The sequence below is a fragment of the Haliotis rufescens genome, unplaced genomic scaffold (genome assembly GCF_023055435.1).
Source record: "Haliotis rufescens isolate VD_foot unplaced genomic scaffold, xgHalRufe1.0.p SCAF_7, whole genome shotgun sequence".
NCBI classification, from domain to species: Eukaryota; Metazoa; Mollusca; class Gastropoda; order Lepetellida; family Haliotidae; genus Haliotis; species Haliotis rufescens.
The window spans coordinates 53,343,864-53,486,363 of NW_025964361.1; the positions used below are offsets into that span (position 1 = coordinate 53,343,864).

The 142,500-nt window shown below is 39.8% G+C and overlaps 1 protein-coding gene across 1 annotated transcript; it reads left to right on the plus strand.

Moving 5' to 3' along the window:
• The first annotated feature begins 14,903 nt into the window (after positions 1-14,903).
• LOC124133680 (gamma-aminobutyric acid receptor subunit beta-like) lies at positions 14,904-90,860 on the plus strand. The gene is made up of 9 exons (XM_046498141.2): positions 14,904-15,295; positions 15,401-15,495; positions 40,196-40,263; positions 55,029-55,249; positions 56,680-56,762; positions 71,670-71,807; positions 79,329-79,481; positions 83,265-83,500; positions 88,764-90,860. Exons 1-9 carry the CDS (start codon positions 15,240-15,242, stop codon positions 89,139-89,141), a joined length of 1,428 nt encoding a protein of 475 aa, XP_046354097.1. The 5' UTR covers positions 14,904-15,239; the 3' UTR covers positions 89,142-90,860.
• The last annotated feature ends 51,640 nt before the right edge of the window (positions 90,861-142,500 follow it).

A 142,500-nucleotide genomic window follows, 5' to 3' on the forward strand; every position in this document is an offset into this window, starting at 1 on the left:
TTGGGTTTTTTTTCATGATAACGTGATATACAAAAAAACTGAAAACAATATATATATTCCAAAGCTGCATGAACTCAACCCATTCATTTATGACGAGCATTGGGGAAGTCTGGTTGTTCAAGCATTAGCTCATCACACAGAAGAATTGGTTTCGGTTTCAGTTTCCCCAGTGTTTAGAGGTCGGAACCCCTTCTTGGTGCCTCTTTCGTGATAAGCTAGAACACTGCTGAAAGTGACGTAAACCATCATCCGTTCAATCACCATCAAAATCGGTAATTGTATAGGATATCATTTTGGTCACTGATGCGTCACATTTGAAATTCCTCCATACATATATATTTGTCTACCCTAAAACCTATTGAAAGATTCACTAAGTTTTGCATGCTGTAACCTCGATCAAACAACTTTTGAGCAAGAGTCGTTGAAATCCTCAAAGAAAGAGCATGCTCGATTGTTTCGACTGTTTCAAACGTTTCGACTGTGTAGACAGGGGGAAGACTGCTGGAATATTGCTCGACATGAAGGAGAAAATTAATTATTGGAAACTTGAAGTCATTCCTCTTATCACACCGTGTTGTAAATATTTTTTTGTCACACTGAATGTTTATGCATAGATCTCAAATTTAGACGTTTTCGCCTGTTTCTATTATTTCTAGTTCACGTGGGTGAAGCAGTGGAAGGGTAAAGTCTATTTGACCATCATTGAACTATATCAGATTATCGATATACCTGAAACTTATATTAATATTTTTTGACCAAGTTCCCGTGTTTTGATTTTGCCAGTCTGAGCAGACATTCCGATTCATATGTATATATAAATAAATCAGTAACTCTGTAATGTCATATACTGAATTGAATAAAAAAAAATATTTTTAAATTATTTTTTTTTAAATCAGCAATGAGGGTAGGACACTATCGTGGATGTCTGCTTCTTACCTAGATGTCCTAAAGGATGAATTGCTTGATAGGCATCACTTAGAAGTTGACGGATGACAAAGTAGACACAATTTATGGATAACAACTTCTTTAATACTGTAAAGGCGACGTTTCGGAATAGATACTTATACCGTTGTCAAGTATAAGGATCTATACCGAAACGTCGCCTTTACAGAATTAAAGAAGTTGTTATCAATAAATGTGTCTGCTCTATCCAAAGGATGTTTCTTAAAGATGAATATTTCAATGGACATTGTGTCAGTCTAATTACATCCAACGCGTCCTATCATCTTATTTTTCAATTTCTAAAGGGGTTTATTTACAACAACACAATTACTTCTAAGAGATAAATCTGCGAACTATGTTACTTACCATGCATACATCATTTTTCAAATTATCCTGTCATTTTAATAAAAATATATGATATTTTCTGGAAACAAATACCTTCAACGCTGCATTATCAATAATAATGTCATTGTCAAGAAATGATGCATTGTAATTTTTCATTTGTACATCATCAATCAGCTGAATATAACGGTACTAGAAATGAAGTATCTAATATAGTGCGTATATATACACTGTCTGACATTGATATTGTGTTTCGGAGTTGTTAAAATGTCATACGCCGTTTTGCATTACAAATCTCATTAATAATATTAATACAAACCTATCTACGATGACACAAAAGAACAAACGAGAAGCAATTAGCTCAAGATATTGTTCGTTTGTTTGTTTGTTTAACGTCAGAATAATTAGTGTTACGGACGTCTTTTTTGAAGAATAGAGACCTGATACAAACGCATCGTCAGAACTCTGATCCGAGAACCTCTTTCAGCCAGCATCTGAAGTGTCCTTGCCTGTTATTAAAGTGTGTCATTGTAGATGTGGCATATGACAGTTGGAGAGGGAGAAAACACCTAAAATAGTTATTTTTATTCTATCTAGCCCATGAGCATATTTTAGGAACAATTAGGCTTATTACTTACCAAATTAAATCTTGTTACCGAAGAAATTATATTGCTTTGAGTGATGACTTTCGAATTGTAAATAATTGTCACTGGTAATTAGAAAGCATCGATCTGAAATTATGTGTATATAAATAGGAGAGCTTACGATATTACATTTTAAGTGCATTGACTCATAACCGTAAATGGAAGCAGGACACACTGCCAGTTTAAATCCCTTTCCTAAAAATAAATATTTCTTCAAAGCTACATTACATCATAAACAATATCATTGTCTTCGCTTTGTGACAGAAATGCTTGTTCATTATTGTGTTCATTTGTACGTCGCCCATCAGCTTAATATGAGGAAACTATAAATATAATCCAATATAGTGCGTACATACACACCTTATGACATTGATATTGGGTTTCGTATTTGCACAGCAAATCTCATTAATAATATTAATATACACGTATCTACGATGATACAAAAGAGAGGGGGCACGGGTGTCCCAGTCGTCTAAGGCGAAGCGATTCGCTGTGCAAAGTTGCGTCCCTTGGGTACGCCAGAAACCAATGATTGTGGGTTCGATTCCCGGTTCGCCCCGATTATGTTTCTAGGTTTGTCAGCACCATACCCGTGCTCGTGGGTTTCACCCAAGTGGTAAACGTCTGAGACCTGCATCATTTGGGGTTTTCCTCCCACATTAAGCTGACGCGCCGCGATATAACCGGATTACTGTTAAAAGCGGCGTTAAACTCACTCACTCACTACAAAAGAGAGGCAATTGGTTATATTGTTTGTTGGTATGCGCCACACGCAAAATTCCAGTTATATTACGGTTGTCTGTAATCTGGCTTGGGCAACTGGTGATTGATATTATGAACAACACCACAGGGATACGATTACACGCAATGTAGCAATGCAGTAGTCGGTGTGAAGGTGTATCCTGTTTATTATATTATTTAGCTACTTGTGGTTTCGATTCAGAATAGACACACGCCATCTTGTTCTTGTCGTAAGCGAGGACAAAATGTTGGTCGCAATGTGTGACTGGCGCATCGTGTTAATATAACCTCGATGTTGATCCTTTTTTCATCCTATCAACCAATAGTTTGTTTAGACTTTAACTAGTAATGCGGCATTATACAATATTTATTCATACACTCTATACTTGGAAGGAGTTGAATTATTAAGATGTTTGGATGTGTCCATGGACACTCCATTAAATTATCAGAGGATGCGCCGGTTAGGAGTGAAACACGCAGCAGTAATTATCCGAAACCTGATTACAGAATACACTGAAGAATATGTTTTACCCAGCAGAGTATGACTCAGGTGTCATTAATTAAACCTTTATGACGTTGTAGTGTCTCACACCTAATGGTTTGGAGACACGGACTGAGTGCGTTCGAATGTTTCCCTTCATCATGAAGTGTTAATGCAATGACAGTATGTGTAAACGGCCGAGCAAAGACAGTGTACAACCATTGCTTGATGGTGGCTAAAAATAAACAAAACAAGAAACGGTTATTCGATGGAGATGTATTTGATACGGGGATCATAGGCGTTTTACATCATATCAGTGAGTATCTCACAGCAGTTGACGTCCATATGACGTCTCAAGGAGCAGGAGAGTTACAATTGCACAGTATATACGAGTATACTTTCTTTTGCCCGGCACTTTAGCAACAGGTATACTTCTTAATATTAATGTGTTAAAGAATGTTGTTCACGCCACAACCATTAATTTCAACGAAAGCGTAATCTAACGCGTTGTCAGGATACACATATTCTGACCCATCCGATTGGCGTTTATGACAATCATGGGGTTATTCTTTGGCTTACGCGTGCCAAAAGCAAAATAATTTTTCACATTAACGTTTGTCGTGTATTATATTTCCTTTATTGATGCACATCTGATCCCACAACAAACATCCTAACCCAGCTAAACTGTCGACATATCATCAACCATAATTGTGAAAGATAGCTTGGCGCGTCGATTTGTTCCTTGAACCTGACACATGACGTTCTTTATCAACTTAAGTGTTAATTGTCTGACCGACATCTACCAAAGTACTGACTTACAAACGTACATTATTAATATTGGCATACCAACATATATTGTTCTACTGACCTACATAAACCACCGTATATCATACCATTCACTTACCAACGTTTATCATCCTATTCGCACACCAACGCGTATAGTATTGAACTATCAAAGAAATACTATTAACTTGCAATATTACAAACGTTTACGTATTGTCTCATCAACATATACTATACTATTGACTTATATATGGCTAATACATAGGGTAAGATATGTGCAGGACATTTTCAAAGTTGCCGCTTCAGTGTCACAAATTATGTCCGATGCATTTCCCAAGTTTGACTTGTACGGTACTTAGCGTGTGTTGTTATTTTCAGGGGAACATTTGACTTGTCTCTGCATGTGTTTGTGACTTGTCAACGGTGGGGCTGGATACGCTCACCTTTTCGCGAACACCTGGTATCATCACTATTCCATGGTGATTCATAAACACATGCCCATGATATAGTCGGAATCGCACAATCGACTCTGCTTTTAGCAGAGATTTCTTATGAATATGGAAAAGGGTTTTCATATTTTCATATACTTAAAGATTGACATGCAAACATATACCAGTGAGTGAGTGAGTGAGTTGGGGTTAACGCCGCTTTTAACAGTCGTCCGGTCATATCACGGCGTGTCAGGTTAATGGGGGAGGAAAGACCCAAGTGATGCAGGTCTCAGACGTTTACCACTTCGGTGAAACCCACGAGCACGGGTATGGTGCTGACAAACCTAAAAACATAATCGGGGCGAACCGGAATTCGAACCCACAATCATAGGTTACTGGCGTGCCCAAGGGGCGCAACTCTGCACAGCGAATTGCGGCGCCTTAGACGACTGGGCCACCCGTGCCCCAGCAAACATATACCATATTATTGACCTACATGTACATGTACCAACGTATACTAAACTATTGACTTGACAACATATATAGAAATTAATAGTCAACAGTGTTTTGGTATCGTAAATATCATACATTAGGAATAAAATGGTAATATGAAAGCCCGAAGCGAGCATTATATATATTATATTTCCTGATCTATAATCTTTACAATACGGAAACACACCAGGGTCACACGACAATGCGCTTTCCACATTCAAAGATATATCTGCTGAAAGCAGGAGTTTAAGATATATTTGCATTTGCTAAAGTAACTTTAGAAACCGCATATGATGCATTGATAGAGGTTTAGACTTCCCCATTTATGATATCATGCCCAATGATTTGGAGATCATGATAATAATTAAGAATTGCATATCGGGTTGGTTTATTGTCCCGATAACACCATCAAATATATGGTAGAACATAATATTGCTCTACTAACGTTATCCGCTTGAAGTATGATGTTAATGCTCCTGTTTCATTGTGCTGTTGATAGTTACTCTTAAATTATGTTGTTGATAGCTAATCTTATACATGTGCTGTGCTGTTGATTCTTCCTCCCATACCTTGCTGTTGATTCTTCCTCTTATCATCTAAAACTGGCTCCCACGGGGGATATCGCTTGGGTGAGAGTAAGCGATATCTACATAAAAGACACTCGGGTGAGATTCTCTATTCATATTATGCCAGTGATTGTTACTCTAAGACTATGTTGCTGATAGTTCCTCTGATGATAATCCTTTTTATACAATGTTGTTAATAGTTCCTCTTATGCTGTACTGTTGAAAGCTCCTTTTATGCAAACGGTATGATCTTGATAGTTCCTCTTAAACTATGTTGTTGACCCACGAATGTCCTGGATAGAAGTGGTCTTCGACAACCCATTCTTTTTGTGAGAAACAACCAACGGGATCTGGTGGTCAGACTCGCTGACTTTGGTGATACATGTTTGATGATGGTTGATGAATTGTGTGGATCGATGATCACGATGTAAATCACTGGACCGTCTGGTCCAGAACGCCGTCAGTTAGCTGGAATTTTGCCGAGTACGGCGTTGAACGACTAACAAACAAAAAAATGTGCTTTTGATTGTCCCTATTGTACTATGCTGTTGTTGTTCTCTTACACAAATAGTATGTTGTTCACAGCTCCTCTTATGCAACCTATGCATTTTGCAAGAGGCGACTATCGAGCTTGGGTGGTCAGGCTCGCTCAGGATGTCAATCACTGGATTTTATGGTCAAAATCACCGTCATATATCTGGAATGTTTGTGAAACAACAAACAAACAAAAAACTATGCTGTTTATTGTTCCTCCCACAATGATGTTGATAGCTCCTCTTATACAATGCTGTTGATAACTCCTCTTATAATATGCTATTGATAGCTCCTCTTATACAATGCTGTTGATAGCTCCTCTTATACAATGATGTTTGATAACTCCTCTTATAATATGCTATTGATAGCTCCACTTATACAATGCTGTTGATAGCTCCTCTTATACAATGATGTTTGATAACTCCTCTTATAATATGCCGTTGATATCTTCTCTCATACAATGCCGTTGATAGTTCCTCTTATACAATGATGCTGATAGCTCCTCTTATAATATGCTGTTGATAGCTCCTCTTATGATATGTTTTTGATAGCTCCTCTTATACAGTGCTTTTAATAGCTCCTCTTATAATATGACGTTGATAGCTCCTCTTATACAATGATGTTTGATAACTCCTCTTATACAGTGCTGTTGATAGCTCCTCTTATACAATGCTGTTGATAGCTCCTCTTATACAATGATGTTTGATAACTCCTCTTATAATATGCTGTTGATAGCTCCTCTTATAATATGCCGTTGATAGCTTCTCTTATAATATGCCGTTGATAGCTCCTCTTATACAATGCTGCTGATAGCTCCTCTTATAATATGCTGTTGATAGCTCCTCTTATAATATGCTGTTGATAGCCCCTCTTATACAATGATGTTTGATAGCTCCTCTGATAATATGCTGTTGATAGCTCCTCTTATAATATGCTGTTGATAGCTCCTCTTTCACCATGATGTTTGATAACTCCTCTTATACAATGCTGTTGATAGCTCCTCTTATAATATGCTGTTGATAGCTCCTCTTATAATATGCTGTTGATAGCCCCTCTTATACAATGATGTTTGATAGCTCCTCTGATAATATGCTGTTGATAGCTCCTCTTATAATATGCCGTTGATAGCTCCTCTTATAATATGCCGTTGATAACTCCTCTTATAATATGCCGTTGATATCTCCTCTCATACAATGCTGTTGATAGCTCCTCTTATAATATGCTGTTAATAGCTCCTCTTATAATATGCCGTTGATATCTCCTCTCATACAATGCCGTTGATAGTTCCTCTTATACAATGATGCTGACAGCTCCTCTTATAATATGCTGTTGATAGCTTCTCTTATAATATGCCGTTGATAGCTCCTCTTATAATATGCTGTTGATAGCTCCTCTTATAATATGCCGTTGATATCTCCTCTCATACAATGCCGTTGATAGTTCCTCTTATACAATGATGCTGACAGCTCCTCTTATAATATGCTGTTGAAAGCTCCTCTTATAATATGCCGTTGATATCTCCTCTCATACAATGCCGTTGATAGTTCCTCTTATACAATGATGCTGATAGCTCCTCTTATAATATGCTGTTGATAGCTCCTCTTATGATATGCTGTTGATAGCTCCTCTTATAATATTATGTTGATAGCTCCTCATATAATATGCTGATGATATTTCACCTTATACAATGCCGTTGATAGTTCCTCTTATACAATGCCGTTGATAGTTCCTCTTATACAATGATGCTGATAGCTCCTCATATAATATGCTGATGATATTTCACCTTATACAATGCCGTTGATAGTTCCTCTTATACAATGCCGTTGATAGTTCCTCTTATACAATGATGCTGATAGCTCCTCATATAATATGCTGATGATAGTTCATCTTATACAACGCTGTTAATATCTCCTATGTTTGTTGTTATGTATCTCATATTCTTTGATTCTGTGGATAGTTCATCTAATATAAGGCTGTTGATAGCTCCTCTTTTACTATGCTGTTCACAGTTTCCGTTATACTGTGTTCTGGTTATTGTTTATCTCTTAATATGCTGTTGATAGCTCCTCTTATACAGTGTTTATTGTTGTTCGTCTTAATATACTTTCCGGATGATTTGTCTTCTATATAGACTAATAGTATATCTAGTGTTTGGTGTCACACTTGCAATATGCTTGTGATAGGTCGTCTTAAGTGCCGACTTTTACGGTAATGTTAAGTGCCCCGGACGTGATATGTTGCTATGCTGTTGGGTATTTATACATGTACAGACTATGTTTACTTACCACCATGTTCTATTGGCTTGGAATTCAGCACAGATCATGCTGTTTACAAAATGTTTGTTCTTTGTTTGTCTAACGCCGCACTCACCAATATTCCAACTACACGACGACGGTCTGTAAATAGTCTGGGCCAGACATTCCAGTGACTAAACATCATCATCTACGCAGTTGGAATACGATGACATGCAGTCAGCGAGCCTGACCACCCGATCCCGTTAGCCTCTTACGACAAGCATGGGTTGCTGAAGATCAATGAATTCTAAACCGGATCTCTTCACGGGAGCTTACCAAAGAAGTCATCCAACGCACACCTATTTGAATTTCAAACAACGATTTCCAGCAGTCAGTAGATTGTTTTATAGCATGTTTTTAATAGTGATCGCATTGATCTGTCAGACCTAATGTACACATTGCACTCTCATTATTTCTTTTTTCTGCGTTTCCGTGACCTTGGTTTTATATCGTTATTAACTTCGGTCCTTTTTAAATCAGAAATAAAACTGTCGAGCTGACTTTTACAGTTACGTTATCATTTTCGCTTGGATTCACTGATTAGGTTCTCTGGGGCCAATGTTCGTCATCAGCCACATCAAAAACGTCTCAGCTCTGAGGCATTCCTTGCAATTAAGCATTTTATAGAAGGGCAATGCTTGGCAAACAGAGCGCCAGTGTAAAGGGCGCTTAGTGTATGATTGATATCTATTGTCTGGACGTGGCTGTAGACACATGTGTAGCATATTCATATATCCCGAACAGTCACCATCGCCAGTGCTTAGTCGAATAGTAACTATCTAATTTGGTAAAAGATTCATACGAAATGATTTTATCAATTGTCTTGATATACTACTACGCGAGTCATGCGTATCTGTACAGTTGTAATCATCCATATATATTTATATTAATATTATATACATGTATATATATATATATATAGAGAGAGAGAGAGAGAGAGAGAGAGAGGGGAGGGTTGTAGAAGTATGAGTGAGTGAGTGTGGTTTTATGCCGCTTTCAGCGATTGTCTAGTAATATCACGGAAAGGGACACTAGAGTGAGTTGGATGTAACGCCGCTTTTAACATTATTCCAGTTATATCACGGCGTTACAGCTTAATGTAGGAGGAAAGCCCCAAATGATGCAGGTCTCAGACGTTTACCACTTCGGTGAAACCCGAGAGCACGGGTATGGTGCTGACACACCTAAAAATATAATCGGGGCGAACTGGGATTCGAACCCACAATCATAGGTTTCTGGCGTGCCCAAGGGACGCAACTCTGCACAGAGAATCGCTTCGCCTTAGACAACTGGGCCCCCCGAGCCCCCCAGGGACACTAGAAATGGGAATTAATCCTTTGTCAATAGGATGGTATACGTTAGAAGGTCAATAGTATGAAATACGTTGGTAAGTCAGAAATATAGTGTACATCGGAAGGTCAATAGACGCATGTGGATAAATTGTGTGAAAAACGTTAGAATTCATTCGTAATGTATACGATGGTAAGTTAATAGGTCAGTAGTAAGAGTGAGTGAGTGAGTTTGGTTTTACGCCGCTTTTAGCAATATTCCAGCAATATCACGGCGGGGGACACCAGAAATGGGCTTCACACATTGAACCCATGTCGGGATTCGAACCCGGGTCTTCGGGGTGACGAGCGAACGCTTTAACCACTAGGCTACCCGACCGCCCCTGGTAGTAAGAACAATAGTATGGTATACGATAGTAGGTCAATAGTATAGTATACGATGGTAGGTCAATAGTATAGTATACGATGGTAGGTCAATAGTATACTATACGTTGGTAGGTTAATAGTATAGTATACGTTGCCCATGTCACAACGTGATCTCCTTCACAACAGGCCAGGGGCCCACTTCTGCGCACAACACAACGCGCTCTCATCTTCGTAAGACACCATGTGCCATGGTCCATTATTGAAAACATACCTCCTATTCATATTACAATTGCGTATTTTTTAAATAAAGCGACATAAACCCTTTTCATTATCATCAGAAATCTCAGCTAAAAGTCAAATGTTCACACGTGAATATATACATGTATGGTACAAGTCAAAATAGGGAATTGCATCGGACATCTTTTTAGTAACCAATACCTCAAATTTGGAAATGCCCCATACATGTCTACCACATATAAGTGCTTTTCAAAGCTTTACCGAGGCCTTCAATGCCGTAACCCTAATCAAGCAACGTACATCTACCATAAAACACTGATATAGCATTCAGTATATAATTGATCATAACATTAATTTGAAATTGCGGTTACTTTCCTCCCCTCTTTTTTTGGATATATATTTAAGTATGAAGAGCCTTCTGTATCTAAGCATTTTGATGAGCATTTTGTTTCTAATATTCATAAGAGTTTGCTAAATTAGCCAACATAAGAGCTGAATTTAAAAGGAACTATTAATAATACTAATCACAATAATGTTTAATGCGATTGTGAATGTTTCTCTTAATAGCTTTAGGACCCAATCTCTTACATTTCATATTCAACAATACATTATGAATAATAAGTGTTAAATAAAAATTGTTATCATTTAAATACAGCGATGAGTTCATGAGGTGTTCCTGAGATAAAGGATTTGGATTTTTCTTCAACTCATAAATGTTGAAATTACTTCCTGTTAAAAGGAATGAATGAAATAAAAATATTATTTATTGAGAGAAGTTATTTTAAATGTCAATGAATTCAGTCGTAAAATTAGCATCAGCGGATTTAGGGATTTGCCTTAAATCAGTGAGGTGTGTGTTGGTTTAATTTTCTTTGGCAATTAGATATATAATGCCATGTTGCTTTCATGAGTCCAGTCAAGAACAACGCCACCCACACTATACAACTTTTGAACTTTTTATGAAGAGCAAAACATAAAGTGCCAACTCCTCAAAATTCCGTGAGATATTTTTGTGTATCAGGTCTGTGGTTTTTTTCACTCTAATGAATGCAAATGTTAGAATAATTTACATGTCTGACGTCACGGTTGCAACATTAAAAAAACTATGACGTCAAAGTGTTAACATGATGTTTCATAAACACGTGCAACTGATTTAAGGTAAACCTTAGACTGTTACAGTGTAATTTCATTGTTCATAGTAGAATGGAGGAATTTCCTGAATATGAAACGAGCTTGTCAATATGATGCGCGATGCCATCCCATATTTTCATGGATCGGGTGGTCAGGCCCACTGACGTAGTGAAAAAATTACTTCGTGTGGAGTGTTATCCGCGCAGCGTGAATCACTGTTCAAAATATTAATTGCTTGATATTGTCTGGTCCAGACTCAATTGTTTAAAGACCACCAACATGGGGCAAGGAAATTGCTGAGTGCGGCTTTCCTCAACAAACAAAACAATCAAAACTTGAATGTTTTTGCGTTTTGCGAACACCTGGTGTCATCACTGATTTGACAGTGATTCATTCATATTTTGTAACCAAATGGAATTTTTTTTCGGCTGATAATCGAGATATATTATTCTCTGGCGTGGCCGTTTTGAAATATACAGACACACTTACTTCACTTTCAATGCGTTGACTGTGCAGGTACATTGAAAGCAATCACATACAATTACGTTTGTTTTCGGCCGCTTTTGTACATAACATTATATTGTATAACGAACAATAAAGTTACAACATTATGCTTTCAACCAATGGAATTATTATCAAGATAATAATGTTCACATATGCGTGGAGGCATAAAATAAGCTCAAACCAATGAAACGGATAGGTCGTAACAATATTTTGTAAATTAATTTTTTTTGATGAGTGAGTGAGTATGGTTTTACGCCGCTTTTAGCAATATTCCAGCAATATCACGGCAGGGGACACCAGAAATGGGCTTCACACATTGTACCCATGTCGGGAATCGAACCCGGGTCTTCAGCGTGACGAGCGAACGCTTACCACTAGGCTACCCGACAGCCCTTTCTTGGATGAAAGGTATTCCAAGTTGAACAGCTACATGAACATAAAGACTACATATTCTTTTTTACTGATAAAGTGTCATAAAATGGCGTGACCCAGAATGAAAACAGCAGAACAGGATCGCCACACCCAGGTGCATTCAGCTCGAAACAGGATACTTACTTCAACGTTCACGGCAACATAAACTTCTGGTTCAGGCCCCATATCTGCGCAGACTGGCCGTAACGGTTTACGAGCTGCTGGAATCCGAGCAAGAAGGCTCTACGAACGGGCGTTGTCGTTATTCCACCGCAACGTAATAGACTTCAGCGACATCATCGTTGGCGAAGCTTTTGGTTCAGTGAAGAATTCCGATTTCCTTCTTCAAGAAGAGTTTGGCGGATCCGTGTGTATCGGCAATGGAATGAGCGTCGGAAGTGTCACGATTCTCGGAGCCCTCTCTTGTTTCCTAACCCAGGCAATGTGTACGTGTACGAGATCTTACGTGCTCACGTTGTCCCGACTCTCCCAGCACCAGAGAGAAATCTTGTCCCCACACAGCACTAATCTGTGCTGATCTTCTGAGAGCTCAGAACATAAACGTACTTCTAGGTCACCGGACTGTGCACAATTGAGCATCTGTGTGATGAGCGGCGCAGACGTTTACGTCAAGGTCAACCAGAGTCACAGAATCTGCAGCAATTACGCCAAGCTCGTCAGGACAGATAGTCAGCCATTCCATAAGGTGTCAGCCGCAGGCTTCTTTTGTCCATAGGCAGGTGTCGTGCAGACACCCAGGTCAATAATTGATACACACAGTACTACACGCAGTACTACTCACAGTACTGGGCTTTGCGCCCGCCCTGCTTCAGACGTAACCAACACATGCAAAGTCTTCACCATTAACGTTTAATGAACTATACTCTTCCAAGCACACATATTCCAAAAGTTGCCTCTAATCCTAGTAAAAGTCACCGAATTTATCTCTTAAGCGTTTACGTTTGAGGTAAGTATTTGATAGATTGAAACGCATATGTCTAGGCATCGTTTGGCATGTATTAGATAATATTTACGCCAGATAGTTTAATTTACATTATGGTGAAGTGATCAGGAGGCATATGATTAATTTCATTTTACATAGACCATGTGTAAAATGTATCATATTTACATGAGACGATTCGCGGTACCTCAACCATTGGACCACTTGCCCCAGATTTCACATGAATACCTTGCTTTGTTTTATCGTTTCATTACCCAGAGATAAACCTTTGTGACGTTAGAAATAACAAAGCGGGCGAGGATTAAGGATTATCGGGTTGGTTGACTTTTCAGAACAAACGACGTATAATGTGGTTACAAGCATTTGGGTAAATACAAATTAGAGAATAAAAAATAGACGAAATAGGCACGTATAACAATCCATAACAAATTGTATCACAGTTTGAACACATTTTGAGTACAGTCGTCACCGTTCATGACAACGTAAGCAGGGGAGAAGACAGCATCTGCATAATAGAAGACATCCATGTCAGCAGTCTGCACTCTGTGTTTAAGTAGATTAAGGCTTCTGTTAATGTCTGTTTATTTATTTCCTTTGGGGCATTTTTTGAACTCACATCACATACCTGCAGTTGAATTCATTTAAACTCACTTGAGCTTAAACTCAAATAATGTAATCTCTATTTGAATCATTTCTTTTGGAATACAGTTGCGATCTTCAACTATGCCAGTGTTTTAATCCCTTATAACAACATCGCATCGCATGCAGGCAACATCAAAGCAATTTTCACTTTGATCACAGAGGTCGATTACCCGGTAAGACACCGTCTGATCGTATCAGATGTTATTTTATGTCTACCCAAAATTCAAAAATACGTTCTGTTCAAATTGCTCTGTGCTATATACATTATTTAAATTTGACAAAGAAAGATTACATTCAGGAAAAGTAAGGAAGTCATTTATCTGATATATTCTTCGTTAATAAACAGCAAACTGTTATTTATATTTTTTATTTAAATGGTTGTAATTCCGGGATAATACGTTTTGTTAAACAAACAGTATCTGTCGAGAACATATAAAACGTCAAGTTTTGATTTCCAATCATACAGATAGACGGGAACACTGAATCTCCTTCAAATGATAGACACATTACCAGGCAGTTATAATATTATGACATCTCCCTTTCAAGTTAATAATAGTCAGTGAAATAAGTCTGGGTATCACTTTAAGACTAGACTTGCATAAATGTTAATATTGTTAACTGCCGGTACCGTCACCTGCATATATGAACCGAACAAAGACAACGAAAGTCTTCATGCACGGTGCTATATGCCTACATACATACACAGGCTATCACTTATACAGTTTTACTGAACTACAATGTCAAATGCCATCACAATGTGACAGTTGTAAGGTTCTAAAGGTATATTTTGTAGGTGAAAGATTAGATCATTTCAAGTCACATGTTGTAACAAATATAAGCAAACAAAACAGTATCAAAATAATGTTTGTTTTCACGAATACGCATCTTCCTCAAAGTACCATAGACGTTGCATTGCTAGGCCTCATCCTAATCCCGAAGAGAAGGCAATGGCTAACGACAAAGTGACTATGGCTGTGTACAATTGTGTGCATATTTCGCGCATTACTCTGTTCCTCGCAGCATCAGCCGCAATCAGCTGGCCTTCACCAGCAGCGGTTGAGCTTGGTAGGGACGGAGGACTATAAAAGCTTGGAACTGGTCTCCATCCAGATTAATTTTTCGAGCTCATTACAGAGGGAGCAAATTCTGAGGGATGCCCTTGGTTAAACATGGACTCGCCTCCAACCTAGAACGGTAGAAACGTCTATTACAGAATGGCCCGGCGGTCGATGGGTTTACTTGGCCCACAGTATTGATCTCGCCCAACACTTGTTCAGAATCAATCTCGAATTCCACTGGTATATCCGCCACCTAGCGGCAGCAAGATGAACTACTGGAGAGACGCGGAGCATGCGCGCTTGGGGACACAGTTTTCTCGCAACGTGTGATCTATTTATTTCAAACACATGTTGTAGTGAAATGATAATTGCTCGTACCTCTGCCAAACAATGGCCTTTCTGACGGATTTTTGGGCGATATTTTTCATCGCCTTTCACATTTCTGGGTAAGTACAGCTGATATGTCCCCTCTCATTCATGTAAGGCTCAGTGTTTATGTGTGGCAATACCACAAGGTTTTCGTTGTGATTGCTGTGTATTCTTTATTTCAGAGCGTCCAAAACGGGGGAACGGTTCCAAAATGTCACGGATACAATCAAGGGGCTCCTAGAAGGTTATGACGTTCGTCTTCGACCAAGTTTCGGAGGTAAGGTTTTCCCTTCTCTCTCATTTCCTATATTCTAACCATACTAGCTGTATTTCGGCAGCATCGATCGCTAGAGAGACGGTATTAGGCTCACGGACATTTGATAGCGGCAACCTGTCACTACACTGTTGCGTCTGTACGATTGATAAGTCAGAACATGCAATATTGACACTTGTGTCACAACCAGCCTCCTGACAAATCATCTTGTACACAATATCAGCACAGTCAAGCTTCTGTGAACACCGTTCATTTGTATGTATGTTTACCTTAAGCTAAACGACTGTTACTAACTGTTCTGCATACATTGGTATGTCCTATGTACATATGATTCAATATGTCAATATTCTGTAACAGTTTGTTTCCTGACTATAGAAATCATCAATCATCAAGTGTAAATATTTAATATATATGTTCAGTCAGTCAGTTTTGAGGCATACAGAGAGCCGATTAAAAAAAATTCTGATACTAAATCAAATAATTAAGTTCCATGATACAACCATGACAGTGAAAACACATTGTCATGTTCCTGAAAGAATATTTAGAATGATTATTGCTATATATGAACCTTTAGTGTTTATTATTTTCTCCCAAATCACCTGGTTTCATTTATAACGGATAGGAGATAAGGCATGCACGATGTGCATGTGTCGACATTAGTAAATACAAAGTTATCTTTGTAATAATTGACAATAATAATTGTCATTTACCACAGCATGGGAAAACAGGAACGTGCATTTCTAAAACATTGATTAAAGATACCAGATCTGTCCCAGATTACTGTCAAGACAGTGTCAGTATCGAATCAGTGAAATAACATAACATTGTGTTACGTTATCCACGTCTCCTTCATTTAAAATGAGTTCCGCAAGCCGACGACTAAGTGTTCCTTAGTGTAAGTTACATTGGAGAATCATTAGCATTACAAAAAGACATTATCAGACCATGGAGACAAGGCATTGAATGGTATCTCCATATATGCCTCTCATTGCTACGCCATAAAATATGACTTTCAAAAATATTCAAATAAACAAATATTTTCTTTTAAATTTCTCAAATGGGTTGAGGTAGCTCGTTCATTTGCATTCGTAATGGGGTTTGGCTCTGTAGCTAATCTATTCACACGCGACGCTGAAATCAAGAGGAATCCACGTTTATTCAATTACAAGGCTATGCTGTTTGAAGCTGTGTGGTATGTCTTGATGGATGGGTATTTGATGCACGTTGATTACCGCTCATTTGAGCAATGTGTTTATACACACTCACAAATAGAGAACTATTCTATAAAGTGACTGCACTAACAAACGGAAACATAGGCAAGAAATTCTAGTACCGCATCATGTTTCTCAACAGTATTGAACAACGCCATCCGTTTCGCAATAACATCTCATTAGCTATTTTTCTGAAGACTTTTTCTGCTTAAGAAACGTACCAATTCTAAACGAAGATCGTTTCAATCTTGTTTAACTATTTGGATTGACGACGTGGCAATGTGTTTAAATAAATATGCATAAAAGTTCTTCCGTTTTCACGGATATCAAAATTATTTTCAAAATGCACCTTTACAAAAAAAATGGATATAGAAAAAGAAGATAAAGAAATATATCTGAATTCATTTAAGTGGAGATCTGAAAATAGTTTGGCGTAAATAAAGTAATATAACATTTCAATCCTTTTCATATTTTATCTTTTATGGCAACTTATTGGATCTATATTTCTCCACTCAGAATGCCATGCTATTGCTTTCTCCGTCACGCTATTATGATTAGCATATCGTGTCATCTGCGTGACTACCATTCGATTTCCAGCATGTAACCTGACATTAATGTTGCCATCCAGTTCTGCAATGCAGTTAGTCTTCAATAAATCCTATGAGAATGACATCGTCTGACTAGCTCAGCTAGTCTCAGTCAGTAAAGACCGATACCTCAAAAGACCCTGTCAACTCCGTCTATCGACATGACTGATCATTCTCCTGAGCTTCTAATACAAGTAACACCAATTGCTCTGAGCTCATCAAAGATCTTTCTCAGTCGCCGACAACTATCTGTGAAATTGACAACTCCGTGTATTGCCCAATTTCAGGAGTAGCATCAGGAATACCTGATATTTACATCATTTCAAATGATTGGCATTATTTATATTGCTTCATATTCTTTCGTTGATAAATCAAAGATGCTGGATGTCACGATGCCCTGTATCAAACGAACATGGTACCGCAGTTAATTGATATGTTGAGTGCATGATAAAGTAGAACTGAGGATGTATATTGACTCGGAGTAAGACTCTGATAAAGTATTGAACAACTTCAGCTGGAAATCAGTAGAGCCACCATGTTGCATGATGGTCTTCTGAGATTTGATCAATAATGTTGAGATACAAGTGCAATCGTATGTACCATGTACATGCCTACATTTAAAGACACAACGCAAATGAGTGAATCAAGTCTAAAGTTTGTAAGATCTGCAAGTATGCAGTTTTAAGAAAGAAAACAGACAACCAGATGAACACACGGTGCCATTTAGAAAGTGGTGAGATGTAACAAATGTTCTATTTGGGGAACACTTTCTTAGTATAGTACAGATTCTCGTACAACCAGATGTTGTATGTCATTCTGATACTAACCATCGATGAGGGCCACATTTTCAACAAACATGAAAACGTCAAAGACCTGTTAGGGGTCATACTTCAAATGGTTTGTCTGCTTTTACTGAATTGGTGCGGAATGTTTATAAAAACCTAAAAACCTAAAAATAAACTTGAAAATTTAGATGACGCCAGGTCTTTGAGAAAGTAGCTGTGACATGAGAAATAAGACAAACATTGATATAATGTACCGAGTGAGAGAGTGTACATTCAGAAACAACTTTCTTTCACTGAAGTGTTGTAATTATTATAAAACACGTCTACCAGTACCTCACTAAATTCATCATCATCATCACCATCATCATCATCATCATGCATGTGCATATTCACAAATCATTTCCATCACAGTATCAAACTCTATTTCTTGATAACTTCATTTAATCACCTGTGCTCAAACATAAGCACTTCAAATATTTACATAAAAGTTTCCCCGCTATGTATTCCATGACACAAGAGACATATCAGAGCGAAATATATTTCTAACAAAGTAACAAACGTGTGCGAGGTTTTCCTGGCCCAACACTGAAATCAAATTGGTTTCTATTTTTGCTTCCACGGCCCTATACTACAATGTGAATTCCCTGCAAATTATATTATTGATTTTTACAACAGCGAAAATTTCATTAGAACATCGGAGAAATTAGAAACTGGTATTTTTTTCACACTTCTCTGTATTTAAGGAGGAAGTGGTCTCTGCTCTTGACCTTTCGCACCAAAGACGGGGATATCGCCTCAGTGTGACGCATAAACCATTAATTCGTGATTTACTGCTTCGCTACATGACAGCATGGCTTACAGCAAACAGTTTATCTGTTGATAGCAAGACATGTTTTTAAGAGACGTTACCAGACACGTTTTCTGTTGGTTGTGTTACCAAGTAGTAGGATTCAATACGAAATATGTTCCTTAAACAATGGCATTCAGGATACACGCCGTCGAATCATGGGACAGGGTGACTCGCAGTCTGCCATGGCCTGACACTGCCCTGTTAATAAATAAGCTTGTGTCGTGTGCCTTTATGTTTCATGAATTCCCTTCTGAAACCATAGGATATACATTCTCCTCCCACTGACAAGGATAATATCCGACAAGGACATGCATGTGTTTCTTTTTGACAATGACATGGTCGACCAGAATACACATTTCCTGCATACTGATGTGAACAGGATTGAAAAGATCACACATTTCCTTCATACTGACTTTGATGTGGTTGTGAAACAACACACATTTCCAGCATTTTGACGTGGATAGGGTTGACAAGAACACACATTTCCTGAATACTGACGTAGACAGGATAGACAAGAACACACATTTGCTGAATACTGGCTTGGATGTGGTTGACAAGAACACACATTTCTTGAATACTGACATGGACATGGTTTACAAGTACACACAATTCCTGCATTTTGATGTGGACAGGGTTGACAGGAACACACATTTCCTGAATACTGACGTGGACAGGGTTGACAAGAACACACAATTCCTTCATACTGACGTGGATAGAATTGACAAGAACACTCATTTCCTAAATACTGACGTGGATGTGGTTCACAGGAACACATATTTCCTTCATACTGACGTGGACAGGGTTGACAAGAACACACAATTCCTGCATTTTGACGTGGACAGGGTTGACAAGAACACACATTTCCTGAATACTGACTTGGATAGGGTTGACAAGAACACAAAGTTCCTAAATACTGACATAGACAGGGTTGACAGGAACACACATTTCCTTCATACTGACGTGGACAGGGTTCACAGGAACACACATTTCCTTCATACTGACGTGGACAGGGTTGACAAGACCACAAATTTCCTGAATGTTGACATGGGCAGGGTTGACAAGAACACACAATTCCTTCATACTGACGTGGACAGAATTGACAAGAACACTCATTTCCTAAATACTGACGTGGATGTGGTTCACAGGAACACATATTTCCTTCATACTGACGTGGACAGGGTTGACAAGAACACACAATTCCTGCATTTTGACGTGGACAGGGTTGACAAGAACACACATTTCCTGAATACTGACTTGGATAGGGTTGACAAGAACACAAAGTTCCTAAATACTGACATAGACAGGGTTGACAGGAACACACATTTCCTTCATACTGACGTGGACAGGGTTGACAGGAACACACATTTCCTTCATTCCTTCATACTGACTTGGATGTGGTTGACAAGAACACTCATTTCATGAATACTGACTTGGATAGGGTTGACAAGAACACAAAGTTCCTAAATACTGACATAGACAGGGTTGACAGGAACACACATTTCCTTCATACTGACGTTGACAGGGTTCACAGGAACACACATTTCCTTCATACTGACATAGACAGGGTTGACAGGAACACACATTTCCTTCATACTGACGTTGACAGGGTTCACAGGAACACACATTTCCTTCATACTGACGTGGACAGGGTTGACAGGGACACACATTTCCTTCATTCCTTCATACTGACTTGGATGTGGTTGACAAGATCACACATTTCATGAATACTGACCTGAATGTGGTTGACAAGAACACACATTTCATGAATACTGACGTAGACAGGATAGACAAGAACACACATTTGCTGAATACTGACTTGAATGTGGTTGACAAGAACACACATTTCATGAATACTGACATGGACATGGTTTTCAAGAACATCCATTTCCTTCCCACATGCAAGAACAGGACCCATAAGGACACTTCCTTCCTTCATATTACCCGGACATAACTTCATATCACGATTAGGTCCCACAAGGATACACATCTCTTTTCATTGACAAGGATATGAAAGCAATAAACACATTTACTACTTGATGACAAGGACACACATTCTCTTCCCACTGACAAGAATATGATTTTATCAAGATAAACTTTCCCTTCTCACGGACATTGACAAGATCCTATCGGGATTCATTTGAACAAAGCAAACAACAATCAAACTCCAGTACTTCAACACAGACTTAAGATAATCGTAGTGCAAGTGGGCCCTGATACACATTCCCCTTCCCACCAACAAGGGTAATATCTTACTAGGATACACATTCCCCTTCCAACCAACAAGGATAAGATCTTACTAGGATACACATTCCCCTTCCAACCAACAAGGATAAGATCTTACTAGGATACACATTCCCCTTCAAACCAACAAGGATAAGATCTTACTAGGATACATATTCCCCGTCCAACCAACAAGGATAAGATCTTACTAGGATACACATTCCCCTTCCAACCAACAAGGATAATATCTAACTAGCATACACATTCCTCTTCCAACCAACAAGGATAACATCTAACTAGGATACACATTCCCCTTCCAACCAACAAGGATAAGATCGTACTAGGATACACATTCCCCTTCCAACCAAGAAGGATAATATCTAACTAGGATACACATTCCCCTTCCAACCAACAAGGATAATATCTAACTAGGATACACATTCCTCTTCCAACCAACAAGGATAACATCTAACTAGGATACACATTCCCCTTCCAACCAACAAGGATAAGATCGTACTAGGATACACATTCCCCTTCCAACCAAGAAGGATAATATCTTACTAGGATAAACATTCCCCTTCCAACCAACAAGGATAATACCTTTCTAGGATAAAAATTCCCCTTCCAACCAACAAGGATAATACCTTTCTAGGATACACATTCCCCTTCCAACCAACAAGGGTAATATCTAACTAGGATACACATTGCCCTTCCAACCAACAAGGATAATACCTTTCTAGGATACACATTGCCCTTCCAACCAACAAGGGTTATATCTTACTAGAATACACATTCCCCTTCCAACCAACAAGGATAATACCTTTCTAGGATACACATTGCCCTTCCAACCAACAAGGATAATACCTTTCTAGGATACACATTCCCCTTCCAACCAACAAGGATAATACCTTTCTAGGATACACATTCCCCTTCCAACCAACAAGGATAATATCTTTCTAGGATAAAAAATCCCCTTCCAACCAACAAGGATGAGATCTAACCAGGATAAACACCACATTCCCAGCGACAAGGATAATAGCCTTGAAGAATGCACATACACGAGTGAGTCTTCTTCGTCCATTAATAAGGGGCGGTGGGGTAGCCTAGTGTTTAAAGCATTCGCTCGTCACGCCAAAGACCCGGGTTCCATTCCCCACATGGGTACAATGTGTGAAGCCTATATCTGGTGTTCCCCGCCGTGATATTACGGGAATATTGCTAAAAGCGGCGTAAAACTTCAATCACTCTACCATTAAAAATGGAAGCAAGAATTGGCATTCAATTAATTCAAGATTTGTTTGGTTAGATATATATTCTAGATAATATGATTGTTTCGCTGAACCAGTCCAGTATGCTGAATGGCAAAGAATAATATAACCCTGGTGGTGTCTAATTATGTCTGTCAACAACAACACTCAACTTAGCGTATGACCATAATTCCAATCTATATGTGTAATGGTGGAATTAATTCAAATTTCCCACAAACATATTTTCTAGAGCGTGCAAATTCATACAGGGAGGGAACAAGGGTTAAATCAAAAGCATGTTCCATCAGCTGTCACCAGGTTCCGTTATGGAATATAACGGCGCCATTTACTCTGATGTTCGTGCTGATAGTTTGGAATGGATAAACGTAAACGGTAATGAAAAACACGATATGTGAAACACGACACCGTCCACGAGTGCAAGTCAATATTAGACACAGCAACGTGGCGATTTTACTGTTATCACACTCTATATTGATGACAATGTTGTAGCCTGTCGAGGTGTTTTGTATTTCTATTGGCAAGATCATCCAGTACAACAGTCCTCAGAGTGAGTCTGGTTTAACGCCGATTTACACAGTATTTCAGCTGTTATACACCGCATCAGCCTCATGTGGGAGGAAAGTGATGCAAGACGTTTACCACTTCAGTGAAACCCACAAGCACGGATGTGATGCTGACAACCTAGATACATAATCAGGGCGAATGTGGGATTCGAATATTTTTAGAACGACGCATTGCAGCATATAAAATGAATAGGTAACTCGAATATATCAATTATTAAACTTAGCTTCATGAAAATATTGCATTGCATATTAATCAGTACAAATACGTTATATGCTTCAATATCAGTGGTTGTTGTAAATGAATTTCGAGAACAATGCAATCAGTATATAATATCAAAGATCGCATTAAATTACAAACATTATTGCATTGGGGATAATCATATTTTCATTTCACAAGAGAGTGAGTGTGTTGGGTGTAACACCGCTTTCTCTCACTAGGGAAGGAACATGCCGAAATATGTGTATGGTCAAAGCGATCATCACATAGGGGCAAACCGAATACTTTGTACTCCAAGAAATGAAGAACTCTCACACGTCCGAGGCCACGTCCGAGGCCACGTCCTTCAAACATCGCTCTGCCTTCACTGTACTGTGGTGAATGTAGAACAATGTTTACTATACCTAAATGGGTTAATAGGCGTCAGCGACCAGCATCCTACAAAGAGCCTTACAATAAACAGAAGCTTTACCTCTGGATTAGAATGCCAGTGCTATGTTTACAGAACGCAGGCAAGTTATTGTAGGATTCATAATTACTTCTCTACAGTACATCCATGTCCATCTATCATTTTTCCAATGTTTCCAAAGGATACGGACGGACCCACATTTGTATTGATTATGGACTATTTTTTTAGGGGAGCACTCACATGTGAAAACATTATCAAATGAAAAAGTGAATTTTCTCATTTACTTTGCCTATGGAGAAAATCACATATATTCTGATTTCCTCACGGAATCAGGAAGTGGTCTAATGCCATACCCTCTGAATCTTATGAAGGATGACGCTTAAAATATACGTAACCCTAATTCAAATATATCAAATGGCCCATAAGAAGATTGAGCCATCCTGGAATTTGCCAGATAGGCATCGTAAAAATGAATCATTAATCTTTGGGGGAATATGCTTATAAACCTTTTGGAGGCATTTTATATTCTTTGAGACGACTTAATCCAGTATATGAGTCAGGGAAAATAGCCCTGCCATCGCTTCATGTGGCACACATATCACTGGAAAAGTATCTTAATACTCAAAAGACGAGCTCCCTTTTATTTGCTGCCAAAAATACTCTATATGAGGATCACACCATCAATTCATGTCTACTGAAGTGACAATGACGGGCTTCAAACTATAATTTTCACAAATATCGTGTCCGGTTGACCACTCTTTTCATGGTAGCCATGATGATTCTCGTAGCGGTCATTTACAATGAACAGCAATCAATCACTGTCGAACTCCTCGAAGATATAATGTGCAATGGACAGATGAAAGACTATGATTCATATTCCGTATTACCATTGAGATCCCTCAGAAACAAGATATGGAGAAATCACATCCGTGCCAATGATCAAGTATATATCATATTCCAGGCGTCGAAACTTGCAATAGCTGTATCGAGGCCGTGTTTTATAGGCTTGTGCAGGCGATGATACATACGTTTAATACATTTAGTAAAGTCTAGACCTATGTATATGTACCACAGCCTTCAGATATCATATTTTATTGTGTGAAGTATTCTAACCTTTTAACAAATGTTTCGATTTCTTCTCTTCTTTGAAAAGGCTTTGTCTTATTTTATTCTCTGAAAGGAAAGTATTTCAGATACTCAACTAAACTGCCAAACCAAGTATGAATCTATGTTTGATGGTGGCTAAAAATGAAACAAACAAGAAATGGTTACTCGATGGTGATGTATTTGATACGGGTATCAACTGTAAAAGACCCTAAGTTTGCAGTGTTTCGTGGACTGTTATCAGCCGAGTAACCTTTGTAATGTTTGGGTCAAATCCGATTTTTAAGTCTGTACTTTGTTTTTCCCGGCAGTAAATTAAAGGTGAAAGACTTGCTCATATCTGAGTCCAATAGAAAGGAAGACGCCAAATCGTCAAAGAACCACGCATTCGAATTGCCAGTATCAACCGCCGTAGACTCATAATGGAATCGACGTTAACAACCCTATATTCACAACTGTGGGTTAAGGTTTACAGTTGGCGTGAAGAAAACCTCTATGGCCGTCGACGTCCAGGAATGTTATTTGAGGATGATACATTTGCGAAGTGTGGCAAGTCTTTAGGTTGAATTGGCAATTATATCCCTGTTACTTTGGTTAAATGTGAATAGCACGCAGATATCCCCCCAGACAGTACTCTTGATCTCTATCGCTTAGACAGAACAAAATCGATGGTTAGGGGTATTCATATTCGTGTATCTGTCACATAAGAATGAGCTGAGCTTCACAAAATGAATGGGATAAATCGAAAAGACTTACAGTCATGAATGATTGTGAATAAAAGGCCAAAGTCTTCAATCACTCTTAGTCAGGCTAGATGTTTCATACTAACTGGTCATTTCAAAGCCTTTCCATATCTTTTTGTCTCATAAAAATTGTTTGTGGTATCATTTTTCACATTTTGTAAATTGATTGATTTAATACTCTGTTAATAAGGATATGATTACAAATAAGAAAACTATTTCTTGCTTTAATGAAGTTATACGGTTCCAGATAAGTCGAAGATGCTCTAAAATATGTCACTTGATCTCTTATTCTAATATATAGTCGCGGGCAAAGGTTGGAAAATGTTATTTGACCAAAACATTAGAAACGTTTCAAAACGTTACAAGACCGACAGCAGTCGACGAAGCCTGCTTACTTGAGGTCGAAAACACAACTATGATACCAAGTACAATTCTATCAAGTACACACCATCGAATAACCATTTCTTGTGTGTTTCAGTTTTAATCACAATCAAACATGGGTGTATACTTTCTTTTGCCCGACAGTTTACTTGTATCAGTTCTTACAGACCCCTTATTACCCCGGTACCACCACAGTGCATCCATGGCATGCATGTTACATGTCGGTATAACCTCGCCAGGCGGAACGGCATGCAATAGACCTCCGCAAGGAGGCCTTCTGACACAGCCGTTTTTTGCTATTAATTTGTCCACGGTCTCGGGGCACAGTACTTGGCTCATCATCTGTCTACTGTATCAAGTATTAATATGTAATTAATCCAATACAGTGATTGGAAAAAGGCAATGCCGTGATGATATGTCCCCATGTGGCAATATTTGGATTATGCAGTAGTTGTAGTTTGCGAATATCACATACTTATTTGTTCGTATTATCACGCAACACTATTTCAGTTGCATAAAACAAGGTCACAATTTTTTTATATAGAACATGACGAGACGGTCTAATGTTTTTTCATAGTGTGGCGGTTTCTCATGGTCGACATTTCTGTTCATTTGCAGCTCCGTAAGAAAGAAAGAAATTAATTAAATCAGCTTTTATCGAACAGATTCAACTTTGAAGAAGTCGGTTTTTGCTTTACTGTCGTTATTTTGGAAGACGGTGCAGTGGTACAGACATAATTTGTTTGCCTGTGAGTGTCTGGCACTGAAGGTCATGGGCTCAGGGCTCACCGCTAGCGTATTATACAAGACCCACAAGCGAGAACTACCATGAGATGGGTTGCAGCAATAGATGCCTGGAGCGAGATGGTAGCTGGAATTGTTGATCCCAGGGGGTTGCAGCTTGATCAAGCCCGAACATTGATTCGCTGACCACTTCGAGATTTCATACTGCACCCGCTTTGTGAATAACGGTCCCGTAAAGGCGGCAGTACATCACATTAACGTTAGGACAACTTAATTGTTAAGTATACTTCAAATAAGAAAACAACTTGTTGAAATGCATGCCTACATGGTTTGGGAATTACAAACCAGCTAGAACATTAATTAACATGCAAGTCATCATAGTCAATGCCAGCATCAGCAAAAGTATGGCAGCGTTTGTTTGTTGTCTAACACCACACGCAGCAGTATTCCAGCTATAAGGCACTTATACAGCAGTGACCCATGGTTGGTAATATGACTATATGGTCTAAAATGACATGAGACACCTACGTAGGTAATAATAATAACACTACTGTAGGCCTCTGTCATCAGACTGAAGTATATATTGTTATTTTAAGACGATAACAATATTACTAATACTAAATGCAGTATGGACATGGATAGAACTCTGACTTAGAAATATATGCTGCAGACACACTGTACCGAGGCCCTATAATCTGTCATTGGGCAAAATGTTTGCGTGCCAATGACGTTATGGACAGATAGCGCTTTAATTATTAACTACATCTTGTCTGCTACTCCACCTAATGATGCTATGGTCTGTTTCTGATTTTTAGAGTCATTTTTCTTTGACGGAATATGATACTCTCAGAGAAATACAGAGTACATATCCACAGTCAAAATAATTAGCACTTTTACATGGAGTATTACAATCTGAAAGTAATCGTGAATTGTCGTGAGATACTGGTATGTGTCGTAAACACACTTCAAATGTCATACAACATGTAGTTTCACATCCGCGGTAGTGCTCGTCGTTGAAGTTAATCAGCTGTTTTACACATTGCAATGGGATTGTTCGCTGTATATCTCAGTAAAGCTTTCAAAACGCTTTTTGGTATACATGTGGAGGACATTTCTAAATTTAACGCATCAGTGACAAACATGTCCGATGAAACTTCCTATTTTGACTTGTCATGCGTTCCCGTGCTGTTTCAGGTAAACGATTGACTTGCCTTTACATGTGTTTGTGACTAGTGTCACCGGTGGGACAGGATTCGCTCACCTTTTCGAGGCCACCTGGTATCATGACTAATTGATAGTGATTCATAAGCAATTGCTCATGATATAGTCGGAATCATACAATCGACTGTTGGCAGAAATTTCTTATGATTATGGAATGGATTTGACGCTTTAATTTACACATCCCACTGACACAACAAGAGGCATACAGATATCACAGTCTTTGTTCAGTAGAACGTTATAAGATGGTACTTTTTGTTACCCTGTCTAGCGCTCGGCATTAAGGGTCTTAAAACAAGAATTGGTCGGCTCGGAGTCAGTATTCTGTGTCTGAGTGGGGTATTCATGTTAAACTGCGGCATGGTACCTCAGTGGGCTAGCACTTTTAATCGGCATCAGTCCGGACTAGTACAAGTAGCCACACACACACACACACACACACACACACACACACACCACACACAAAACACACACAAAACACACAAACACACACACACAGACATACACACACGCACGCTATATAAGTGCAATAATCTTGGACGCGACGATAAACCCCATTTCACCTCACCTCAACCTATTCAGTAGAAATAAACATCGTCCTACGTCACAGCTGGAGTCTATTATACATTCTGCATGTACAGAAACAGGAAGCCTTACCATCAACAGCTCAGACGGATATATCTACCTCCGTCATACGTTCGGTTCAGCATTCAATGTCATTCCCAAATGCAAATCTACATTCTATTTCTGGCAGCAAGCTATTACACAGTGAGCCTGCATCTTCAAACCTTGTAAAAAGCACCGACTTAATCTATCCCTCTTGGACGCTTGGCTCCGACCGAGACGACCTCATCACTTTCACCCAAAGGTAAACGTAACGCTGAAAGGTTACCTTATACTTGCGACACAATTCATATTTGCCTTCCGTATCTGAGAGGTTTCATACAACGAGTGCGAATACATGCACATATGATGGTTATGTCCGAATGGGCGAGCCATTAGTGTACATCTGAAGTGGTTCTGAATGAAGGACACAATTAAGGAACTGATGTTAGTTTACCGTTGTGTCGACTAAGTGTGTGAGTGAGGTTTTACAGCGCTTTTAGCAATATTCCAACAATACCACGGTAGGGGGAGGGGGTGGGATAATTGGCACCCATATTGGGTTTTCGGTGTGACAGGCGAACCAACTAGGATCCACCAGCGCCACCCCTTATTAAACGCGATCAGGGGAGGTCGGGTAGGCTAGTGGTTAAAGCGTTCGCTCGTCACGCCGAAGACCCGGGTTTGAATCCCGACCTGGGTACAATGTGTGAAGCCAATTTCTGGTGTCCCCCGCCGTGATATTGCTGGCATATTGCTAAATGTGGAGTAAAACCATACTCACTCACTCTTATTAACTCACACTTAAGCGCGATCCACTGGGTGTAACCACAGATAACCTCATAATGATCTAAGGATTTGCCAGCATGTACCTCTGCGAGTAACCAATGTCTACTGCCTGTTAGGCCTATCTGTACAGAAACATGGCAGCCGAGTCAGAACTGTTGGAGCTATATGACAGGAAACCCAACATATATTGTTAAAGGGTTGTAATTCACGGTGTGTCAGTATAGATGGAGGAAATTCTAACGTGCACTTGGTTGAAACCAAAGATTACAGTAAAAAGGAAATCAGCGTATCCTGGCACGAATAAGGGCATCAACTCCGCAAAGTGGCTTCTGGAGCTTTGGACTTCGGGTGTCATTTCTCTTTTCCTTTTAAAACCTCATCCCGATGAGAATAATGGTTCTCAATGACAGACTATTCCACATAACGTTAATCTGATAACCGTAACAATTGATGGGATTAGTTAATTTAGGTTCCACTGTATTTCAAGGAAACTAGTACTCTGAAACCAAAGTCGTTTAGATGGCGATGGCATACTGCGAATAAGACACACGTCTGTAGACAACCTATGGAACTTCTTCCATTAGTAATTGGTCATCTGCTACAGGGGCCATTAAGGATGATAAGGACAAGAAATGGTTACAGCACCTCGCCGTCAAATAGCCGTAATGTAAATTCTCCCATTCAGCCTCACACGCAATGTGGCACGTTAATGCAACTGATAACCATATTCAGATAGATAACATTACCTCTACTCATACTTACTTGCCGTTATAATTGTGATACTGAGTGTGATCAGTGATATAACAACGTATTGATAACACAAGTGGGTGTCTCCAAATGTACAAGAAGTTGACAAACTTAAATGAAACGTATATCTTATTAATATTCTGTAGTTAAAGTTCAGATCAGTTATATGCACCTGGGTGCCGTTGCACAAAACAAGCTTAGCGCTAGGAATGTCATAAGTCTATGTTAAGGTATGGGAGTTATGATCACCTTAGTGTTATGTTCGTTATATACAACGGCACCCTGGAATAAACGTTAGGAATAACTCTTATTTGTCGTATATTCCTATGTGTCTTTGGGAAAGAAAACTAAAATCATATTCCCGACATTTTCATAAATGTCTAACATACCACTCACACCCGATGACACGTTGGCATATGGACATCGGGAACACAATGTTGTTCCATATGGTGGCAAGGGCTGGCTGTATCCTATGATACGAAGAAGTAGAGGAAGCATTTGAAAGTTAAGTCAAATAACTCTTGTCATTGAATAGTTACAAAACACGTTATCACAAAATTAAGGCTTCCAAATTTCAATAGGTGTATGTCACTTTGTAAACCAAAGCAAATATGTTTCGTGAGAAAAAAATACAGAATGCAATTCTTTAAATGTTATTTCACACAGATATATATAGTTAGGGTGCTTGATTATTTTCCAGCTGTATATGCAACTTATTTGCATGTGTCAGCTGGCACGTGTTAGTCATTTGTACTCGTCAAGGACATAAAACATCTGTTGAAAATTGCCATTATTAACTGATATTGGTGGGCGTTAAAAACGAGCACACGCCCTCCTCTTCTCTGAATAGTGTTGCATTTCCGTGTGAATACCGATACAGATGGTGCTTGATCTTCAAATATGATATTCATTCCATCGCTGAATAGATATACCCATTGATCCTGCTAAACGCGGTCATTACAAGTCCGACATACAAAGGGCATCACTTTGTCACTGAAGCTCCCAAATCCAATGTCATTAAGAATTAGTTTGGGTCATGGCTACAATACTAGTGTAAGTGTGAGAGGTCCAATTCTGCTGGTGGCAACAGTGAGCGGTTTAAATTACACACCCTCTAACTTGAAAGGATGATTACAGCTTCGGACCACTGTGGCCAAACAATCAATGCAAGATCCTAATCTGTTACCCGTACCAGTGACTATGTGAAAACGGTCCCATTCGCACGATGTCACTATTGGTCTGACAACAATTGATTCTGTACCAAGGTCTTGGTACACACTGGTATAACGTGTGCTTGAGCCAAGGACTCTGCAAGGGTCTTATTTCACATGTGGATGTTGTATTCGTGATTTGTTCTTTGGGGCCATGAACTTGCATGAACCTGGTATTGATGGCGCATTCATCAACCTTGACACATGTCTCGGTACATTTAACGGTTGCGCTTGATCAATATATCCTTTGTATCTTCATATAACACACATGTACGTTATAATATCGACATTATGTGGTTTATCTCAGCATATTCCAATTACAAGGAATATTATACAGAGTTGCATTGTACGTCGAGTTTTCCCCGATTGCTGTTTGTGGCACTGTTTTCTATGTTGCAACACGATGATTTACAAATGAATAGACTTCCCGAGCGGTATTGACATATGTAAATAGTATTTGAAGTGACTGACACTTTTCACCAACTACGGGGACACTTGAGAAGAGGCTTCGCTAATTCAATCTGAACAATTTGGTTACTAAGGACCACCACTGTCCTTTACAGAGACTCCATGTTAAGTGTCCTAACGTGCCAAGAATGCCTATTTTATTGTCAACAAAGGGCACATTCTGACCACTTTTGGTTTTGAGTTCTCCTATCTTGTTCGGCTTTCCAAATAAATCAAAATGTGTTCAACGATTGGGGTTAATAACTGCAGAGAATATCTTAAGCATTAAGTAGGTGAGTGATTATTGCTGAACGCCGCATCACCAATCTTGCAGCTATTTCTTATATGTCCTGATTTCTTAAAGAGATTTCGTAGGATGAAAATGGTTCGTAACCACGTCTTCTTGGTGTTTTTCAATCTAGATATACTTTGCGAAAATTAGCTAGGATAAAATTAAAACATGTTTCAGTAAGATATTTAATGTATGATTTAAATACAGTTTTACCCTTTGATCATATCAGTTTAAGCACTGTCTCCATATTAAATGCCCTAAATTAACAGCCTTGTTGTTGTTCTTAACTGATGAGCCCACTCACTCCTGGTTACTCAGTCTTAATGAAGGGCTTATCCCTTGATGGCTACTCAAAGGCACCTAAAGGGTCAGGAAGATATAGTGCTCCCAAGAACAGACAACGGGAACCAAGCTCTGATTCCTAGACCATCCCTGACTCATTTGTTATCCTGAATCTCGTTAAAGAATATATTCTCATCTTTCAGAAAGCATAGTGTCTTCACACTTGGGATCGGAAAAGCTCCTATTAAGTCATCTAGATCAGAAATGGCAGTACTTGGTAGGGTAGGCATTGATCTAGGGCGGTTCGGTTGTTTACTTCCATAATTACATTGTATAAACGAATCAGACAGCTGTCTGCCTGTTGTAGCAGACATCGGCTAGAGAATTCCTCTTCTGTCAAATCGAGTACAGGCGACTTCTCACTTGAATCACATCTACTAATCACTACATAATTGCACCTTGTTGATATGACATCATCAAATGGTGGTACAAATAGGGCACTTTTTACAACAGCTTTGAAGAAAGAGAAGAAAGCTTGTGCGTGATTTTTATATTTCTCAAGGGTATCTTAGAGTAGTACGTGAATCTGTGAACAAATTGTGTCATGTTATTCAAAGGCGCAGTGATGTTTATACTGAATAGGATTAATGAACAACGACAAGTACCAAGAGTGATCGCGCCTCATCTATCAGAGATACGTCCCTCTGTTAACTCTTTTATATACCAGTTTCCTTTCTGTAACTTGCTGTCTTTCTCTCCATCTGACTTGGTTTTTTTCTGCTTGAGATCATAAAGACATGTTTTGTTTGTTTAATTCTTAAACACATTTTTAATTAAACGTTCCTTAAGGAGATGATTACCCTTTTATATTGTTTCAGAAGTGGTGAATACTGGTAACTATATATTAACATCGTTTTAGTTTCAACAAAATCATTAAATACGTTATCGTGTCAATGATTCTGTGGGGCGGTCGGGTAGCCTAGTGGTTAAATATTTATTGCTAAAAGCGGCGTTAAACCATACTCACTCACTCACTCACTGAATATTCTGGTCCATCACTTGATTGTCTGGTTTGTTTACAGGCCACCGTGGCATGGCAGGAGTATTGCTGTGCGGCGTCAGGATACAAACACTTATCACATTATCATCGCCGGATTAACATATCTGACAGTGCAATACAGACCTACTGCCTTCCTTTAACAAACACTCACGTTTTATGAACACTGCATGAATGCCGGGTGTTACTGTTTGGGCAGGACATGTTTACACATTTAATCGAACACCTGGTGTCATCACTCATTTTCAGAGAGCCATTCACATTGTAACCGCTATTTATGGGCCTTTTAGGCCCATTGGAATCGGATAATCGAGACTGGTTATTCTCTGGCGTTGACGTTTGATATTTACATGTATGTCACACATACATTTTCACATATGTTTATGTAAGAATATTTGTCGTGATAAGACTATCATTTATTTGTTTTTTAAACAGGAATACGTTTTACAATATTACGTGAGGTAGTTAGGTCGCTGGTTTCAGCCTTCGCTCGGCCTACAGTAGTCCTGGACCCAATCTCCTTCCATAGAAACATTGGACTGGTTACTATAATGACGGAAAGTTCAGTTGCTTCACCTTGGATTAATACTTATATTCATCAGCTGACAGCAGAACCATCGTATCCAATCGTTAATGTTCACAAGGGAAACACGTTCTGGAACAGCAGCAAGCTCACGTAAGATACAATTTGGATTACGGGTTAGATTCGAGACAGAAACCATTTCAATATCACGAGAAATAATTTTTATTGCTCATGATTATTTTTTCATTAAAATAAATGTTTTATCTCGAAGCTGGAAATGTGACTCTTTATTCACGTCGGATTCTGATAGTCTGAAGCAAAATGTAAATGAATCATACATATTCATTTATCTAGAAATGTCAGCTCCCTCACGATCAGGGTATATTGCTTCAAAGTTGTAATTTTATTATAAGTAAAAAAAATATCTTTCATTTCGTAAGTATACTTCGTGCCTTGACAATACCTCTGAAAGCCGGTTCGATAAATTGGTGCACACCATGATGAGGAGAAGGTATTCAAACCAGAATAGACTTAATAAAAGTCCAATAAGGGGATTGTGTCCCTGGCTTTCCCACCTGGGTAGAATCACTCCATTTTCATTTTGCACATAGCTGTTCAACCAGCAGCCTCACTGAAGATGGATGCCCTTCCAAGGTGAAATAATAGTGTATCTCGTACCTCCCTTTATGTGCCAGCGCTGAAAACACAAGGCCTTTCAACGCAGGCGTTTTCACTAAAAACACTATAAAGTCTTTTTATGGAACCCCATTTTCAAGCAATCACGGCAAAAGGACACTTTTAAGAGATATGTTGTGATTGAAAACAGAAGCAATAGGCTCGCATTAGTGCATCCAAATCCTCATGCCAGTAAAATGCAATGCCCTGGTTTCCAAGACCTGCTTGGCAACATTATCTACTGCCGGGAAGGCGCCTCTGTATTGATCCTGTGAGGGTGATATTTTAAATTACAAGGCAAACAAACCCTGCTAAATTAACGATACAATGTAAGGGTTTCAAGCTCATTCAGCTCCTAAACTTCCCCATCACTGAAAGGAAGTTGCGGCCAAGACAAATAAAAGTCAATGTCGTCATAGTAATGGGAAGGTTTTGTTCCCATTTTACAATTGACCGTTTCAATGAACCTTTCCCACCCCGATGTTAATGACAGACAAGCAAAGAGGCTCTTTATTTGATTAAATGTCTGAACTAGCTGCCATCGATGATGATGTAAATACACGTCAGTGGAGACTTGGAAAAGTAAACATATATATACAACCAGGAGCTTGCTTTTAACTTTAGTGGATATGATCATCTTCTTGAAAATTGACTTTTTTCTCAAGGGAAAGTGGAAACACAAACTGCAGTCACGTGTAGAATTAAAACAAGACGTGATATGGACCCACATGATTATATATATACGGCATACCCAGACAAATATGCAGTTTAAAGTGATATATGTGTGTACTATGTATGCAATAATATCACACGCCAACCTGCTTCATAGCTTGTGTATATCAGAAAATAACAGACACGAATGCAGTTTCTGTAATACAAAGCCTCTCTCCGTATCAATATCAAAGGAATACTATAGATTTATTGTGGTAATAAAACCCTACCATATTAATATCTTGCAATAAACAACCGCATGAATACTAGTTTTCATTGTCGTTTTTATGGAATGACCATAGCTTTGTGTGTAAATACACACCTGTGAGCAATATACAAGGTTAATCGCACTGTAAGTCTTTTCCTTACGTTTTCATGTCACTATCTTGAATTGAAGTACAACTAGAAGATAGAGCTCCACGAGAGCTCACTGTTTGATCACGTAATGTAATAATATCCCGATATACTGTTCATCATATATTTTTTTGAGCGATGTGGTCGTCACGTGCGTATTTTTCTTGTTTTTGACTGTTACTTAAGTAAGAAAGAGAATGCGTCACTCATTAATTCTTTCACTCACTCACTCACTCACTCACTCACTCACTCACGCACGCACGCACATACTCACTCACTCACCCGGTGACGTCACGTGCTAAATATCACAAACGAGCTTAGTGGAGACGACTTTATACATCTTTCACTAACTTTCCTTGGAAACATTTTTAGACAATACATTGTACTCTGGACGTATAGCCATAGTGTAAGATTGTTATCAGGGTTTGTAAATAATCGTGAATGGCATTGTGATTGCGAGAAGATATATTTCATCGTATACAGGATCATCCCAAGTTGTCATAAAAACATGTACGTGTCCTGCTTGCATAATGATAATAAAAGCGACAAAACCCATTCCATGACAATAAGAAATCTCTGCTAACAGAGACCATTGTACGATTCCGACTATATGATGAGTATGGGTTTATGAATCACTACCAAAGGGTGATGATACTAGGCGTTAGCAAAACGGTGACCGTATCCTCCTCCACCAGTGACACCCGTCACAAACACATGCAAAAGCAAATCAATTATTCACCTGAAAGGGGAACATTTGTCCAAAACTCATTTTTGAAGCTTCCTTGCGGCCTTTAATGTTCTGACCATGGTCAAACATTTTGACACTCTTTGAAATGTTCGAAGAAAGAGCATGCTTGATTGTACGTCAAGATTTTTGACACCAAAGGCTGGTGCTTCTGGAATATTGCTCGACATAAAGGGAACACTATTGGGAAGTTGAAGTCATCCCCCTTGTCATACAGTCATGTGGATAGTTGTTGGGGTTTTTAAGTGATCACAGCACGGCCACTCTTATACCTCTTGTGATCTAACATAGACGTATAGTAGATTTCCTTGTGCTAGTGGACCCTCCCTATGGTACAAGATAACGTTGTGGCTCCGATGCCAATGTCACATGCTGACTTATCTACAAAAGACTAATATATATTTCTCAGGCGCCAATCATCAACTGACAAAAAATCGGAATATGTTATTAAATAAATACATTGTCAGATGTCAGCAGTTTTTCAACCCCAAATAAATATGAAATAGCGCATCCGTCGCTAATGATCAGCTTCAAAAGATGCGTGTCTTGCAGAAACAAATTGACAGAAAGAAACCAATCTCGTTAACTCCCCTCAGTCTCCCACCCCCATCCATCCCTAAATACCATTACGAGAATAAGACACTCGGTCTCTAGGATGTAGACACCAAAATGTTAAGAGTTCAGAAGTAAAATCCATTCGACACCTACATCTGCAGCACAGTCGTGAACCTACGTTATGTGAGCGGAGTTAGTCGTCGGTCTGGCACGGTTCTGTCCCCAAGAGAACACGTTGACAGAGACCTGGACTAAAACGGTTGTCTATCATATTGCAAGAAACAGATTCATTTACCTTCAAATGTCTCGCTGTCACATCCGTCTCAAATTGAATGTAAATATACGTATATGTCTAGACGACATTTCAATGATGTCTCTACAGTAGTACCATAGCTTCTGCCACGAATTAAATGAAACCAACGTTAATCCTTTCTAAGAGGTTGGCACTATCAGGAACTGCCCGTTGGCATCGACTGACTAAAGGCTTAGGGGTTATATAGCAAATGTTCCAAGATCCAGACGCAGAAACTATGGGCTTTCTCATAGAATTCGCCCGCCGCTATGAAACTCTCATTAGGTAGAATTCTTTAAGGTAGAATATGGTGTTCGGTTATGTCGAGGACATGGATATTTTCAAGACACTTCCGTTGGCATACGAATACTGGCTATCGTTAGCGCTTATATTCTAGATGTAGAATTTAATAGACGCGCCGGTGGAAAAGGTTACACTAAGAATTAAAATGTGAGGAAACAGTCCTGTACTTGTACTGATGGCCGATCTGTCGCCATAGTTCGAATTGATCATCGAATGGCGTGTTTTGAACATTTTCTTAATGTTTTAGGTCGTTGGACGACAACACAGTTTCCTTGTCGCTGCCATCTAAGCTTGACTGGCTCGACTCGGGAACTGAATTTTACAACACCTCTGATTTGGAATTTGAATGAATAATATGCTCCGAGTGCAAAAAATGTCGATTTAGATTTGTGTTAACCATCGATTACCTCTTTGATTCCTATAACAATATAAGCGATTTATATTCATTTCATAAACGATTTGATTATTTCATAAGAGAACAGAACGCTTTCTTCATGTTTTGTATCTTTTTTAACGTCAGACAATTAATGTTTAAGCAAACGCCATTATGGATTCGTGTACAAATGATTAGAAAGGGATAAAAAAGACATCACGCCACTGTAGAAGAACCCATTCCATGGAAACTCGGTGACATCATTATAATTCTACAATAATACAAGGAATTTTTTAATTGTCGTTTTTCTTTTTCTTTTTCTTTTTCTCATGGATGCATACCAGTGATACGATTACGAATATTTCTTCGGCGCTGACTTTGATATTGATATTTTAAACAGTATAATGTAAATAAACATTACTGTAGTCATCAATAAACATCTCCTCTGTCTTTCTTTCTTACTAAAAAAATATTTCCTTTACAAATTGCTAAGCAAAATTAAATTGTCATTCAGAGTCTAAATTTGATAAATCTCTATTTCATATACCATATATCTTTTTTCAATAGGTTCTGGTTTAATGTTGATTGGAATACTATCGATTCTCACACAGGGATATTACACACTCGCTGACATTTCATCATTTAGCTTCTATAGAACCGTCGTTTTACGTGTTCCAAAACCAGAAATGTCTTCGAGGGTCTTCGAGAACTGAAGAACCTAAGTGCTGTTCAGAAACTTGAATATCTTCAGAAACCCACAAACATTTTCATTACATTTCCTGAATATGAATGTGCTTAACTATGGTTTGAAAGAACATGTATACGACTTGATGTCTGCTGATGCATTAAAGTCAATCGAAGTTGGTTCGTAACACTGGTTGTGTTCTTTTGATACATGAACAACCTGCTTACAATGCAAAAGTGTATATTGAATATATATATATATACATGGGTTCTTCTAATCATGTACGGGTGGCCCATATACTAAGTAGCCGCAGTCCGCTGTGCAGAGTTGAGTTACGTTCCTTGGGCACGCCAGAAACCTATGATTGTGGGTTCGAATCCCGGTTCGCTATGGTTATGTTTCTAGGTTTGTCAGCACCATATCCGTGCTCGTGGTAAACGTCTGAGACCTGCATCACTTCGGACTTTCCTCCAAAATTAAGCTAGCACGCCCTGATGTAACTGGACTACTGTTAAAAGCGATGTTAAACCCAACTCACTCACACACTGCAACCATTTAATGGCACTGCTATTGGCGACCCTGCAGTCTGCATGCATTCTGTGAAATTGTCATCCACGTTATTATAGGGAAGTTATCGCACCATTTGAAAGAAAAAACGCCAAGTTCGTAGATGTATGACCAGTATGAAAGAGGATCCCAAAACAGATGCAAGAGACTCTCAAAATATGCACCAGCATAACAAGCAAAACAATGGACTAGTTTTATACCTACTACTTCATACAATATGATGATTAATAGTAACATCTGTCATTTATCTTGGTAACTGGTAGATACATCTCATGATCAAATTAGTTTTCGATGTCTATACACATATGTATATGTTTGAAAACGGCTGTATGACAAGGTATGGTGATGCACGAAAACGTATGGCAATGTGCAGCAATGGTTGTCAGTTATGTGTGGCAAGGAATACTGATGTATGCCAATGTATAATGCTAAAAGCGGCGTAAAACCATACTCACTCAGTTTACTTCACTTGATAAAACCTCATGTGGAGACTTTCTAAGATCTTAAAGAATATGACATTATGGGAAGATAGAAAGATTTGTTATGAAAAACATACAAAGTTATGACAGATCTGTGACCGGACGCTGGAGCAAAAGTGTATAAAAAAGGATTTTCTGAATCTTATGTCATTGTATTTCCAAGGTTTCCTTGATAATATGAGCATGTGCGGTGTGCATATCCTTAATGTTGCCTTTCAATTATAGAGTATGTGTCAGTGGCATTTCTGAACTGTTCTTTTGGAACTACTCTCTGTCGCCCCTAGGTTTTATATGTCACGTCCATATTGCATTACTTGTTTATGTGTGACAGACATACCAATATGAACACATTGCCGTTTAGGGACCGACCATATGATATTATGAAGGGCCTAGGATTTTGTATTGAGACTAGATATTTTTTCACCTACAGCTACAAAACCAGGTATTTTGTAATGTAAAACTATGAGCCTTCAATATATTTTTTAAACAAGAATGTAATTATTTTAGCTATCAATCTTTTTTCAATTGTCTGAAGTATACATTTTTTAAGCAAAAAATGGGACAGTTTATTTTTTCGATAAAATACCAGCCGCCTCATCCCCACATACACCCAACACACCGATATCAAATGGTCGGTTCCTTACAAATAAACGATAACTCCTGAGTATTTGCATAAATATGCTTAATGTTTCTATTTCTTTATTTTCTTTCAGAATCACCTCTCATCATAGGAATAGCAGTAATAATAGCCAGTTTTGACAGTATTTCAGAAGTCAACATGGTAAGTCCACATTTTGTGTATTCATTTATTTCAAAGTCTAATGCAACAAAATAATGTATATGAATATTTAGCCCAGATAGCCCCTGCATTAAAAGTGCCATACACTTGTGCGGGTGTCTCAGGAGAATGTTATACGTTCAGCGCATTATCTCATAACAGCTACATTTCAATTACTTATCAGTGTATACGTATAGGGGTCGGGTGTTAAGATTCCCTGAGACGCGTCAATCCGTTGCCTCATTTCAACCTTACCAAAGGGCAGATATATTTCCAAGTCCACAAAAGCAAACTCCATTACGTGAAAATAGTATTGATCTCCTCACAGAATCGTAACGTAAAATAACGTTTACAGCACATCTTGAGCCCCAATAACTTCATTATGCCCGCCGACAACGTCGTATAAACGTTGCTAACTAGGTATAAACGTTGCTGCCAGTTTTCACCGATCGTCTCCAACATAGCTGGTAGCTGTGAGGGAGCGGTGTCTGGTGGAGTTATCAATCAACACTAGTTCACTGCTCTATATTGATCAATGGCCAAACTGATGCATTCTTGTCTCCAGTCGGACATCAAGAATTCCAAATTGCCAAGAACATTTTTAATTGCCCGTTGGCCATTTTCTGGACATGGGTCAATATATTGGCCCAAGGCTAAAGAACTACAGTGACCAGTGGCTATTGCCGAACATTTCTTTCTTCCGTTTTTGGATTAGCCCAGAGGCATGGTGACCATAGATGCGTAGCATAGGTGGATGTTTGTAGGTTAATGAAGATGTACCACTGATTGTAGAGAACGTGCTATGAATATCGACTTCATATATGACATTTTACACAGTCAGTTTTATCAGAATAACACGAGGTTTCACCACCGCCATGGGCTTAATACCCGAAGTCTATGCCCAGAGTACAACCTACAACTAATGATCAGCCAGAAATAAACTCCAAATGGACACTTGCGGATGAAATCCAACGCTTAATCATCATGCTGGTTGATCTGTTGTCATCAGGTCTACAATTTCGTAAGATTAGCATCGTAAGAAGATAAGTTTAAAGAAAATCCCACTTCACGTAATCAATCATTCTAGACTTAACGCTACCGGTGTAAATTACAGTTGAACCCGCCCACATCTTCAGACAGGTAATCGCCTAATACACTACATACACATTCGAATAACGACAAACGAAAGCATATAACAACGTAGGTAAACACAAGGGAAAAGCATACATATTGACTTGGTATCATCCCACGACTACTTTTTTACTAACAGTTAATACATATGTTTATGTCAATGCTCTGGTCCTGTCACTATACCGGAACCCAGACAGAGACCTATCAACAAAATTGCGTTATCGACCTTCCTCGTTTTGTGGCCCGTCGAGCACGTCTCAAGACCCACAACTTAACCTTTGTCGCGTGATGGTGTTTTCCACAGCTAACAGCATGTTGGCGACCAATATCGGACCTGCCACGACCCCAAAAAATCTTTTTGGGATCAATGTTCTTCAGCGCTTCTAGCCTTCCTTGGATCCAACGTATATCTGTGGAATCAGACAGTTTATGCTCACTGGGTGTCCCTTCGGACGCCGTTTGACGTTATTCCTCCATACAACTCAGTTGTAATTCATGTTGAAACTGTGCCCAGCAAAGGTTGAAGACGTCGATTAGATTTGAAGAACACATGTAGAATTGTTCTGTTCTTACTTATCCCGTTTCTGTGTATACATGTAAAATTTAATAAACATATTTACATTTCTGCTGACAGCTATCTCTCTTGAGACGTTATTGTAGAGTGTATTGGCGACTGTGTGTTACGAGAGTGCTGTGATTTGGTTTTGCCGCGTCGACTGGTAGCTTCCAGTAATGATTACACATTGGGAGTATTCATCATCTTACTGGCATAAACTCGGAAGATTTCTGGCTCGAAGAAGGAATTAGGATACGAACAGATGATGGTGCATGAGACACAATTTGGGTAATTACTTCAACCCGTAACATCTTAGTACAGTAAATTTCGAAATAATGATGACGGTTATGGCCTAAAGGCACTTTGTGTCTGAATGTAATTCTTCTTCTTTGAAAGCGCCTTTGCAATGCCATCTGCGATGTAGTGGATGTACCTAGTGGCTGTATATAGGGATACAAGGCTACACATTCTACAAAATCTTTTAAGCCAAGTAGTGACCAAGTCAATATTGGTCTTCGTTGCAATCAGCAATATTACGGCATCCCTATTTGTGTCGTTTCTTACCTTAAGCTGGAGGTACTAAGGACCAATTCTGTTTCTATTATCAACAGAGTTCGGCCAAATGAGGTTTTACCAACCCTCCAGTCCTATTACGGCACCACGAATTGGCTTTACATAAGTGACTTACCAATTTGGGAATCAAAACCAGGGCTTCAGCTTGACGAGTCACCACATTAGCTAATTGGCTACTGCGTCGCCTCAATTCATACACGATCATGTACAATGTGATTATGCATTATTGTCTCAAGACAAATTCGTTTATTCCCAAACTTTTCGAAATATCTTTGCATACAGACTGATTTGGCATTTAAAGGGCTTTACTTTTTGCTCAAAATGTGATCATAAATTTAATAACAAAGCGAATACGTTATCTTATGAATAATTCAATTATATGTTCAGTCATAGTATTTACATTATAAAATGAGATTACACAAACTTTTAAATCTGCTTTACATCACCGAAACACGTTGGTAATATCAATTCTCAGTTGACTTTGGTGATTTCAAAACTACATCCGGCTTTGAACAAAACCCCAGTAACCCATGCTGGAGATCGGATACGAAGGTCAAACTCGGGGACTTATTTGATTGAATGTTATCGCGCACTGTCGCCCTGGGTCGATGCTCATAATACTGATCACTGGATTGTTTGGTCATACGTCTGGCTATTATTTATGGGCCGCCGTCTTGTAACTTAAACATATCTGTGTGCAGCGTTTGACAAACAATTACTCCGTCAATAACTCAAGTGACAAAACAAAACAGTACGTCACATGCGGTAGTTGCTATTCAAATGATAGAAAACCTATAATACCTACTGCTGAGCGGAGCTGCTATTTTGCTATTTTGCTATTACTTGTCCTATCTCAGGTTGAGAAAAGATGGCTTGGCGTATTTCGCGACTGTAATTTCAATTATTCCAGACATTTTTAAACCAAAAGGAAAAGTCTGGCATTAGTTGCATACAGTGAAACCCCGTATATCCGGAAACCTCATCTTTTGGCCGAGTACTGTGGGGACTTCAGCTTTAAATTAAAGGGACTACACTTTATACCAATGATTCTATGTATCTGCCGACAGCATACAATGTTGATTAACAGTATACAAAAAAACTCGTGTATTTCCTACGTTCTACTATTCCTGCAAGGGTAGTCAGAATCATCATAGGTTTTGTAGACAATGTTAGTTCAGGCACTCATTACTGCAAGGGTAGTCACTGAATGTTAGCTTAGGCACTCATTACTGCAAGGGTAGCCACTGAATGTTAGTTCAGGCACTCATTACTGCAAGGGTAGCCACTGAATGAGAGTTCAACCACTCATTACTGTAAGGGTAGCTTCTGAATGTTAGTTCAGGCACTTATTACTGCAAGGGTAGCCACTGAATGTTAGTTCAACCACTCATTACTGCAGGGATAGCCACTGAATGTTAGTTCAACCACACATTACTGCAGGGGTAGCCACTGAATGTTAGTTCAACCAGTCATTACTGCAGGGGTAGCCACTGAATGTTAGTTCAACCACTCATTACTGTAAGGGTAGCCACTGAATGTTAGTTCAGGCACTCATTACTGCAAGGTTAGCCATTGAATGTTAGCTCAGGCACTCATTACTGTAAGGGTAGCCACTGAATGTTAGTTCAGGCACTCATTACTGTAAGGGTAGCATCTGAATGTTAGTTGAGGCACTCATTACTGTAAGGGTAGCCACTGAATGTTAGTTCAACCACTCATTACTGCAGGGGTAGCCACTGAATGTTAGTTCAACCACTCATTACTGCAGGGGTAGCCACTGAATGTTAGTTCAACCACTCATTACTGCAGGGGTAGCCACTGAATGTTAGTTCAACCACTCATTACTGTAAGGGTAGCCACTGAATGTTAGTTCAGGCACTCATTGCTGCAAGGTTAGCCATTGAATGTTAGCTCAGGCACTCATTACTGCAAGGGTAGCCACTGAATGTTAGTTCAACCACTCATTACTGCAGGGGTAGCCACTGAATGTTAGTTCAACCACTCATTACTGTAAGGGTAGCCACTGAATGAGAGTTCAACCACTCATTACTGTAAGGGTAGCCACTGAATGAGAGTTCAACCACTCATTACTGTAAGGGTAGCCACTGAGTGTTAGTTCAGGTACTCATAACTGCAAGGGTAGCCACTGAATGTTAGTTCAGGCACTCATTACCGCAAGGGTAGTCACTATCATCATGAGTTGTGTAGACAATGTTTCTTTAATCACTCATAACTACAAGGGTAGCCACTATCATCATGAACTGAGGAGACACTGTTAGTTCAGCCACACATTACCGCAAGGGTTGCCACTACCATCATGAGATGTGGAGACACTGTTAGTTCAGCCACACATTACCGCAAGGGTAGCCACTATCATCATGAGATGTGGAGACACTGTTAGTTCAACCACTCATTACTGCCAGGGTTGCCACTATCATCATGAGTTGTGTAGACACTGTTAGTTCAGCCACACATTACCGCAAGGGTAGCCACTATCCTCATGAACTGATGAGACACTGTTAGTTCAGCCACACATTACCGCCAGGGTTGCCACTATCATCATGAGTTGTGTAGATACTGTTTGTTCAACCACTCATTATTGCAAGGGTTGCCACTATCATCATGAGTTGTGTAGACAATGTTTGTTCAGCCACCCATTGACAGGATAACATAATAGTTCCTCACGATAAGGTTGCCATTGTTCAAAGAACTGTGGTTTGTTTTTGAAGTATCTGGTGATAATGATTTATTTCAACATCTCGTGGAGCGAGATAAATCGAAAGTGATGTGTATCACAGCTCTCGGTAAAACCATTGAAAGGTCAACATTGATAAACCTCCCTCACACTACAGGGATTTGCAAACAGTGGAGATCTAATGTTCTCATAACCATGCCACGATACAGAATTAATGTCTGTGCAGCCATCTCATATCCGCTGAGATTTCAGAGCAAAATAGGCCCACAGTACCCTATTCTGGATGCAAGAGACGTCGGAATTTGCGTGGTTACAATGCGCGACCTGGTTGATTGTGTCATCATGACCCGACTGAGTGGGTCGTTTGCAAATTCTATTGTGCACAGGACTGTATGCTCCAGACTGTATTATGTACAAGATTTTATTATATGGCAGTAATACCTGCAACATAAGACAACATCTCCTCTCTCACTTACTCTCACCATCTTTCATCAATCCATTCTTAGCTTCACTCTCTCACTCAGAAAGAATACAATACAGTTCTTGCATCTAAAGACAAATATTCCTTTTTAAGCCTCATCTGATGTAAAATAAATATGGCTGTTTGGATAACAACATGATCATTTCGTTCAGATTACATGATTCGTAACCATTGGTTCAAGGGTTTTTATGTTTGTAAAATGTCTCTATCCTACAATGTTTGCCCAATTTATCTCCTCTATGCAGGCGCATGTTTAATGCATGTTCGCCTGATTCTTGTTCGCTATTCTAGCTGTCAGTGATGTGTTCTCACGGTGACTGATGTGGGCGTATCAAGCATGCATCGTTGATGAAGGCAAAGACTAGGCCACTGACCTTACGTGTAATGCGGAGGTGCCATGACCTCATCCCACAGCATTTACATCCACGTTCTGCAGCCAGAATCACGTGTTTGTTCAGCTAATAGTAGCAATTACCTAACAATAGTCTTTGAATTTGATCCCAAATGGTAGAAAAATATCAACTTTTAGAACATTCTAATTACTATTCCTTTCTTCCTATCAAATTGGCTACAGGTTTGGCAGCTCTACTGATTTGGTACAAACTGTTGGAGACCTTAAGTACTCAGTGGGCATATGAACACAGGATCAACATTTTCCGCACACATGCAAAGGTTCGTGTCGGGTGAGAAGTAGGTCTTGAGAGACTGTCACCGAGCCCCTCACATCCCATGAAGGGCAATGGCCGTAGATGGGAGAAGTCCCTATTTGATTTCGTTAATTCAAGCCCGGTCTGTAGAGCTGAATCTAATATCAGATATCGCCCAGGACAATTTACAGAATAGGGCAAGACAATTATATTTGTGCAGTAGTGTTGTAATGCACCAGTCGCTTCCCGTCTAGACTTTTGGGTATTATTGAGAGAAAACATGGCACGCATGAGAGTATCCCAATGAAGATGGCGTTGCATATCTAGTGTTGTCTTGTTAGGTCTTTCCGGAAGTCGACCGAAAACTGGCGTCGGTTGTCATGACAGTGGGTGCTTATTTTACACCCATTGGCTAGGGTTCCGATGTGAATATCAGTTTCTGGATGGGTGAGACAAGGATCTGTACCATGTGCACAAATCTGACTTAATCTGATTTAGTTATTATTGGCGAATATCAGTTGACTGATATCCTGATGATTACTTGGACAAAGACATACTATATCTTCCTCATTATCTCCAACCGGTGAACACACACAGTAAAAATACCGTTGCGAGGTTACCTTAATACTAAAACTGACGTATGCTGCTAATAATGGGTTGAACGAGTCTGTGCGTGTTTGCTTGTTTTTATTCTTTTATAACGCAATCATGTGTCTCTATCGGTATGTGTGGCATATATGATCTTCGTTATTATTTAATATGGAACAGGTTGTAAAGTGGTTTAGGAGTTGATTCCTCACACCGATGAACTTCCCCTAAAGGATGCCAGCTAAGAAGCTTCATCAACATTTTATTGCTCTAGAACGTCGGGACCGCGTCCATGGTCTAATGCTAGAGCGTCCGCCCGGTTTTCGATCCCCGGCCGCCTTCTGCCAAAAGACGTTAAAAGATGGTACTTGTTGTTATCCTGCCTGGCGCTCGGCATTACGGGGTTAAAACAAGGATTGTTCGGACTAGAACAAGCACACACACACACAATCACACAAATACACATGTGCGTGCACGTTGCTATATAAGTGCAATAATCGTTGACGCGACGTTAAACCCTCACCTCACCTCTCATACATCGGCATAATCACGTACTCACTTAGCATTAATATATATATATATATATATATATATATATATATATATATATATATATATAGATAGATAGATAGATAGATAGATAGATAGATAGATAAACAGGTTTATACCTAGGTTTATATGTCAGCATTTACAAACATGCACCTACATAAATAATACAAAAGAATATCAGACTTGATTGTGAAATAATTTTCCAACCAGGGTTATTTGTCAATGATGATTCGTAACGAACGATGACAAGGTGATAGAGACGTCAGTCAACTTAACCGGAAGCTTCAGACAATAAAGACATTATAATAGTTCTATTCACAGCAAGCAATCAATACCTTATCAAACATAATCCATTCCACGTGTTCCAGGGTTACGTATAGACCACATTCATCACAAGGATAAGTACAAATTACCGCGGATGAGCACTTTTATCCTGAAAATCACGATGACCCAGAGACTTGTGGAGTATCAACCATCCGTGTCTCGCATAGCCGCCTCGAGGGACGAAAGGAATCTGATTGATCCATATATATGTTCTAAGGAAGGGCTGCCTGGAGCTACTAATTATCCCATCCCGTCGGTGGACTACCGAATCGATGGACCCTTGACCACTGGTCAGTGTTCATTTACAAGATATCGAAGACAATCTCGGAGTTAGGATCAGGAGATTTTCTCAAATTATTTTGTTCATCTCTCTGAGACGATGTAACCTTATGTAGTAAATGCGGATACACTTGCTCCCTAACGCGGTATCGTGAAGGCGAAAATAGTTGCTTAAGCTCCCACAACGGTCATAAATCTCGTCTCCCTTGTTGACAAAAAGAGTTCATTTAGACGTTAGCACATTCCAGTGTTATTGGTAGACCACTAAATCAGGCAACGAGTGTTTAATCTGATAGGTTTGATGGCAAACCAATCTCGCATTCTTGGGACTCGCATATTCTCAGAAGTGTCTGGAAATTGATTCAAATTGACATGGCAAATTTAAACATGTATGGAATGTAAACTGCTTGTGAAAATGATTTGAGGTTTCTAAATATTCTTATAGTTTGTTAAAAGATGCATTCGATTATGAGAATATACTTTTTGTTGGTAGCAGTTTGAGAACAAGCTTTATTGGAAATGCCCAGAAAACGGATGTCAGGGGCATTTAACCATTCGTCCAAACATAGTCGTTACCGCGTCCACACAAGTGCCGTCCTCAGCTCTATACAACTTTATTACAGTTATCAACCTCAGGCATATAACGCCCAGACACATATATCATATTTATTAATAGTTCACCATCAATCTTGGATAAAAAAATAATAATGCACTGCGGTATACGTACGTTTATCGTTGGCGTCGTACTGTTAGCTGTTGCAATCAATTTGGCTCAAGCGGACCATTTTCAAATCAGTCATTGAGTGTAGTTTTAATCCGCTTTTAGCAATGTTCCAGCCATAACGCGGTGAGTCACCACGAATGTACTTTACACATTATGTCTTTTGTGGGGAATGGAACCTTGTTTTCGGTGTGACGAGCTAAAGCTATTACCACTGCTCTACCCCATCACCACACCTTAGAATAACAGGTGAGGTGAAGTGAAATGGGGTTTAACGTCAGGTCGTAGGTATTGCAGTTATATAGCGATATTCGTGCACGTGTGTATTTGTGACTGCTTGTATTAGTCCGGACTATTTTTATAGTTCTAGCTCACTGAGATACCATGTCGCAATTTAACATGAATACCCCACTCGGATCCAGTGTACTGACTCCGGTCCGACCAATCCTTGGTTTAGCCCCTTAATGCCGAGCGCCAGACAGGGTAACGACAATACCCATCTCTCAACGTCTTTTAGTATGACGCGGCCGGGGATCGAACTCCGGACCTTGCGCTCTCCGGGCAGACGCTCTACCACTATACCACGGAAGCGGACTTTAGAATAAAAAATACTATTGATGAACTTAAAGGTATGAACGCGCATGATACGATGTTGTGTAATTGACTGGGTTATGATGTTAGATGTTTTCCAACAAAGAAACGAGATCGGGGGAGGGGGAGGGTGGTATTAGGGGGAATGCGTGAAAAACATCCTCCGGTTTCACTCCACAAAATCGTTTAAGCGCTGCAAAACTTTCTGCAAGGATATCACAGCACACCTACCATCACAGCTCTACCTCCTCGAAATATGAAACGGTCGGCCCGTATATTTTATTGTTTGTATGTTGTTTAACGCCGCACTCAGCAATATTCCAGCTACATAACGGTGTTCTGTAAATAATCTAGTCTGGACCAGACAATCAAATGTTTGATATCATGAGCATCGATCCACGCAATTGGGATACGATTACATGCATAAACCACGTCAGCGAGCCTGACCACCCCATCCCGGCCCGTAAGTGGTAGATTTGATCGATGTAAGGTGTAAATATGATCATTGCCAACTGTAATATGACTGACATCCCGTATCCCTTTGTCTCTCTTTTCTTCTATACGCCAAGGAAATTAAATGTTTACCATTTAAAATATTGTTTGTTATCATTTCTGGAAAAGTGCCTGCCCATGTTAACAACATGACACGTCTCCGAGGGAACCTCGCTTGTGAATGATTGACGCCGTGATGGTCATAAACAGCTGACAAGATACGTTTTTTTATAATTATGTATGATGTCTTTTCACGTATCTAATTGCAGAAATAAAAAAATTAATTAGTAGCGCTTAAAACTTTTATATACGGCACTGGTGAATCTAATAGTAAGGAACGATAGATGTGGAAAAACCTTGGAAGGTAACATCGTTGTTTTTTACGGAGTATGAGACATGGATAAATGCCCTCTTCCATCATCGGGGTCCCAGGTCGATGTCAGGACCACGTAATCTATTCCCAGAACCCGAAAAAGCACGTCTCTCAAAGATTTGATTCCGACGATGCATCAACGGGAATCCATATAGATATAAAAATTCAAATGAGAATGTAGCCAGCTGCACCATCTGAAGGCTGGGATATAAAGAAATCCATCTATTTCCTGTTTCAAAGAAACAGAACTCCCTGATCTTGAACACCGCGGTTCAAGTTGTTTCCATAAGAACGCCGTGCCCTTCGAGAGGTCTGTCAGAAAACTTTACCCCAGGAAAACCTCAAAACTTGGGGAAATGAGTGATAGGCAATGTTGGTGACTTACCATACCTTGTCGTGGATGTTCCAGCTCGGGATAATGTGATCAACCCGCTTCATCGAAGAGATGATGAATATTCTACAAGAGTCAAATCTATTAGTCACAATTGAGGCCATGGCTCGGAGAAGAGCCGCATTTGCATCCGTGTTTAAATTTCATTTGGCAGAGTGGATGGGGACCTTGTAAGGGGCATGTAGCGGTGCCAATGATGAAAATAATGTCAACTAGCTGTCTCTGAAATGTTGTTAGGTAGATGTAGCATCTGGAATGGTTTGGGGTCTTCTTAAACAAAATGTTTCTGGTAAAGAGGCAGAGCTTTGCGACAAAGTTCCTGTAGCAATTTAAACGTCAAGGTTTGCACTCGGGCCTCAGTGAGTGAGTGAGTTGGGTTTAACGCCGCTTTTAACAGTATTCCAGTTATATCATGGCGTGTCAGCTTAATGTGGTAGTAAAGCCCGAAGTGATACAGGCCTCAGACGTTTACCACTTCGGTGAAACCCACGAGCACGGGTATGGTGCTGACAAAACCTAGAAACATAATCGGGGCGAACCGGGATTCGAACCCACAATCATAGGTTTCTGGCGTGCCCAAGGGACCCAACCTTAGACGACTTGCAGGCCTCAGTAAAGCTTTCAAAAGGTTTTATGTTGGCCATGTGGGTGGCATTTCCAAAATTTGACGCATCAGTGACAAAAAATGATGTTCCCGTGTGAACAGTTGACTTGTCTTGCATGTGTTTGTGACAGGCGCCATCGGAAGGACAGGATACGCTTACCTTTTATCGCGTACACCCAGTATCACCACCATTTGATAGTGATTCATTAACACATGCTTACGATACAATCGGAATTTTAATGGACTCCGTTTCAGCAGAGATTTCTTATGAATACGGAAAGGTTTTGTCGCTTTATTATTATTCTACACGCTTAAAACCACTTTGGATGATCCATGTCGCGTCTGTCTTTGATATTGTCGCATTTCAATACTTAAGGGAGATTTTCATAGCCGTTAAAGCCAATAAGATCTTGAACATTTTCTTCTGTGGTAGTTCATGTTTCCTTTGGATGTTGAAATCAAATTATTTGGATGTCAGTAATGCGCGTCACATCACATCAGTATTTAAGCGTATAATACTTCTCATGGGGTTTAATAGCCATCGTCGAGGAGAAATCGGAAAAAAATCTGAGCCTCAATTATGATTCATTGTTTAAACTGAAGGACTACCGTATTTTAGGAAATTGACAATACTACGACAGCTATGGATAACCTTTCTTTTATCTTGCATCAAATCAAGTGCGATTTCTGGCAGCATCTATTTACCGTCTACAATCTGCATAAGTTCGTAACTTGACATTCATCAAAGGAACTATCATGCCATACCTTGACAACCCAATTTCACGTTTCCATAATCCATGGTCAAAAAGAAACTATTCGATGATGGATTCTGCTTTTGATGGGTTCCTTGGTGCAACCAACCGAAGACAAGTCATATGTTGAATTGAGAAACAAGCACCCAGGTCAGTAACTGTCCTGACCCAGAAAATCTGGAACCTCTATTCTGGTGGTGACTTTGCCCCATCCAACCCCCTGACTGTTCAATAAAACAATATCGATGTGAAAGATGGCTTCGCTAATCATTTTCGATGTTATCAACACCCTTCCACGTTCGGGAAATCCCACATTTGAATGTCCAATTGCTTAAAGTATCAGTTGAGGATAACGGAATGGAATATTCTGTATTGATCATAATGGCCGCGTGGTATGTGATGAATGCTTCTTGAAGGATGTTATCTCACGATAAACAGTTATAATCGAACAGTGCAGTGAAGACATTGTTGACAGCTCTGTCTTGGTTGCTTGATAGAAATACCAGCACCTTTAACATCGCATTTAAAGAACAAAGAAATTGAAATCTACAAGTCAACAATATAATCTTTATTTACACTATACTCTTCAAAGTAAGTAGGGGATACCCGCACCTAACTGGATTTCCAAACTTGAAAGAGATATTAGTTTCTCATAGTAGTTGTATGATAATAATGAACGAATTCGGAACACATTTCAACCGGTCGTGAAGATGTTATGACCGCCAACAATACTGTAGGACGATTGGGTAAGTTTGGTTATTTCAAAGTTGACGTTTTTGGATCAGTAGTGCGTAATACAAAACTTCCTTAACACGACGAGGCATACTGCTGATGAGTCTCCCAATGGCGATTTTAGGGAGTCTGTCCCACTCCTCTTGCAACGCGTGGCCAAGTTCAGCCAACGTGGTCGGCGGCCTACGACGTTGACGCACGCGTCTCCCTATCAGTTCCCAGACGCGTTCTTTAAGGGAAAGGCCTGGGCTCATTGTGGCCATGGTACTCCTGGTGTGCTGGATGAGTTTAGCCTTGACGATTCGTACACGGAAAGACATAACGTCGACCAACACGCCTTGCAAAGAGTGTCAGTATGTTGTCGCGAGAGTACTGACCAGTCCTTGCACAGTATTGAGTGGGGTTCGCTCAGAGATAGTGATGGCACCCGCCAATATAACCAATCCACCGCCGAATCTGTCATGAGCTCTCGGGTAGACATTTGCTTGACGTTCACGTCGCCAGACAGGACCGCGTCCATTAACGAAGTGTACTATGAATCAGGACTAATCTGAAAACATGACACATTGTCTGAACCGTAACTGGGATTATATGGCAAAAGAAAAATGTCCCAGAACATTGTTGAAAGAATAATTGTACTTCAAACTGTTGGAAAAAAATGAAAACTGTCCGTCTCAAAAACTGCAAGGTTTCAAGGTGTTTTTCTTGAAAGATGTTCCGGCTTATTTAATTAAAACACTATCTGGTTTTGCAGCTGTGGGTAAAAACATCTCAAGACAAAAATCCACACGTAAGGAAACAATCAAAGCTCAGACGTGTTGATCATTGCTAATACTGTAAACACCATACCCAGTGTAGTCCAGATAGGTCACATATATACTAGCCATGGAGGCGAAAGTCAGTTCACAGAAGACATCAGTTGTTAATACCGAAAAAGACCATATGTTATGGAGCAGATAGGTCACGTATATCTACCCATGAAGGCAATAGTCAGTGCCCTGAAGACGTCAACTGCTAATATGTGAAGACCTTCCAGACAGATCAACGTTCACGTCCATGTAAGCGGTTCATTCGAACGTTGGCTATGTGACATTAGGATTCCTATAAATATAAATAAAATCCAGAAAAATAATTTAGTATGGTGCTTGTATATTTAAAGATTTAGATAAGCTCGTACATGACTTTCATATATGAATACATAATGCCTTTAAGATCGCTGACTCAGTGTGCTGGCGATTACGTGTCTCACTCGGAAAGTGTTGGTTCGAATCTGCCATGGGACTCAACCCCCAAAAGTACCAGAATTTGTACTTAACTAAGGAAGAGTAATCTCAAATAGAACACTTGTTACCTTCACATGGGAGTGAGAAGCCACTATATTAGTATGTTAACCGTGATGTTGGAAGGATATTCACATAGTGTGATATTATCGGGATACACAAAGTGAAAGTGGTCGTTTTTCCTTGACACACATTTATGCTTTCAATGATGGTATTGTAGCAGAGTATGTCAGCACCAGCCGCAATGAAGACAGAGAACCCAGCATACTTCATTGCCTGATGCATGCAGTGATGTCTGCATACTCATTCAGCGACTTGAAATTACGTTCAAATCCATGCCTATGCTGTTGTTAGTGAGAATATGGCTCAGTTTGGATTGGTTGATCAAAGTTCCGCATGACTTGGTTTCTGCTAAACCAGTACTCAAAACATATTTATTGAATATTTGGTCTAAACTAATTACTTTGATAAATTGGTCGCTATATTGCTAAGATATTGCCGTTGCTACGTTAAATATTAACTCACTTACTGATAAATAGGCCAAACAAAGTATAATAGTTAATGAAGCTATACCAAGGATATTTAGGACAATAATACTATTTACATATACATTTAATTACTAATACAATCGACCGCCTCCGTAGTCTTGTGGAAGAGCGTCTGCCCAGAGAGCGGTGGTTCGATCCCCAGCCGCGTCATACCAAAAGACGTTAAAAGATAGTACTTGTTGTGACCCTGTCTCGTGCTTGGCATTAAGGGGATAAAACAAGGACTGGTCGGCTCGGTGTCAGTATACTGTGTCTGAGTGAGGTAGCACTATAAATCGGCATCAGTCCGGACTAGTACAAGCAGCCACACACGTGCATGCACGTCGCTATATAAGTGCAATAATCGTTAAACCCCATTTCACCTCACCTCACTAATACAATCTGATTAATCTGTTGCCATGACTGTCAATTCTTTTCAATTATTGCATGTTGAATCATATCCTCTTTTGATCTGTTGACAGGATTACACCATTACCATGTACTTAAACCAATACTGGCGTGATGACCGTCTCCAGTTCTCGGGCGGCAACGAGAGTATGACGCTCACGGGAGAATTTGCCGAGAGGATATGGGTACCTGACACGTTTCTGGCCAATGACAAAAACTCATATCTTCATGATGTCACAGAAAAAAATAAAATGATTCGTCTCTATGCCAACGGATCAATCGTTTATGGAATGAGGTGAGTTTTTGAGCAAACTCTGAAATGCATTCCAGCCTACATTCAATAATTAAAGCTCCATCGTCAAAATTGCATTCCCCGAAACGAATGAATTTGAATGTCGTAGCATTATCAATTTTCTAAATCTAAAGGAATGCAATCCAAGACATCAGTTGTGTCTTATCAAGCACGTTGGAAAATCGCAAATGAAATGCTCTAAAATGGAATTCTTTGTATTAACCGTTTTCTTATTCAAGGTGTGTATCAGTTAATGATTTATCCAATTCTGTAAATACGTTCAGAACGGCTTACCTTAAACACTGTATCTGCATTTTAAAGATTATTACACTTATCATCAACCGCGTACAATTCTCCAATTGTCGTTAAGATCTATCTCCTAAAGACTAATGTTTCAAGGTTTACCAAAGTATCGCAGAGAGGTCACGAGGAACTATCTCTAACGATGATTCCTTCCGTTTACAGGAGTTGTCAATGTAATCAATATGAAACCTCTTTTCTAACACGAAAAGCTACGATTGCTTTATTCAGTCTCAAATGTTTTCTTTGATGTTAAATCACGTTTAAGTGGATGCTTGAAAAATGCATTGATTTCTCGCTAAAGATCCTGAAAGTTTGCAAAGTCCCCAACTCAATCCGTTTGAATCAAGAGGCCACTGCTTGTTTGAGGTCACTAAAGACATTTGCAAAGGAAACCATATTTCTGTTGGTTTATGTGACCTTGTAAGATCTTACAGACGTCCTTAGTATGGTATAATAGCTGATATTTAGCATTTACATTTGCTTTATTCATAACGTGCATCACAATGGCATGACAGAGCTGAAGAAATATCATTTAAAGTTGACATATGTTTAGAGAAGTGAAATATCATTTGCCTTATACTTATGCAAAGCAGACCATGTCACATGAAAGGGCACCTAGTGCAAACTCTTATCGGTGTGACAGAGCAGACATGTCACATGAAAGGTCACCTAGTGACAGCTCATATAGATGTGCCAGAGCCGACGGTGCTACATGAATGGTCAGCGGAGTACAGCTCATATCGATGAGACAACAGTTCTGTCCATATTCTAACTGGAACATTTCTGATGCGGCGTAAAATGATATTCGTTCATTCTAACACATGTGTAAAATGGAGGTTTTAAATTGAATTTTCAGATGAACAAATTAACGCTTTTTCAATCAAATTTGACAACATAGCTTTACAAATTGATATTTTGTTTAGGAAATGTATAATCTAACCATTCTTTTTTTTAGGAATTCATTCAGAGTAACACAGCAAACTCTGATTAAACACTCAATATCTGTTAGCAATTGAGTTGTCTTTTCTCAGCGGAGACTTTTTTCTGTTCTATTTCGAAAACCAATTCCAAGCTTGTTTCGTGAATTGCAGGATGCCGTGGTTGATTCTTGTATCTTTAATTGTTTCCAGGTTCACGACAACCCTGGCATGTATGATGGATTTACATAATTATCCCCTCGACCAGCAAAAGTGTTCAGTTGAGATTGAAAGTTGTAAGTACAACCATACTGACAGTTGAAATAGATTCGATTTAATCAAGACTCTTGCTTCTCAACCATGAGGCTGGAAACAGAAAAATATTCATTGCGACATGCCTCACCTACACTAGTACGTGTTGGGAGAAACCTAACGTTCAAGAAAACATTTTTTCGTGTTATTTTCATAGAACTCTACATTTTCTTTGATCTTCTCGTCCTGTTTTTGTACGTCTGGGGTGCGCTTCCTACAACGGCTACTTTGAAACAGAATATGTTTTTAGCAGTAAACACATTTCCTTGCTCAGTGTGTTATATCTTCATGCCGAGTATTTTTCTCTGTTTTGATTACCTCCCAAAGGCACAAATGCCATCGGGATATTGAATCTTTGTGGCACGTTCGTGGATATATATGTTAATATATATTGGGATGTTAGTACGACCAATGTTTCTACAGAAATAGGTGTCCATACTATAATTGGGTATACATGAGTATACCCAATTATATCCAATTTTTCATTTCATGTCATTTGTTTATAGTTATCTTATTTCAATACATGAATATATTTTTAAACAAGGACTATTCTTTTTTTCTAAAAATAAGCTAAATGTTGACAATGAACTTAACGTGTTGTACAAACAAGTTAAATATATACTTTGAGACTTTCGAGAGTAAACATGTGAATACTGGGAAACTCACAATCTCGAGATATCGGTCTACATTTTAACCCCGACGGAATCCTTATCGTTACAATGTTTCAATATTGTAGTAGTAGTCTGCGGGATTTCGACTTAAAGAGTGTCACTGATTTGTCTTCTTGATATTGACAAGCATGTTGACAAGTAGGTCCACAACAGAATGAACTATTTTAGTTTAACCATGCTCAGGTGTTTTTCTTCACCAAGAGAATCTCATTATTGAAAACATTCAGACATGCCAAGAAAGTTATTATGTGGAATGGGTATGCGAAACCTAATGTCAAAACAAACATTATGCGCTGATGTAGCTGATGAAAATACCAAAATACATTCTTTCCTTGAAATACTGCTAATTGCAAAGTGATTTGTTACTGCAATGTATTCTCTTTCTTTTCCAATATTTGCTAAGTATGATTCCCCACATTGTGCACAATATAATGAAACATGAAAAATTGTATGTCAGTTTAGAAAAAAAATATCATTATATAACCTTTTCTTCATTTTTTGTTCAATGAGAACATACGATTAATGCTAAAAACATCGTTTTAAAAACGTTGGATTAACAACATTTGAGTTGATGGTTCGTTTTTTAAAGTCAATATTTACGACAATGGTTTCTTATACAACGGGCCGTCTTGTCATGACGTAAAAACACATAAACTGCAATGTTATTAAGCATGTCAGTGACAGGGCAATTTCTGGAATGTCATCTCCCAAATAGATAGCACCATGTGAATGACGTGTAGTGATTGGCTTGCCGTACGATGTCTGTTTCAACTCGATTGATCAGCAAGATTAGATGTACAATAAAAAGCCAGATCATTATCCCAGCCATCCCCACAACGGTAGCACCCTCTTTACAATCAGCCCATAAACCCTCTGAAAGAACATATGCAATATTTGCTGTAAAGCGCTAAAACATGCATGCACTATGTGGAGATCATGTTTAAGTGTTCCTGCCGTAATGGAAAGGGTCATTGTGAGACATCTCGCTCACATACCAAATGTTTCATAGTATTCCAGCTGTGCCTAAAAAACAGGACGTCCCCGGAATACTTGGTCCATGATATGTGTATTTAGTTAAAAGGTTCTAAGACCAGCTCAAAACAGACAGAGGACATTATGTGGTTCTTCTGCTGTTCATTATATAATGAGTGTTTTAGTCTCATACTTACAAATAAGTTAGTGAGTGAGTGAGTTAAATTTTAAGTCACATCGGCAATATTTCAGCCATATCGTGCTTACAAATAAGTAATAAAAAGGTCAAATAAAAAGATATATGAATTCAGAAAATACATAACAAAACATTTTTCGATACATCCTGGATGGTTCGACATGTGATAGTCATGGCAAGCAAGCAATTCGTCTTATCTGTACATCGGCTTCCTCGACTTCTTGTTATTTGGGGTCGGATATGAAGTCACCTTAACCCTCTGAGGCATATATGTACTTATTCGGGTTATTGTATCAAAGTCCACAGTAAACACAGACAATCGAAACCATGTGATCCCTGTTCCATTCCGTTACTGGATAAGATTCACACACCTATTTCTGGACAACCACCTGAATATTACAAGCACCAAGACTGATCACGTTACACAACTATCTCATATATCGAGAGCATGTGCTTTGTGTGATATCAATGTATCTACATGCAATAAAAGACCACGAGATGTTTAGTGACTGTTGTCGACGTGCTTGTAGGACGATATCTTAGAAAAATCTGCCTCAATGACATCATTTTCAAATTTGAAATTGCAAACGCAAGTCCTTCATCAAAAACATCTAATAATAACCGCAACCACTTCCATCAAATCCACTAAAGTAGATCCAGCAAATATGTAATTGAAATTCTTTTTGCAAAATGCAACCCACAAGGGTATATTACTTGTACAGTTAACAATTCAAACAGTCTTTACGAAAGTAGTCTTGCATGGCGTCTTTTTGATTGAAATTCTACAGCATCAGAAATGAAATGTATACATATAATTCTATAAATCAAATTTATGTGCCCTCTAGATAAGTAATTGCTAGAGTCATTCACTATGGTTCACATTTGTAAGAGACAGATTCGATTTTAAACCCTTTCCGAAAGTGGTTTCGCTTGAGCATTGATTTTCCTTTCCCGGGGACGTGTCTCACAGTATAGATTTCCTTTTCCAAAAATGATATTAACATCAAAATTACACACACTCTACTGTGCATCGATAAATCAAACAGCAGAAATGTCATATCAGACCGACATAAAATCACATCTTCCTCAAAAAATCATTTTAATTGCGTTCGATCGCATGTATTGACATCCAGGAGTTAGGCCAATTAGGAGGCATATCGCACAGATCTCAAATCATGCATTGGCTTTTTTCAAAGTGTAGTTTTGTTGCTATGGTTAAATATGTATAGGCATTTTCAATGATAAGATGGATTGATTTTTTGTACCTCGAATCGGTCTCGATATAAATCTGTTGCTAAACATAGAATGCTGAAAATTTTACCACTGCGCGAAAATGTGTGTTTCCATTATATTCATCGTATTCTCAAGAGCAGTTTGTTTTGAAACCATGTAGCTCCTGGTTAATATGACATATCTTTTGATATTACCCGCTGTTTAAATATTAATGTAAAGTCGAGAAATAGATGACATGTTTGCTTCCTGACCATCAATTTTTAAGATCTTAATACGTCTGGCGTCGCTGATAGGATATTTTCCCATTCGTGTTACATTTTGATACATCGGTGTCATAGATATGTTTATATACGCATGATGTTTTACAGCTTCGTGTTGATTTAATCACACAACTGTCTTTAGACGGCGACATACTATGAAACGATTACAAAGCTTCGATCTTGTTTCGTTGGATGGACACAAATCTATGTTCTGAATGATCAATATGAACAAGTTTTCCATGACCTGATATTATATTTTTTCAAACACATTTTTCCCAAGCTGTGTGACATCCGATAAGAGAACAAAGATAGCATGTTCAATAACATAAACTTTTATTTTGCCATTCACCGTAGATCAGAATTCACCTCCAAGCATCAAATTGAATAAACTTTTTTTGTTATGAGTGCAAGGCGTTAGAGGTATCGTTTTACAGTAAATTGTGGTATTAAAAAATGTCCCTATTGATCAACTGCTGCGGAAACCTAACCTCATATGGTTGATTTTTTGCCAACCAATACTTGGATTTGATAACAAATACTCAACGTCTTCAACAAAACATTCAATGATAGGCAGTTTTATTGATTCCGTCTCATCGATTTTGTTGAAGTTCACACGATAAGCAGCGACGTTTTATTTACTTGGTAACGTTTTTGTCATCTCAGTCGTCAAGGATTTCAGTAAAAGCTATCAATAACTTTGAAAGTGTTCGGTTTTGCTCTTGAAACACTGAGAATGGGAGGTGCGTGTAATAAATGGATATGTCTGACCAAGATCCATCCAGGGTAGAGTGGTAGACGCAAAGAAAAACACGTAGTTTTATAACGAGCAAATCCTTGGAACTTTGAAAGTTATTTGAACAATCTACAGTGTTTGACAAAGATACAAATATTTATTTTAAATCTACGTTGCGTTTTTCCTTCGCTTTTGAAAACACTGAGGAAGTGATTGATTTCTGGATTTCTCCAGGCATGGTGATTCATCGATTGAAAAAACAAAATCGTAAAAACGTTGCGGAAGGTTTCGTAGACAAAACTGTTCACGTTGAGTCTAAGTGGCAAATATACTCGCCAGCAGCATTCAGCGTCTGGAGCAGTATTGCAACGCTTTTTCATAAGTCATTCATGTATATCCAGTCTACCATACGGATCTGATGAAATGTTTCAAATGATCGAAGAGACGAGGAAACTGTCATGATGGTGTTGAAACTATAAGCAATTTGATTAGCCGTGATGCCAAAATGAATACATTCAATCCATAGATATGCGACACAATGGCTCCCTCCTTCGACCCACGATGCCATTGTAAACAAATGAGAGCGTCTGATAAACCTTTTACCAGTCATTTTGAAGTCTCATCAATAATCGTACGGTGACTACCTTTACAGCCAGATTATTAGCTTGATATCACATCAGTCATTTCTAACATAGATAAAAAGGATTCTTTTAACGACAGTAAACAAAATATCACTCTCAGTTTTGTTAACCGTCTACTAACTGTTATGTAGCTCAGTCAAGGTATAAACATATTTTCATTTTGTCATGTTGCTGTAATACGTTCCAAACTGATGGTAATTATATTCTCCAAGACTTCTTGTTAACATGATTTGGATTTGTCATCCTGGTAACATGATTCGCATTACTCAAGTTGTCACCGTGTTCAAGGTTGGAAAAGTTGTTTACATGTCAAGATATTGGTCAGGTTTATATATTTAGGATTAGTCAAGTTGTTCACATATTCCAGATTGATTATGGTATTCCATATTGATTCACATGTTCAATATTGGTCATTTTGTTAACATGAACGGATTAGTAAAGTTGTTAACATGTTCAATATGTCATGGTTGTTCACATGTTCAATACGTCAGGGCTGTTCACATGTTCAATACTGGTCATTTTGTTAACATGAACGGATTAATGAAGTTGTTAACATGTTCAATACGTCATGGTTGTTCACATGTTCAATATGTCATGGTTGTTCACATGTTCAATACGTCAGGGTTGTTCACATGTTCAATACGTCAGGGCTGTTCACATGTTCAATACGTCAGGGCTGTTCACATGTTCAATACTGGTCATTTTGTTAACATGAACGGATTAATGAAGTTGTTAACATGTTCAAGACGTCAGGGTTGTTAACATGTTCAATACTGGTCATTTTGTTAACATGAACGGATTAATGAAGTTGTTAACATATTCAAGACGTCAGGGTTGTTAACATGTTCAATACTGGTCATTTTGTTAACATGAACGGATTAGTGATGTTGTTAACATGTTCAATACGTCAGGGTTGTTCACATGTTCAATACTGGTCATTTTGTTAACATGAACGGATTAGTGATGTTGTTAACATGTTCAATACGTCATGGTTGTTCACATGTTCAATACGTCAGGGCTGTTCACATGTTCAATACATCAGGGTTGTTTACATGTTCAATACTGGTCATTTTGTTAACATGAACGGATTAATGAAGTTGTTAACATGTTCAAGACGTCAGGGCTGTTCACATGTTCAGTACTGGTCATTTTGTTAACATGAACGGATTAGTGATGTTGTTAACATGTTCAAGGTGGTCATTTTGTTGACATGAATGCATATATTTAGTTAGTAGCATGTTCAAGACGGGTCAGAGTTGTTAACATGTTCAAGACTGATCATTTTGTCAACATGAACCAGATGACACACTTGAACATGTTTTGGATTAGTTGAATTGTTAACTAGTTAAATAAATAATTAATTGTTTAGAAATTAGATCAGCTGATCTAAGAATTTAACAACTGATTTCCATGAATCCCAAAGAACACGTTGTACTAACAACACATCCATTGGACGTTTGATATGTTTATATTGTCTGTTGATTTAAGATATACGACCCAGAACTGCAACATCAAGACTCCAAAAAGGCATGAGCATGGCTGAAACGATATCAGCGGGTTCTAAAATTGATGATTTTCTTTTCTTGTGATGTAATTGGATCCTCCATCTCTACTGTGACGTTAAGATGGATTTATATTGAATACTGGACAAAAGGGATAGATTTTGATATCGTTATGAAATAATTGAAACAAAGAATAGTTATATCATTTCAACACATATTAACACTATGCGCTTATAGGGGAAAACGTGCCTAAAAGCTTCATTGAAATTATCTGATCAATCAAGATCTCATATATATATACTATCTGTTTTGGGGCTTTTTCGTTTTTCAAGAGATTAGGTCGGTTTTTGCCAAAGTTTTCTTATAATTCTGGCGACTTGCAGATCGCCCTTTCGTGCGTGTGACTAATTTGAGAGAAAGATATAGAAACGTTCCACGTCAGATGTAATCAATAGCATTCAACATCCTATTTGCTGGCTCTTCTGTATTACTTGTCCATTCCCTATCTAACGATGTCAGACGAATGTTGATTTCAAAACACCTTAATTCATTGCTACAAACGAAATACGTTTGTCGTTCGTGGTTTGATTACGATCTCCGGATTGACTGCATTTCTGTGTTTGATGGCTTTCACTGTAACGGATCACAAATTAGAGTTCTGTGGGGATCGCGACATATCTTTTAGTTAGCATCTTCAAAAGACCCCCATGTTTACACTTCAAACCGGCAGTTTTCTAAGCCGCATTTTTCTTACAACCGTTTTTGAAGTGAAGAATTACCCTACAGCTGGTGCTGGAGCAAGGACGGTAACCTTTCTGAAATACTTTGAACATCTGTAATCGCTTTGTTCTTACCAATCGTGAAAGAATTATCCGAGAATGAGATCTTCATTGATGTGCACTATTTGCAAGCGTTTCTTTCAACAAGTATAAATTTTAAATATGAAGTTATAATGAACACTAAAAAACAACTTAGGGAAGAACTATGCAAATACTTCCCTATCTTGTGCCTGTTACCCTATTTTGCCCTGTGTTGGGTCTGTTATTCACGCACTTCCCCGTCATGGCTCCCTTATCTCGATACTTCCCTGTCTTGGGTCTGTTAGTCACGTACTTCACTGTCATAGTTCCCTTATCTCCATACTTCCCTGTCTTGGGTCTGTTAGTCACGTACTTCACTGAGCGTCAGGGTTCGGCTATCTCGGTAGTTGCCTGTCTTGGCTCCCTAATCTTGATACTTCCCTGTCATCGTTCCCTTATCTCGGCACTTCCCTGTCTTGGTTCCCTTATCTCGGCACATCCCTGTCTTGGTTCCCTTATCTCGGCACGTCCCTGTCATCGTTCCCTTATCTCGGCACTTCCGTGTCATGGTTCCCTTATCTCAGCACGTCCCTGTCATCGTTCCCTTATCTCGGCACTTCCGTGTCATGGTTCCCTTATCTCAGCACGTCCCTGTCATCGTTCCCTTATCTCGGCACTTCCGTGTCATGGTTCCCTTATCTCGGCACGTCCCTGTCATCGTTCCCTTATCTCGGCACTTCCCTGTCTTGGTTCCCTTATCTCGGCACGTCCCTGTCTTGGTTCCCTTATATCGGCACTTCCCTGTCATGGTTCCCTTATCTCGATACTTCCCTGTCTTGGCTCCCTTATCTCAGCACTTCCCTGTCATCGTTCCCTTATCTCGGTTCTTTTCTGTCATGGTTCCCTTATCTCAGCACTTCTCTGCCATTTCTTATCTCGGCACGTCCCTGTCTTGGTTCCCTTATATCGGCACTTCCCTGTCATCGTTCCCTTATCTCGGCACTTCCCTGTCATCTTTCCCTTATCTCAGCACGTCCCTGTCTTGGTTCCCTTATATCGGCACTTCCCTGTCATCGTTCCCTTATCTCGGCACTTCCCTGTCATCTTTCCCTTATCTCGGCACGTCCCTGTCTTGGTTCCCTTATATCGGCACTTCCCTGTCATCGTTCCCTTATATCGGCACTTCCCTGTCTTGGTTCCCTTATCTCGGCACATCCCTGTCATGGTTCCCTTATCTCGGCACATCCCTGTCATCTTTCCCTTTTCTCGGCACGTCCCTGTCTTGGTTCCCTTATCTCGGCACTTCCCTGTCATCGTTCCCTTATCTCGGCACTTCCCTGTCATCGTTCCCTTATCTCGGCACTTCCCTGTCATCTTTCCCTTATCTCGGCACGTCCCTGTCTTGGTTCCCTTATATCGGCACTTCCCTGTCATCGTTCCCTTATATCGGCACTTCCCTGTCTTGGTTCCCTTATCTCGGTACTTTTCTGTCATCGTTCCCTTATCTCGGCACGTCCCTGTCATCTTTCCCTTATCTCGGCACTTCCCTGTCTTGGTTCCCTTATCTCGGCACGTCCCTGTCATCGTTCCCTAATCTCGGCACTTCCCTGTCATCTTTCCCTTATCTCGGCACTTCCCTGTCTTGGTTCCCTTATCTCGGCACGTCCCTGTCATCGTTCCCTTTTCTCGGCACGTCCCTGTCTTGGTTCCCTTATCTCGGCACGTCCCTGTCATGGTTCCCTTATCTCGGCACGTCCCTGTCTTGGTTCCCTTATCTCGGCACGTCCCTGTCATCGTTCCCTTTTCTCGGCACTTCCCTGTCATTGTTCCCTTATCTCGGCACTTCCCTGTCTTGGTTTCTTCATCTCGGCACTTCCCTCTCTTGGTTCCCTTATCTCGGCACTTCCCTGTCTTCGTTCCCTTATACCGGCACTTCCCTGTCATGGTTCCCTTATCTCGGCACATCCCTGTCATCTTTCCCTTATCTCGGCACATCCCTGTCTTGGTTCCCTTATCTCGGCACATCCCTGTCATGGTTCCCTTATCTCGGCACATCCCTGTCATCTTTCCCTTTTCTCGGCACGTCCCTGTCTTGGTTCCCTTATCTCGGCACTTCCCTGTCATCGTTCCCTTATCTCGGCACTTCCCTGTCATCGTTCCCTTATCTCGGCACTTCCCTGTCTTGGTTCCCTTATCTCGGCACATCCCTGTCATCTTTCCCTTATCTCGGCACATCCCTGTCTTGGTTCCCTTATCTCGGCACTTCCCTGTCTTGGTTCCCTTATCTCGGCACTTCCCTGTCATCTTTCCCTTATCTCGGCACATCCCTGTCTTGGTTCCCTTATCTCGGCACTTCCCTCTCTTGGTTCCCTTATCTCGGCACTTCCCTGTCTTCGTTCCCTTATACCGGCACTTCCCTGTCATGGTTCCCTTATCTCGGCACATCCCTGTCATCTTTCCCTTATCTCGGCACATCCCTGTCTTGGTTCCCTTATCTCGGCACATCCCTGTCATGGTTCCCTTATCTCGGCACATCCCTGTCATCTTTCCCTTATCTCGGCACATCCCTGTCTTGGTTCCCTTATCTCGGCACTTCCCTGTCTTGGTTCCCTTATCTCGGCACTTCCCTGTCATCGTTCCCTTATCTCGATACTTCCCTGTCTTGGTTCCCTTATATCGGCACTTCCCTGTCATCGTTCCCTTATCTCGGCACGTCCCTGTCTTGGTTCCCTTATATCGGCACTTCCCTGTCATGGTTCCCTGATCTCGGCACTTCCCTGTCATCGTTCCCTAATCTCGATACTTCCCTGTCTTGGTTCCCTAATCTCGGCACATCCCTGTCATGGTTCCCTTATCTCGGCACTTCCCTGTCTTGGTTCCCTTATCTCGATACTTCCCTGTCTTGGTTCCCTAATCTCGGCACATCCCTGCCTTGTTTTCCTTATCTCGGCACGTCCCTGTCTTGGTTCCCTTTTCTCGGCACGTCCCTGTCTTGGCTCCCTTATCTCGGCACGTCCCTGTCTTGGTTCCCTTATCTCGGTACTTCCATGTCTTGGTTCCCTAATCTCGGCACATCCCTGTCATCGTTCCCTTTTCTCGGCACGTCCCTGTCTTGGTTCCCTTTTCTCGGCACGTCCCTGTCTGGGCTCCCTTATCTCGGCACTTCCCTGTCTTAATTCCCTTATCTCGGCAATTCCCTGTCTTGGCTCCCTTATCTCGGCACGTCCCTGTCTTGGCTCCCTTACCTCGGCACTTCCCTGTCATGGTTCCTTTACCTCGGAACTTCCCGGCCTGTCTTGGCTCCCTTATCTCGGCACGTCGCTGTCTTGGTTCTCTTATCTCGGCACTTCCTTGTCTTGGTTCCCTTATCTCGGTACTTCCCTGTCTTGAGTCTGTTTCCGCACTTCTCCGTCTTGAATCCGGTTTCCCTGTACCTTACTGTCTGGAGTTTGATATCCGTGTTCAAGCGGGGCCTTGTTCGCGGTTCGATCATGTTAACTATTTCATGTCTTCACAGTAAATGCGAAACAAAGGATAAACTGAGCTAGATTAATGCCCGAATTAAAGGCAGCTGGCTTTAAGCGCACCAGCAGTAATACATAAATGATCTGTAAGTCTGTTGTCTGTAAATAATCGCGTCTGTGTCAGACAATCCAGTCATTGACATCATAAGCATCGATCCACGCAATTGGGACACGTTGCCATGCATCAACCAATTCGGCGAGCCTGACCACCCGATCCCGTTAGTCGCCTCTTACGACAAGCATAGTCGCCTTCTACGGCAAACGGGTTGCTGAAGACCTATTCTACCCCGGATCTTCACGGGTCGGGTAGCCTTGTGGTTAAAGCGTTCGCTCGTCACACCAATAGAACGGTTCACATGGGCACAATTGTTAAACCCATTTCTGGTATCCTCGGCTCAAATGATATCGCTGGATTATTGCTAAGCGGCGTAAAACAATATTCACTCACTCAGTAGTCTGTTTCGTATCTCAGCCCTATTCAAACTTAGCAGTAATCGTAACCGCCCCGTGGCTATTTTAAGTCTTCTGTTACGTAAACATTAGGGCAGTAGAGACCGACCCTGCTCCAGCATTCCCACCTGTGAGCAAAAAACGATGACATATCCAACGCCACCTTCGCGCACCAACACACGAAGACTAAACTCCGTTGATATTAACTTAATTGATATGTCAACCATGTATGAATTAAAAGAAAAAATGCAATAATCCCGAATTTAATCAAATCTTAAGCAACCGTTCATCCGCACCAACTTTTAAAGAATCTAGTATTTTTTGTTTATTTTCAATTTCATTCTTGTGATCAATATCTCCAACGTACGTGGAAGCCATGTCTAAGTGACTCCACTGGTGAAGGATGTAACTAGGTGCAAGTCAAATCAGAAAAGACGAAACAGGTCGGAATATATACAAAAGTTTCAAAGAAATAATTCTAGTTTTGTATCTCCAAATACCTATAGCCAACGGTAACTATGTCAGGGAAGGATTAAATCGTTAAATGCCATGTGAACTTAAAACGGGTTCTTTTCTCGAAATCTCAATCCCATGAGGATTTCAGGCCAAAGTCTTTTAGTGCCCCGTTTGTCTCGAAATATTCGTCTGAATTGTGCATTAGTGTCCCGCCAGAATGAATCGTTGTCCATGTTGTCAACAACGTGATTGCTTGATCCAAAGTCGATTATTAAAGTCGGCAGTTATTAAGCAGTCATAGTTCTGACTACGTAAAATATCCTATCAAAAATACCCCAAATACCCATAATGACACACTTGCTGCATAAGTGGGTCATCTTAACATGGCCAAGTGGTTTGTCGGGCCTTAAGCTGAGTGAGTCGGTACCTAGGGAATTGGTAAATATCTCTGACCGTACCCTGAAGGAATGGGTCTACATTCAGACTATATTCACTGCTTTGTCTGACCTGACCCTGACGGAATGGGTCGACATTCAGACTATATTCACTGCTTTGTCTGACCGTACCCTGACGGAATGGGTCGACATTCAGACTATATTCACTGCTTTGTCTGACCTGACCCTGACGGAATGGGTCGACATTCAGACTATATTCACTGCTTTGTCTGACCTCACCCTGACGGAATGGGTCGACATTCAGACTTTATTCACTGCTTTGTCTGACCTCACCTTAACGGAATGGGTCGACATTCAGACTATATTCAATGCTTTGTCTGACCGTACCCTGACAGAATGGGTCGACATTCAGACTATATTCACTGCTTTGTCTGACCTTACCCTGACGGAATGGGTCGACATTCAGACTTTATTCACTGCTTTGTCTGACCTCACCTTAACGGAATGGGTCGACATTCAGACTATATTCACTGCTTTGTCTGACCGTACCCTGACAGAATGGGTCGACATTCAGACTATATTTACTGCTTTGTCTGACCTTACCCTGACGGAATGGGTCGACATTCAGACTATATTTACTGCTTTGTCTGACCTTACCCTGACGGAATGGGTCGACATTCAGACTATATTTACTGCTTTGTCTGACCGTACCCTGACTGAATGGGTCAACACCAAAACTATATTCACTGGTTTGTCTGACCTCACCCTAATGGAATGGGTCGACACCAAGACTATATTCACTGCTTTGTGTGCTCTTACCCTGATGAAGTGGGTCATTACTCAAACTTTTTCTCTGGTTTGTCTGACCCAGTGATGATGACATTCTCTTGCAGACTGTCGTGATATTGATGAAAAATCACTGTCTGGGCATAAAGTGCACTTTCCCTCACTCAACCCTAAGTGACCATGTTGATCGTGGTCAGACTACAGTAATCCTAGGGAAATCCTTGGAGAAGAATGATAGCACTGTCGGGCATAATGAGTAGATACGACCTAACTGGTGCATATTGAGCGCTGGGTTGTGTTGTGTGCTTTGGTCTTTGGGGCGATGTTGATACTGTCAGCATCCAGTGACGTTTTTTCTTTACATGCAACCTTTATTTTATTTCCATTGCTTTGTACAGCCTCCCATTCATTGGATTTGTATTTACGTTGAGCAGAATACATTATTATATTGTTCAGAGTAATAAATATTGGCCGAATAAGTGCATTTTCAACACACTGATTAATGCCCAGCCATTGGAATATAATAATCTATGCTTGAATTGTTTTAGAAATAGTTTTGAAGCACCATTTCAAGAACTATATTGTTATATTTTCTGGTTAATCACAGTTATTTTCTGCCCCAAGGCTCCCTACAGCACACATCAAACTCTAAAGGGGCATTCAAACTCATCTTTGTCACTCAATGCGCAGACAGAAAATCATAGAAACCTTCTCTGAAGAATCTTCACCCTTTGAAATTATTCTCATAGTGCTTTAACATTCATGTCTCGCTCGTTATTTTGTCCAAAAATACATGTTGTCAGGTAAATTCCATCATTTATATTTTGCAGTCCTTTTATTGGGTTTCAATGGAAATATTGTGTTAAAATAAAGTATGAGCAGAAACAGCATGACTCTCAACGAGTATGTGTCTTCATATTTACCTCACCACAATAAAAGTTATGATCAAAATCAAAATCCTTATCACAATAATACGGTTATTTCCACAGCGCAAAGTTCCACATCACTGTGGGGCATGCTCAGTCCACAGCACAGCGCTAGCGTGTATTAATATATGCATACATACATCAGAGAGTGGATAGTAAGATAATAAAAATATACACACAGAGAAGACATAAAGAGAGATGAAAATAAACAGGGCTTGTGTGGATTAATTTGGATAGGGTAATACGATCTGTGCTGTGATTGTTGGCCGCTGTAACCACACATTTCACAAAAGCCCGAGGACAACTGATTGTATTCCTATCTGATTCAGACGGTAAAAAAATGTTTACTAGTGTTGACTCTTTTGTGACCTTTGCAACTCATGACAATACCTGTACAGAACATGTCCACCCGTGAACACCTGTGCCACCTTGAAAACTTTAGCAGTAAGGTTTCCACTATTTAATGTTTCTCGAATGCTGGGATACTTGTTTAAGACAGGAATTTTGTTATGGTTACTCCTTAAAAATCCGCTATATTTTCCTTTGAAATAAGGTGCCAAACATGGTTCTGTTTAAAAAAACACAGTTTGTTGAGAACATGTGCAGCATGTTAAGTGAACAATTAATTTTGAGTGTACAACCTGATGAAAAAAGGCTTTTGCACTTTGCACTAGTGAGTGAGTAAGTTGAGTTTAACGCCGCTTTAAACAGTATTCCAGAGGAAAGCCAAAAGGGATGAAGATCTCAGACGTTTATCACTTCGGTGAAACCCACGAGCACGGGTATGGTGCTGACAAACCTAGAAACCAAATTGGGGCGAATCGGGATTCGAACCCACAATCATAGGTTTCTGGCGTGCCCAAGGGACGCACCTCTGCACAGCGAATCGCGGCGCCTTAGACGACTGGGACACCCGTGCCCCCTGCACTTTGAACTAAGTTTGGAGTGCACGTTCTCGAATTTGTCGTTTCCATTTAAACTACTGGGCAAAAGAAAGGACTCACTTAAAAAATTGAATTTAACCAAAATATTACTAACGTTACGAGACTGAAAATAGTCACCTAAACAATGGAAACTTACGGTCCAAAACATAACTATGATACCCGTATCAAATACATCACCGTCGAATAACCATTCTCGTTTGTTTCATTTTTAGTCACCATCAAACATGGGTGCATACTTTAGTTGGACATTTTGTTGATAATTATGTGAATACATCTAAACCGTTTACGCTTTTCATGCCAGGAACGATTGCATTTTTGTGTCAGTCATATGCCTTTTATCAATCGTTATGCCAGATATGCCAATCTTTGAAAATCGTTTGACGTTTTATTTCCTGCTTACAGACGGCTATGCAGAGGCTGATGTAGATCTCAGATGGCTGAACGAGAGGGATGCTGTCTCAGGTGTTGATAACGTTGATCTTCCTCAGTTCTCCATCGTGGATTATTCCACAGTGGTGTGGGTCGAGAGACTGCTGACTGGTAAGTGTTCCCATCACAGGAAATATTGATAGAGTTGTCACAAGTCTTTATCCGTAATCAGTCCACATTAGGACAGACGTTTACATTGCTGGAACATTGTCACGGGGCTTTAGCACTGATCCGTCCACAATTAGATAGACAGAGAACCTGATGGTTCAGACTTTACATGGACAAGGAGTACCAAGATGCAAATTTGGATTACTAGGAATAAGCCGTGCTTGGTAAGTGTGAGGTATTTGTAGTGCTGTGGAAATGTCACTGCAAACACTCCGTATGTAAATAACGGTGTAATCTGATGAGTTGAAGTTGCCCAGCCTTCGTGAACAAATGCAGAGCATTGACGTTTCTGTCCAGTTCCTATTTATATGTAATAGTGATCTGAGTTGGTATGTGACATTTTGCATGGGGTATCATGAGAAAAATAATGCATTTCATATTTTTAATTTGCTAGAGACAATACCCTGGCTGTTTCTCTTCATGAGTTGAAATATGCATTTGAATGAGTTGAATCAGAATTTGGGGGAACATCATTCTATATTCCGCGCGTCGTGGCTTCTGTTGTTTTGTATGGTCTCACCAAGCAATTCTTTAAAATAATGCAAATGTCTCCACTGCAACAATCTGGAAGTGTGTTTTGACTCGGTGCTAAAGCTGAATGAGTGGATTAAGAAACATTATGTTTTGTTGTCTGATGTGTAACGCCGCACTAAGCAATAGTCCTGTATATGGCGGCGGCCTGTAAATAATCGAGTCTGGTCCAGACAATCCAGTGAACATGAACATCATGAATATCGATCTACCCTATTGGGATACGATGACATGCATGACGGGTACACTCGGAATGTGATGAGAAACATTTATCCCATGTAGAAGGAAATGTTTTCCAAGTAAGATACAACTTTTGATCAACATTCTTAACTCAGTTAGCGTCCGCCCGGAGAGCGGAAGGTCCAGGGTTCGATCCCCGGCCGCGTCATACCAAAAGACGTTAAAAGATGGTACTTATGTTCCCCTGTCTGGCAGACGGCATTAAGGGGCTAAAACAAGGACTGGTCGGCTCGGAGTCAGTATACTGTGTCTGAGTGGGGTATTCATGTTAAATTGCGGCATGGTATCTATGTGAGCTAGCACTATAAATCGACATCAGTCCGGATAAGTACAAGCAGCCACACACACACACACACTCACACACACACACACACACACACACACACACACACACACACACACACACACTCGTGTGTGCAATAATCGTGGACGCGACGTTAAACCCAATTTCACCTCAACTTAACCCAGTTAATCCGTAACTCCTTTTAAGAAGAGGCTGACATTTCTGAGCAGGACATGCCCGACCTGATGGTGTCATCAATGTTTTGCGTTTTACGCCCAATGGAATCTGTTTCGATGGATAATTGGGGCTGCTGTTTGAGATTTTGAAATTTAAATATTAAGATGTATTATTTTCCTTTTACAGCTGGTCCATAAGTTTAAATACGCGAGGGAAACTTGTGTTCTTGTTGTCACTATCATTTACCATTCGAAACACATAGGTCATGTTAAACAAGGACCACAAGCAAGATGTTCTGGAATTGTATGCAACAATTGCATGCAACAATTAATGGTAAAAGGATATATCACAAAGAATGTGCGTATTATCTAGTTGAATATTTCAAGGGATAATATATAATGCATACCCATATACGTGTTCACATGTGTTAAACTCATGACTGAGAGGTCTTTGCTGATTTGAAGCTGAAGGGTAGCCTTGTGGTTAAAGCACTTGCTCATCACGTCGATGACCGGGTTTGCTTCGCTGAATCCAATTCTTGATATCTCCCGCGTAATATACTTTAATAATTGAACATAAGGCGATTTAATGATAATGTGAATGACATTATCATCGCGGGATTTAAAAAGCTGACAGTGCAATATAGACCCATCAAACAAACACTTACTTTTCACGTGAGTGGTGGGGTGCTACCGGTAGAGCAGGCCATGTTTACGCTTTTCGCAAACACCGGGTGTCATCACTGATTTCAGTGATCAGTTCATATCTGTTTCATTGACTATTTTGCCTTTTATACCCAATGAATCTGTTTCGGCCGAAACTCTAGACTGGTACTTCTCTGGTGTTGACGTTTTATATTCACATGATGGTTTATACACAGATTCATAAGATTTTCGACCGCCTCCATGGTCTAGTGGTAGAGCGTCCGCCCGGATAGCGGAAGGTCCGGGGTTCGATCCCCAGCCGTGTCCTACCAAAAGACATTAAAGATGTTTCTTGTTGTTACCCTTTCTGGCGCTCATTAAAGGGATAAAACAAGGACTGGTCAACACAGTCAGTATACTGTGTCTGAGTAGGGTATTCATGTTAAATTGCGGCATGGTATCACATTGAGCTAGCACTATAAATCGGCATTATTCCGGACTAGTTTACGCAGCCACACACACATGCATGCACGTCGCTATATGAGTGCAATAATCTTGGACGCGACGTTAAACCCAATTTCACCTCACCTCACCATAAGATTTTCAGTTGATGATGTCAATGATATAATGGTATCCATGAGGTGACTGACCAGAGCTGCGTTATGTGTTTTGATAGTTATAGAAATACAAACGACGACTATCAACAGATACTGTCACTTTTATGTGTACATAGTGTCAAGATTCTTGTTTTGAAACTGTTTTTACGAAGTGCTTTAATACAGACAAAAGTACGAGAAATTCTTAACTTTCCGAATGTAGTTACTGATTTTGGTTGGTTGGTTTGTTGTTTAACGCCACACTCAGCAATATTCCAGCTATATGACGGGGGTTTGTAAGTAATCGAATCTGGACCAGACAATCCAGTGATTAATATCATGAGCATCGATCCACGCAATTGGGATCGATGACATGCATCAACCAAATCAGAGAGCCTGACCACCCGATCCCGTTAGTCGCTTCTTACGACAAGCACAGTCGCCTTTTACGGCAAGCATTGGTTGCGGATAACCTATTCTATCCGGGTCTTCATAATGACTGATGTAATAAGTACCAACAGGCAGTGTAGCAACAGGAAGGGTTAATATGTTATAGCTTTGTTATCCCACTTCTTTACATTTTTCGCCCTAGACATATGCCATTAATTCTAGGTAGCTAGAAGAGAAGAGTGTCAATGCATTTTTTGAATAAATGTTCTTTTGCATTCAGGACATCATTCGCTACCTATCTAGATTTCTGGACTTGGAGAAAGAGCGAGTAAACGTTTAGACCCCTTTTAGCAATATTAAAGCCATATTGCTTCACACATTGCATCTTCGTGGAGACTCGAACCCGGGTTTTCGGCGTGAGGAGAAAAATGCTTCAACTACAAAGCTATCCCGACGCGAACGCCTCTTTATGTTGTGATGTTTCGTGGCAGTTTCAATCTGACTGAAGGGATGCTGGTGGTATTGGCGATTCTTAGGCGATTTGGAACTTTTCCTCTTTTAAACGGATTTTAAGAGAGGACTATAATTTCAGACGATGCGGCGAGGAAAACGTGTTCAGTGTTCCTTAAAAACAGCCATTGCCAAATCGATCTCCCGTAAGATTTCCAGAAAGATGTGTCCTTGATTACAATAAATCTCACAATTTTGAGAAGAACGTGGGTTGAAATCAAAACAGTTTTCCATTTTGGAACATACTTGCAGGGAACAGAGTCGGTCAATACTATTTAAAGGAGCTCGGCCCGCAAGCTTCTTCTAACTCAGGTGCCCTCTGCCGCGCGAGAACAACGAAAATGCAATTAGGGCCAATGGCTGTTCTTCTTGGGGAGACGCTGTCATCATTCGATATTCTCTCCACTGAGTATGATGCGGGGCTTTGTTACGAGGATTCTAGGAAATATTGACATTCGCAAACAATTCTTTAAGCAGGTCACCTTTTTACCCCCGTACTTCCTCCACTAATGTTGATCTTTTCAATTGCTATCCCCTTAGTTTTCCGAGAGACTAATTTCACATTTGGTTGTTTTATATTGATTATCGATTCCAGAAAAATCTTGTTACAGTTTTAGAGACCGCATTTACACATCTCGTGGATGAGGTATACAATGTGTGTCCTCCTCTGAAGATTCCTGTTCTTGAAAGCATTCATCAACAATGGCGACAACACTGCTTTGGCCTCTGTGATACTTTTATGGAGGTTTCAGCACAACGTTGCTTTTGATTGGATACAATGTTGTAATGATAGGTCGGCATCTCTAAACGTTGAGCTCCTCCTATCTCAACAGCCTGAAAACCCATTTCACAAAGCTTCAGGCAGGTTTCTGTTAAAGGGGGAATCGATTCTGGCTCTAACCTAGGGTCGGTGTTGTTCCGTTTACGCAACTATTTTGGTTACAGCGAGTCCCAAACGAATGTTTGATCTATTCTATAGCAATATTGATAAATTTCCTTAGCCTAAATTAACCCCTACGGCGGGCCCTCAGAAGGGGATGCAATTTGATTGAGCATCAGTTGTAAGCATAGACATTATGTCATAAGTGGACAAGAAGTTAACAATTTCTAAACTTGCCATGTAAAGTGCCAACGTGCTCATACGGAAATATTACCGCATAAATCCTTTTATATCTCAGAACAGCTTTCTCTTATTCATGATCTTGTCATGATAAGATACAGATTAAATAGTGTCATTAGCATTTTGAGAGCTTCCTGTTTTCCATGCTGTGGAAACAACTAAGAGGCAGCAACTCGTTGCGCAGGATTGCGTCCCTTTACTGTGTGAGTATCTGCAGATCGTTGGTTCGAATCCCAGAAGTGCCCAGAATGACGTTTGTATGTCCACACCTCATACCAATGCGCATACGTTTCATTTTTATAACGTCTACGACCTTGATAACGTTAGGATTTTCTCCCGCATTAAGCTTGGACGTCGTGAAAAACTGACGTGTCGTTAAAGACTTCCATTCATCATCGACTGGTGATAACTGCACTGGTTTTTTGGCTTTTTCTCTAAGTACACGTTTGTATATAAGTCTATAACGATGGCTACTTACATGTAGGCGAGTGCTGAAATGCTTACCCGTACATTTCTTTACATGTTGAGTGTTATTCTGGCATTCCGTTTTTATTAAATTGGCAAAGTTAAGAAACTTTTGAGATTCTGTGTACATGGCACTGATAACATTATTCGCTTTTTACACCATTTTACTCAAACAGATGAGACAAGGTTTTTCATAATTCTTTCTCAAACGAGTTTTTCTAATGATAAAGTGCGTACGTAAATGTTATTCATGACTAAGAATGTGGATATTAGGCAGAGTGTCTGTGGTTGTCCATCACGTAATGTAAAGCAGAAATATTCTATAATATAGTAGGATGTTTATTAACCACCAAACCAGAAATATGATATACTACTCAAAAGAAGTTAAGGACCACCCGATTCTTCATATTACTGTGGTTAATCTGTCATAGCATGATAAACCATAGTAATATGAACGAATATGGTTCTTAACTCTTTTGAATAGTATAAACATTATAATTATTTGAATAAACTCTTTATAGTCAAATAAATGATTGAATGATGATAAAACTAAGGGTTGAAAACAGAAGCATGAAGCCTTCATCAATACTCAAGCCATATCACGGTGGGGGATTTCAAGAGTGGGCTTCACCCATTGTACCAATGTATGGAATTTAATCCGGGTCTCCGGCGTGACAATTTACCACTAGGCGACCCCAAGTTTACCCTTTACGTGAACACATTGTGGCATCACCGATTTGCAGTGATCATTCCTATACGTTTCCTTGCTACTTTACCTTTCACGCCCAATGGCGTCTGTTTTGGAGACCGTTTTTCTCTGGCTTGACGTTTTATATATATGAAGCATTATTGATTAGTCAAGGACAGATGGGGAGTGATATATTCCAATCGCGACAGGAGTGACAAGCGTAAGAAATGGTTGATAGCTAATTTCAAACTGTGGGGAGCGATTAGTTTTAAATTTGTTTTTATCATGTAAGATTTTATAGCTTTTCTTAAGTGATAAGTTTTGTATGTATGTTTTTATCCTTTTGGCACTTTGATAGCTTATTTCAACTGCTGTAAAGCAATGTGATGCTTTTTTCCTTTGGGCACAATAATAGTTATCACATGAAGTTGAGTACTACGATGCGTTTTGTGTTCATTTATTTATATTATCCTTTGTTCATTGGTATCGTCTATTTCGAATCTATCCTCATGTATACTACTCAAACGTAGTTAAGCACACGGGATTGTTTCATATCACTACAGTTAATCTGTGGTAGGGGCGGTCGGGTAGCCTGGTGGTTAAAGCGTTCACTCGTCACGCCGAAGAGCCGGGTTCGATTCCCGACATGGGTACAATGTGTGAAGCCCATTTCTGGTGTTACCCGCCATGATATGGCTGGAATATTGCTAAAAGCGGCGAAAAGCCATACTCACTCACTCATTTATCTGTGGTGGCGTGTTTTTTTACTTCGTTGAGTAGTATATATATATATCAGGAAATAATTTTAATAGTTTTAGTCGAGATTGCTTAATCTGTTTTGGTTTTGTTGTTTTTTGCATTCTGATAGCATATATCAAGTTCAGGGATATTATATGTGTATATCATATCAATGTATTTGCCTTTGAGTGTCGATACCATCATTTGGAAACACAATATCCCCTGAAGATCTGGGTTAGAATTGGTCTTCAGCAGACCTTGCTTGTCGCAAGAGGATCGGGTGGTCAGGCTCGCCGACTTGGTTGATGTATGTCAACCTATAGCGTAGATCGATCGATGTTCATGATGTCAATCACTTGATTGTCCAGAAGCGACATACGAGGATCGCTGTCACATAGATGGAATATTGATTTGTGCGGCGTTGACAAATAAACAAGTACACACACCACATTGTAGTACACTGCTTGGGATGCTTGGGATAGGATATTGTATTGACCAAAGCATAATAAAACACCAGTTTACTCCACAATCCAACATTTTATCCTTCGACTTGAGATTTACCATAACTATACACAATGGAAATACGAGAACATTTCTATACTTAACGTCATAGCACGCTTTTCAAGATTACTTTATTACTATCGGATTCTGGAGTAAATTGTTTTTTTATTATCCCTAGGGTGTAGTTATGTCGTATCGCAATCGGTGTGCTGTTCTTTTGCATTTTTTTCATCCATTGGAATTGTCATTATCTCTTGTAAATTGATGCGTTGTATTGTATATCAAAATTAATGTTTTTGTCTTTTTTAACATTGTCATGATCTTTTGTGATATGACACGCCATATATTACAAAGGGTATTGTTTAACTCTATATGAAGGCGGTCTATACATAATCGTGTCTTAATCAGACAATCCAGTGATTGACACCATGAGCATCGATCTACTTATTTGAGATACGATGACATGCATCAAACCATGTCAGCGGGCCTGACAACGCGATCCCGTCAGTCTACTTTCAACTTCTGAATACCTTAAGTCGTGTGATAGGTGATGTTGTATAACAAGGTCTTTATCATTGCAGGTAACTACACTCGACTTTCCTTGCACTTCAATCTCCAGCGAAACATCGGATACTTCATCTTCCAGACATATCTTCCATCCATCCTGATCGTCATGTTGTCCTGGGTGTCCTTCTGGATAAACCACGAGGCGACATCGGCCAGAGTAGCCTTAGGTAAAACCCTACTGTCCAAATACCCGACAAACCATGTCCATATACGTAGTATGATTCCGACTATATCATAAGCATGTGTTTATGAATCACTTTCAATTAGTGATGGTACCAGATGTTCGCGAAACAGGTAAAAAATACACCCAGGATAAAAGCCCAGGAACTTATTGTAAAATTTGACAGTGCATTAGACACTTGTTTGGTCAAATTTGGAAATGATATCCACATACCCACCATTAAACGTTTTGAAAGCCTTCATAAGCCCTTGAATGTCGTAAAGTTGATGGAACAAGTTTAGAGCAGGACGACCATACACATGTCGACTGCATGAATAAGTAAGTTCTCCATTGTGCAACCGATGGAAATATGACATTACATATCCAGACTTTTAGTATTTTGTATTTCAGTTAGGAAAAGATTAAACAGCTGTAAAATGGTAATATGTTGAACGGGGTTTCGTTACCGTTGCCCCTTCAAGCAAAAATATCAAGCCATCAGTTTCAGGCAACCATTATGAGTATATATTACAAATTACAAATAACTTTTAATCGACATTTCTATAACATTACTTTGGCCGGACCAGTCATCAGAAAAATGCCCCTGGCGTATTACTGTTTGTCTGCCAAATTGTTTGCACTAAGATCTCCTAACTTAAACACATGAACGATGTACGGCTATTGGAAGACTTGGAATTGCTCAGGAATTTATACAGCATCGATCTGATTGTATTAACATTTTGTTCTATCATATTTATACCGGGGCCTCTATTTTTGGACTTAATCAATGTCACAGTTATCAGGAAACTTTTGTTGGTGCGTGAGTGTGTGGTTTTATGCCGGAATAGTAACCAATTTGTGATAACTGGCGAACCCTAAACTATCAAAGAAACATTGACTGAAGTTATTATTCTCTTTGTAAGTAGTTAACGTTTTGACCAGCTGCTGGAATTGTAACCGATTTGTGAAAACTGGCGAACCATATACTATTAAAGTAACATTATTTGAAGTATTTATCTTCTGTCAGTAGTTTGCGCCAATCGTGCCAGATTCAGCCAGATAACACAAGGCCCCATAGAGAACGTCTTGTAAAAGAGTTCGGGTATGCCACTAACGTGAACGATTTGTCTTGGTCAGTACTAGATTTATCACATATAGAACAAGTTATGGGATCGCCTTGACCGTCAAATTTAAGCACAACTCGCCCCTTCTTGCAAGTGCATCAGTGCGCACGGGCCCTCTGAGACGAATGGCGTCAAATCCCTTTTCTTATACTGGATTTCCTCATTGATAACATCTACGTAAAATTTGGGGTAAGACATTTTGGCAAGAAGCAGGCATCCCCATGGGCACCAATTGTCCCCCCTTCTTGCTGATCTGTTTCATTTTGCACATGAGTAGGAATTTTGAATGGGTTGACAAAAAGTCAAACCAAGGTAATTTGGCCAAGAAGTGTAACCGAAGCTTCAGGTATATGGATGATCTTATTTCGTTCAATAACCATCAAAATTCACTTCCACTGAATACCTGAACTAGAAATATAGGAGACCAGTGAGACCGCCTCATCTGGTTCATATATATACACAAAGATTCAGAGTGACAAAACACTCTCCACAAGACTGACAAGAGGGATGACTTCCTTTTATGTCGAGCAATAACCCTGCAGCTCCTGTATTTTGTGTTAACATTTGACAATTTCACAATCGAGCATGCTCTTTCTACAAAGATTTCAAAGCTCGTCGTAAGACTCTATTTCAGCCGTTGTTTTATCAAGTATCAAGGTTACAACATTCAAGGCGTCAGTTAAGCTTTCAAAAGGTTTTATGGTAGACATTTGGAGGACATTTTCAAGTCTGACGCATCGGTGACAAAAAATGTGTCCGATACAAATCCTACTTTTGACTTGTACCATGTGTTCCCGTGGCTTTTTTTAGGTGAACAGGTTATCATTATTATTATTATCAAGATCCCACTGTTTCCTTGAGTTTAAATCGTGAAAGCCTCACCCTTGTCCTCTAATTACTATACAGTCTCATGTTTTAGGGCTATTTCTTGTTATTCAAATATTTTCCTTCATAATCTTGTGACCAGATGCGTGTTGATGCTTTGAGCACTGAAATACCCAGTTAAATTGTACTTCATTGGAAGCTAGTATTTCGAATATGTTTCTTATGATTCGACACGTCCTAGCTTACGGCCGTACATGATTAAGAGTATTTGTAAGGGAGAAGCATGCTCCTCTAATCCTTAAAATTTCCTGTTTCGTAAATGACAACAAAAGCGTGCTCCGCCTACATTCCCTTAAGCGAAAACGTTAACACGATTTTCTGGACAAAAACTAACATTTTTCTTCAAATCTATGGCGGAACGCGTTAAATTAACAATTATTTGGATTAAATTACGTGTTTGGCGTGATAAATGAACACCTGATTCCTAGCTGCGAGCGATGGAGTACTTTTTTTCAAAATCGTAATTATATAACAATGTTTTTAAGAACTATCAATGAAAACTGATCATTTCGATAAGATTATCACTCTTACAAAGTGCGCATGAGTCAGGTCGCTGACGTGAATGGATATAGATTTTGTTTCGAATTTACACCAAGAGACACCTCTAAATCCTTTTCATTTTTTGACATTTTTAAAACATGTTTCTTGTCGAGTCTCAGAATAATTGTTTTCGTTGTCTTGTTCCGATTTGATGTAAATTCCTCCTTGACAATACACACGCGGGGATAGTATGGGCAGCCGCTTTATATATTGATGACTCGTATGGTTAAAGTGCTTGCGCATCTTCTCTCAAGTTTTATTCATATTTTATTTTTAATTTACACTTATAAGAGCGTGTAAATGGTATAATAACTATAATGAATATATCTTCACACACACAAACAAATACATAAAAGTCATTTATTGATGTAGACATATGTATAGAATTACGTACCTGAATTGCTGTTCTTGATATTATTTTAACATATCTTCCCTTGTCGCGAACACCTGGTATTTTCACTTTTTGACAGTGATTCATAATAACATGCTTATGATATAGTCGGAATCAAACAGTTGACTCTGCTTGTTATTATGGAATGAATTGGTCGATGTAAAGATGATTGGTATTGGTGAGACCAGTTTGCCCAGATCACGTGGCAATTGTATGGTCGACTTTCTGAATAAATAGATGAGTTAAGAAAAAAACAAAGAGATGAATCGATGTTGTATAACTGAACTAATGTCCATTAGTATGAACTAAAACACTCACTATAACAAACAAAAAACACAAACAACTTTCAGATCTTGCCGGTGTAGGATTGTTAGATATTACCAAGGATATACGACCAGCCGCGTCTTACCAAAAGACGTTAAATGATCGTACTTGTTGTTACCCTGTCTGGCAGATGACATTCAGGGGCTAAAACAAGGACTGGTCGGCTCGGAGTCAGAATACTGTGTCTGAGTGGGATGTTCATGTTAAACTGCGGCATGGTATCTCAGTGTGCTAGCAATATAAATCGGCATCAGTCCGGTCTAGTACAAGCAGCCACACACACACACACATGCACGTTGCTGTATAAGTGCAATTATCTTGGACGCGACGTTCAAACCGATTTCACCTCACCTAACCAAGGATATACAGTAAATGTTAGTAAAAGCTTGACACACCAATATTTCATGTGTGGGGTTTAAACAGGATTCTTTTGTCGTATAATTCCATGAACTGAGTAAGTGAATATTGTTTTGCGCTATAGTCATCAATGTTCATCAATGTTCACGCTCACTGCTCTTGGTTGCAGGTATCACAACTGTACTCACCATGACAACCATAAATAACGGTGTGAGATCCTCCCTTCCACGTATCTCGTATGTCAAGGCTATTGACATCTACCTGGTGATGTGTTTCGTGTTTGTGTTCGCGGCCCTACTGGAGTACGCCGCCGTCAACTACACGTACTGGGGGGCCCGCGCCAAGAGGAAAGCCAAGCGGCTGAGGGAACGCTCCTTCAGACAGAAGACGGACGGGGAAGTCATGGTAAGGACGCCATTTCCTTACCCGGCACTTATAACAGACCGAGTATACTTTCAACAACTTTTGAATTTTCGTGATACAGTAAACATATTACGTTTTTATCCAAAAGCTCACGATTTCCATATACTTTATTTGTATCAAACGTTGAGTGATATTCTTGTATGACCCTGACAATTATTTTGGGACGACCATTTTACCATTTTTTGTAGTTTTTTATATGAGGTTGACATTGTTTAATCGCCAGAAGTGGATTCGATACCGAGAATGTAAATCTTACCTGAAATACGTTTGTTTGTGTGTATGTTGTTTGATGCCGCACTCAGCAACATCCATGCAGTATCACGGCGGTGTGAATAACCCATAGCTTCTGCTGATTGCAAATTCCTGCCGGTAGAGACGTGGATTGATATTAAACAATACCTATTGTCATGTTTTAATTTGATTTCTCGGCTGACTCTAGTTTTATGAGTCGTAGTCAGTTTATAGTCTGGTTTATTACATATGACTGATATTTTAGTGATAGCCGTCACCGCGTCGTTGCTGGATTGTTTATGTTTATAGTGTATGAGGGGCGGTTGGGTAGCCTAGTGGTTAAAGCGTTCGCTCATCACGCCGAAGACCCGGGTTCGTTTCCCGACATGGGTACAATGTGTGAAGCCCATTTCTGGTGTCCCCCCGCCGTGATACTGCTGGAATTGCTAAAAGCGGCGTAAAACCATACTCACTCACTCACTTATAGTGTATGAACATTTGTTATCGCCCTTTAAAGCCGTGACCCTGCTGATGCGGCATCAAGTAATATTCATTGATGAATTCTTTAGTGACGGGCGCAAACAGTATTCACTGAAATAGATGAATATTGTCGAAATATTACCAATTTCATTAATATCGGAAAACTTAATTTGTCTCATTCTCTGAAACTGACATCCTGTTGCATGTATTTCTAAAATGACATCACTGCATTTTTCTTTTCGGTCACTCTTATATATTTTATCGTCTTGATAGAGGGGACAACGCCATATTCTCGTTTTCCAGAACGTGTCAGCCCTAAAACATTTTTCGTTAATAATGTGTTTGTTTATAATGTAATTAATGTTGATAATGTTTTTTGCATTATTCATTCCAAGGTTTTTAGTGGTAACAAACCTTATATGAACGCGGCAACCTTTTTGCATTTTGCATTTTAATTGGATCAGTGAGTAAGAAATATGAAACAGGTCAGGCCAGGATAATATTATGTAACAGCACTAAACAGTTAATAGCCATACATTGTAATTGTAATTGTAGTTTTTTACCAAAACCACCGACACATATAAGATCTACTTCAGTTAGGTAGAGCAAGGGTAGGGTGATCGTTGGTTTACTTATATAAGCATACATTTAACTAATTGAGTTTTGTCAATCGAAGATATTATATAAATGCAGTCGAAAGTGACTTCACCGATTCTGAATCGGGAATCATGGTGGTACTCCTGTGATGAAAGCTATTCAGAACATGTTTCTTGATGCTTAAATATCTAAAAGTGTCAAATACTCGGGATTTCATTTCCCGGAACTATCTGGAAATGATGCTTAAAAGCAGGTTCGGTAAATCAATGGATTATTCCAAGGACCTATAACTTTTTCTCTGAACACTGTGACCAATGTTGTTGATTTATGACGTTTTAAGTGGATCTCCTATCGAATAATCTCGGGATTGCTACAGGGATATCTCAGTCAATCAATTACCAGGTCCTCTGGCGAAAATCCATCATGCCTAGCATAGAAGAGTTATCAAATATCAAACGAACAATTAATCTCCACCATAGGCAGTGTGTGTATCAATCGTAAATTTTAGGCAGCTCTTCCTAAACAATCTGTAAGATCTCAAATTGTAAAACAAAATAACGCAAACACATAAACCGATCAGACACCACGCAGGAATTCCTGACTTGTGGTCTTTGAAAGGACATATATTTTCTTCCTGTAAAGCAGTTATCTCCCCCTTAACGCTGTTACGGTATGGGCTGACTGGGAGACGTAATTCTGCGTTATGCTGGCAGCACATTACGTGGTCGTCAACACAACCAATAAAATGCCAAGGGAATTTATATGAGTAAGCATTCGTTTTTGCATCATCAACTTCATCTTTGATTTAGCCTGCGGCCTCGTCTGTACCCTGGAGTCAAACGCCGCCTTTGTTGAGAAATTTAGCTTGTTTTTTAAATTGAAAACAAATAGCATTTCAAAGAAATTAAATGGATGTCTTTTCTCACTTGTGGAGAAACCAGCTAGACGATTTCTGGAAGAGTAAACACTGATAGTTAATCCTAGTTTTAACGTTTCGTTTCTCGGTTAGAGAATATTGAGCATGAAATACGAGATGATTTTACAGCAATGAGCTAGTACATTTGTCAGTAATTTCCACTTTAATTGTAACCCTACCAGCCCGCAATCTCGATCGTTTTAATGAATGACAAATTATTTCTTTTCGAACTGAATGCGAAAACTAATTATAGCTCACATACAACCCGTGGAGTGGTTTACTTCAGCGCCGATCACGTGACCATATTACATCGGACTACTTGACGGCCATTTTGAAATTATTCTCAACGAAATTCGCCACTTTTTTTACTCTTTGTCGAGCATGAATAAATTCTGTGTCACTCAAGCTCTCAAGCGAGAGTGTTTTTGAAAAAGCTTGCTTCCATGCTGTCGTTTTCACACATAAATCAGGTCCTTGGCACCGGTGGGAGGCAAACCAACGCTCTGGTTTGATCCAATCAGCCATATTTCACTCGGTTATCTTCATTCAAAGCCATGGTGCTTTTACAAAAATTCCTCAGATCATGTTGGGATTTCGTTTTTGCCTGATTTATCGTGTGCTTTAAAAGATGAAATCTTATTTAAACAAGTTTCAAGAATTCAATAAAAGAGGCTTCATGACGTTTTTGCAATGACTTGGAAGAGCAGTCATTTTTTATCCCTGAGCTCTACGATGTTTTATACCGACGTAATATCGTCTATAAATGCATAAAACGTTTATCAGGAGTTTGAACTCCTGTTCAGAAATGTACCAAGAGATGTTGTGTCAGCAATTCCCCCCCCCCCCCCCCCCTTCTTTGTGATATAGTAAACTGATTAGGCTAACGTACAAGAACAGCTATCGTACACAACTCGTTCTGTTAAGATCCTGTTTATACTTGTGACAATATTTCTGCAGTCTCTCATAGTAGATCATAGTCATAATCATAATCACAATCATGAATCGCACCGATGGCGAACCGTCGTGATCAATATTTCACCAAAGTGATGTTGTCTCTAAGGTGATGACTGAAACCGAACACATTCCACTATAGCTTTAATATTCCACCTAACATTAATAATAGGCGACGTAACAGTCATAGATTTACAATTTTACTAATCGCAGCGCTAAGCCGACGCTAACCAACATACACCACCATTAGGCAATAATGATTCACATCCCAACGCTGAGATGACGAAAAGCTACATGTATATATATTCCGCCATACTGCAACAATGTATATAATCGGAGCGCAAAGGTGACGGCAACCCATATCTTCCACCATACCGCAACAATTTTGCTAATCGCAGTGCTAAGTGGACGATAAGCTATGTATTCCACCATGCTGCAACAATTTTCTAATCGCAGCTCTGAGGTGACGGTACCAACATCTCAATGCACCAACACATCAAAGCATTTAGCAGACAGTTATCCATCTATTTCACAATACAGTCAAACATTACATGATGGTAATCCCTACGCTTACAATAGCACCCGCCCCAGCGCTATGATCGCGTCCATCCACACGCTTACAATAGCATCCGCCCTAGCGCTAAGATCGCGTTCATCCACACGCTTACAATAGCACCCGCCCTAGCGCTAAGATCGCGTTCATCCCTACGCTTACAATAGCACCCGCACTAGCGCTAAGATCGCGTTCATCCACACGCTTACAATAGCATCCGCCCTAGCGCTAAGATCGCGTTCATCCACACGCTTACGATTGCACCCGCCCCAGCGCTAAGATCGCGTTCATCCCGGCGCTTACAATAGCACCCACCCAAGCGCTAAGGTCGCGTTCATCCCTACGCTTACAATAGTACTGGCCCTAGCACTAAGGTCATCCCTACAATAGCATCCGCCCTAGCGCTAAGATCGCGTTCATCCACACGCTTACGATTGCACCCGCCCCAGCGCTAAGATCGCGTTCATCCCTACTCTTACAATAGCACCCGCACTAGCGCTAAGATCGCGTTCATCCCGACGCTTACAATAGTACTTGCCCTAGCACTAAGGTCGCGTTCATCCCCACGCTTACAATAGTACTGGCCCTAGCACTAAGGTCGCGTTCATCCATACTCTTACAATAGTACCAGCCCTAGCACTAAGGTCGCGTTCATCCCGGCGCTTACAATAGCACCCACCCAAGCGCTAAGGTCGCGTTCATCCCTACGCTTACAATAGTACTGGCCCTAGCACTAAGGTCGCGTTCATCCCAACGCTTACAATAGTACTGGCCCTAGCACTAAGGTCGCGTTCATCCCCACGCTTACAATAGTACTGGCCCTAGCACTAAGGTCGCGTTCATCCATACTCTTACAATAGTACCAGCCCTAGCACTAAGGTCGCGTTCATCCCGGCGCTTACAAAAGAACTGTCCCTAGCACTAAGGTCGCGTTCATCCCTACGCTTACAATAGCACCCACCCAAGCGCTAAGGTCGCGTTCATCCCTACGCTTACAATAGTACCAGGCCCAGCACCAAGGTCGCGTTCAATAGTACCAGCCCTAGCGTTAAGGTCTCGTTCATGCCTACGCTTACAATAGTACCAGCCCTAGCGTTAATGTCGCGTTCATGCCTACGCTTATAATAGAACCAGCCCAAGCGTTAAGGTCGCGTTCATCCCTGCGCCTACAATAGTACCAGTCCTAGCGCTGAGGTCACGTTCATCCCTACGCTCACACTAGAACTAACCCTAGCGGTAACGTAACTTAATCCCTTTGTTCCAATATACACTTTCACTCGGTCTGATGTTTCGCCTATACTGCGCCACACAGACTTCATGTAGTATTAACTGCAGCGCTAAGATCCCTTTGATCGGGATCAGTTCTGTTACACCTGTAAATTGTTTAACACCTATTTCCATGTACTAATTACCCGTGGTGCAGCTGCATACAGCAATCATCACTCCCACATGTCACACTATCAGTGTTCTTGAAAGCGGACCTAGATATAAACGTAATCAGTACGTGTTTGTTTCAGAACAACACTTATGACGCTATGGAACTGAAGGAGATCCGGATGTCCCCAGTCATGGGAATCAGAAACAACCAAACCTTCACCGCAGACGTCGAGGCGGAGGGAGCAGAACCTCCAAATCTTCGCATGGCACCTTCAATTCCCAGAACGTATGTTTCCCATGGTTACCTGCCTAGCAACCTTGTGCGCAGAAGAAATAGTAACTCCCAGCCAAAGAAGAGACGCCTCTTTTCAAATTTCAAGCAAAAGGCAAAGTCCATCAAAGTGAAAATCCCCAGAGTACAAGACGTGAACACGATTGACAAATACTCCAGGCTTATGTTCCCGTTGCTGTTCTTAGCTTTCAACGGCACCTACTGGGTAGTTTACCTCTTTGTATGACAATTTACATGATTCTGATGATGGTCAGTGTCTGAAGGCGAGTTGTTCATGGTGATTGTTCGTGATACTTTCGCACTGAAAGTACCAATGAAAGCTTAGGAATGACTTATGTTTGAAGGGTTATGATTGTCTTGTGGACCATTTAGCACCAACACTCGAAGGGAACTTCAACTAGCGTACACTGTTTGCTGACGTTCACCTCGATGTTTGAGAAATGGTGATGGAATAATGTCAGCCATTGTAGTCAATGAAAGCAACGAAGAACCGACACAAAGGAAGAATCGTCTATTGGCTGTAATGGACTGTCAACAAACATGAGCCTGCCCATACACCAGGAAAGTCGAGCCGTACAAAGGAGCAAAGATGCCGATCTTAATCCAAACATCGGCAACCAGTGCAAACTCGTGAATAGCTATCGGTTGCATGTGCATCTTGTTGAATTTATTAGCAAGAACGACTCATGATGGGAGGTCTGTATCATAATAGTTTCAAAGACGTTTCCGATTACATGTCAGCGATTTTTATCAAATTTTGTGACTATAAGATCATTAAACATTGTAAAGGTGTTACAATTTCTCTGATCAGCAAAACATTTTGTACATAATTGCACCATTGAATTACACATCGCCATCTTAACACAACAGGAAAGGGATTTAATTTAACTTTTTGTTCGTCCTATTCGGTAGTTCTGCTAACTCAGAACATTTCTGCTTATTAACTTTGTTTAACCTCAAAAAAATATTGTTTATTTTGGGTGCAGTAAATTGTTGAACAACCATACTCACATCATTCACATTTATAAAGGAGCGGTGGGGTGGCTTGGTGGATAGAGCGTTCGCTCGTCACGCCGAAGTCCCGGGTTCGATTCCCCACATGGGTACAATGTGTGAAGCCCATTTCTGCTGTCCCCGCCGTGATATTGCTGGAATATTGCTAAAAGCGGTGTAAAACCATACTCACTCAATAATGTCCCCTTTATGTTTAATGATGACAGTCTGTGGTGTTAATATACTTTCTTTAATGTATGTCATTGTTACTCATCAATGTACATACCTCATAGTCATGGTGTATCGTACCTTTTATTTCTGTCAACAACGATGAAGCTGTTACCACGAAATTTCAATATATATACACGTGAAATTGGAACATCACAACGTCTGTGAGACTAGGAATTAGTTGTTCATATAGTAGAGATTTCATGTAAATACCAGTGTTAGTCCGGTAGGACTTAGAACTATACTGGATTTTACTTCACTTAGAAGAAGTCACTTTCCATTATGCAACATTCTAAATATGTACATTTAATAATAAGCACGTGTGCACGAGGTATATTATTCTTCAGCTTACTGATTGACAGGTGTACATATACCACGCTGCTCATTGCACATGTATATTGACATATGCTCATTGCTGTACATTTCGGTAGGGACTCACTGTCTGTGTAAACGCAAAACTCCAGTTTATCGGTTATATCACATTTCATATATTACCTTTGATTTTTAAGACTGTTTCAGAATGCATATAAGTCCTAGGCTTGGTTTGCTTGAGAATATCAACAGAAAAGGTGTAAAATGCTAAGAATTCAAAATGCATGTAATATTTTAAAACCGTCTTGCTGTATTATAGTGCATGACTGTGTCTTTGCAGTACAAGAAGAATAAGATAGGACTTATTGTAGGCATTTAATTGTATTCAAATTCGAAAGATCGAATAAATATTTTTATGCAAAAATGTTTTTTCGTTGAAATATATGACATTGTGAAAACTAGAAAAAACAGATCTGAAATCACGATGAATTGGTATTTATTTGGTTGGTTGGTTGGTTGGTTTGTTGTTTTACGCCGAAATCAGCACTCTTCCAGCGATATGACGGCGGTCTGTAAATATTCTGGACTAGACAATCTAATGATTGACATCATGAGCATCGATCCACTCAATTGGGATCGATGACATGCTTCAACCAAGTCAGCGAGCCTGACCACCCGATCCCGTTAGTCGCAAAATATCTGTCGACGCCCAGTTGACGGTGTACATGTTTTGCAAATCCTGCAGTCGACTGAAATCTGCATTTTTACAGGACTGTGCATAGACTCGTTGGTCCAGCCAAAATGTAACTCCGGATTTCCAGCCTAGTTCGACAGGGGTGGATGGACACTGGTCAGTTCAATCCCTTGCCTCGGGAAGACGGCTTGTACCATGGTGGGTACGTCTGTCGTCTATAAGTCCGCCGTAAGTCATAAAACCTAATACAACTAGCAATGGTGTCATGATAATGTCGTATATAGATGAATATAAGGTTATATACACGTTTATATAATTCAGCTGTCGTGTACTATAAAGATAAGAGAAGATTGATCCTTTCATAGGCGAGCTCTTGGAGCCTCCTTATGCCATGTATGTATGTATGTATGTATGTATGTATGTATGTATGTATGTATGTATGTATGTATGGATGGATGGATGGATGGATGGAGTGATGGATGGAGTGATGGATGTTTATCATCCAAAACTGGTTCCCACAGGACATATCGCTTGGTTTAGATCAAGCGATATCTACACTGTAGATATCGCTGCAATGAAATACATCACAATGCTTTGCAGACCATTGTGACGCCACTGGTTACCATGACGTCACAATCAAATGACATCACTAATGGCTCTGCTACTGAAGCTGTTAGCAGTCTACAAACTGAAAAAGTTGGAAGAATATGTATGTATGTATGTATGTATGTATGTATGTATGTATGTATGTATGTATGTATATATGTATGTATGTGCGTGTGTGCGTGTGTGTTTGTGTGCGTGTGGGAGGAGAGATGCGTACGTGCGTGCGAACGTGTGTCTACAGATGCTGCTGCTGATAGTGATGGTGATGCTCCGGGCGAACGCTCCATTCACTACATGATATAAACTGACGAGCAAAGAAAACATTACCAACCTGATTAGTTATACGTTGGGTCAAAACTCCGAAAAGTGTTACAAAACGGTTGAGAATCAATCGCCCAAACACAACCAAAACAATTTGCTGGGTGATGTACGTGCTACAGTACCTAGATCAGTAGCAATTCAGTTTGAAGTGAAATGTCGCTGGATAGTGTCCATGGACTGTGTCGATACAATATCAGAGCTTACACATCACTTTACAAAGCGTGACGCCGACTCGGGAACACCGACGTCGACTACATCGATGGGCTCGAACACGGCGACACTGGCAGGACAGAAACTGGCAAGGAGTCACGTTCACAGACGAGAGCAGTTGGAGGAGTTTGTGTCGACCGCCAACGAAGAGAACGAACGTCACGTTGTTGCGTTCAAGACGTCGAACCGTTCGGAGGTGGCGGCATTATGGTTTGAGGAGGCATATGTGGCCAAGCCAAGACAGATGTGGTGGTTTTGGAAGGAAATATGACTTGTTAGCGTCACCTTGACCATGTTCTCCACCTTGTTGTACTACTGTTATTGCAACAGAACCCTCGGATCCAAATTCAGCCAGATAACACAAGGCCCCATAGAGAACGTCTTGTAAAAGAGTTCGGGTATGCCACTAACGTGAACGATTTGTCTTGGTCAGTACTAGATTTATCACATATAGAACAAGTTATGGGATCGCCTTGACCGTCAAATTTAAGCACAACTCGCTCCTTCTTGCACGCATCAGTGAGCACAGGCCCTCTGAGACGAATGGCGTCAAATCCCTTTTCTTATACTGGACTTCCTCATTGATAACATCTACGTAAAATTTGGGGGTAAGACATTTTGGCAAGGACTAGGCATCCCCATGAGCACCAATTGTGCTCCCCTTCTTGCGGATCTGTTTCTTTATGCATATGATTCGGAATTTCTGTTCGGATTGGCAAAGTCAAAACAAGGTAATTTGGCCAAGAAGTTTAACTAAAGCTTCACGTATGTCGGTGATCTGATATCGTTTAATAACAATCAAATACCCAATTCCCTTCCACTGGTTTACCCACCTGAAGCAAATAGAGGAGCCAATTGAGACCGCCTCATCTGTTTCATATTTAGATTTATGCATAAAAATTCAGAGTGACAAACACTCTCCACAAGACTGTATGATAAGAGGGGTGACTTCAACTTTTCAATAGTCAACTTTCCCTTCATGTCGAGCAATATTCCAGCAGCTCCAGCCTTTGGTGTTTACATTTCACAACTTTTGAGATACAATCGAGCATGCTCTTTCTACCAAGATTTCAAAGAGCATCATACACCTCTTCTTCAGAAGTTGTTTGATCAAGGTTACAACATTCAAGGCCTCAGTAAAGCTTTCAAAAAGGTTTATGGTAGACACGTGGAGGACATTTCCAAATTTGACGCATCAGTGACAAAAATGATGTCCGATGCAATTCCCTATTTTGACTTGTACCATATGTTCCCATGGTTTTTTTCAGGTGAACAATTGACTTGCCTTGTTTGTGACGGGTGACCTTCATACCTGCCACAATAACTTCATTTTCGTTATCATTCACGGCATTACTCGTAATGCTTTATTACCATCGTGTTTAAGATACAGATGGTAAGATACTAAATCCGTACGTCACACCCGTGTCGTACAAGGTTGACCTCGTTTTATTCATTTTGATAACCGTGACCTCTGTCACACCGGGACTACTTTTTTTAATTCATTAAAAGTCGCGAGACGTCATTCATTTTGCAACTACAAGGCACAACTGAAGCAATCTCATGAGAGCGAGAGATATGTACAAACACTTTATTAAACCGCTTTCGCTCAGTCAGATACAATAGAAAGTCCACTCGTATCGTAACATTCGTAACCTGCAAGAAGACTCGTCCCCCTATCGATGAATGTTATGTGCGAAAGTACGACAAACCAATCAGAATGCGCGTATGACTTCAAGTTCTTCGTCAAAGAATCCCTCAGAAATAATTTTTGATTTTACATATGTCTTGCATCTAAAAATATACCCGAGACACATTTAAATGTGTTAAATCATACTGTATAATTCCGCACGTCCCGATGTACTTTAAATTGCTTCTGAAATATATATAATCTATGGGGAAATATATGTGAACAATTACGCAACGAGTTGACAATAGTTTTAGGTATGCCCGTTTGCGCTAAGACGGAACCCGGTCGCAAAAATTGCCATGAGAGGGGCACGAGTCGCTATTCGGCTTGTCCCGGAATAACACGAGTTGGTCACGAATGGTATCGTAAAAGTGGTATCTCACGAGAATGAGTGTAGTATTCTCTATGTATCTTCCATTATAATGGTCCTGTTATGTTTTAGGAACAATGTTGGTTGGTAACGTTTCTTTTGTTCGTCAGTTTATGTGGTCATTATAAAATTAACCCCACTTCAAGGTTACGCGGCACTGAACTATTTCAATGCAAGCTCGAACCCGGACCATAGACTTACAAACTAAGTAGTTCAGCCCACAAAAGAAATGCTGTAGACACACTTATATTATCTTCACAGTATATACATAATGTATGGGTGTTCGTTGTATTTTGAAATAAACTATATGTATAAATCATATAATAAACTCTGTTCAGACTCTGTGTAATAAACTCTGTATTTACTCTATGTAAAATAACTGTATTAATACTATATATCTCGCCCTCGTCTAGACTACGTATTAATATTTTGACATTTCATAAAACCGTTTTTGACGGGAGCCAGCCACTGGGGTGTAGTGCGGAGATTTCCTGATGGGTTATCGTATAGCAGATAGTGCATGGGTATGCAGACAGACAACTTCTCTTGCAGCTCTGAGGCCCTCAGTGATGGTGACTGCAACATTCCCAAAGCTGGATATACCTGTTCTCCAAGAAGTGCCACCGTCTTGAATTCCTCAAAGAAATCATTCAAAACTAATCTGACATCAAATCGTATTATATTTCGCAGTCTGTCGTCCGTTCTAAGCCAACAGACTATGCGTGTCTATAGATATTGGTCGTTAGTATTCGTAAGGCGTCGTCAATATCCGATTTCAGTGTTGCGTACATAATGTTCATCAATTTATTGCTGTACCCAATTAATGATTAAGGGATTTACCGTTAACGTCCCTTTGATGAACATGACTTCAGTCGGGTTAATATTGGACGAAAGCCGACTTCAGTGGAACCTACGTGCATGGCTATTGTTCTGATCGTGAGCACGAATTTGGGATTCGAACAGACGATAATCGGATTCTGGCACAACAAAGGGACGGAACTCTGTACAGCCAATAACAACTACTTTTGACGATTGGGTAGCTGATTTACAGCGCCTTTTACAGTCGGCATGGCTGTTGTGCTGACAAGATTAGGATCATAATGAGCCCGATTCTAGGATTGGAACACACGGTTATCAGATTCTGACACAGCTAAGGGACGCAACCCTGCACAGCGAATTGCAGCGCCTTTGGACGACTGGGTTACCCGTTCACCCTGTAATATATGATAATGTTAATGTACAGATATATTTACGAAGTGACCTATGCTTGTAATATCTTTAATTGAAGCCTCGTTATTTCAAACATCATCAAATCGATATATCCTTTCAGACAGTGTGGCATAACATCGGCACTCTGCTTGTGTCGAACTATTATCTCATCAGGAGCTGCAACAGGTGTGATTGCTGTAGTTATGTAATAACAATGAAAACTTCAGACTTCCTGCTACACTGAAGCAATATGAAGCGTAAACACCAGAAAAACGCGGGTCTCAATTATCCGCTGAAACAGATTCCATTGGCAAAATAGCGGTGACAATTGTATAAATGGATCACTAAAAAAACGCACTGATTAAATAAAGTTATGCATGAGTATATTATCTCATCTTGTGATAAGCTGCGCTGATGGGACAACGAAAACTTCAGACATGAATAATATTCTTGCAGAAATAACATAGAAAACCACGGAAAATTTACAATATGACATTTAAATGTTGCTATGTGCCCATACATATAGACTATACATGCAAGGTGTGGCACAAGCTGTGGAGAGAGAGCGTGGATTAGTAATTGATAGATTCCACCCACATCGCTTAGGTTTATAAGCATCATAGTGCCACATAGTCAGTGTGTCTATTTTACGGGACAATTGCGGCAATAATACTGAATACAAGATAATGTTTTACTGCTTCTACCCACACGTGAGACGCGGGTTTTTAGTGTCATCGAGTGGCGTCTTTTTGACAAAGCTATCCCACCCAGTGCTACAAAGCATGGGTAGTATGTGTGCATCCGCAGCAGTGTTATCGTTACCCCCAAATCTCTTCGAACCAACATTGTCGCACAGCAGCCTTTGGATAGTAGGCAACGCTAATCGTCTTTTGACTTTCTAAGTAATCAACAAGGATCACACCCTTTGTATCCCAGAAAACAGTGGCATTAATTTTCTTCACTGATCTTGAAGACTTGAGTTTCTTTGGTGCCGGAGAAGTGGAATGGTGCCATTCCATGGATTGACGTTTTGACTCGGGATCATAGTGGTAGACCCATGTTTCATCACCCGTTACTAATCTCTTTTTCAAATTGACGAAATCCTCCTCAAATAGCTCTAAATTTTCTCTGTGTTGTAAAATGTCAGTTCTTTTTTCCTTAATCAGTGAACTATTGTTGGTCGAACGATTTTATTTCCTTTGAACTTTCTTAATGTGTGTTGTTTTTCGGAAAACACTGTTTATTGTTTTTACGGGAGTGCTGTACTCAGCGCTAAGGAGTGGTGATATTTGCTGTTTGATTTGATTAAGGTAAGCATATGAATCATTCCACTGGGGATGGAGTAAGGGAGTCGCATTTTTGCTTGGTGTCAGCAGTCGTATTAATTTGGAGACGCATTAATGTCAAGATTTACAGTGACTCTTTCATCTGTAAATGTTCATGAATAATAGTTTCCGTGGATCCATGGCTTAGACCAGTGTCTTCCTCGGGTTAAGCAATGGTAATACGTCTATCTATCTTTTCGTTGATGGAAGTTGAGGGACGCCCAGAGTACTTTTCCAAATCTTGATGACTGCTCGGTACTCGTTCTTTTCCATTTCTGTGTCCATTTGGACCCATATCACCTTCAACTGGCTGTCACTAATATACAAACGACTTCAGCAGACCAAATACACTTGCAATGAACTACTCAAACAATGTACTACATTGACAAGTTCACTTTCTTATGGCCCATAGTTGACAGTTAGTCAGGCTAAGAAGTGTTTGACCAGCCCTCGTATGATGACTCATATGAGACCCCATCATCCCGAGGCAAGGCAGTTACGAAGTCCCGTTTCCACCCTTGCCCAACTAGGCTGGAAAAATCGTGTTACGATCGTAGCGCCCTTACTTGCTATTACGAGTTATGCCCCTTTCATGTCCTTCCTATTGACGAATCAGATTCCACCTCTTAATTGCATTTGAAGCAAACAAAATGGTGGCGCCCAGTCAAGACGATCTGATCAATAATCAAGATTTATAGTGTTATAAAACGGATCTTACCTCGCGAAGTGCATCAAATCATTTTGATTAAAAACACGTCATAGTGATGCCACCCTACTCTATGATCGATCCACCGCCAAATCTCTCATGAGGACTCAGGTTGATATCGGCTGGACGTCATTCCGACATCGTCAGACATGACCACGCCTATCAAGTAAGCGCAAAGTGAATCGGAACTGAAAACATGACACGTGACCAGCGACAATTACCCCAATTTCGACTTTGTGTACATCATTGACGTCTGTTGGCAATATGACGATTTGTTCGGGGCGGTACAACACGTGGCCGTCGAGCATGAATGTAGACGTTTTCTAATCGTCTGACCAATAACTCGTATTCCAGTAACGTGATGAAAGTTTGCAGCAATTTGATTCGCCGCTTGAGCTCGATTTCGTTGAGCCTGGTTACGGATCATTCGATCCTGTACTCTTGTCGTTGACCTGGGACGCCCTGAACGGAGTCGATCGTCAACATGTTGGGTTTGTTGATACCTGTTCCATAGCCTGCTAACCACAGACTGTGAAACATTGAACGTATTGGTCACTGCACGCTGACTTCTGCGAGTTTCCAGTATGCCAATAGCCCAGGGGCACTCAGCGCGTTGCAGATGCCGCGTCGATAGTTCATACACAAACAATGAATGAAAGCAAGTAAATCACAGCTGTATGATCAGCAGAATCAGTAAGATTGACAGAAATAATGGTCAACAGACATTGATCGACCTTCTTTGAAAGTGTCAAAATCAGGAATGACACCCGGCGCACGTGTGTGACGCTACTGCAAACTATAGAATGTGTTTTGGTGTTAGTTTTACAGGAATATACGTTCTTGCTTGTTATGTTTGTCGTTACAACTTATCTTTGTTCTAATACGTGGTATTAACATTTTATATTTCATGATTCCTACGTTTCTTGAAGCGTATATACATAAAAGCTACAAACGTTTTTTCCATCATAATCATAAGAACTCTTTACTAAAACCTTTGTATGAATACTTTATCATAAGCACGTGTATATGAATCACTTCCAAACGGTGATGATACCAGATGTTAGCAAAAAGATGAGCGTTGATTGTTCCAAAGATGGTACCTTTCACAACACAAAGGCAAGTCAAATGTCCACCTGTATAAACACGGGAACATATGGTACAAGTCAAAATAGGGAATTGCATCGGACATCATGTTTGTCACTGAAGCGTCAAATTTGGAAATGTACTCCCCCGATGACGCCCGTCACAAACACATGCAAAGACAAGTCAAGTGTTCACCTGAAAAAACACGGGAACATATGGTACAAGTCAAAATAGGGAATTGCATCGGACATCATGTTTGTCACTGAAGCGTCAAATTTGGAAATGTACTCCCCCGATGACGCCCATCACAAACACATGCAAGGGCAAGTCAAATGTTCACCTGAAGAAGAAACGGAAACGCAAAGAAGGAAAGGAAACGTCAATTTCCGATAAGTCATCACATATGACCAACTATTTATGTAGTACAAATTGGTTCTCCGAATGAGAAAACGTTTCGAACGTTGGAGGACTTTAAAGTCAGTACGTATATCTGGTTTTAACGTGAATCGTACGCTTGATGTTTGACCAGGGTCTAGACTTTGTAAAGTTTCTCTGGGACGAAATAAAGTCAACAACCGAATCGAACAATGTCGATAGTAATTTAGCTGTAACGATGTTTTGGCTAGTCTGGTATGGATCCCTTCCTAACACTAATCATGATAACTGAATATCGATCTCCGATAGCTCGATATTTAGGCTTTTCTTTGTAAACAATTGAACATTCAAATTCCACATGACCTTCACACGTAAACAAATTAAACGCTTGTGGGGGTCTTTAAGCATTGACATCGTTCATAAATAGACGGCAAATGTTCCTTTACAAAAATGAGAAAAGCGTGTGTTTGCGTTTGGATATTTAGTTTCAGAATCATCCGGTGATCATTTTAAATTGAACTTTACAGTAGATAAGGTTTGTTTGTAAACTCAGTCTGTATAACAACGACTTGCCACTGGGAGTGTCCGTATTCATTCTGTTACTATCATTGCCAAATCTCCTGGGATTATAAATAGTGGGCAGAATACCACTCTATACACCTTTCACCAAGCGATTAACCTGGAAAAATAGCGACATAACTCTTTCCATGATCATATGAATTATCTGCCAAAAGCAGAGTCCGGATCCGCTGCACCGGTATGGGTGTACCAACACTATCAAATAATGATGATACTTTGTGTTCCCGCCACATCGGTAGCACCTGTCACAAACACATGCAAAGGCAAGACAATTGTTAAGAACAAAACATGGGAACATACATGTATGGTACAAGTCAAAATAGGCAATTGCATCGGACATAATTGTTATTACTGATGCTTTAAATTTAGAAAAGCTCCACATCTCTACAATTAAACATTTTGTAAACTTCTAATAACTAAGGCCTTGAGTGCTGTTACCCTGATCAAGCAACTTTGAGATCGATTTATCCCGCGAGCATATTTTCTGTAATGTTAATGGGTGGTTCGTTTGTAAAGACATTTGTTTTGTTTTTTAATCGATTTCTTAATGGACATTTTTTAATGTGCTAAAACTTAAAGTTTTAGGAAATACTTTTTAAAAACTTTGAATGACTTTATCGGTTATGTGTACATGCATTCAACTAAATATTCAGACGCTTTGCCCTTCATTCTTACTGATAACCTGACGTAGTACTGGAGCTATGATCATTCACGATAACAATATACCATGCCTACTATGAACTCATTAAGCAATAATCACTACACCCATACAAACTTGGTTAAGCAATAATCACTACACCCATTCAAACTTATCCTGTCTAACTGGCTTCAGACCGCCTTCGTGGTCTTGTGATAGAGCGTCCGCCCGGAGAGCGGAAGGTCCGGCGTTCGATCCCCGGCTGCGTCATACCAAAAGACATTAAAAGATGGTACTTGTTGTTACCCTGACTGGCGTTCGGCATTAAGAGGCGAAAACAAGTACTGGTCGGCTCGGAGTCAGTATACTGTGTCTGAGTGGGGTATTCATGTTAAACTGCGGTATGGTATCTCAGTGTGCTAGCACTATAACTCGGCATCAGTCCGTAGTAGTACAAACAGCCACACACACACACACACACACACACACACACACACACACACACACACACACACACACACACACTTACTTGCTTACTTACTTACTTTGGAGATTTAACGTGCGCTTTCCGACTGATGCGTATTTCGCACACGGACACACACACGTGCATGATCGTAGCTATATAAGTGCAATAATCTTGGACGCGACGTTAAACCCAATTTCATCTCACCTCACCTAATTGGCTTCATGTCCCATTGGCTTCCACCTATGTGTTCTCTGTCCGTCATGTTTTGACAGTATCATCCTTCTGTTGTCATTACTTACTCATGTTATCCCACTCATGTATTCTATTGTTGTTACTGTTTATCGTCTACTGTTAATCCTCCACCTACTATATATATTCTGTACTATGTACCTCATTCAGTCTTGCTTAACAACAGTATAAGGATCTTTTCCGAAATGTCGCCTATACAGTAATAAAGGAGTTGTTATTCATAAATTGTGTCTACCTTAACAATATACCAACCCAAAGAATGATTTTACAATATCAATTCACGAGGGAGACATACTTTCTTGAGTTGTTGTCTCAAGGATGAAATTTACAGTGGTTTCATTGATAGAATCGGCATCCCAAGAGGGAAGAATCCTGAAATCCGGCACACGTGCTCAGTGTTCCATGCAGTATATGCACTGTATGATGCAACTGTAGCCTCCGACGAGGCTTATTGAAACAGGAGCTTCGTTGTCTTCAGCAGTGAAATCTGGTTCGAGACAAAACTACAAAACCAACATGTTCGAATAGTTTGCAGTGTTCTGTCTTCGTAGATCGGCCATGCCGGGTGCTATTGGTTCGAAACCAATGCTTGTACGCTTGATCTGTCGGCACCATGGTCATGCTCGTGTATTGCACTAAGGGTTTCACTGTGGGTTTCACAAGATCGCAAAACGTCCAATCCACTCACTCACTCACTGTACCCGTAAAGATCCGGGGTAGAATAGATCTTCAGCAACCCATGCTTGCCGTAAAAGGCGACTATGCTTGTCGTAAGAGACGACTAACGGGATCGTTTGGTCAGGCTCGTCAGGTTGATGCATGTCATAGTATCCCAATTGCATGGATCGATGCTCAAGATGTCAATCACTGAATTGTCAGGTCCAGACTCGATTATTTAGAGACCACTGTCATATAGCTGGAATAATGCTGAGTGCGGCGTTAAACAACACTTACTCACTAATGGAGTGTTTGAACAAGATATACAATATTCAAAATTACGCCAAGCGCATTGGTTAGTATTCTCACAGTAGAGGTAACCACACATTATTCATAAACTGTCTTTTTTTTACAAGATTATAAGTCCATTCCTGCCTCAAGGTGATGTGAGTGTGTCAAAATCACCATGTCAGACTCAATATCCATTCTACTTCATGTATTGTTTGAGATTCCGCTCACGGAGTGCACAGTGAGTATTACATCAGCGCGAGTGTCATATGTATTCAAGGGAAATAGCGTAACAATTCCGTGCAGTCCGTAGCATCCATTGTGTACACACGCAAATAGATCATCCCTGTCGGTATATATTAACATTACCATGTAATACTTACAACCTGACTGTCGTTGGGAATAATATGTGTTCATGCTTTGGGAAGAACAAGAAATGAAAAATCAGTTCTCATTTTGCATGTGTCATTTCAAAAATTATTTCCAGATTCCATTGGATAGCATTGACTTGTCATGGAAATATATAGCTTTTGCATTCCATATTGTGACTGCATAACATATGGCAAAGAATGTTTGGTGCATGTTTAAGAATGACAAAATATAACCAATATATATATATAGCTTTGTTTGGGACGTAGTTCTGGATATGAAAGGTTGGAAAGTTTTAGAAAGTTTTGGAATAAAAGCGACAAAACCCTTTCCATATTCATAAGAACCTTTTACAAAGACAGAGTCGCTTGTGCTATTCCGACTTTTTGTATATCATAAACATGTGTTTATGAATCACTGGCGATTATACCAGGTGTTCGCGAATGCATGATTTATATATTGCCCATTGCAATAAAAAAATTAACACACACATATATGTAAATGGGATGAGAACTTCATCACGGTCAAGGGCTTATGTTATCTATATACTGAACTGATATACACCCGTGAGCATTTGCTCTTTATCTGCTGCAACAATTACAAAACGTGACGTTAAAACTTCAGTAGAACTGACAAATAATATAAGAAGAAAACGATTGAAAGTACATGTGATGTTGACCAGCCACATAATAATTGCTGGATTCTCTTCTGTCAATCGATATGAAGCAGGACTGTAATCACTTTAGTGTACAAATATATGTGAGAATTATTCTGAAGAAATATTTCAAACGGTTTACCACCATTCAAACTAGAAAATAAAACAAGACGTATTAATATAGGGTTCACAAAGATTTTCGAAATGCATGTTTCATTTTAAATACATGACTTACTTTTTGACGGGGATGAGTAAAGTAGTATTTACGAAACAAATCAATAAAAGACACTATCTTGGAAGCTAAGTTCCGTTCTCTTTAAGGAAAAGTATCCAACTCTTAAAGGGCAAGTTCACACGGAAATTAACCTATTTTTCTTGTACTTTTTCCACATTAAAAGTGTTAACCTAGAAGTGTCATAGACAAAAATATAAAAATATCACAATTAATTAACATATTTTTCGCATTAAAACGATTTATATTTTTCACATTTACCAAGTGTTCTATTTCCACAACAAAAACACCATGGCTTATGCCCCTTGCAATATGACGTCATTGGTGCCAATTGATAAACATTATGACGTCATCATGCTTTGTTAGAGCCGCTTCACGTGGTGTAGGTCTAGGTGTGTGATTCTAGCGTCTCAGATGCCAGCTAGCATAGTGTTATGCTGAGTCACAACTGCGCCGGAGTGTGTCGTAGGCCATGTTGTTTTACCGCAAACTGGTACTTGATATCTTTTGCGTTGAGAATAGACAGGGACCCAGTTGAATTGGCACCAATTACGTCATAATCTAAGGGGGATAACTCAGGCCTGTTTAGCTCGAAAAACGAAGGCCTCATAACGGCATATCATTTTCACACTATTGTGAGCTTCCTACTTTCACTGTGAAAAAAATGAGTGTATATGTTCAAACACAGATACTAATTAATTCTAAAATTGCGTTTTGTTTAGAAAAAGAAAGAAAGTGATTTTTGCGTGTACACTTCCCCTTTAACACAAACGTAAATGTTGTTGTCTGTGTATGGTACTTGCCGACAAACACCATTTGTGTATTGTTTGGTGCACCGCTATACATTGTGCAGAGTTGGGATCCTGAGTCATGTGCCAGAATCCGCTATAATTTAAGAATTGACTTTGATGTTTGCATTTATTAAGGTATTAACTTAAACACCAGTATGCACACTGCTGTTTAAAATCGTGATTGAAGTCAATTATTAAAGATAAGCGGATCCTGGTGTATGGCTTATAAATAGGTACGTCAACAATAATAACTCCACTGAGGGTATGGGAGGTATTCCTCAAAAAGACACTCAGAAAATCAATCTGCCAAATATTTAGAGTTGAATTGCTTTACTGCCATCTTGATGATAGTATGTTATTGAATTGACCCATACATCTTGGCATTCTGACAAAAGACCTTCTAGGTCAAACCAAGGTAATAACTAGGTTATATGGCAGTACTCTGACGTGACTGATTAAGCCAGTATCAGCAATGATAACAGCCTGAAAGAGTTTACAAACCATAGATTTAAGAATAATCTTTAATAAAAATAATAATAATAATAATAACATTTAGCCCTCCAAACAAGCACAATATGCCTTCTCTTTAGTAATACAACATTTTGTGAAATAGTTATTTATCAAATGTAATGAACCTGGTTTAGTATCTTGATAATGGTCAATCATCGATGATCGTTACAGTCCAGATTTTATAAACATAATTAATTAAATAAAAGCGGCAAAACCTTTTCAATTAAAGTCATGTGCCGGAGCCTAAATGACGGAGAACTGTCCAATTATAAGACAACCTGACTGTTATATGGTTACTGAGAATGTAATGTAGATTTAGGTTACCTGTAGATTTAACCCCGGTAAATTGAATTTAAAACGTGACGCGTTCGTCCAAATGACTGTTTCAATCATAGGTGGTTCTTCAAATCTTGTAAATTACCAGGTTAAGTCAAGTGCAGCTGCTCTTGTGGTTTCAAAGTGGTCAGACATAAACCAATGAAGTTGTGGCAGGCGTTGAAAAGAGGCACCTGGTTTGGTAGAACTGCTGTCTTGCTGTGAAGACGTAATTGAATCCTTGTTCAACATGTAATGAATATGTTGACTAGAGATTCCAGCATATGTGTTGTGATAGCCCTCAGCCTTTTCTGCGAGTCGGTGAGTGAGTCGGGCTCAACGCCGCTTTTAACAGTATTCCAGTTATATCACGGCGTGCCAGCTTTATGTGGGAAGAAAGCCCAAAGTGATGCAGGTCTCAGACGTTAACCTCTTTGGTGAAACCCACGAGCACGGGTATGGTGCTGACAAACCTAGAATCATAATCGGGGCGAACCGGGATTCGAACTCACAATCATAGGTTTCTGGCGTGCCAATGGTACGCAAATCTGCACAGCGAATCGCAGCGCCTTAGACGACTGGGCCTCCTATGCCCCCTCCCCCTTTCCTACGAAGCTGTCTTTGAAGTACCCTTTACGTCAAGAGTTTCATCAGGATGTCAATGTTGTTAATTCCGAAATAGATATGGCCAGATAATGTAAATATGGTAAAAGAAATTTGAATGACAGTGGAACTGTGATCCTGATAGCGAGAAAGGGTGTCAGCGCCCATATTGCTATCCAGTCGAAGTACTGTATCATAGCTGAGGTGTCCTGCTGCATGATGAAACTCTACTGGTTCCTTTAATCTTGTTGCCTGAACTGTAAGCCCGATTCCAATGTCCTGGTGTCAGTTTGCGACCCGTGATGACAGAAAAGACTATATCCTGAGTCATTCTCGGTATCTTTGATCAATAGGAATCGGACTTGTCTTTCTCAGAAATGTTCCCTGCAGCAATGGTATCCTCATCAACAATACACCAACACATACGACTGAGAAGGATGTACAGACTATCTTGAACAACCATCTGAGCATGATCCAAAGTTAGGCAACCCATGGAATGATAACCTTGTGATGCCTTCACGTCTGTCCTGATATTCATTGCAATTCGAAAAAGCCACTTCAAGAGTTCACAGTCTTTAATTTCAGAACTGGATTCTTTCTGATGACTTTGTTGTACCGGACTTTCAAATGATAGTTTTATTGCATGGAGGGTCAAATCTGTTGGTAACTCTGGTGACTTTGTTCCGGATTTTCAAATGATAGTTTTATTGCATGGAGGGTCAAATCTGTTGGAAACTCTGGTGACTTTGTTCTGGATTTTCAAATGAGAGTTTTATTGCATGGAGGGTCAAATCTGTTGGAAACTCTGATGACTTTGCTCCGGATTTTCAAATGAGAGTTTCATTGCATGGAGGATCAAATCTGTTGGAACTTCGGATGACTTTGTACCGGATTTTCAAATGATAGTTTTATTGAATGGAGGGTCAAATCTGTTGGAAATTCTGGTGACTTTGTTCCGGATTTTCAAATGAGAGTTTTATTGCATGGAGGGTCAAATCTGTTGGAAATTCTGGTGACTTTGTTCCGGATTTTCAAATGAGAGTTTCATTGCATGGAGGATCAAATCTGTTGGAACTTCGGATGACTTTGTACCGGATTTTCAAATGAGAGTTTTATTGCATGGAGGGTCAAATCTGTTGGAAACTCTGGTGACTTTGTTCCGGATTTTCAAATGAGAGTTTTATTGCATGGAGGGTCAAATCTGTTGGAAACTCTGGTGACTTTGCTCCGGATTTTCAAATGAGAGTTTTATTGCATGGAGGGTCAAATCTGTTGGAAACTCTGGTGACTTTGCTCCGGATTTTCAAATGAGAGTTAGATTGCATTGAGGATCAAATCTGTTGGAACTTCGGATGACTTTGTTCCGGATTTTCAAATGAGAGGGTTTTTTTGCATGGAGGATCAAATCTGTTGTGTTGGAACAGATGGAAATAATAACATTGGTGCAGTTTTGTTGAGTGGCTGTATAAATGAAACTTCACCTCCAAGATATGAATGGTCCTTGAATCTGTTTCTGTGGTATACACCTGACTCTGTTAGCCGATCACAGCACCTCTGGCCAGATCCTTATATTTTCAGATATTGTAAGGCACTGAATATTTTATATGCCGAACTAGTTGAATATTCCCCGCAGAAAATTTCTTCATCGATATTTCCTACGATCTTGTGATATTTGACCAGTCTATGTAACCACGGAGATTTGGCCTTGCACAAGGGCACTTTGCCATTCGTTTGACCTGGTAGGTAGCTGTCTTGGTAACTTGATCATTTAGACCACTCAACGTGACGCTCAATGCTCCACTCACATTGTATCCTAGAAATCCGTTCCCTACATTTCCTAGAATAAAATTGATATCCCGTTTTCACAGTTTGTTGCATGAAATATAAATATTTAGGGGAATTGTTTAATAATTTCATTTTCTAACACACATCCATCTAAAATATCAATCAGAAAAATATAGAACAATTATCTTTATAATATATGTCTGATACTTGTATTAGTTTTAGTAATTTTATAAAATTATTAAAGTGTAAATATATTTGCGTATATTTTTAACATCATTTTCTTGAGAACAAATAGCTTCGAAAGAAAAAACAATTCCATAATTCCTTTTTGCAAAATACACATGTCAATAATAATAGAACATTTTTAATGTAAGCAGAAAATTATTCAGGATGAAATGTTTATGAGTGATATTGAAAGTTTGAATGAAAATATCAAACTGTGTCTTTTCGTTAGCTACAAAACGTTCTGTAGGCTTTATAACATTAAAATTATTAATATACAAACATTTCTTTCAAGAGATCAAATAGATTTCAAATATTGATCAGCACACGACCCTGCCACAAATGTTAGCTGAAGGTAAATAATATACGATGTGACTGCAGTGAGCGTGTATGAGGCCCTTTCAAGGATGTTTGATATGTGATCTGCATTCATCTAACCATAAACCCGTACAATAATAATATCTTATCGTTTCTTTCGATAAACCGAAGATCAACATACTCTAAATTTCAGTGAGAAGATGGATAAGTGAAAAGTTTCATTTTTACATAACCCATACAGAATTTTAAGTGATCCATTCATAAAATTTTCACCGTTATTGTGCCTTTTACGCCCAATGGAATATGTTTCGATGGATAATCGAGACTGGTTATTATCTCGTGTTGGAGTTTTATATGAAAACATGCATTAATTAGAGTAAAGAAATAGGATACACAAGTATTACCACATATTACTCATGATACTCATAAGAAAGTGCAGTATTTCCTTTGTACACACTGGCAATTCCAATATATGAATAATAAAAGTAGGTTTCCATTACTGTATGATTTCTAATGACAAATACATGTCATACAGAAGTTGAACAATCCATCTTGAATTTTTCAATAAACTCTGACCATTTCTACCAGTACTTGTCATGATGCTGATACGAAATCCACATTGTAAAAGCCTATTATGGCATGTTGTATCTGTGAACTGTCTCCTTGTGTTTACTTTTCCAGAAGGTGAAGGTCGGAAGAGGAGATAACTCTATCTGGTAATATTTCCACACAACGTATCACAGTCAAAATGTGATCTATAGAGCATCAGCCAACACACTTTGTTGTTGTTGTTGTTGTTGTTGTTGTTGTTGTTGTTGGGTAAAAAAGTATGGCTTTGACCAGCTGTCAACATATTCTTTATTAATGATAATGATATAAGGATCATTTTCCTCCATATTGGAACATTCTACACTTAAAATTTAAATGAGAATTACCATCTGATCCTGTCTCCCAGACTATTGGACATTTGGACAACAATAAGGAACCAGTGACATCGTTCAGCGATGTAGCTATAATGCAACACAACCCCACACAGTCTATTTTCTGCCAGTCAGGTAAAATCAGTCCGTTAGCAGGCGTGACCTCATAATTTTCGGTTTAAATCTACAGGCAAAACAGAATGGCCATTTAAACGCCAAGAAATCTTTTGCATTTTTTTCATTTGGTTTTAATCCTGTTTTTCACGAATATAATCCTTGGTTTGTCAGTAACATAGCCGTGAAGCTGAAACGCCATGCTATATCCTGAATGCTGCCGGTAACATACATGTACCTGTCTATACTCTAAGGTTACGTTAAACAAAAGCGACAAAACCCTTTCCATAATCATCAGCAATGTCTTCTTAAAGCAGAGTTCATTGTACGATTCCGCCTACAGTAAACTACGTTTATAACGAACACGCTTATAACGAACTGACGGCTATAACGAAGTTACTTTTTGGTTCCGACTATTTGCTGTAGTTATGCTGTATATATGCTTTAAACGAACTACGGTTATAACGAACTAAAATTAGTGGTCCCTTTGAGTTCGTTATAACCGTAGTTTACTGTATATCGTAAGCATGTGTTTATGAATCACTATCAAATAGTGATAATACCAGGGGTAAGACCTCCCTTACGTATTTCATGTATTCCCAGTCAGACACTTACATCTATATTTTAATGTGATGCCATCAATTCTAATTTCCCACATTCTCTTTTCTCTGCTGTGAAATTCAGTTATCGAACTTTAAAAAGAACTTATGAGGTTTCATGTACACTCTAGAAAACTTAACAAAGTTCCTAAAGTTTGTTTTTGTACAGACCAATATAATCCTACTTAATCCCAATACAGCAGAAGATGCAAGCATTCTTTCCAAGTAGCTCCGAGGTAGATGATCATGATAGATTACCTAACAAGTAGGTACGGCGAGGCTAGAGACATATCTGTCACTATAGCTGCTGTGGGCGCCAGACATCCTTGGAGTCTGAGACTGCTTCCGCTACTGAAAAGCTGCGTCAGATTAAGTCAATTAAGGACAATCTTAGACAGGTTCCTAATCCTCTGTTTGTTGAATGCCACCGTGTCTGGGTTTTAACCTCGACACTGTCCTAGTGGCTTCTTAATGAACGTGTCAAGGCATGGAGGACAACCTACATTGTTGTAAATAAAAGCGACAAATCCCTTTCAATAATAACAGAAATCTCTGCTAAAAGCAGAGTTCATTGTAAGATTCCGCCTATATCGTGGACAGTTTATGTTCTTAATCGACGTCCTACAATGGTATTCCATCCGTTTCAGCAAAAATGATTTTAACCCAGTGCATACCTTAATGATGGTATGTTTCACAATAACGCAACTGTAATACTATGCTGTGCTGTGCTGTGCTATGCTATGCTATGCTATGCTATGCTATGCTATGCTATGCTATGCTATGCTATGCTGTGCTGTGCTGTGCTATGCTATGCTATGCTCCGAGACATGTGTGGTTCTGAAGAGGCGCATCCGAGTTGTCTACCTTAACCGAGCCAGGATCCATATTCGTGGTTTTGAATACCAAATTCGCCCTGATTTATGATCCTTGGTTCGAAGGTAGTAAATGTTTTCAAACGTATATTTATTTTAAAAGAAACAGAAAAGCGTCTACAAGAAATTGTTCCTCATGTTGTTTTACTCCGCACTGAGCAATATTCCAGGAAAGTGATAGCGGCCTGTACATAATCGAGTATGCATCAGACAAAGCAATGACAACTGTTTAAAGCTTAGAATGTAGTTTCCCCTCGAGTCATGCCAGATGCAACAAATCAACTCATTAATATGCAGCATGGCTCCGGGATACATTATATATCCTATGACCGATGGCATATCAAATACACCAGCACGCGGTAGGAAAGGTCATCTCCAGCTGGGATGTTGGACAAACCTAGTGGTCAAAGTTTTAGCTCGTCACGTCGAAAACCCGGGTTCGACTCAAGTTTTGGTATACCTCGCCGTGATATTGCTGGAATATTGCTAAAAAAAAGGCGTAATACTATATTTGCTCATTCACTCACTCACTCTCCAGCTGTGCCTAGAATATCCGAGTTGACGAGCATTCCACATGCGGAAGGCACAGAAGCAGATTTCTCATGACTACAGTTTAAGGGGGTGGGTGTGTTAAGAAAATCAACTTGATGACTTCCAGAGTGTTTCATATCTTGTTCGTTTTCTCATTTTCAGCCGTGTTGAATCTGAATTTGTTAACTGCGGGGTATTAACAAACTTCAAGAAGAGCCATGGTCTAGAGGTAGAGCGTCTGCCCATAGAGCGGAAGGTCGGGGATTCGATCCCAGGCATCGTCATACCAAAAGGCTGGTCGGTTCGAAGTCAGTATACTGTGTCTGAGTTGGATATTCATTTTAAACTGACACCATAAAATCGGCATTAGCTATGACTACTACAAGCACAGCCCCCCCCCCCCCCCCCCCCCCCCCCCCCATATATATATAAGTGCAATAATCTTCACACACACACACACACACACACACACACACACACACACACACACACACACACACACACACACACACCTATGGCCGGTCGGGTAGCCTAGTGGTTAAAGCGTTCGCTCGTCACGCCAAAGTCGATTCCCGACAAGGGTAAATGTGTGAAGCTCATTTCTGGTGTCCCCCGCCGTGATATTGCTGGAATATTGCTAAAAGCGGCGTAAAACCATATTCATTCACTCATCCCACCCTAGATAGTGGAGCCAAGATAGGATGTCCCATCTAGCTAAGGTGGCATACACGTGTTGCAGTAGGGTAGGTATTGATGTAGGTATAGGCAGAGCAACAGTTTAACTGACTACTTGATTTCCCCAGAATTAATTCAAATTTAGGCAGAAGAAAAACCTTTGTTATTTCCTGGCTGATCTTCGGGCTTGATTCTGCGGAAAACATCAAGGATGTGCTGTTGTAGTCTAAACACGTTTCCATGGCACAGCGATGTGTATTTTCGGGCAAATGAACGTTTATTTGCATACTATGAATAACTTGGGAGCTAACAATTTTTTCTGCTGCTTCACTCTGCACTTCAGGCATGTTTGGCCCTGCTTGGAGGGCACAGCTAGTGAAATTACCGCTAAACTATATTCATTCTGAGGACAAGTCAATTACTTTACATTGACTCAAAAACTTTAGCCACCTCCTAGATGGATTTATCGGCCCATCAGCTGAGTCAATGACAATCTCAAATCAACACTTATGATATGATATACGCTGGAACTTAATTAAATCTTTATTACCTTGAGTTAAATTACATCGATTTAGACGATGCGTGTGTATGACTCCGCAAGAATCCTTTGGGTATTTTGTCTTTCTGTTTGTGTCGGGTGCCTCCGGTGGGGGAGGAAAAGTTCTATAAACCACTATTTGAAAGTGATCACAAACACATGCTTTTGCCCGAATCTTGCTTCATGGAAATATCTCTTTTCTTTACGGAAAGAGCTTTGCCCTTTTATTTAATTGTCTCAAATAATTCAAATGTCTATGTAATCTATGTAACACAGGTAACCATACATACTTAGCTTGATCTCGATTCAACAAGCGTTATCACAGACAGTTTTATTGCTGTTTGAATTATTTTGCTTGAATCTTACTTTGATAGCGTCCTCAAAGGAGGCTTAAAGAGAGCCAGGTTCGACTAAATTAGCAACCCTGGAAAATTGTATTCATGTCCTAAAAAAAACTCTTTTATTCTCATCTCCTTCATATGCTATGAAGGCGGTCGGGTAGCCTAGTGGTTAAAGCGAACGGTCCTCACGCCGAAAAGCCGGGTTCGATTCCCGACATGGGTGCAATGTGTGAAGCCCATTTCTGGTGTCCCCTGCCGTGATATTGCTAAAAGCGGCGTAAAACCATACTCAAACACTCACTCATATGCTATGATGAAGATATACCTGGCAGTAAATGATTTCTTTAATCACACAGACACCGTGTCATATTTTGTACAGGGAACGAATGACTAAGCCGTGGAGTCACACACACACAGACACACACACACACACACACACACACACACACACACACACACACACACACACACCGCCGAGCATTGACATCCTAAGTTCAATAAATGAACTTCACTACTTTTTCGAAGATGTTTCGAAAACACAAACTTAAAATGTAGTTCTTGAGATCTGACCTCCATCAGGATGTCGCGAAACAGAAACGGTCGCATATTCCTGTATTGGGGATGTTATCAATGTTCCTGAATCAAGAGCTATGCTTCGTCAATAAGGCTTCATCTGCGAGTGAACTGACCGAATGATTATTGCTGTGCGCGTTACCATCAATCTGGCAGCCATTAGCAGTGAGAGGCACAGAAATAACCCTCATCAATATTTCCTCCCATTGAAAACCAGAAGGGTTGACAAAGAACATTAAAATGTTGCCACCGTCAACTATTTGTCAAGAAGGATGTGTAACAACGAGATGAATGAGGGTCAGTGTATACTTAGCCTTGGTCCTAACGTCTGAATCTACTTTGGACCTTGCGGCAAGTCAATTCATGGCAAATTAATTCACAGCTAATTCAAAGTACGTTAATTCACGGCAAGTTACGGTACCGGTGTCACGTGTTAATCCATTTCCTGTTTCCCAAATTCCGGAAGGTCCATTGAAGCATTCCTCACCAGATTAACTTCCGCTGCAAAGCCGTTGGACGCTTATGAATTGGAGCGATACAAAATGATCTTTTTCTCTCTCTGCCGCAAGTTGATGCTCTGGTGTAAAGGAATGCAGGGTCGATTATTGAATTTCTGCTTCTACTCTATATTGCATGGATGCATCAACTGACTGGTCGATACGAGTTACATGTGTGTTAATATATTCACGTTTAGTCTCTCATTTAATCGTTTCTGATAATGTAATTATGAGAACTTAGAACATGAGGTGAGCCATAGTTACGTCAAAACCCCAAACTTCCTTTTTTAATTAGCTGACAGGAGAAATTCAGAAACGATTCATCACTGTGCAATGTTTTAATCATTTCATAATTAACGTTCTGGAAACAAGATCCTATGAAAACTGATTGCAAATATTATTGATATGTGACTGTGCTTCGTTTGTTTTCTCACTGGCATGAGAATGGTTTAAGTGTTGAGATATATCAGTCGAATTTACACTCAAGAAATCATGCAAATTTTATTACTTGTAATTTGTATTAGTCCCGACCATTTGGTACCTCCATTGTCAAAGTGATTGTGCGGTTACGTATTCGTCAAGAGTTGCTTTTGGAATCATAAAGGGGTTACCGTGTAATGGATTATTTAAATAAAAGATCTGACAAGGTTAACGAGTACACGAAGTTGCCATTATTTATGCTTCACATTTTCAGGCGTAATTGTTCAAAATAAGACCAATTCTCCAGCAATGCTTGTTTCGCGTTTCTACCAACTCCTGACGACGAGGGACCCGTTCCACAAAGCAATCATTAGACTGTGGGATACTGTTACAACATTCACTGCGTTGAGACAGCTTTGTGAAACGAGCCCAACCTCATCGTACTACGAAAGGAAATATGAATTACGACTATGGCATATATAGCTATCATTTCGTTGATCAGTTAAGGGTCGTTTTACGCTGACATTGAGTTAGTGAGTTGGGTTTAACAGTATTCCAATAATATCACGGCGTTTCAGCTTAATGTGGAAGGAAAGCCCGAAGAGATGCAAGTCTCGGACGTTTACCACTTCGGTGAAACCTACGAGCACGGGTATGGTGCTGACAAACCTAGAAACATAATCGCGGCGAACCGGGATTCGAACCCACAATCATAGGTTTCTGGCGTGCCCAAGGAACGCAACTCTGCACAGCGAATAGACGACTGGGCCCCCCGTGCCTCTTTTACCCCCATCCCCCTTTCCTACGAATGATGAAGCTGCCCTTGAAGTACTTTTTAAACTGTAAGAGTTTCTTCAGGATGTCAATGTTGTCAATTGCGAAATAGATAAATTATAGATAATGTGCTGTAGCCAAATGGACAGGACTCAGTTACATACGGTTCCTATATACTTGGACGATAAAAGATCCCGCACCTTAATAGAGAACCAGGTCTCATTCAGTACCGTTGCCAACAGTAAAAATATAAGGTATACATGCTCGCTAGATAAGCGAGCATACGCTCTCGTCACTGACGTTTCGTGAACACCTAGTGTCATCGCTTATTTTCAGTGGTTTCTTCAGATAGTTTTTCATTGGTGTTTTACTTTTTCGTCCAGTGAAGTATGTTTCGGCGGATGCGTTTATATAGAACCGGCAGCATTTACAGTTCGTGTCTCTGTGAATTCGCCATCAATTGTGGTTGGGGACTTTTGAATTTAAGACTGAAGTAAACGACTCGTGGTGGCTGTTTATCGTACATTCTACCATGAATTTGGAATTTACTCGATTCTGATTGGTCAATCAGAGGCTGTTAAATCACAATAAACCCCCTCTGATTGATACAGCTGGTTTGACGGCCGCATCACCGCGGAAGCTAATATTCATAGAATAGTACTATTTTCTATCATTGTCGGTAGGCATATTTAAATAATTATATATACAATTACAGGTTATAAAATGCACAGATGCAGTTACTACAATATTCAAAGGATGGGTGGCAATACATTTCGTGCAGAAAACACGATAGAAATCTACAAAGGGAATGTATTTACGTTTTTGAGACAACAGAGAGCTTGGTATTTTGGCGCTTTTCGTTATACCAATGTGACGTCATATCTTTTGCGTCACAAAGAGTGGTATGACGTCATAATGGTGACGCGCGATGTAGAGCGAAAGCCTTGCAAAGCTTGCTTTGTTTTCTTTAGGGATGCCCACCTCATGTTAGCTTACCAAATTGCCGTGTTTATATGCTTTCAATGTCTGTCATATGTTCGAGTAAAGTATTATGGTGTAAACAAACTGCTTGAGTATATACAGCGCCATATTTTGTATCCGTAATTCAGATCGATAACCCACTCAAAACACTGGACTCAACCCATGCCGCTTCACTCAGTATATTTGCTAACACCAAAGAGTTCGCGTTTTATCTAGTCATGGTAGAGTGGAGATAAACATACTGTGTTTTCAATGTAGGGCTAGGTTACCTGTAGATTTAACCGCGCTAAATTAACATTTGAAACCTCACGCTGCGCTTTCGGTTCCAGATTTAATTTAGCGGGGTTAAACGTACAGGTAACCTAGCTCTACATTGAAAACACAGTATGTTTATCTCCTAAATATGTGTTTATCGTACACTGCGGGGAGAATAAAGGGACGCAGGTGGTTCAGTTTGGTATTTCCCGTTTATTCTCACAATCCTCACGTCGAATATCTGTACTTTTCTCCTGATTCCGATTGTCATATTTCTCCCACTTTTGGATGCGGCCGTTCGGCCACTGCGTTTATCCGTGTAGTCCAGCTACATCTGTTGGGAAAACTCACTAGACACTTCACTCTCACTCTCCCGTAGTCCGGTCTATGACGTCATCAAGTTGCGAGCGCTTATTCGAATTTCCAGAAATGACCTCATGGTGGAACAATGCTTTATCGTGAAATAAACCATTCTTCTTTGCGATTTATCGCGTAGCTATCTTATATATATATTCTCAGACATGTGAGAATTTTACGATTAAAACCAACCGGCGAAACCTAGTGTTAACAGTCGATAATAATGTTTAAAGTATTTAAGCTAATCACACGTATATACTATTTGTTGATTGCATAATGAATACGTTTTAATCAATGCATAATCTTATTTACGAAACCGTCGCTCTCACTCGTCAAATACAAAAATTCGAACATTAGTTTCGTGAAAATCAATATGACACACATGTTCGTATAATAATCTCTTTATATACGTTAGACATTTACCTCATACTTTTTTTATACAAACGTAATATTCGTCAGCTAGTGACAATGAAATTTTTCTTTATTTCATATTGAGTTTACGTTGTGATATGCAGTGCACTTAGGTTGTTGTACACGTGGTTCTGTCCAGGGCGTGAAGTTCAGCAACGCTGTTGAGGTTGCATGGTTGGGGTGTGGAAGACAACGCTCCACTTCTGAACATGTCTTGGGGGTCGGTCCTGTTCACATGTGGTAACATATACAGTGTCTCTATAGGGACGTGGCCGTGTTGTAAATGTTCCCGTGGTCACAGAGCAGTGATTCTGTTTCAGGATGAGATGGTAATGTAAAAGCGGCCTAATGGGCCTTCAATGCTGTTTGTGTCGCGTATACTCCGCAGGGAGCTGCGAATACAACTTTTCATATTCAGTCTGGTGACTGAAAATCATATGCATATGCTTGACGTTGTAAGTGTGGAACGAAGACTGCATACATGTGAAGTATCAGTTGCATGATGTAAGAAATCATTTTATGATTTTTCTCATTCATTTTTCATTTCGACACGCCGGAGACCCGGTTCGATTCCCCACACTGTGTGAAGCCCATTTCCGGCGTCCCCCGCCGTGATATTTCTGGAATAGTGCTACAAGCGTCGTGAAGCCATACTCACTCACTCACTCAGTCCCTCACTCACTCACTCACTCACTAGTGAAGTGATAAAAAGTGTTTCATCACTACCTTGAATCCCACTTCAGTTGGTGAACGGCAATAAAAACGACACAAAAAGTCAATCAACATGAAGGATCGAACCAGGGTCTCCGTGTTTAGACGAATACATCAACCATTAAGCTACCCTTTGCCCGTTAATGACAGAGCACTGGTTCCGTGATCAAACTGACTGCAAAGATCAAAAGACACGTTTTTTACAATACCATAACCACCATTGATGCCAAACTAACCCCAGTGCCAAATGCGTGAAGAGCTTTTCTGGGTGTCTATCAGGGCCACTATCAACCCAAGAGAGCAGTTCCAATAGCTGATCGATCCAAATTTGATCAAATGTCAAAGTTTACGCCGTGGGGTGAAATCGACATGACATTGACAACATCAAAAGCTGTTTGAGTGGGCTTGAGGATGCTACAACAACAGTAATTGAATAGGGAAGAACATCAACTCAATTGCCGTTGATGGGAGCCATCTACAAAAGCAACCCTACCTTACAGCACAGCAAGAATTGTGTTAGTGGCTCTCTCAAAGGTTTATCCTGCCTGGGAACACGGTCAATGTGTAACCTATTGTCCTTGTATTTTTTATACTCTTATATTTACTTAGGGTGTTTGAATACAGAGATTAACTCAATGTAAACCAAAGGTGTGTGGCTATGGAGAAGTGTGTGTTATTGTGAGACGCAATACGTTAATGTTATCACCAATGACGTCAGACATGTAAACCGCAAATCTAGTTTATGTTTCTATACATAGGAGAGTTATTATAGCAGCGGCTGACGCATGTGTTTAGTTATGTAACGATGGTTACCTAAATGCTGTATCAAGTGGTATATTCGTTACGCAAGGGCATAAACACAAACTAACACACACACGCATGTAAGGCAGCCCGTTAAAAGAAAGTATACACCCATGTTTGATGGTTATTCGATGGTTATTTGATACGGATATCATATTTGTGTTTTGGACCTTGAGTATACATTGTTTTGGCGACTGTTTAAATCCTACTAACGTTTTGATAACGTTTGTAATTTTCTGGTCAAATCTAATTTTCAAGTGTATATTTCTTTTGTTCGGCAGTTTAGTAGATCAATTCGAATTTCTGCTATTTCCTTTGGTGTGGAGTTGGTAATTTTCCTTTCTAAGGTTATAAAACATTCTGATTGACCAAATCCTGTCGTAAAATGATTGATTGGTCAGTTAATATGAGAGTATTTCATACGGGATTTAAAGACTGTTGAGAGAAGTTGCTGATGCGAGATGATGTAATACGATGTAATGAGTCGTAGTTTATTCGATAATTGTTCCATATCTGTTTAGCATCCTACAGTTGTTTCGAAAAGGAAATTACATTTCCAGCTACTTTGCCGCACTGGAGGCCGACCATTGCATATGCTGAAAGTCTCGAAGTTTTCTTACAGAAAGAATTTTCTGGCCCCTCACTGATTCAAGACATAAAGTCTTTTTTTGACAGTTGAGGTGGCGCCGGACAACTCATGTTTCACAACACGTTGTTTTGAGGACTTATTTACTCCAGTAATTTCTGAGAGAATTCTTCTTCTTTTTTAACTTTCAAAGATCCCTTCGACACCCTCCACTAACCCGACCTCCACCCCTACCCCAACCCCAACTCCCACTGCCACCACAACCCTCGAATATCAATGGTTGAAGCTTTACTGGAGTTCGTTAATGTCCTCGCTCCAGGGATTGCAAATACTTTTATCATTCTTTTGTAGTTAATACAAATTTTGTCCCAAAATCCAAGATAAACTTGCGCAAACTGTGTATTTACAACAGTGTGGCATCTACCGGTCAGGACGACGTGTTTCAAGACGTAAGATTAATTTGGTAGGTGTAAGCCAGTAGTATACAATATATCATAGTGTCATCGAAGGTGGAGGGAGTTAATGTTGTTTACATTCAAGCTATATCATGTACATATTAAAATGCGGGTCAGGCAAGCCAGTGGTATCAACCTTTATTATTATATTGTGAATTGCAGAATCAAGTGGCAGAGAGCGACATCCAATCTTTGAATAGTTCATAGTCAGACGAAAGAAACAACATCAAGTCACTGAATAGTTCAGAAACAGACGAAAGAAACAAACATCCAGTCACTGAATAGTTCAGAAACAGACGAAAGAAACAACATCCAGTCACTCTCAGGTTCAGAAAGACGAAGAAACAATATCCAGTCACTGAATAGTTCAGAAACAGACGAAAGAAACAACATCCAGTCGCTCTCAGGTTCAGAAACAGGCGACAGTAAGCAGCATCCATTCACGCTCTGGTTTCGAAACAGGCGACAAAAAGCGACATCCGTTTACTGAATAGTTCAGAAACAGGCGACAGAAAGCGACATCCAGTCATTCACTAGTTTAGTGACAGATGGCAGTGAGAGACATTCAGTCACTCAGAAGTTCAAAAAACAGGCGACAGAAGGCTGCATCCCAGCGCTCACTATTTCATATACAGGCGACATAAAAAAAATCAAATCACTCACAAGTTCATTATCGACATCCAGGCATTCACGTTTCAGAATCAGAATCTTAAAGAGATTCATCAAAAGTCATTGCTACAGCTAGAAGGAGTTAGCAGTACATGTAGATCAACAATACAGATATGAGTTACATATATTCCAACATCGGCTCAACAATTGTGATGCACTTGGATGAGTAGTGTTGGCTGTTGTTGTGTATGTGTTGTCCGTTTTTGTGAAGTGTTGTCCAGTTGTGCCTGAGGTAAATTACCTAAAAACCAATTGGTCACATAAATGCATAAATCATTCGCGTTTGTCGGTTGTTGCAAAACAAACTAGCGATAAATTGTCTAAAAAATCATTGGTCACGTGAGTGCAAAGAACATTCACGCTTGTCATTCGAGTGTTTAGCGCCATGGTTTCTCTGGTCGGAATGTCATCGACAAATATAGCCGTGAAACTAATTACCAATGTACTAGTGTTCATGTAGGTCACAGAAGGGCACGAAACATGGCCAAAGGTTACATTTTCTCACGATGCTAACTGACTGAGGGGGTCACTAGAGTGCAACTTAATCTGGGATGGCATCATTTATACATACGCCCAAAGGACACGGGTCTTTCAAGAACATCAGGAAACACCTGTTGTAACAGCACAAGTCCATGCCAAATTAGAATATTTTGTAATTCTTATCAAAAGTTCCTGGGACGGAACTTGCTTAGTTATGCTGGCACTAACCACCTCGTTGAATAGAAGCGAAAAGAAACTTTCCATTCCGACCATATCATAAGCATGTGTTTTAGGAATCACTGTCAAATAGAGCTTCATGACATACCAGGTGTTCGCGAAAAGGTAAAACTGGGTATGCTACACAAAAAATGAAACAAATTCACGTACATTTATCCGAGAGCGCAGTGCTGATTGTTCTGTGCCGTTGACGTTGCTGTATTTTAAATAGCAAACAATAAAACATGAATCACAATTTAACAATTGTTATTAACTTTATTTTGTATATAAATGTATTATAATCTTTATTTCCTCATCGTTAAAGCCACGCACAGTGACACAAATTGCACCCCCAGAAATTTGACAGTTTTGGGGGAAGGACTCCGTAGGGTATCCGGGCCGGAGTGAGTGAGTGAGTGAGTGATTATGGTTATACGCCGCTTTTAGCAATATTCCAGCAATATCACGGCGGGGGACACCAGAAATGGGCTTCACACATTGCACCCATGTCGGGAATCGAACCCGGGTCTTGGCGTGAGGAGCGAACGCTTTAACCACTAGACTACCCGACCGCCTTCATAGCATATGAAGGAGATGAGAATAAAAGAGTTTTTTTAGGACTTGAATACATTTTGCAGGGTTTCTAATTTAGTCAAACCTGGCTCTCTTTAAGCCTCCTTTGAGGACGCTATCAAAGTAAGGTTCAAACAAAATAATTCAAACAGCAATAAAACTGTCTGTGATAACGCTTGTTGAATCGAGGTCAGACATTAAACATGAGATAGTGTAATCAATAAGCATTTAGCTTTGATGACATATCGCATTAATATATTCCAACCTGTATATGTTAATGAGTTAATGTGTAAAATGAATTAAATTTTCACCAAGCAATTTACAAAACGCCAAAATATTACAGTCATTTTACAATTATTTTCGCTTCAGATTGACAAAAAGTTATCAGAAGTTCGAAAGGACTTAACACACCACTATAAAATAATTATGCTCGGATTAGAAGCCAGAAAAATAAAATGATAAAAATTGACATTCGTTTTCTTTTATCACTGGGTGATGAAATAGAGTGTAACATTATTTGGAATCATGATATAATAAAAGGGAAAATGATTGTAAGATAATGGCATTGTGTAAATTGCCTTAGTGAAAATTTCAGTCATTTTACACATTGTCTACACATATAAACATTAACATTGTTATCTTTTACAAGTTAAAGTATGGTTTTCCTATAGAAATATTGTTTTTCAACGTATTAAGACCTCGGACGCCTGGATCACCTGTTGTCTCCTAGTTTAGACAATGTCCAGTTGAGCACTTCAAACCTAATGCTTATTATTAGTATGTCGAAGGATGAGACGGTGAATATTGTTTTCCACCGCCGACAGCAATATTCGCGGTGTATCACGGGGGAAGGATTTTGATTATCGGCGTATCATCGTAACCCGATGGCATGGATCGTTATTCAGACTGTCACTGGAATTTCTCTTACTGTGGTGTGGTCAACATTAACTCACCCGGCGTATGCTCTATTTATCACTTTATGACTTTCCCTAAAAGCTCTAGAGGAACACGATGTCAGCCATCAGTTGTACATCTATCCCTTTACCTGGAAATACATGGACGTTCAGGGTAGTGGACATACCCCGACATATTTATCATATAAGGAATGACTTATCACATCTGTGTTCAGTTTTCAAAACGTTAACGTCATATAAATAAAAGCGCCAAAACCCTATCCACATCCATATCTCAGCCAACAACAGAGTCCACTGTACGATTCCGACTATATCATTAGCATGTGTTTATGAATCACTATCAAATAGTAATGATACAAGGTGCTCGCGGAAAGGTGAGCGTATCCCCCCAAACCGGTGGAACCCATCACAAACACATGCACGTAAGGAAGTACTTACATCATGTATGTGATTAGTATTCTAAACGTCAACGTCGAACATAACCAATATCTGCCGAAACAGATTCCATGGGGCGTCAAAGGCACAATAGTCATGAAACATATAACTGAACGACTGAAAATCGTTAATGACAACAGGTGTTCGCGAAAATGGTAAGCATGTGATGTGGTGTTGCAACCTCACAGTTAATGAGCTATTTTACAGAAAGTCCCCTTCTTGTCAACTTTAAGAAAACGTCACATCGAGCTGGTCTGAAATTTATGAAGGACATAACCTTATCGGGTTCATAAAAAGGTATATATTTTATGAACAACACGCTGAGGAAAATTGCTGAGGTCTGTGACGCTTATGATGACAGACGCTATAACTTACTTTCTCCTCTGAAACTAACTTTATATTTATTGTAGCTGAACCCATATAGTTCACAGCAACTGTCCAAAGTTTATCCAAAAGAAAGCTCTTGACATAATAAGTGACAGTTTTCTCATCCGGACACTTTCGGTGACCATGAACACTTTTAACTATGTTGTGTGACCGACGGTATAATGGTGCATCTATGTTACAAAATGTAAAACATAAACCAGTCTCGATTATCCCCCGAAACAGATTCCTTAAAGGCAAAATAGCGGTGAAAACTATACGAAGGCACTACTGAAAAGAAGCGATGACACCAGGTGTTCGCGAAAAGGGTAAGCATGACCTGCTCTGGTGGTAGCACCGCCACTGACCTTGTTATGCAAGGTCGTTGGGCCCCACTCACCACGTTTGCTATCGGTAAGGATACAAGTTTTGGGTCTGTTTGCTATGACATGTACGTCAAATGTCTTCGGGGGTGTTTTTGTTTTGTCATTTGTTGTTTTTTCTTCTTCTTATCTTCTTTGTTTGTGGGATGCTGTTTTTTTGTGTTTTTTTTACAGTGTTGATGTATATACGTCTTTGGTTGAAGTAATTTAGGTACGTTTTCTGTTTTTTTATTCCACAGAAAAAATCTAACCACAGTAGTACTTATGACATCTGTTTTAGAAGAAGTAATATTTGTTCATAGTTTCACTTGATAATCATACATATCGGTGATTGTGTCTCGTTCACATGTTCACTTAATTCCTGCTTATGTCAATACTCCGTGATCAGCTGATCTTTGCAGAATGATGGTAATTCGTGTAATCTTGGTGGAGAAAATTGTGTGAAAAGTATGTGGAGGGCCCATCCCAGAAACAGAACCACGATACTCACTCATTACAGAAACGTACAGCTGGTAGGGCAGCGAAAGCTAGAATTGACATGTGAGCTTCTGGTTTTACGACTGTTTGATGGTTCAAGGGAACGTCTTCAGAACCAGACAATGTACCGGATGTCAGTGTCTCACTATAAACTGGTACTTGATATATTCTAAATTTTGACTAGACTGGGGTCTAGTTTAATTTGGCACCACTGTTATGTCGTAATCTAAGGGGGATAACATTTTGCTCGAAACACGAAGGCCTCATAACAGCATAACTTTTTTCATTCTTTGAACTTCCTACCTTTAATGTGAGAAAAATGAATATATATTTTCAAACATTGATATTAACTGATTCTAAAATTGAGGTTTGTTTCAAATAAGAAAGAAAGTTATTTTTGTGTTTACACTTCCAGATTAATAAAATTCATTGTGAAATATTTGTTTAGAAAAAATGAGAACACCTGGACAACGACACCCGTTTGGTCAATGACATTATGATATTGTCCTCATGCAATGGTGACGTTAATACACAATTGAAACAAGAGGTTTTCTTTGCATTTGTCAGTGAGACTGTGTTATTTCACTAGATAACCTCGACAATTCACAACCAAGTTAGAATCAACAGGTACACCAACACAATTTTCTCTTTTTGACGAACAAGAAGCAAACAATAATTAGATCTTGTCTAACAAGGCCAACGGGCAAGGAAGCACGGACATCTATTGCAGCCAAATGACGTCCATTACAGCTTGTGACAGTCCGGTTGACTGCGGTGCTCCTTACGTGCTAATAGAATGATTGGAGATATTTCTACTCAATAATTGCCAGTCAAGCATATAGACAATTCTATTATCAGCCTGTCTAGATGTTACGTGACTCCGAGTTGCTCTTACGCCAAATCTTAGTCTCTGTCGAGGAATCGTGGTGATCTTGGGAAAATGTTGTAATATACTAAATTATTTCTGTATTTCCTCTGTGCTTCCAATACGTGAATATGGATAAGGTAATCTACCCATTATCTAGGGACAAGGCATGGTCCACTTTATGTGCAAATTCTAAGCATGTTCTGAAGAAAATATAAAACGTCAACGCGAGAGAAGAACCAGTCACCATTATCCGACGAAACAGATTCCATTGAGCGTAAGGGCGACATGCCATTTGTTTCTTTAGACGTCCACAAATCATGAAGGGACAACGTCTGATATTGTACAGAAATTTGATGGTCTGTAGTTGTTAGTAAAAATATAAGTTACAACCTTCATATCAAGAGAGCTGTCTGACGTCGAGACGACGTCGTCATAGGCGCGTTTGGCCTGCCAACGTTGGCGCAGCATCAAACAGATGTTGACAACACATGCCAGTTTTTCTTTTTCACATAACAGGAAAAGATTGATTTTATTCTTGAGGCTTTTTAATTCTTCACCACGGTTGAATTGTTTAATAGGCATTACTTAGAAGTTGACGGATGACAAAGTAAGCACGATTTATTGATAACAACTTCTGTAATACTGTAAAATCTTGCTTGACAATGGTATAAGGAACTATACCGAAACATCGACTTTACAATATTAAAGAAGTTGTTATCCATAAATTGTGTCCACTTTCCTCATCACGGTGTTGGTTTCAACGATGATTGACAGGTTCCACAATTTACTTGAAATCGGAACGTTCGCCACATTGCATCCATCGTATACTCGGCCTACTGGTTTTGCCAACCATTACAAATCGTCGTGACGTTGGTCTTGGAACAGTCTTATAGACATATGTAGTGGATTATCTGAAACTGTTGTGCAAACGTCTATACTTTGGTAATTACATTAATCATTTAAGATTTAACAGTTACAAAAATCAGTAATGTAATTGCCAAAAAAAGCATTTGATTACAAATAGTAAATAAATTGTTGTGGAAATCCTTAACTTATTAATTAAATGTGTTGTTCGTGACCCACTCCTGATTTAAGCTTGAGCAGAAATGTGGGCCATATAATTGCCAAGAAAAAATAATGTGGTTCCTAATGTGTGGTTGCTGCCTAACGAATGTCTAGCTGGATCCTATTTACATGATCCAAACCAAACTTGTTATCATTTATTCTTTTGAAAATCCTATATCCCATCCTGTATGGAAGTACAAAGCACTAACCTGTAAAAGTAGCAATTCTAAAATAAAAACAAAATACAGTAAACTACGGTTATAACGAATACGCTTATAACGAACTGACCGATATAACGAACTTATTTTTAGTCCCGGCCATTTGAATTTATATATGCTGTATATATGCTTATAACGAACTACGGTTATAACGAACTAACATTAGTGTTCCCTTTGAGTTCGTTATAACAGTAGTTTACTGTATATCAAAAGAAGACGTTGTAATACAATATGCTGCATATTATAAGTACATGACTGAGTTGATTCTGAAACATTATAACGATAATAGCTTGTGTAATGTGATAGCAGTAATTTGATTTTGTGAAATGAAATACAAAATGAAATCCTTACCACGTCGTATAAGACGTGAAATGTTCCATCATTTCAAATCCTTTTCTAAGTATTCAAGTGTTACTGTATTGATTTGGGGCTATTTAAAATATATGTAGACCGAAGTTAAATTCAGAACTCTATCCTTGTAGACACATTAGTTTCAGCTTACATCTGCGGTGGTTGATGGCGGAAAGAGACGCAATGAATAGATGCTTCAGTTTTTTGTAGAATGCACTTGTAACAGAAATAAACAAATGCATTTACTTATGTTTGGCATTATTGGGATAAAAGTTTGAAACGAGCTATTATCAGAATGAATATGTTTAACAAACAAATGTTAGCAAAAAGATTGTAACATAATATTTCGGGAAACTGTAGCCCATAAAATTATATGTATGTTTTTCATGAAGCTTACAATAAGCCGATTAGAGAATACTTGTACATGATTTGTTTTAGAAAAGTATGCATGTCTTGTGTTTGTATCAGTGTATGCACTCGATTGAATATGAAGATTTCAATATGGGTTATTTTACCAAAAGTTTTCATTTGGGGAGGACGAAATCTGTCAATTTATTAAAACAAAATTTACATTTAAAAACATTTGATATATACTCTGTATCTAGTGAGGTTAGGATGCTTGTCGTAAGAGCCGGTTCAGTAGAGATGCTGCTGCTACTGCTTTCAGCTATTCGTTTGCCTCGTCAAGAATTGATTAGTTACCAACCGCAGTGAAATGAGTGAGTGAGTTGAGATTAACGCCACTTTGAACAGTATTCCAGTTATATCGTGGCGTGTCAGTTTTCTTTGTTTCTTTCTTTGTTGTTTAACGCAGCAGTCAGCAATAATCCAGCTATATTTCTGTCTGTAAATAATCGAGTCTGGACCAGACAATCCAGTGATACACATTAAGAGCATCGATCTACCTAATTGTGATACGATGACATGCATCAACCAAGTCAGCGAGCCTGACCACCCGATCCAGCAACATGGTTTGCTGAAGACTTATTCTACCCTGGATCTTCACGGGTCTCGCGGAGTGTCAGTTTAATGTGGGAGGAAAACCCGAAGTAATGTAGGTCTCAGACGTTTACCACTTTCGTGAAACCCACCTGCGCTGATCAGGTGCTGACAAACCAAGAAACATAATCGAGACGGACAAGGATTCGAACTTTCTGGCACAGCGAATTAGACGGCTGGGCCCCCGTACCCTCGCAGTGTGGTACCTTCGACAGCGGCATAAAATAGCTTTCACTCACACACTCACAATGACAATGTAATTATATCATATAGAGAGTCTCGTATGTTTGGACGGTGCGAACAGAGACATCTGACCTAATTTTGAAGCGAGTTCTATTGAGGTCGATACAAATACGCGGTTAGGTCAAACCGACCTAACGTCGACCCAGTGTTCAATAAAACATACCCAAGGCTGCTAACTAAACACACTATTATTGCCTTCGTAAATATAGTGCCAGTTTTGTTAATACATGTCGTCATGGTGATATAATTGCAAACTGAAACATGGAGTATTTGTACTCACAACAACTCTCGCTGCACATTTAATTCAATAATTCTCAAAATGTTCATGACTTCATGCGTGTATTGTAGCAAATTTGAAAACATTTCGAAATGACATCATCGGTTATATCTGCCTTTAATTGATAATGTTTCGCCATAAGAACAATGGGTTGGCTTGGAGAAGTTATGTCGTATACTGTTTTAAAAAGGCAGTGAGTAATTTATCAGAGAACGGCAAATGCGACTATGAGTTATCTGCCCCTCGTTCAAGAACAATGTAAATCTCTCTCCCAGGGACATGATGCTTACAACATTTATTCCCTAGGGACATGTGTATCTAAATCTTTGCTACAAATTCTAATTTCTGGAAGAAACTTACACCAGAATCATTGTTTCCAGGGATTCCGTTCTATAAATTACAAAGTACAAAAAGTCTAAAATTGATACGCGATAGTGAATGACAATCCCCAAAGACATTGTGCAAAGAAACGCTGACACTAGGTAATGTCGGGAAAACATTTTGATAATAATCGCGAATAATCGATTTAATGTGCAATATGAAGAAACATATCTGGTTTGCGTTCGGCTGATGCAGCTGAGGGAGATTGCATTTAGTTGATGCAACGTCTTGTTGATTGAATCATGTATTGCCGCATCCATGACCACGTCAGAATTGATGCCATGTTCGCATCTGAGATAAGCAGGGGGAGATGGCGAGACACACAGAGACACAAAAACACGGCGACACAGAGAAAGAGAGACAGAGGGGGAGAGAGAGAGATAGAGACAGAGGCAGAGACAGAGACACACAGAGAGAGAGAGGGGGGGGGGGGGGGGGGCCGAGAGAGAGAGTGTACCTGCTTTAATAATCTGTATACCGACTTTCCAATACAACAAGGGTTGGGTTGTTCAGAGTCGCTGAAATGCTTCAATTAGCCGTTCATGTCCCATTACGATCCATCGCCAGTAACCTTGCGCGTGGATTTCTCTAAATTGGATGTCCACGACAACGCCAGTCAGTTACTAACCTTTGAGCGTTGATTTCTACAAACTGGACGTTTACGACTACGTCGGTTAGTGAGAAACTCTTGCAAATTGATTGCTCCAAATAGGACGTCAACGACAACGTCAGTAACAAACCTTTGTCCGTTGATTTCTTCAAAATGGACATCTGCGACCACGTCATTCAGTAGCAAACCCTTGTGCGTTGTTCTACGACCACGTCAATCAGAAACAAACATCTGATAGATTTTTGTAACAGGGGGCACAGACACACAGACAGCACAGGCTATGCAGAATTGCGCCACCTGGGTATGCCAGAATCTGATGATCGTTGTCTTATGTTCCCTATCCTACTTGTCTGACCATGTGTTTTTGTTTTGTCAGCACAGCAGCCATGTTACTTGGTTTCACCAAAGTAGTGAAAGCCAAGATCATGCCTTACGTCGCAGTGATGTAACTAAAGCCAGCATATAGACACCTATTTCCATCATCATAAGAAATCGCCACAGACAGCAGAGTCCATTGTACGATTCCAACTATATTATAAACATGTGTTTATGAATCACTGTCAAGTAGAAATGATACCAGGTGTTCGCGAAAAGGTGAGTGTATCCTGCCCCACCGGTGGTATCGTCACAAACATTAGTCAACTGTTCACCTGAAAAAATACGAGAACACAAGTAAAAAGAGGGAATTGCATCGGACATCATGTTTGTCACTGGTGCGTTACGTTTGGAAATATCTACCGTAAAATGTTTTGAAAGCTTTACTCAGGCCTTGAATGCTGTAACCCAGATCAAACAACTTTTGAGCAAGAGTCGTATGGCGCTCTTTAAAACCTTCCTTGAAATAGTATGAATGTACTTTCAAAAGTTGTGAAATGTAGATACCAACGGCTTGAGTTGCTGGAATATTGCTTGACAAAAAGAGAAAGTTAACTATTTAAAGGTTGTTTAAAAAACGTCACCGCCAGAGAACAACCAGTCTCGAAGATACGATGAAACAGATTCCTTTTGGGGCAAAAGTGAAAATTGCGCTGTAAAACACATGAATAAACTACCTAAAATTAGTGATGTTACCAGGTGCCCGCGAAGTCATCCTCTTTGAGTTGTGTGAAAAGTTCTTTTGTTTCTCTGAGTCTTTATGTATAGATCTAAATATGAAACAATCGATTAGGACTCGAAGGGTCGTTCTGGTACCTTGATGTTGATGTACGTGCATAGGTCAGTGCATAGGTCAGAGCATAGGTCAGAGCGTTAGTCAGTGCATAGGTCGTCCGGGATAGTATAGGTCTTCAGCAACCCATGCTTGCCGCAAAAGGCGACTATGTTTGTCGTAAGAGGCGACTAACGGGATCGGGTGATCAGGCTCGCTGACTTGGTTGATGCATGTCATCGATCCCAATTGCGTGGATCGATGCTCATGATATCAATCACTGGATTGTCTGGTCCAGACTCGATTATTTACAGACCTCCGTCATATAGCTGGAATACTGCTGAGTGCGGCGTTAAACAACAAACCAACAACAACAAGAACAGTACATAGGTCAGAGCATAGGAGCAGTTAAAAATGTTCTTGGTGATTGGCAGATGTGTATTAGTGGCCGACCAATTTGATATCTGTGGTAGGGGAATATGCTGGTATAATTCTGCCTTTGAAATAATAAATATATAAATATAAAGAAATTGTTTGGCTCCACCTTCCAGTGAAACTTTTGGGGGTCCGGAGGAAGTTTCCGAAGAGAATAATCTGTCAAACAAAACACACCAATATGTCTTTTAGAAAGAGGTCAAAAGTAACACGTTATATTTGAGATAGCACTTTCTTGGTAAAGTAGAAAAAAGGTTCAAGAATTTGTACTTGATCAATAAAATATAACATTTGTTAAAACACTCTCTCTCTCTCTCTCTCTCTCTCTCTCTCTCTCTCTCTCTCTCTCTCTCTCTCTCTCTCTCTCACTCTCTCTCACTCTCTCTCTCTCTCTCTCTCACTCTCTCTCTCTCTCTCTCTCTCTCTCTCTCTCTCTCTCTCTCACACACACACACACACACGCCGATTACAAAGTGGCTGTGTCCTGGGTTCCATGAATAATGGTTGGTGAACTGCTTTGGTTTATGATTGTATGGGTCACCGATATCACTCTGCCTTGACACTGCTCCGTATGGGAAAGAGAAGCCCCAGACAATACATATTCATCAAAGACATCTCTTGACCCCGAGATAACATGGCTCACCTATCAACCATCATCTCAACACGAGCGGAAAATCCTGCGTTAGTGGTATTTGACGCTCTATGAATTTCTCATCAGTGATTATATATATATTATGGCTTTGTGCAGTTTGGACATAAGCCGGAGACACGCAATCGCTTCGACATCCTCGCCACAAATTAAACCTCATGGTGGACATGTTTTGTTTGTTGTTTGTTTATTGTTTAACGCCGCACTCAGCAATATTCCAGCTACATGATGGCGGTCTGTATATATCGTGTCGGGACAGTGATCGATATCATGAACATAGATCCATGCAATTGGGATACGATGACATGCACCTACCAAGTCAGCGAGCGTGACCACCCGATCCTGTTAGTCGCCTCTTACGAGAAGCATGGGTAGCTGAAGACCAATTCTAACCCGGAATCTTCACGGGACTGGTTGACATGGACAAGTGTAGGGAACCTCATATCATTTTTTTCACAACCATTGTATGAAATGTGTGTTGATATATTGTAATGATAAACCGATTTATAATTATGCCTCAACGGCACAGTCGAGTGAGTGAATTTGGCTTATCGCCGCTTTGAACAGTATCTCAGTAATGTCACGGTGTGTTTGCTTGGTGTGGAAGGTGGCTTTACATGTATGAGACATATACCACTTTAGTGAAACCCAGGAACACGGGTATTGTCTTGTCAAGCCAAGAAACGTTACCATGGTAAATCTAGGTCCATAGACCGCCTCCGTGGTCTAGTGTGCAGTGCGTCTTCCCGGAGAGCAGAATGTTAGTGGTTCGATCCCCGGTCACGTCCTACCAAAAGACGATAAAAAATGGCATAATTATGTTGTTTCCTGCCTGGCGCTCGGCGTTAAAGGGATATAACAAGGACGGGTCGACTCGGAGTCAGGATACTGTCTCTAAGTGGGTACTTATGTTAAACTGCGGCATGGTATCTCAGTGGGCTAGCACAAGAAAACCCACAAAGTCAGGACTTAGCAGTACAAGCAGCCACACACGCGCACGCACGCACGCAACTCGCACACGCACACGCACACACCCACGATCGTGCTAATGCATTTACGTATCTGTATAAGTGCAATAATGTTAAACCCCATTTCACCTCACCTAGTGACTCAAACGTTTTTTGCACGCCTCAGGGATGCAACTCTACACAGCGAATTGCGGCGCCTATGCGAACCGGGCCTTATCGGCACCTCGCTCTGGTGCTCGGTGTTACGAAATACACGATCTGGGGCAAGTATACAATTCGTATTGGACCGACACGAGCATATTTATATATCACCTTAATATTACTTGATCAATTTCATGGGTCTATTATGAGAAAAAAAATCCTCATCAAGAAAAGAGTAAATTTTTTCTAGCTGTTCATTTCTTTTGTCGCTCTTATTTGACGTACGTTATATACTAAAAGGTCCTGAGGTATTCCAAATTCAAAAACCTATTTACTATAAGCCAGAAAGTTACATTCTTTAACCTTCTGTTCGGACTTCGCAAGTTCGAACCCCACTTACGGCAACCCGTTTTTCGTCAGTTTAATCTACCATATAATTAATTCATGGAAATAAGAAGTTCAATCGGCGCATATTGTACACGTAGGATTCGAACCCAGGAACCAGCCGCGTGTAATGCGGTGATGAGGATTACTGGTAGGTGACATACAATGCAACGTCCCTCCTATCGTCCACTGATTGGATCGGTCAGCAATCAGGCGTTACATCGACCAAGGTCGGGGTATAATTGTTTCAGAACATGTCAACACTGGAACAGTTTGGGTGTAGTTTGCCTCCTCAACTCCCATCAATCAGAGTTCTAAAACCAGGGGATTTTTTTCCAGCCAGCAATCAAATGGTTCCTATTCAGTCCCAGTGTTTGTTCTGACATCGCAATTTCCTCACTCCACATGAAGCCAGGGTTGGCTAATAGTCATCTGCGAGTGGCATTGCGGCGTGTTCAACCTATCTGGACTAAAATCTCCAACTCGGGCGGATCCTTACACTCCTGTTATTGTTCATTTTATTTCCTATTCGTTTGGGATAGTGACGTATGACTGACTGAAATCGTGTTATAATGGCAAGAGAGGAGTATTCTTGGTACTTGGGTCTAAAGCAAATGTAAACAGTGAGCTGACTTTTGAACCCCTGTGTTCGTGGAGGAAAGGTCCCTGCGTCGGGAACGATGCGTTAATTAAACCAGTGACCTTCTGTTAACTGTTGTTGCACACAGAGGTTGGAGTTGACAGAGGTTGAAATTCACCCTGGGCTGGGATCTTGTAACACGATCTCCGTCTGGTCGCTTGGGGTTATGTGGAGCACTGGTAACAGTAGTAGTTGGTGTGGTGGTAGTGGTTGCAGCGGCAGATGGCTTGGAAGTAGTAGGGTGGTGATTTGGTATTGTGGTTGTAGTACTAGGAGCGGGAGTAGCATGAGGAGTGGAAGTAGTAGGAGCAGTAGTAGTAAACTGGATGGACAACGTGACGCAGTACGTGGCAGATGTAGCGTCATACGGCAACGTGCTACCGTTCCCCTCGTCGGCGGTATACTTTGATTCTCCATCATGTCTGAGAGTTGGAACAGTCAGTTCCTGTTCTGCCACTGAAGCCCAATCTCTGATGTCAATGTTGGCGTCTTGGTGCCACTCCAAGGAACGCTCTATATCCCCGAATACCATGCAGTCGCAATCTCCAAGACACTGTCTTCCTGCTATCTGGTCAACCAAGGGATGACGTCACCGCCTAGAATCTGTTCCAGAGGTGATCTAGCGGTCCTGGTATAGCCTGGTCACGGATGGAATGTCGCTGTAGTCTGTCCGCGGTACTGTCAGTTTTGTGGAAACGAGTCATCAGTCTGTTGGTTGTAATGTGTGGTGCCTTAGGTGTATTGCACATGGCTATGGGTAGTCCACTTCTATATCATACCGAGGGTTTTTTCTGCTCTCGTTGCTTTCACTTATATCGCAACGTGCATGCATGTGTGTGCGTGTGTGTGTGTGTGTGTGTGTGTGTGTTTGTCTGTGTGTGTCTATGTGTGTGTGCGTGTGCGTGTGCGTGTGTGCACTCACTGTTTCGGTGGTTAATCTGAACTGGTTATTCTCTCGCAATACATATTAACGTATTATCTTTCCCACAAACGGTCTTATTGGCTGGGTCTGGCTGAAACAGATCAATATGATGCATTTTGTTATTTAAAGTTTGGACATTCGAAATTTGAGTATCGTTTCTTTTGCCTGTCACTACATTTCATCATCGTCAATATGTGAAGAAAGGTTAAACAGAGTTACCGATTTTGACATGTTTTTCCACCAGAAGTATGTATACGCAGTAATGTCATCCCTGATAGACAGTCACCATGCCATATTTATGTCACATTTGGTTATTGATTTAAGTTTAGGAAGTTGGCACCTGTCCTCCGTGCGCATTGGATTTCTCCGCATTTATAGGACAGCTTGGGCTTCAATATAAGTACTCTATTTTCAGAAACGTAAGAGGTCGGGCGTCTCTGAACCAACGGTCTATAAATATTTAAAGTAGCGATCCAAGACGGTTCAATACTCAATAAGTGACCCATTTAGAGGATCACACGGGCACGACAAGACATCTCCATTTCACAGCATCCTGCACTACAGCATTAACAGGGAACAGCACAGCAACGTTGACTACAACGAGGAACGGCGTCCAATTGAACAACCTTCGACTGCCTCTTCAATTACGCACCTTCGTAGCCAATCAACGGATCCTCAACAACACATCCATCTTATGTAATCAACATGACTAAATCTATCAGTGACTAAAGCGAGCATGTTCGAACGTTCTAATTTCCTGCCTGCATTATGAGACCTTCTCCCAATGACCGCTGCCACAAAGCAACGCGGACCACGTGCTGGAACCATTGTGTGGTCAGTCTAGACAGGACTTCCAATCACCCGTCCACTTACTATTTCCCTCATACGACCATACTTCAGTACAGTTGAATTACAACAAATTTAGAGGAATATCTAACTTGCTTCTGCTAGGGAGCTGATTTCGAAAGTCCGTATAAGAAAGAAAATGACACCCTTTCACCATCTCCAGCTCCATATTGTAGTAAGACTAGCGGAATGGTATTAAAAAATCCCCTCTGCTAAAAGAAGGTTTAATTTTAACAAGTAGACTTCAACTGCAGTTGTGTCGCCTTCAGAAGTATGCTTCCATTATCGCTGTATTTCCTGGCCTAGATATCGTACGGGAAATAATCATTTGCAAATAATCTTTTATGTGGCTAACATTCAGTTCCATCCTTAACTCAAGTCTGAATCGAGTGTTCATATTAGTATGTTTATCAAATTTCTTTTGGAATTTCATTTGCTATATTGTTGTAATTAAATATATCTTGCTTTCGCAGGAAATTGCCTCTCTCGGGTTCGGTAGGTTGTCTATTGATTCTGTTAGGCGTGCGTTCACATTCGTGCTGCGGTTTCATTTGAAGGCAGGACAAATTGGGCGCCCCACAAAGACGAAAGTGCAAATCAGTTTCCTTGGGTTGACCTCAATATGAAAAAAACAGGAATTTCCTTGGAACTCATAAAACAGGAAGACGAAACAAGAAGTGCCGTCAGTTCTTTTGCATATACTCAAAAGAAAAAGAAACTGTTCTCAGTTAGTTATTTACTTTATATCATATGAACCGTGGTCCCTTTGTCTTAACCGAACATTGACTACCTGACACCGCCGTCATATAGCTGGAATATTGCTGAGTGCCGTGTCAAACAACAAACCAAAACCAACTACCTGACTTGTTAGTAAAGCACTAGTTGGTAACAACGAATTTGTTTTCCCTATCATTTACCATATCATTTTTAAATACAGTTATCGAAAAAATTTAAACATTTTAAGTGCTACGATTGTTTGAATGAATGTTGGCCAATAGTCTGGGCCACTCGGATCCAATGTTTAATCGTTAAAATGCTTAGTTTACCATCGTGGCATAACCTATTCTTAATGATTGCTTTAAAAGCTCATAACTAAAATGCCATCTCTCTTTGAAGATTTGAAGTGTGCTGGTGTGTACTGGTGTGTACTTGGGCTGAAAATTGCCCTGCATGCTTTCTGAAGATTTTCATTTTTCAAATTAGTATTCAAACAAATTCAAATTCCCATTAAGCTTATTTTCTGTTTTTTCACAAATTATGGTCAATAGAGATTTTTACAGGAGTGTGTCTTTGAATCGTTAATATCATATTTTTGGAATTATAATAATTATTGTATTATGCGAGCCTTGTTATTCCTAATTTAAGAGAGGCCAACACACTTGGGTAATAATATCTTTATCATATAATGTCAATTCTAAAATATTCAAAGTTTAATTTCATTTATAACGTCACTTTTGAAATGGCGTAGGAATATAATGACATGAATGAATTGCTCTATTTATAATATAGTGCCAAGTAATCTTCAGCCATGTCGGTTTACATGAGCGCTTAGGCACCCGGAAACCTCAAAATAAACTTTTTTCGGGGGCTGTATGTAAAGGTTTTGGGAGCAAGTAAGCATTGGATGGATGTCCAGAGTAGTCCCAGCTTGACGATCTCATTTAGTTATTTGATCGTGATACCAAGGTTATCGATTATTTTCTCTGGTGAACAATTGACTTACCTTTGCGTGTGTTTGTGACGGGTGCCACTCGTGGGTCAGGATACGCTCATCTTTCCGAGAACACCTGGTGTTATGACTATTTGATGGTGATTCATAAACACATGCTCATGATATAGTCGGACTCGTACTATCGTCTCTGCTTTATGCAGAGATTTCTGTTTGATATGGAAAAGGTTTTGTCGCCTTATTTATCGCTACGATATCACTATCCATTTAATGATAAAGGGGGTTAATGTGACTTGCCTTGTGATCTAAAATGCATTAAAACGACATTACGATTCGATACACTGGCTTGGCAAGTGTAATGTGTATACAGGTTGAGTGAGTGTGTGAGTTGAGTTCAATGCAGCTTTGAACACAATTCCAGTATAATCACGGCGTGTCAGCTTTATGTGGAAGGAAAGCCCGAAGTGATGCAGGTCTCAGACGTTTACCACTTCGGTGAAGCCCACTAGCACGGGTATGGTGCGGACAAACCGAGAAACATAATCAGGGCGAACCGGGATTCAAATCCACGATCATAGGATTCTGGCGTGCCCAAGGGACAAAACTCTGCACAGAGAATTGTGGCGCTTTAGATTGAATCACCCATGCCTCTGTATACGTAAACAGTTAGTTATTATCAGCCATACATCCCACATCATGTCACGTTGAAGATGACACTTAGACATGGGAGGTGCGGAGGGTAGCACAGTGGATAAAGTGAGTTAGTGGGTTTGGATTTGGCTTACCGCTGATTTGAACAGTAGTTCAGTCAGCTTTTTGAAGGAGAAAAGCCTGGGGTGATGCAGATCTAAGATGTTTACAATTTGGTGAAACCCAAGATTACAGTGAGGTTCTGACAAACCTAGACCTTTTGTCTGTCACGGCTGTGGAGTATTCTGCTTATTTTATTTATCCAGCATCAACTCCAAACGTTACAGGTGGTACTTAGCAGTAGCATCACCAACTACATCCGAGCCATCTCCGATTGTCTCCATCTCCCGAGCCACCAAAAACATTATCTAGCTTATAATTAAATTCAAAACGTATTCGTATTTTGGTTTGGCATCTACCTCAAAAAACTTCAATAGAACTTTGATCATTCTGATCATTGTGGAAAACCCTTTTGAGCCAAAGAAACATTGTTGATTCTTTTGTGAGATCATCCACACATTACACAATGATAGTCCTATATTTGTTTGACAATGTTGATCCAAGGATCATTCACAGGTCATCTCACTACGTGGGTGTAGATGGAGATGCTCTGCTTTCCATTCTCGAAATACAAAGCTGATAATTAATACGTCTTGCAATCCAACCGCTGCTAGGTACGCCAACATATTCCTGGAAAGTCTGATTGTCCGTATACTGTTTCAAACCAAGCTTTCATTCTCTGTCTAGGCTTTGCAAGCACAGCTAGTTTGCAAGCCCACAAGAATTATCTCCCTAAATAATCCCCACCTAATGAGGCCCAATATTGACAGACACTAAAACACCACCTCAAATCCAAGGTTATCATTAACAGAGCTTCAGAGCTACTCTGGCTCGTGTTCCGATGATGATGGTTCGCAACATTCCAATATTTGTACTATTCCATCAGCCATCGGTCATCACTGTAACATTCTCCACCAGCCTATTTTTTCAGCTAACGATTAAAGGGATTTATTGATACAAAGTCTAAGTTTTGTCTGATGATAAGGATTATGGAGGTCAATGACCCCTTTGGAGCTTACAACTATGTGGGTCATGTGTTAATGATTTGTTTGTTAACGTGACATATGATCAATAATAATCAAATAAGTCAGGAACAATAATTGGCTATTGGAAAAATGGCCGATTAATAAGCACTTGCTAAATTTACAAAGGATTATTGGAACGTTTGAAGTGCTATGTGATTTGATATTGTTTACCTGGGAGTATTGGCATCACACAATTGCTCTCACCACATTCAATCGCATTGATTTTCTCCCTCTGTTTGTGCTCACGTTATCCTCTATGCTGTTCGATAAGGCTTATTGAGACCGTTGGTTCGATAACAACACATTTCAGCGGCAGGACAAATTTGTAACTGTATTCTGTTCGATTGTTCAGTTGTATATCAATGTAGATCCGTTAGCCAAACTCTCATGGCTTGTTAATATAGTCAAAGGGAACGCTGTACTTACTTACATGATATAAATAGTCTGCAAAGAACAGTCTCCTCGGCGTCCGTTCTGCTAATTTTGGGAGCTCTTGCAATCGACAAATGTGCAGTGTACATTTGTAATAACACATGTTCATGGTTAAAGATAATTTTGAGCATATATAGACCTAAACTTAGCCTAAGACCATAGTGGAGAGAGCATCGACTGCCATGTAATTGTGCGACAGCTGTAAACGCAATGAGACACGTTAATGTTTGCTGACCAGAAGTACCTGGCTCTGTGTGGACGGTTATAGTAACACACTTACTACCATTAGCTCAAAGTACATACAACAGTTCCTAATATAGGTGGGTGTCTTAAAAGAAGCATCACCCCCTGATCCCCACCCACACGCACGTGTCTTGGTAAGGCTTCACTTTTTGTCACAAAAGAGTTCTTAAAGCCAAAGTATTGACAAGCAGCATTGACCAGGATCAGTATTATCACAGACATTGCTAACTACCTTCCAGACTCCTGTTATAGGCTGGATAGCAGGTTGTAAGAGGGATAGTTTACCATAGTGACAGGTCTGTCTGTTGTAATAGCGACATGTGCTGTGATGACTGTTGTAACTGATACCAAGTAATTCCCCGGTGCCTGAGACATGCCTGGATCAATGGGTTCCTGGTTAATACAAAGCGAACATAACTGCCTGCCGGCGGGCAGGGTTTACGATATATTACAGGTGGTGGAAAGAAGGATCTATGGAGACTGGTGTACTCGGACTGACTGATGCCAGTTTAACCACTCGAGCAGTGTCAATGTTTTCCATGCAGAGCATGGGGATTTCTGTACAGTGCATGATGTTTTATGTTCAGTGCATTTATGTTTCTGTACAGTGTGTGATATTTTTTGTACAGTGCTTGGTGATTTCTTGTACATTGTTCTGTTTCATCATCGCGCTGGTTGATGTTTTCTTCTACATTGTTGTGTTTTAAAATACAGTGTATGATAGTTTGTATTGTACATTGTGTTTTATGATATTTCTTGTAGGGTAACAGTGCATGAGTTTACTTGTAGAGTACTACTGCATGGTGTTTTCTTGTACAATGGGTTCGCCCCGTTTTTGTATCTAGGTTTGTCAGTACCGTACCGTGCTCGTCGGTTTCACCACAGACGTAAACGTCTGACACCTGCATCACTTTGGGCTTTCCTTCTACATCGAGCTGACACGTCGTGATATAACTGGAATTCTGATAAAAACGGCGTTAAACCCAACTCTTTAACTCTTGAGTGTTTTGTTGTACAGAGATTTATGCTTCTCTACAATGCATGATGCTTTCTGTACAGTACGTGATGTTTTCTTATAAAGTGTGTGATATTTTCTTGTACAGTGCGTGATGTTTTCTTGTTCAGTGCGTGATGTTTTCTTGTTCAGTGCGTAATGTTTTCTTGTTCAGTGCGTGATGTTGTTTGTACAGTGCGTGATGTTTTCTTGTACAGTCTGTGATGTTTTCTGTACAATGCATGTTTTCTGTACAATGCATGATGTTTACTTTACAGTGCATGATGTTTTCTTGTACGGTGCTTGATATTTTCTGTACAGTACGTGATGTTTTCTTATAAAGTGTGTAATATTTTCTTGTACAGTGCGTGATGTTTTCTTTTTCAGTGCGTGGCGTTTTCTTGTACAGTCTGTGATGTTTTCTGTACAATGCATGTTTTCTGTACAATGGATGATGTTTTCTTGTACAGTGCTTGATGTTTTCTGTACAGTGCGTGATGTTTTCTGTACAGTGCTTGATGTTGCCTTGTACAGTGCTTGATGTTTTCTGTACAGTGCGTGATGTTGCCTTCTACAGTGCTTGATGTTTTCTTGTAGAGCGCGTGATGTTGCCTTCTAAAGTGCTTGATGTTTTCTTGTAGAGCGCGTGAGGTTTCCTTTTACAGTACGTGATGTTTTCTGAGGCTGATTTATGTTTTTGTTACGTTTGTTTGTTTGTATGTTTGTTTCTCGTGGAGTAGTAGTGCACATTGTTTTCTTGTTGTGCATGATGTTTTCTTGTAGTATATGTTGATTGCTTGTACAATGCGAGATGTTTTCTTGTAGTATATGATCATTGCTTACAATGCGAGATGTTTTCTTGTAGTATATGGTGATTGCTTACAATGCGAGATGTTTTCTTGTAGTATATGGTGATTGCTAACAATGCGAGATGTTTTCTTGTAGTATATGTTGATTGCTTATACAATGCGAGATGTTTTCTTGTAGTATATGATCACTGCTTACAATGCGAGATGTTTTCTTGTAGTATATGGTGATTGCTTACAATGCGAGATGTTTTCTTGTAGTATATGGTGATTGCTAACAATGCGAGATGTTTTCTTGTAGTATATGGTGATTGAATGTACGTTGTGCGATGTTTCCATGTAAACTGCATGTATTTCATACTTTCATGTTCCTAACTTTTAACATTAACCCTGACCTTCTTGTTTGATATCAGTATGCATAAAGGATGAGTTTAAGTCAGATGTGTGATTAATATGCACCCAACATGTACATTCATTTAAATCGCAATATACCAATCACTCATGTCACGATATCAGGGTTCCTGTTTTCAAGAACAGCTACATTTATGATTTATCGAAGTCAATATTTAAGTTACCATACATATATTAATTCAACGTAAATGCAGGTAAACAAGCCAGAGAAATAATTCACGGATATGCTTTTGAAATTTCAAGTTGATTTTTCACAAGTAGTCATACCACAAACCTCTCTACAACCACGTGTATGCAAGCTGTGGAATAAGTAGCATAGATTCGATAGTCAAACACGTGTATCTTAGAATAGAGTACTGAGTAAACAGCAACGCCTCTCCCTGATCACTTAAATTAAATACTTCACGGACTGTAAATATATAATTTATAAATGTATAATTTAATAGTCAAATTGGGTGGCGAAAATAAACAGAATTATCATTTGCCAACAATCAAACGAAGCTACTCTGCAAATACCTGTTTTGAACAATGACTGCATTTTGGACACTGACAGAATGTATCAATTAATGATGAATTACTTGGAATGAACCGGCACTATCTCTCTCAGCCTATCAGCTGGTCAATATAGTGTTACTGCGTTTCTTCAGACAATGTTGCTGTCGAATTGGTGGTTAGCCTTAGCGCTTTTGTGAACTGAAGAAAATGTTTTCTTCAGATGTTTATTTATACGTTATGATGGATTCTTGTAAGGCATGCGATCGCTCTTCGTACGGCATGTTGTGTTTTCATGCGCGGTTGATGAGGCTTTCATATACAGTTTATAGAGTTTTTATGTGCGGTATTTGATGTTTTCATATACGCAGTATGCAATGTTCTCGGGTAATGTGTGTGGTGATTCCTGTCACTGTATATGGTTTCATGTGCATGAGTTATACCTAATGACGTGGAGTGAGTGAGTCAAAGGGAACGCTGTACTTACTGACATGATATAAATAGTCTGCAAAGAACTGTCTCCTCGTCGTCTGTTCTGCTAATTTTGGCAGCGTCTGCAATCGACAAATGTGCAGTGTACATTTGTAATAACACATGTTCATGGTTAAAGATAATTTTGAGCAGATATAGACCTAAACTTAGCTTAATACCATAGTGGAGAGAGCATCGACTGCCATGTAATTGCGCGACAGCTGTAAACGCAATGAGACACGTTAACGTTTGTTGACCAGAAGTACCTGGCTCTGTGTGGACGGTTATAGTAACACGCTTACTACCATTAGCTCAAAGTACATACAACAGTTCCTAATATAGGTGGGTGTCTTAAAAGAAGCATCACCCCTGCTTTCATATACAGTTTATAGAGTTTTTATGAGCGGTTTTGGATGTTTTCATATGCGCAGT

What these genes read in the sequence shown, in the direction of transcription:
- LOC124133680 (XM_046498141.2), top strand. Translation starts at nt 15,240, where the DNA reads ATGGCCTTTCTGACGGATTTTTGGGCGATATTTTTCATCGCCTTTCAC. An exon ending in GTATTTCAGAAGTCAACATG is followed by an intron (nt 40,264 to 55,028) that starts GTAAGTCCACAT and finishes ATCTGTTGACAG; the next exon opens with GATTACACCATTACCATGTA. An exon ending in TTCAGTTGAGATTGAAAGTT is followed by an intron (nt 56,763 to 71,669) that starts GTAAGTACAACC and finishes TCCTGCTTACAG; the next exon opens with ACGGCTATGCAGAGGCTGAT.